General features: G+C 47.5%; 1 protein-coding gene across 1 annotated transcript; it reads right to left on the bottom strand.

The window, feature by feature from the left end:
* Positions 1-43089: 43089 nt before the first annotated feature.
* On the bottom strand, positions 43090-46213 carry LOC147964551 (uncharacterized). Its single transcript, XM_087530027.1, has 8 exons — positions 46091-46213; positions 45900-45959; positions 45428-45817; positions 44925-45311; positions 44592-44879; positions 44332-44416; positions 43934-44200; positions 43090-43844 (listed from the first exon to the last, which is right to left on the bottom strand). Exons 1-8 carry the CDS (start codon positions 46211-46213, stop codon positions 43090-43092), a joined length of 2355 nt encoding a protein of 784 aa, XP_087386153.1.
* Between the last annotated feature and the right edge of the window lie 97966 nt (positions 46214-144179).

Below are 144179 nucleotides of genomic sequence, written 5' to 3' on the forward strand. Positions count from 1 at the left end.
AGCAGGCTAGGTTCCGGAAGGGTCTCAATCCCAAGTTGCGTCATGATATCCACTTGCATCATTGCAATACATTACACGCTCTTGTGAACAAGGCCATTAATGCAGAGACAGCTCAACTCACCTACGAGGAATCTCGTAAGCACACCTGTGATTTGGATTCTTCCTCCGGTTCTAGTTCTCAGAAGCGCGGGATTTGGGTTCCGAACTCCGCTCTTCCACCCGGTTATACACCGAGGCCTTCTTGTGTGGCACCTCACCCAGTTCAACCATATGCTACACCCATGCCTATTGGTAGACCACTTGTCAATGCGGGTCCTTGTCCTACCTCCAAGATTTGTTACAAGTGCGGAGAGCCAGGCCACATTGCCCGTAATTGCACTCAGACCCGTGTTGCTCCACCCCAGCCCGAGAAGTCTGTTGGCCGTGGTAGTAAGCCTTCACACCAGATGATCAGTGCCAAGTCAGCTCCCACTGAACTTGGACGTGTGCATCACGTCTCAGCTAAAGACGCTCATGATGATCCAGATGTCGTTCTTGGTACACTCCTTGTCAACTGTCACCCAGCTTTGGTTCTATTTGATACCGGGGCATCTCACTCCTTCATTTCCAAAAGTTATGCCCGTTTGCACGACATGTCATTTTGTGATATGCCCTCCCCACTACTCATTCAAACTCCTGGGTCCAAGTGGCAAACTTCTAGGATAAGTTATGGCAATGAAATACATGTTGACAGACTTGTATTTCTAGCTTCCTTGATATCCCTCAAGTCTTCAGATATTAACATCATCTTGGGTATGGACTAGATGAAAGCTCATTATGCCAAGATTGACTGTTACACCAGGTCTGTTTATCTCACACACCCCTCTGGCAAGATAGTCACTGTCTCCACCAAAATTGCAAGGCGTCAACTATATTATCTAAATGCCAGCCCTCTTCCTGACCTTGAAGATATCCCGGTAGTCCGCGACTGTCCGGATGTCTTTCTAGAGGAACTGCCAGGTATTCCACCTGACAGAGATGTAGAGTTTGTTATAGATCTTATCCCCGGAACCGCCCCAATTTCTAGGAGACCTTACAAGATGGCACCCTTAGAGCTAGCCGAGCTTAAGAAACAACTCGATGAATCCTTGCAAAAGGGTTTCATCTGTCCTAGTTCTTCTCCTTGGGCTTGCCCCGTCCTCTTCGTCAAAAAGAAGGATGGTATAGACCGAATGGTTGTAGATTATCGTCCCGTTAATTTGGTCATGATAAAGAACAAGTATCCGCTCCCCAGGATCAACGATCTGTATGATCAGCTCGCTGGATCCTCAGTCTTCTCCAAGATGGATTTGAGGTTAGGCTACCACCAAATCAAGATTAGAAATGGGGATATTCCTAAGACAGCTTTTGTCACTCGTTATGGTCAGTACGAGTACACCGTCATGTCCTTTGGTCTAACCAACGCTCCAGCTACTTTCTCTTGCTTGATGAACTCGATCTTCATGGAGTACCTAGATAAGTTCCTCGTGGTTTACCTTGATGATATCCTTATTTATTCGAAGAACGAGGAAGAGCATGCTGAACATCTTAGACTTGTGTTAGAAAAACTCAGAGAATACCGCCTTTACGCCAAGTTCTCCAAGTGTGAATTTTGGTTGCCAAAAGTGACCTATCTCGGCCACGTAATCTCTGGTAAGGGCGTTGCTGTCAATCCCGAAAGAGTTCATGCCGTTCTTGATTGGACTCCACCTGAAACGGTTAAGCAAGTTAGGAGTTTCCTTGGCCTAGCCAGTTATTGTCGCCGCTTCGTTGAGAACTTCTCCAAAGTGGCCAAACCTCTCACGGAACTTCTCAAGAAAGATAAAAAGTTTGAGTGGTCCCCATAGTGTGAGCGCAGCTTTCAGGAACTAAAAAGACGCTTGACTTCTGCTCCCATACTTGTGCCACCGGACTTCACTAAGGACTTTGTTATCTATTGTGATGCCTCATGACAGGGACTAGGTTGCATTCTTATGCAAGATCGCCATGTGATTGCCTATGCATCTCGATAGTTGCATCCACATGAGGAGAATTATCCTACACATGATCTAGAGCTTGCAGCCGTTGTCTATGCACTTAAGACATGGCGACATTACCTTCTCGGTAAACGTTGCGAGATTTACACCGACCACCAGAGTGTCAAGTATATCTTCACCCAATCAGATTTGAACCTTAGGCAAAGACGTTGGTTGGAGTTGATCTCAGATTATGACTTAGGGATTACCTACACCCCAGGCAAGGGGAATGTCATGGCTGATGCGCTAAGTCGTAAGTCCTATTACAACAATCTCATGTTGCAACAGGGCCAGCCATTTCTCCATGAGGAATTATCTAAGCTTAACCTTCACATTGCTCCTCACGGATTCCTTTCTACCTTGGTGCCAAAACCTACCCTTGAGGATCAGATCATTACTGATCAGAAGTTTGATAGGGGTGTTATCCGCATCAAGAGAAACATTAAGAAGGGAGTTGGTGGTTGTTTCTCTATGGATGATCGAGGTGTTGTTTTCTTTGAGAATCGCTTGGTGATTCCCAAGAACCAACATCTGCGACAACTGATTCTTAAGGAGGCACATGAATCTCCTCTCACGATTCATCCCGGTAGTACTAAGATGTATCAAGACCTACGCCAGAGGTTCTAGTGGACTAGGATGAAGAGAGAAATCACTCAGTTCATTGCTAACTGTGACGTTTGTCGTCGCGTTAAGGCAGAGCATCAAAGGCCTGCTGGCACCCTTCAACCTTTAGCTATTCCTAAGTGGAAATGGGATAAAGTTGGCATGGACTTCATCACCGGCTTTCCCAGGACCAAGAGAGGGAATAATGCTATCTTCGTAGTCATTGATCGTCTTTCCAAAGTGGCTCACTTCCTACCTGTTCGAGAGAGTATCACTGCTAGTCAGCTCGCTGACTTATATATTTCTCAAATAGTGTCACTTCATGGTGTTCCACTAGAGATCAATTCAGACCGTGGTAGTCTTTTCACTTCTCATTTCTGGGAGAGTTTCCAAACTGCTATGGGCACCCATCTTTCCTTCAGTACCGCTTTCCACCCTCAATCAAGTGGTCAGGTGGAAAGGGTCAACCAAATTCTCGAAGACATGCTTAGAGCTTGTGTTATCTCATTCGGTATGGATTGGGAGAAGTGTCTTCCCTTCGCCGAGTTTGCTTATAACAACAGCTACCAATCCAGCCTCAAGAAAGCTCCTTTTGAGGTTCTGTATGGACGAAGATGTCGAACACCTTTGAACTAGTCAGAAACTGGTGAAAGACAATTCTTTGGACCGGATATGATCTAGGAGGCAGAAGAACAAGTTCGCATCATTCATGAGAATTTGAAAACAGCCCAATCTCGTCAAAAGAGCCAGTATGACCGTAGTCATAAGGAAGTGGCTTATGAAATTGGCGACAAGGCTTACCTTCGGGTTACCCCTTTGAAGGGTACCCATCGTTTCGGTATCAAGGGCAAGTTGGCTCCTCGTTACATTGGTCCCTTTCTCATTCTCGCTAAACGAGGAGAGGTTGCCTACCAGTTGGAACTACCACCACATCTTTCTCGAGTTCATGATGTCTTCCACGTCTCTCAACTCAGGCGTTGCTTCTCAGATCCCATCCGCGGAGTGGACCACGAAACACTTGATCTCCAAGATAACCTCACTTATCGAGAGTACCCAGTCTGCATACTTGATCAAGCAGAGCGTGTCACCCGACATCATAACATCAAGTTTCTCAAGGTTCAGTGGTCTCATCGTTCCGAGAGAGAAGCTACTTGGGAGTGTGAAGATCGTCTTCGACTTGAGTACCCCGCTTTCTTTCCACTAACTCCTGAATCTCGGGACGAGATTCTTCCGAGTGGGGGCGAGTTGTCACATCCCTAGTTTTGGTATGACCTAGGCTAGCTAGTCATGTGTGCATCATGTTTAAATTTCATTTAACTTTGAAATGGGGATTGTGAAACCCTCAAAAATCATTTCTGGAAATGACCCAGATAAAAATTGCTCCACAAGGGTCCAACAAAATGTTCATGTCTCTCTCTGAAAATATTGGGCAGAGGTAAAATTCAAACCAATATTTTTAGGAGCTCATAAATATTTATTTTGGCCATTTTGAATTAATCCAGTAATTATTTGCATTCGATAAATATTTTTATATATGTAAAATATTGTCCAATAATTCTGAATTTTGGTGAGGGGCTTTGGAATAATCCTTTAGGCCCCTGCAAAAATTTTCAGAAGAAAATAACTTGATTTAGTATTTCTATTAAATCAAAACAAAGGTCAGAAAATAGAAAAGAAAACAAAAATGGAGAAAAGCTCACCTGGCCTTACCTGCCTGGCAGCCCAGCTGGCGGCCCAGCTCCTCTAGCCGGCCCAGCCGACTGGCGATGCCAGTCGTCCTCCACCTCCCGCCAGGAGGACGCGCGCGCGTGGCCGCCGCGCGCGAGCACACGCCGGCCACCTCCTGCTTCCCTGCTCGCCGCTGGAGTCACCCGACGACGCCACGCACCCCCCCTAAACACCGCTCACTCCCCCAGTCCTCTCCTCTCCTCTCCCTCGCTTTCTCGCTCACGGCCGAGCGCTGCCGTCGCCACCGGCCACCGTTGCCGCAGCCACCGCCTCCCCCTCGCCCTCTCTCCGTGTCTGCGAGCTCCGCCACCTCGCCCTGAAGCTCTCCATTGAGCCACGCGCCTTGGGAGGCCCTGGAGCACCTCCATCGCCGCCATCTTCATCTCCGGCCGCTGTGGATCCCCATCGCCGCCCCGCCATCTTCAGTGCATCCCCGAGCTCGCCGTCAAGCCCACCGAGACCGCTGTAAGCTACTGCTCCTCCTCTCCCTCTCTGTTTGCTCGCTTGCATGCCGTAGCCGCTGCCTCGCCGATGACCGTGACCGTCGCCGCCTGAGCTCGTTGCCGACGCAGCTCCGGTGACCAAATGGTCGCCCCAGCAAGTCCAAACCTCTCCCCGCACCAGGCAGAGGCCGTAGGTGCTACGCCCGCATCGCCACGCCCACTGCAGCTTCGAACCCGAGCTCGACCGAACTCCGGCCGCCGCGGACTTGCTCGCCGTCGTTGGCTCCGGCCACCATAGGCCCGGCCTCCACCACCACTAGACGCGCGCCTGCAAGAGCTCTCCAACGAGCCCAAGAACAGCCTCGCTCGTGCCCTGTGGCCGTTTTCCGAGTCGCGCCGCCGTCTCGGGCCTCGCCGGCATCGAGTCGCCGGCGGGTTTGACCCGCTGACCGGGGTTGACCCTCTCCCTTGTGTCATTGACGCGTGGGCCACCCCCCTAACATCTTTAGTTAGTATTAGATTAACACTAATTAATCTAGGTTAGTTACCTAGTTAGTCACTGACCAGTGGGCCCGGCGCCCACTAATCCTAATTAGACTAAATAAACCCCCTGTTAACTAACCGAGTCACTGACGTGTGGACCCCACATGTCAGGTTTGACTTGGTCAGCTCCTTTGACCTGCTGACGCAATGCTGCCGTCATGCTGACGCAATATATCATTTTCTGGTATTAAAATAAATCAGGAAATTCCAGAAAATGTTCAAAACTTCTAAAAATCATAGAAAATAACCTATAACTCAGAATGAAATAATTTATATATGAAAAATTATCAGAAAAATTCAAGGAATATGTTTATGGCATTTCCATGCATGTTTGAACAATGTTTGTCCTCTGTTTTGGACAAAACAAATAAATGGCATTTAACTAATCATATATGGAGTTTGAATTTGAATCTTGTATTCAAACCAACTTCATTTAATTGTGTTGCTAGTTGCATTAGCTCATACAACATCACATACTCATGCTATGTTCATGCATCATAATGTTGCATATGCTTGTGTTTGATTTCCGACACCGTTCCTTCTCGATAGGTCCAGCTCCCGAAAGTGTTCGAGAGTACCTATAAGTGGAGCAGTGCCCCCCTGTTGATCTACCAGGCAAGCAAACCCCCTTGTTCATTCCGATACAATCCTACTCTCTCGCTCCTGCTCTCATTATTGCATTAGAACAACAAGAATTCAACTGCTACTTTATGCTGCAGTAGTTGAACCCATTCCTCTGCATGACCTGTCATTGCCACAGTAAATAGTTAAAACCCACTAGCATGTGTAGGAGTTGATTGAGCCATGTTGTGTTCTTGCCATGCCATGCCTGCTATTGCTTAGAGTTGTGTCAGGTCTGATTCATCGGGAATGAATTGGAGTGGTACGATATGTTCTGGTGCTGAGAGTTAAGCATGTGAACACGATTTGGTAAAGGTAGCGGTGAGAGGCCATGCAGGAGTACATGTTGGGTTGTCTCACTGGAACCGTCCTTAAGCACTGAGTTCCGTGTATGTTTTCCAATGACTAGCTACTACCACACATTGGAATGCTTAAGTGCCCCTCTCGACTTATTAGCCAACTTGATCTTTGACCAGGAGTCGCAAATAGTTTCAGGTGTTTGTAGGTAGTGTTAGTAGTCTACCAAGTGGCACCCGGCCAGGTGGGCTTGGGACAGACTAGGCACAAGTAGCATGGTGTACCAAGCGCAGATCCATCCGGCGAGGTGGGCTTGGGAACCCTGCACATATCGTTTGGGGCCGTGAGCGACCCCCGGCCGGATCTCCTTGCGGGTGGAACCCGAATAGGCGATAAACCTGGACTAGAGTCTTCTGTGGTTAGTCAGGTCGTGGCCGACACCCTCGCCAGGCTTCCGCTTGAAGGTTGCCGAGGTACATGACGTGTACATGGTGATAAGTGGTGAGAGCGTGTGTGAAGAAGTACACCCCTGCAGGGTTATCATGATCTATTCGAATAGCCGTGTCCTCGGTTACGGACTTCTTGGATGCTTATGTGGTACATAGACAACTTAAAGTGGATACTCTAAAATGCTCAAGACAAGTGTGAGTGCTACGGATGGCCTTCTCGTAGGAGAGATGGGGATGAATCCGTAGTAGTGTATTGATGTGGTGATTAGTGGACTCGTGTGCGCTGCCTCACCTCAAAGAAGTTTCTCATTGTCGTAGAACAGGATAGCCACTGAGTCAAAGCTGGCTTGCTGCAACTAAACTCCACATTACCTTCTTGATACAAGTGCATGTATGTTAGGATCTGATGAAAGTCTTGCTGAGTTCCTTTGTACTCATGTTGCTTTATTTATGTTTTTGCAGCGGAGACTTCGGTCTTACTAGTTTATATGGACTTCGACAAGTAGCTTGTACCTCAGCTACGATCTTGATCGGATGTTGTAGATAGTCTGGCTCTTCAGCCTTTTTCATTTGTAGTTGTCTGTACTCAGACATGTAATGCTTCCGCTTGTTGCTTGTATGCTCTGTATGATGGGTCATGAGACCCCTGTTTGTATTTAATGCTATGTGGCTCTTTTGGGCCTTTATCTATATGAGTTTGCGTTATGTTGTGATGCCATGTTGTACAGCACATACTTGCATGTTATGTGTACGTGTAACGTGTATTGCTATGTGTGGGATCCGACAATCTAGTTGTTTATCCTTGGCAGCCTATCATATGGGGAAGTGTAGTCTAGTGCTTTCTGAGCGATAGTAGTCCGCTACAGCCCGGTTCACCGGAGTCCTGCTAGCCCAGCACTACTGCCCGAAACACTTGACTGGCCGGCATGTGTCTCACTTCGTTCCTGTGTCTGTCCCTTCAGGGAAATGTCACGCGGTGACATCTAGAGTCCTGCCTAGCCTGCTACAGCCCGGGTTACCGGAGTCCTGTTAGCCCAGTGCTATAGCCCGGATTCACACGTTGATGACCGACATGCTCGATGTGATTCATGTATGCCTGTCCTCATGGGTGAGTGCTGCATTGGGTTCACGACTAGCCATGTCGGCCCGGGTTCTTTGTCTTATGGATGCTAGCGACACTATCATATACGTGAGCCAAAAGGCACAAACGGTCCCGGGCCAGGTAAGGTGGCACCCGTGGGAATACCGTGCGTGAGGCCGCAAAGTGATATGATGTGTTACATGCTAGATCGGTGTGACTTAGGATCAGGGTCCCAACAGAATCTGTCACCATCATCGTCATCAACCTTCCTCTATCACCAATTTCATGATGCTCACCACCGTGCGTGAGTAATTCCATCGTAGGCTTGCTGGACGGTGACGGGTTGGATGAGATTTATCATGTAATAGAGTTAGTTTTGTTAGGGTTTGATCCCTAGTATCCACTATGTTCTGAGGTTGATGTTGCTATGACTTTGCTATGCTTAATGCTTGTCACTAGGGCCCGAGTGCCATGATTTCAGATCTGAACCTATTATGTTTTCATCAATATATGAGAGTTCTTGATCCTATCTTGCAAGTATATAGTCACCTATTATGTGTTATGATCCGTTAACCCCGAAGTGACAATAATCGGGACCACTACCGGTGATGACTGTAGTTTGAGCAGTTCATGTATTCACTATGTGTTAATGCTTTGGTCCGGTACTCTATTAAAAGGAGGCCTTAATATCCCTTAGTTTCCAATAGGACCCCGCTGCCACGGGAGGGTAGGACAAAAGATGTCATGCAAATTCTTTTCCATAAGCACGTATGACTATATTCGGAATACATGCCTACATTACATTGATGAACTAGAGCTAGTTCTATGTCACCCTAGGTTATGACTGTTACATGATCAATCGCATCCGACATAATTCTCCATCACCAATCCAATGCCTACGAGCTTTCCATATATTGTTCTTCGCTTATTTACTTTTCCATTGCTACTATTACAATAACTATAAAACCCAAAAATATTACTTTTGCTACCGTTACTTCTGTTACCGTTACCACCACTATCATATTACTTTGCTACTAAATACCTTGCTGCAGATATTAAGTTATCCAGGTGTGGTTGAATTGATAACTCAGCTCCTAATACTTGAGAATATTCTTTGGCTCCCCTTGTGTCGAATCAATAAATTTGGGTTGAATACTCTACCCTCGAAAACTGTTGCGATCCCCTATACTTGTGGGTTATCAAGACTATTTTCTGGCGCCGTTGCCGGGGAGCATAGCTCTATTCTTTGAGTCATTATGAAGAACTTTAAAGATCCAAGAACTAAGATTTATCCCTCAACTACGAGGGGAGGTAGGGCACTACCATCTAGCTCTGAACTTGATTCACCTTCTGTTTTGAGTAAACTTGCGACACTTAAAGCTGCTTCTGCTATTAATTCTGATATGTCGCATGTTATTGATGATGCCACTTCTGCTATGCATAATACTTGTGATGAAACTACTTGTATGCTTGATCTACTGTGCCACTTGGTGAATTTCTTGATGAACAACTTGCTAGGGCTAGAGAGAATGAAATTATTGAAACGGATAATATTGATGAAAGTGGTGATGAAGATTATCCCCCTAGATATGAATTACCTGTTGTTCCTGAGGGTTATGTTATGGATGAAGAAACTGCTAGAGACTTTCTTGCCTGCAATGATAGAAGTGATCTTAAGAAATTATGACCTAAGCTTAAAGAAAAGTCTTTGAATGATAGAATGAAATATGATCCTGCTTATGCTACTTCACCTATCTTTGTTACTGATAAGGATTATGATTTCTCTGTCGATCCTGAGATAATTACTTTGGTTGAATCTTATCCTTTTTATGGCTATGAATCTGAAACTATTGTGGCACATCTTACTAAATTAAATGATATAGCCACCCTATTCACTAATGATGAGAAAACTCGCTATTATTATATCCTTAAGTTATTTCTGTTCTCATTAAAGGGTGATGCTAAGATATGGTTTAATTCTCTTGATCCTGGTTGTGTGCGTAGTCCCCGGGATATGATTTACTACTTCTTTGCTAAATATTTCCCAGCTCATAAGAAACAAGCTGCTTTAAGGGAAATATATAATTTTGTGCAAATTGAAGAAGAGAGTCTCCCACAAGCTTGGGGGAGGCTTCTCCAATTACTTAATGCTTTGCCTGATCATCCTCTCAAGAAAAATGAAATACTTGATATCTTTTATAATGGGCTAACCGATGCTTCCAGAGATTACCTGGATAGTTGTGCTGGTGGTGTTTTCAGGGAAAGAACTGTTGACCAAGCTGAAATTCTATTGAATAATATGCTGACTAATGAAAATAATTGGACACTTCCGGAACCAACTAGTAACTCAACTCTGAAGAAAAGGGGTATTCTATTTCTCAGTCCTGAAGATATGCAAGAGGCAAAGAAATCTATGAAAGAAAAAGGTATTAAAGGTGAAGATGTTAAGAATTTACCTCCTATTGAAGAAATACATGGTCTTAATTTGCCGCCTGTTGAAGAAACACACGATCTTATTAACCCGACACAGGTAGTAAAGGTAAATTCTCTCTATAGATATGATAAAGCTGAAATCCCTCCTACTAAGTTTGCTAGCCAATGCTTGGATGAATTTGATTACTTTATGGTTAAGCAAGAAGATTTTAATGCTTATGTTGGGAGACAATTAAAACATAATGCTTATATGATTGAACACTTGAGTGATTATATGGCTAATGTTAAGGGTGAACTTAAACTTATTAGTAAACATGCTTCTATGGTTATCACTCAAGTAGAACAAGTACTTAAAGCTCAGACTGATTTGCTCAATGAATTGAATAGTAAAAATAATGACTTTGCTGTTAGAGTTGCAACTAGAGGAGGTAAAGTGACTCAGGAACCTTTGTATCCTGAGGGTCATCCTAAGAGAATTGAGCAAGATTCTTAGAGAACTAATATAGATGCACCTAGTCCTTCTAAAAGGAAGAAAAAGAAAAATGATAGGACTTTGCATGCTTGTAGTGAACTTGTTGTTGACACACCTGAGAATCCCAATGATATTTCTATTTCTGATGCTGAAACACAACCTTGTAATGAACATGAACCTAGTGATAATGTTAATAATGATGTTCATGTTGATGCTCAACCTAGTAATGACAATGATGTGGAGATTGAACCTGCTGGTTATCTTGATAACCCACAATCAAAGAATCAATGTTATGATAAGAGAGACTTTGTTGCTAGGAAGCACGGTGAGGAAAGAGAACCATGGGTTCAGAAACCCATGACTTTTCCTCCTAAACCATCCAAGAAAAAGGATGATGAGGATTTTGAGCGCTTTGCTGAAATGATTAGACCTATCTTTTTGCGTATGTGTTTGACCGATATGCTTAAAATGAATCCTTATGCTAAGTATATGAAAGATATTGTTACAAATAAGAGAAAGATATCGGAGGCTGAAATTTCCACCATGCTTACTAATTATACTTTTAAGGGTGGAATACCAAAGAAACTTGGAGATCCATGAGTACCAACTATACCATGCTCCATTAAAAGAAACTATGTTAAAACTGCTTTATGTGATCTTGGAGCCGGTGTTAGTGTTATGCCTCTCTCTTTATATCGTAGACTTGATTTGAATAAGTTGACACCTACTGAAATATCTTTGCAAATGGCTGATAAATCAACTACTATACCTGTCGATATTTGTGAGGATGTGCCTGTTGTGGTTGCAAATGTTACTATATATCTTAACGGACTTGGTTATTCTTGATATTCCCGAGGACGATAGTATGTATATTATTCTTGGAAGACCCTTTTTGAATACTGCAGGGGCTGTTATTGATTGCACCAAAGGCAATGTCACTTTTAATGTTAATGCTAATGAGCATACGGTACACTTTCCGAGGAAACAACCTCAAGTCCACAGTATCAATTATATTGGAAAAATTCCATCGATTATTTTTGGAGGATTTGAGTATCCTCTACCTACTGTCAAGAAGAAATATGATATTCTTATTGTTGGGGACATGCATATCCCCGTTGAGGTAACCTAGTGTTATTCGCAATTTCTCTGGTTCCATGTTATTCGGAATGAGTTTGTTAAAAAGACTTGATCAATCTTGTTAGTGGATTCCTTTTGATGAGCATGAGATGGATGAAGTTAGAAACACAACTCTCTGTACCCTCTTTTTACTATCTATTATTTATATTAAATAAAGAAAAAATATTATATTATGTTTGTTTTCTGAATTATCCATGAAATAAAAAATACCCCGAAAATGAAAGTTCTCCAAATGCCCTGAAATTTAAATATGATTTTTTCTGGAATATTTGAGAATATCTGGCACTGAGAACACAATAGGGGGAGCAAGCACCTGGCCACGAGGGTCCAGGGCGCGCCCCTGCCTCGTGGGCCCATGGTGGCTCCCCTCCACTTATTCCAGCCACCACACACTCCTTCTTCCTCCCCAAAAAATCACCAACTAGCTCAAGCACGAGTTCTAGCTCATCTTGCTGCCATTTTCGATCTCCTAGCTCAAAGCTCCATTCACAAAACTGCTTCGGGGGATTGTTCTTTGGTATGTGACTCCTCCAATGGTCCAATTAGTTTTAGTTCTAGTGCTTTATTCATTGCAAATTTTTGCTGCTTGGGTGACCCTGTTCTTGAGCTTGCATGTCAAATTTATATGGTCAAAAGTAGTTTTAATGCATGATATATCCTCTAGGCACATGTGGGAGTAGTTTCTATCAATTTTGCTGAGCTTGGTTCACTTTTATTTTAAAGTTACTAAAAATTTCAAAAAAAAATCATAGGAAGAAATATGTTTAGGAAAATGTACCAAGGTGGTCATTCAAGGAAGCAAGGACCCAGGCTCGCAATACGCGATGCGAACGAGGAACCACCGAGGGAAGCTCAAGTGCGGGCTTGTGAATGGCCGTCAAAGGACTTTATGGTTCGAGCAGGAATCAAGGAGGAATTTCACGCATATGTGCGTAATGCTGATCTTGAGAGCTTCGAGGTAGATAAGTGTCGTCAGTACCACTATCTCACTGATTCCTTTCTGAGAAGGTTTAAATTTACATCATCACGCAATTCTCAAACTGTCTTGTTTGATCTTTGTGAAAATTGTTATACTATGGACTTAGAGGATTTTAATACTGCTTGCAAACTTCCACAATGGGGTAGCACTAGTGAACCTCGCAAATATGAGTTTAGAGATTTTCTTGCTAGTATAACTATGGGGGAATCTAGAGATATAACACAAGCTACCATAGGGAGCATTCATTTTCCTGTTATACATTATTTTTCTCTCTTCATAGGTAGGTGCATAAATGGTAAGGATGAAGCATGTCATATGTGTGTCCCTGACCTCAGTGTTCTCAGGAGTGCTATATTAGGAGATAAACATTATAATTTGGGAGCCATTGTTGCGCGTAGGTTGCATAATAATAGAATTAATGGGGATTTCTTCGGTGGAATTTATGCAACCCGTCTAGCTAATTTTCTTGATATACCCATACGTGGGTATGATATTGAGTTGCCTCCTGTTTATTTAGGTTATGAGGCTATGGTTCGTCATCAGTTTGTTGAGAGGAACGATCAGTTCCTCCAGTACCGACTAATCTTTGACAGACGACGCACCTATCACGTCATTGTCCGTGCTTCTACTTTACTTGACTTTCAGGCAAAAGGGAGATATGTTATAACCAGGGAGGAGGCAGACGAGTATAAGAGGAGGACGGAGACGGCTTGCCTCCAAGCGGCCGCTCATGAGGCAATAGCTGCTGCATCACAGTACGACCCCAGTTACAACTTTGGATATCCGCCAGGCCAGCCGTGGCCATAGACCAACTTAGGACAAAAGCCTAAGCTTTGGGGAGTACGTATCTCTCACCGACATTACATTCTTGTTCACACACTCATGCTAGTTGTCGGTGCTCATACTTTTTCATTGTATTATCCATGCTAGTTTATTTCCCTTTTTATGCTTTCTTCTTGTGTGTTTGATAAACCTTAAGAAAAAACCCAAAAAATTAGTTGTAGCTTTTAGGTAGTTTACTTTCCATGCCTGTAGTAGTAATTAAAAAGAAAACCCAAAAAGATTTATCGTTCTTCTTTTGCTTGTTGGGAGCTTTCTCGTGTAAATAGTTTTATTTCTTTTCTTATCCTTTGGGGGTTGAGAGGAGAAGACCATAATGAAAATGTTAAGTGGCTCTCAAATGCATTATTGTTGATCTAACAAAGAGGCCATATTAGCTTGTCTTCTCTCTTGAATTGAATGCTTGCAGATTCCAGCTTAGTCCAATGCACGTACACTATTATTATTATCCACACTATTCAATCGTGCAAGTGAAAGGAAATAATGATGATTATATGATGAACTTATTGAGATGAGAAAAGCTGGTATGAACTCGACCTCTCTTGTTTTTGTAAATATGATTAGTTCATCGTTCCTGATTCAGCCTATTATGAATAAACATGTTTGCAATGACAATTAGAGATTATAGTTGCTTATGCCATGTATAATTAGCTAGGAGCTTATAATGGTTTACCTTGCGTGCCAACATGCTATTAAAATGGTTGTGATGTGGTATGATAGGGTGGTATCCTCTTTTGAACGATTTGAGTGGCTTGACATGGCACATGTTCATGCATGAGGGGGTCCTGGATTAGGGGGTCTCCGGACAGCCGGACTATATCCTTTGGCCGGACAGTTGGACTATGAAGATACAAGATTGAATACTTCATCCCGTGTCCGAATGGGACTCTCCTTGGCATGGAAGGCAATCTTGGCGATACGGATGTATAGATCTCCTCCCTTGTAACCGACTCTGTGTAACCCTAGCCCCCTCTGGTGTCTATATAAACCGGAGGGTTTAGTCCGTAGGACAACATACAATCATACCATAGGCTAGCTTCTAGGGTTTAGCCTCTATGATGTCGTGGTAGATCAATTCTTGTAATACTCATATCATCAATATCAATCAAGCAGGATGTAGGGTATTACCTCCATCAAGAGGGCCCGAACCTGGGTAAACATCATGTCCCCTGCCTCATGTTACCATCTGCCTTAGACGCACAGTTCGGGACCCCCTTCCCAAGATCCGCCGGTTTTGACACCGACATTGGTGCTTTCATTGAGAGTTCCACTATGCTGTAACCATAAGGCTCGATGGCCCCTTCGATCATCAGTAACGATGCGGTCCAGGGTGAGGTTTTCCTCCCCGGACAGATCTTCGTATTCGGCGGCTTCGCACTGCGGGCCAATTCGCTTGGCCATCTGGAGCAGATCGAGAGCTACGCCCCTAGCCAATAGGTCAGGTTCAGAAACTTAAACTACACCGCCGACATCCGTGGAGACTTGATCTTCGACGGATTCGAGCCCATGTCAGGTGCGCCGCACAATCACGACAAGCTTGACGTAACTCTGTCGTCGGACAGTGTTCGGGAGATCGCATCTGCAACTACTCCGGCCTTCAAACCGGAGCAAATTGCGCAATCCGAGTACGGAGGGATAGACCCCGCCATCGAGGCCGCACTCTTAGTGGCGATGGAGTTGGATACTGACTTCACCCCTTACGAGAGCCGTGTTGCCGAACCACTGGATTTGTCCCCGGCCACGGACTCCGAGCCGCCTGCATCCGTGCCTATCGAATCCGATTGGGCGCCGATCATGGAGTTCACCTCCATGAATATCTTTCAACACTCGCCTTTCGACGATGTGCTAAATTCATTAAGGTCTCTCTCCTTGTGTAGGATCGAAAGTATGTCTAGAGGGGGGGTGTAGACTACTTGACCAAATAAAAACTTAACCTTTTCCCAATTTTAGTTCTTGGCAAATTTTAGCTATTTTAGGACAAGTCAAGTAATCATCACATAATTCAAGCAAGCATGCAAAGAGTATATATGCAGCAGAAAGTAAAGCATGCAACTTGCAAGAATGTAAAGGGAAGGGTTTGGAGAATTCAAACACTATTGGAGACACGGATGTTTTTCCCATGGTTCGGATAGGTGGTGCTATCCTACATCCATGTTGATGGAGACTTCAACCCACGAAGGGTAACGGTTGCGAGAGTCCACACAGGGCTCCACCCAAGGGCAACGGTTGCGCGAGTCCACGAAGGGCTCCACCCACGAAGGGTCCACGGAGAAGCAACCACCCACAAAGGGTCCACGAAGAAGCAACCTTGTCTATCCCACCATGGCCATCGCCCACGAAGGACTTGCCTCACTAGCGGTAGATCTTCACGAAGTAGGCGATCTCCTTGCCCTTACAAACTCCTTGGTTCACTCCACAATCTTGTCGGAGGCTCCCAAGTGACACCTAGCCAATCTAGGAGACACCACTCTCCAAGAAGTAACAAATGGTGTGTAGGTAATGAACTCCTTGCTCTTGTGCTTCAAATGATAGTCTCCCCAACACTCAACTCTCTCTCATAGGATTTGGATTTGGTGGAAAGAAGATTTGAGTGGAAAGCAACTTGGGAAGGCTAGAGATCAAGATTCATATGGTAGGAATGGAATGTCTTGATCTCAACACATGAGTAGGTGGTTCTCTCTCAGAACAAATGAGTTGGAATGATGTGTGTGTTCTGATGGCTCTCTCTCGGAATGAGAAAGAGGTGGAGGGGTATATATAGCCTCCACACAAAATCCAACCGTTACACAGTTTTCCAATCTCGATGGGACCGAATCATAAAACTCAGTCAGACCGAAAATGTAAACCTAGTGACCGTTAGGAATTTCGGTGGGACTGACATGCAACTCGGTAGGACCGATTCGGTTAGGGTTTGGGCATAACGTAATCTCGGTGAGACCGATTACACAAACTCGGTGAGACCGAATTTGGTAATTGGCTAACTAGAGAGTTGGTCAGGCAAACTCGGTGGGACCGATTTGCTCTTTCGGTGGGACCGAGTGGAACTCGGTGAGACCGAAAGTTACAAAGGGGAAACACTGAGTTTACATTGAAATCTCGGTGGGACCGGTTCGCTCTTTCGTTGGGACCGAAAAGTTACGAAAGGGAAACAGAGAGTTTGCAACCCCATCTCGGTGGGACCGAGAACCTTATCGGTAGAACCGAATTGCTAGGGTTTTGGCAGTGGCTAATGACAAGTGAAACTCGGTGGCGCCGGATAGGAAAAATCGGTAGGACCGAGTTTGGCTTAGAGTTTAGGTCATATGTGGATATGGGAAAGTAGTTGAGGGTTTTGGAGCATATCACTAAGCACATGAAGCAAGAGGCTCATTAAGCAACACCTCATCCCTCCTTAATAGTATTGGCTTTTCCTATGGACTCAATGTGATCTTGGATCACTAAAATATAAAATGAAGAGTCTTGAGCCTTTGAGCTTGAGCCAATCCTTTGTCCTTAGCATTTTGAGGGTTCCACTTTCACATCCATGCCATGCCAATCATTGAGCTTTCCTGAAATAATCATCTTGGAATAGCATTAGCTCAATGAGCTATATGTTGTTATGAATTACCAAAACCACCTAGGGATAGTTGCACTTTCAATCTCCCCCTTTTTGGTAATTGATGACAACATATAGATCAAAGCTTCGACAAAAGATAATAAGCATGAAATATATCGTCGCTTTGAGAAGCATGTGATAAGTAAGAGCTCCCCCTAAATTTGTGCATATTTAAAATTTGCTTTGGACTGCAAATGCACAAAGAGTTAGAGTTATGGGTTACTCTTCCATGTCACATACATCTTGGTGGAGCACGCAAAATGATAAGATTGAAATAGATGCACTCATCACCAAGAATAGTGAATGATCACAAACGATAGATATAATGATAATATTTAAACAAGCATCAAGCAAACATTAAGTGTAGCTTATGATCAAACACATGATCATCGATGTGTCACAAATAATGACATAGTATCTCACACACAAGCAAACAAAGTTTGAAGAAACCACCAAATAAACAAGAGAGAAAAGCAACACTCTCTCTCGAAGCCTATGATCTATACATCCTCTCCCCCTTTGGCAACAAGTTACCAAAAAGTTCCTAGAAAATGCATAGTGCTAAGTCGTCACTCAGGCTTGATCTTCAGGTGGTGGTGGAGTCCGGATCACTCCAAGGACGAAGGCTTCTGTAGATGCTGAAGTAGTCGTAGGAGTTGGAGCTGAGGCTGAAGCTGGTGCTGAAGTAGTGGCTCCGGTGTCAGCGACTGGCAGTGCAGACGACCTCGGGCCTCGTGGCACTCTAGAAAAAGCATGAGTGGTAGTCCTTCCTCTCCTCTCATTCATGTCCTCCTGGAGCTGCTCCACTACAGACCGAACTTCTGTTACCTTGACATCCAAGTCATAGAACTTTTGTTCCATGATCCTCTCTAGGCTCTGCTGATTCTTAGTGAGGTTGGCTAGACTTTGCTCAATTCTCAACGTGGATGCAATCAAGTAACTGAGCTGCTCTTGCTTGGACTTCAAGAAATAGTCAGATGCCTCCTCTTGAGTAGGCATCCTGGCAACTTTTTCCTTCTTCGCCTTCTCCTTCTTTGCATATGCTTGTGCAGATGATGGCTCATTCTCTGTCATCACAACTTCATTGTTCTCAAAATCTGGACGGATGGGCAGGTGTTCCTTATCCAACAAGTATATGCCCATGCCCATCTTGGAGTTGATGAGCTCCTGAATCTGAGGGGCATATCCACAGCTCCTCTTCTGATCTGCAGCTGTCCTCTTAATGGTTTCCACAATGAGACTCATGACCTTGAATTTCTGAGGCACATCAAACACATGTAGCAAGTTGATAGCATGGCCTTTGATCATCTTGTGATCTCCAGACTTAGGCAACAGAGTGTGCCTTAGTATCCAATTGATAGTGGGCAATCTTGATAGCAGATAGTGCACTGAGCCAAACTTGAATGTGTCAAGAGCTTCATTGGGAATTTCCTTGTACATGTTGGACATGGAGTTATGGTCCATCTTCTTCTTGGCATAGATGTCCAAGTCCTCATCTTGCTCTTCTGGGGCATTGATGATCTGTGCCCACTCAACCACTGTAGATTGGTACCTTGTACCCTCTGACATCCATGTGATCCTCTCGTCTGGATAAAAGTGAGCTGTGGAGTAGAACTGCATGATGAGTTCCTCGTTCCACTTTGTGAGCTTCTGCCCAACAAAGTCCTCTACTCCACGCGCTCTGAAGCTGTCCTGAACTCCTGGGAAGTACTCCTCATTCTCCTTGATGTAGGTCCAGTCGACCCATCTCATGTCACAAACAATTGGCTTCTTGTCAAGAAAAACAGTCTCGTAAAAATCTTGTTGCTCCTTTGTGTGAAATCTGTAGTCCAGGGCAGTCCTTCTCCTAGAGGCATATGGATCTGCTTCTCTCCATTTCCTGAGCCTTGAGTCTCTCCTGAGCTTCATTTCCTCAGCCACAGGATGAGCATCGTTGTGGTCTGGGATCTTGGGCTTGAGCTTTCTAAGCACATTCTCTTCCTCTTCTTCAATGGCTTCAGGCACTGGGGCCTTGTTCTTTTCTGCAGCAGGTATACTCCTTGTATTTCTCTTGGGTGCACTCTTAGGCTTTGGAGCTGGCTTGGCCTTGGAAGCAGCTCCCCCTGACCTTATGGCATCTCCCATAAGTTTGGGTGCCTTGGGCGCTGGTGCAGCTGCCTGTTCTTCCTCCTCCTCTTCTACCATGATGGAGGCTCTCCCAAGCACTTTGGCTACGGTCTTTTTTACTCTCTCTTTCGTCTTTTTGCCCTCAGCTGCAACAGGCTCAATGGGAGCAGGTGCAGGCTTCTCAGTTGAGGCTCTAGCCTTTGACATTGGCTGCCTGCCTGCTGGCCTCTTGACTTTCAGGCCTGGCTTTGAGCCTTGAGCTGGCTCAACCCTTTTGGAAGTGGCCTCTTCCTCTGCCACATAGTCTTCATCCTCAGAATCAGACGTTCTCTTCTTCCTTTGACGTGTGGCAGCCTTAGGCAGATTGCTGGGTGTGCTCCTGCTGCCTTCATCAGAAGAACTTGAGGGGCTAGTGCCCTCACTCATCACAACTTGCTGCTCAGACACATTCTGGCTGTCGCTTTGATCAGACATGTTGCTCACTGACTGCTGACCCTGTGAATAGATTATGGATAAGATAGAGTGGATGAGCATCACAAAAAGCAGAGATTTTTGCAAAAGATTAACTCAAAAACTTAGTTTTAGTTTTCCACAGAAAGCATCTCGGATCTACCGATTTTCAAACTCGGTGACACCAAAGCAGTTTTGGCACCAGAACTGGTGAACTCGGTCAGACCGAGTCACAGTTCGGTGGCACCGAGACTGCTAGGGGTTCACAGAATTCCAAAATCGGTCGCACCGATAAGTTATTCTCGGTCAGACCGAGTTTCACTTGTGCAATGGCAAAAGCCAGATCGGTGGGTCCGAGATGGTTACGGCGGAAACCTAAACCTAGAATTTTCGAATTAAACCTAATCTATGAGCATTTTGACTGGATAGAAGTTTATCAAACGTGGCAAGAAACATGATGATCACAATGTGCTAGGAATCAGATTGAGGAATAGCACAAAGATCAAGTCCATACCCTAGTTCAGCGTGGACTTGCTACGGCGGGAATGGCGGGGCAGAAATCCGTTGACGGCGGCGAAGACCAGCGACTGGAGGCTGCTGGCGGCGAGGAGACGATCCGGAGACCTCGGGGGCAGAGCAGGCTAGCGCGCGGGCGAGGAGGTTTCGGAGAAATTTCCAAAATTCTGCCTGTCACTATATATAGCCCTACCCTATCAGTGTGACCGAGTGGAACGACTCGGTGGCACCGAGATGCAAAACTGTGTGCAGTTTTTGCAACTCGGTGTGACCGAGAAGTTCAAATCGGTTGCACCGAGATCGAAAACCTAGATCAACTTAATGAACTCGGTAGGACCGAAAATGGAGTATCGGTCAGACCGAGATTCATAAAGAGGTTTTGGAAGTTTATGTCTATGACGAATCGGGGACTCCGAGCGCTCCTCACACAGAGTGGTTCGAATCTGACTTGATCAAATTTTGTGATGCAGCATGAATAGAGTTTGAGACGAGAAAAGCATAGATAGCTAGAGAGGTTCTTAGGCATTCTTGTCCATCCACTTGGCAAAAGAAGATAAAGCCAAACAATCAAAGCAACAAGTGGATGTCCTCGAATGAGTAAAATATGCAATCAGCATGCTCACACAATAAGATAGCAAATGAAATATGCGGCAAAGCATGCACAACCAATTCTAGCATCTATCAAGCAATTTGCGATGACTAGGTCATCTATATATGAGTACATTGACTTACGAGTCAAGTGAGAACACTTGATCGTAGGTCATACTCATCGTTTAAGCTCAAGTGGGGTTACCACTTTTACATAAGGCATTGTTTTGTTCACATCTTTAGAGTTGCTTTAGCTTAAGTCTTAGATTAAAGCTCCCCCTAGATGTGATATCCCCCCTAAGAGGGATGAACTAACCTTGGGTTTTTGTCGATGATGACTTCATGTAGATATTGAAGATGTGGATGCTCAATGTTGATGTAGATCTCTTGGAGCTATCCATTTGAGTGAATTGCACTTTCAATACCTACATGGGTTAGTCCCACAAGGAACAAACAAGGATATCCATAGACATAGAGTGATGCACACACAAGATGATGTCCATGAAAACTTTAGGTTACCTTGTCCCTTGTCTTACCAACAAGAGGGTTTGTGACTCCTTGAACTAGTGCAAGATGTGGAAGTTGATTGCACTTGTTCTTGCCAAAATGATAAGAGTGAAGTATGTTGGCGGAGTCACCCTCAAGAACTCTCTAGTTCTTCTTCTTTTGGATCCACATCATCTTGATGGGAATCCTTGGAGTTGTAGTCGTACTTGATGAAGTAGAGCTTGAAGTAGTCTTGGGAATCCACTTGACTAAGGTCTTGGGAGCTTCTTCAAATGCATCAATTTCCTCTTGAAGCTTGTCCTTGCCTTTTTGCTCGTAGTCTTGTGGTGGAAGATCATCTTGAGCTTGTGTCCCCTTGAAAGAAGTATACTTCTCTTGTTGAGGGACAAACTTTGTCTTGGGGTATTGATCTTCTTCCCACTCAACTCCATTGGCATTGAACTTTCGTTTAAAACCAACACCTTGATTCTTCCGGTGCATTCCTTGCTTGCGCACAATTTCCTCGAATTGCTTACTCCCAGCAAGGCTTTTGTACACTCCTTTCTCTATAATTCCCTTCAATAAGCTATTTTCTTGCTCAAGTGTAACTTGTCTAAGAGAGTCATTAGTGGAATCAAGAGAACTACTATAAGCAACAATATTGGATTTAGCATGATCATTGTTACTACTAGCGGAAGAATCTTTCTTGTTAGACTTGACTTGAGGCATGTAAGTGGATAAGAGTAAACGCTTGGCAATGTAAGAAGAACTTTTCTTGCGGAGATCATCATTGATTGCCTTTAAGAACTCATGCTCTTGCTCAAGATTGAGCTTTTCAAAGCGTAGCTTCTCATGAGCTCTTAAAAGTTCTCGATGATCTTCGAAGATAGTGTCATGAGCTAACTTAAGAGTTTTTAGTTCTTTAGTTAGGGCCTCAATCTTCTCCTTATCATTGTCACTCGTTTTATCTTGATTAGCATGATTAATTGGTCTTTCATAATAGTATTCATCACTAGAGTTGTCACCAATCAAATCATCTCCTAACAAGTCATCCTCATCACTATTGAAATCAACATACTCGGGGTGTGTTACCTTAGGACCTTTGGCCATGAAGCATCTTCCAATTCCTTCATTTGGTGAGTCAAATATGTAATAGGAATCGGTTGACACAAGTGCTAGACCGGCAACACCTTCGTCTTGAGTATCTTCGGAGTCGGAGTGATAACTTCTCTCGGAGTGGCTGTCGGAGTCGGAGCCGGATACCCATTCACCAACATGAGCTTGATGTCTTCGTCTTGTGTAGCTCTTTGATGATTTTTCCTTCCTTTCTGAATCCTTGCTTCTCCATGAGTATCTTTGTTCATAACGATCATCTCTACTCCTTCTCTCTCTTGGTGGTGATCCTTTGCTTCTTCTTTTTGGAGAATATTCTCTTCTCTTGTAGGGAGCCGTACACTCATTGGAATAGTGTCCGGGTCTTCCACAATTGTAGCAGTTTTGCTCTCGACTAGAAGATCTTTTGTCATTGTAGGACCTTGATTTGGAGCTTCTATCTTTGCTTCTATTCTTGTAGAACTTGTTGAAGTTCTTCACCATTAAGCTCAATTCTTCATTGAAGTCTTGTTTCTCACTTGATGATGTAGGGGCTTCACATGAGGCTTTGTAGGCACCACTTGATTTGTTGTGAAGTTCCTCTTTATCCTTAAGTGACATCTCATGAGCAACAATTCTTCCAATCACTTCCGTTGGCTTGAGATCTTTGTAATTGGGCATCATTTGGATCAATGTGCACACGGTATCATATTTTCCATCCAAGGCTCTTAGGATCTTCTTGATGATGAATTTATCGGTCATCTCTTCACTTCCTAAGCCGGCAATCTCATTTGTGATGAGAGCAAGCCTAGAGTACATTTCAGCGACACCTTCACCATCCTTCATCTTGAACTTGTCAAGTTGGCTTTGAAGCACATCCAACTTGGATTCCTTGACGGAGTCGGTACCTTCGTGCATATCAATCAAAGTGTCCCAAATTTCCTTTGCATTCTCAAGGCGGCTGATTTTGTTGAATTCTTCGGGGCATAATCCATTGAAGAGAATATCACAAGCTTGAGCATTGTATTGCAACATCTTCAACTCATCCGCGGTAGCTTCACGGTTTGGTTCTTTCCCGTCAAAGAAGTCACCTTGCAAACCAACACACACAATAGCCCAAACGGCGGGGTTATGTCCAAGAATATGCATTTTCATTTTATGCTTCCAACTAGCAAAATTAGTACCATCAAAGTAAGGACCTCTACGGTGATAATTTCCCTCGCTAGACGCCATACTCTCCTAGGTTGTGAAACCAAGGCTATGACCACCAAAAGCTATGGAGATCAAGCAAATGGAGACCAAAGCTCTGATACCACTTGTAGGATCGAAAGTATGTCTAGAGGGGGGGTGATTAGACTACTTGACCAAATAAAAACTTAACCTTTTCCCAATTTTAGTTCTTGGCAGATTTTAGCTATTTTAGGACAAGTCAAGTAATCGTCACATAATTCAAGAAAGCATGCAAAGAGTATATAGGCAGCGGAAAGTAAAGCATGCAACTTGCAAGAATGTAAAGGGAAGGGTTTGGAGAATTAAAACGCTATTGGAGACACGGATGTTTTTCCCGTGGATCGGATAGGTGGTGCTATCCTCCATCCACGTTGATGGAGACTTCAACCCACGAAGGGTAACGGTTGCGAGAGTCCACACAGGGCTCCACCCAAGGGGAACGGTTGCGCGAGTCCACGAAGGGCTCCACCCATGAAGGGTCCACGGAGAAGCAACCACCCACAAAGGGTCCACGAACAAGCAACCTTGTCTATCCCACCATGGCCATCGCCCACGAAGGACTTGCCTCACTAGCGGTAGATCTTCACGAAGTAGGCGATCTCCTTGCCCTTACAAACTCCTTGGTTCACTCCACAATCTTGTCGGAGGCTCCCAAGTGACACCTAGCCAATCTAGGAGACACCACTCTCCAAGAAGTAACAAATGGTGTGTAGGTAATGAACTCCTTGCTCTTGTGCTTCAAATGATAGTCTCCCCAACACTCAACTCTCTCTCATAGGATTTGGATTTGGTGGAAAGAAGATTTGAGTGGAAAGCAACTTGGGAAGGCTAGAGATCAAGATTCATATGGTAGGAATGGAATGTCTTGATCTCAACACATGAGTAGGTGGTTCTCTCTCAGAACAAATGAGTTGGAATGATGTGTGTGTTCTGATGGCTCTCTCTCGGAATGAGAAAGAGGTGGAGGGGTATATATAGCCTCCACACAAAATCCAACCGTTACACAGTTTTCCAATCTCGATGGGACCGAATCATAAAACTCAGTCAGACCGAAAATGTAAACCTAGTGACCGTTAGGAATTTCGGTGGGACTGACATGCAACTCGGTAGGACCGATTCGGTTAGGGTTTGGGCATAACGTAATCTCGGTGAGACCGATTACACAAACTCGGTGAGACCGAATTTGGTAATTGGCTAACTAGAGAGTTGGTCAGGCAAACTCGGTGGGACCGATTTGCTCTTTCGGTGGGACCGAGTGGAACTCGGTGAGACCGAAAGTTACAAAGGGGAAACACTGAGTTTACATTGAAATCTCGGTGGGACCGGTTCGCTCTTTCGTTGGGACCGAAAAGTTACGAAAGGGAAACAGAGAGTTTGCAACCCCATCTCGGTGGGACCGAGAACCTTATCGGTAGAACCGAATTGCTAGGGTTTTGGCAGTGGCTAATGACAAGTGAAACTCGGTGGCGCCGGATAGGAAAAATCGGTAGGACCGAGTTTGGCTTAGAGTTTAGGTCATATGTGGATATGGGAAAGTAGTTGAGGGTTTTGGAGCATATCACTAAGCACATGAAGCAAGAGGCTCATTAAGCAACACCTCATCCCTCCTTAATAGTATTGGCTTTTCCTATGGACTCAATGTGATCTTGGATCACTAAAATATAAAATGAAGAGTCTTGAGCCTTTGAGCTTGAGCCAATCCTTTGTCCTTAGCATTTTGAGGGTTCCACTTTCACATCCATGCCATGCCAATCATTGAGCTTTCCTGAAATAATCATCTTGGAATAGCATTAGCTCAATGAGCTATATGTTGTTATGAATTACCAAAACCACCTAGGGATAGTTGCACTTTCACCTTGTCAGGAGAACCTTGGCCGAACTATGTCCGGCTAGAATGGGATGCGGACGATGAAGAAATTCGCTGCCCACCCACCACCCACTTAGTAGCCTCGGTCGACGATTTAACCGACATGCTCGATTTTGACTCCGAAAACATCGACGGCATGGACGACGATACAGGAGAGGAACAGGAACCAGTACCCACAGGGCGCTGGAAAACCACTTCACCAGATGACATATACATGGTGGATACACCCAAAGAAAACAATGACGAAAAACGGCAGGATGCAGCGAAGAATAGCTCCCTTGAGAAGCAATAAAAGCATCAGCGTAGGCGCCGCTCAAAATCCTGCCTCGGCAAAAACAACGATAACAGCGCAAGAGAAATAACACTCCAATCGACTCCAGAGGAAACGACGACCACATCGAACCAGCGGCAGAGCACGACGAAACCGCAAAAGGCGAACACAGTATGGATCCGATGTCCGAACACGGCTACGCCGAGCATAAACCTCATCAAACCCCCTCTGGGGAGGAAAACAGTGCAGACGAAGATGCACACATCATCCCACAAACACAAGTGGAGCAAGAGAACCTTCGCAGAAGGCTTATTGCCACAGCGAGGAGTCTGAAGAAGCAGAAGCAAAGGCTTAAGGCCGCACAAAATATGCTCAACAGCAGGAGGAACAAAGTGCTCGACAACGAAGAAAAGTATGGTGGAAGTTACCACACAAAGAGCTATCCAAAGCGTAAGCTATTACCTAAATTCGACGATGAGGCCTTAGAGCCCACACAGCTGAAAAATGAAATGGCCAACCGGCCGAATCAACCACCTTGTGACCGTGATAGAGCGGCTAACAAGGCCGCACATAAGTCAACACATGATCTACGTGAGGACTTGCGCCAAAAATCTGGTATGACCAGATCCATCTATGGATCTAGGAAGCACGCTCTGGCACAAAATCAAAACCGAATACTACAACCGCCCGAACGCCATGATACATCCAAATACAGGGGTGCCACACACCCCCTATGATTCACCGATGAGGTGTTGGACCACAAATTCCCAGAAGGATTCAAATTAGTGAACATAGAGGCGTACGACGGGACCACAGACCCTGGGGTCTGGATTGAGGACATTACCCTCCATATCCATATGGCTCGCGGAGATGACCTCCACGCCATCAAGTACTTGCCCCTCAAGCTTAAAGGACCAGCTCGGCACTGGCTGAAAAGCCTCCCCGAAAACTCAATTGGAAGTTGGGAGGAGCTCGAGGATGCTTTCCGGGCTAATTTCCAAGGGACCTATGTCCGACCTCCAGATGCAGACGATTTAAGTCATATAATTCAACAATCCGGAGAGTCAGCCCGAAAGCTTTGGAACAGGTTTCTCACTAAGAAGAACCAAATCATCGACTGTCCGGACGCAAAAGCCTTAGCAACTTTCAAGCACAGCGTCTGAGATGAATGGCTCACCAGACACCTTTGCCAAGAAAAACTGAGAACAATGGCAGCCCTGACAAGCCTCATGACCCGCTTTTGCGCGGGCGAAGATGGCTGGTTAGTCCGTAGTAGCACCAGCAACCCAAACACATCCGAAGTCAGGGATGGAAATGGAAAACCACGACTCAGTAAAAGTAAGCGTCGAAATAAAGAAGACAGCCCGGATAATACGGCGGTACACGCCGGATTCAGGGGCTCTCGACCTGGTCAGCGGAAAAAGCCTTTCAAAGGCAGCAGAGATGGACCGTCTAGCCTAAACAAGATTCTAGACAAACTATGTCAGATTCATGGCACCCCCGATAAACCTGCAAATCACACCCACAGAGAATGCCGGGTCTTCAAGCAGGCCGGTAAGCTTAACGCCGAACACAAGGGGGGGAGACACCAAGCGAAGACGAGGACGAACCTCGCCAGCAAAGCAACGGAGGACAAAAAAATCCCACCAGAGGTTAAAGCAGTAAACATGATCGATGTGACGAAGAGGAGAAGCAAACATGCACTCCGAGACATACGCGCCGTAGAGCCCGTCACCCCCAAGTTCACCCCCTGGTTAGCCTACTCGATCACTTTCGATCGCAGAGACCACCCTACAAGCATCCGACATGAAGGATTGGCTGCCTTGCTGTTAGACCCAATAATAAATGGATACCATCTCACATGAGTCCTTATGGACGGCGGCAGTGGTCTAAATCTGATATATCAGGACACAGTCCGAAAAATGGGGATAGACTCGACAAAAATCCCGCAGTAATACTACCTTCAAGGGAGTAATACCAGGCCTAGAGGCCCATTGAACGGGCTCTCTATTACTAGAGGTTGTATTCGGTTCTTCCGACAACTTTCTAATCGAAAAGTTAACTTTCTACATCGCTCCATTCCGAAGTGGCTATCAAGCACTACTCGAAAGAGCGACTTTCGCTCGTTTTAATGCAGTACCACATTACGCTTCTCTCAAGCGTAAGATGCCCGGTCCACGTGGCACCATCATAGTTAGTGGAAATATTGAGCGTTCTCTATGCGTGGAAGAACGTGCGGCGGCTTTAACAGCCGAGCACTAGACGACCTCACCAACCAGAATAAATGATAGGTCGTCAAGACCGCGGACATGGTTAGACGAGTCTGGCGCATCACTACATATACATGAGATTGGTTTGATGGTTAAACCCTCATAGACGGTACCAGGGGCTTCACGCGTGTAATCAGGGCTAGTTCGGATCAACTTGACTTATCTTGAATTTTAATGGTTTATCTAGAATAACTAACCTTTTTTGGCACGACAACTTTCACCTAAGTTCTTCTCTTTTACACCCATCCAGGACATGGCACAACGGAGACACATGCGCAGACGTGCAGCAGGGACCCGCTCAAAGGTTTCTTTACAGATTAAGATCCTGCGTAAACCTTTTTTACTATATCTTGTTGATTCACATCCTCCGGATACTCAATACAACCGAAAAGGATGCTGACATTATTGGCATGTGGCCACGTCAGGATATTGCACGTACCTGGACACTCGGGGTTTATTATTAAGGGCATTGTTCAGCCCGGCATATGTTATAAAGACCGAATACCTTAGGGAGTGTTCGACATCGCGAGTTTGGCCTTATATGCATCAGCTCTGAATCATGTCTTTGGTCGAATGTTGGGTTTGCCCGGCTCCCGTGTTTTGCTACCTTACGTTCCGCTCTATCGGCTAAGCCAGCACCGGGAGAACTACTGCGATTGTGCCCTAGTTCATCCGGATGAGCACCTCAGTAGAGAAAGCCGAAAACTGACTGTCATGATAAAGCGCGAGACTAGTCAACCACTCGATGACTTAGCGGAATCTTCGGGATTCCTCCGCATTAACAAAGGGCCATTTCCCGGTCATGTACGTACGCACCCCGTATTCGGACGAGCGCGGAAATACCAGGGGCTATATAGTATCCCCACCGTCAAACTCCTATGGCTAAGTGAAAGTGTTAAAGCAGTATAGTCTGATTACCTCATTCGCTGTGCTACCACCTCCTTCATGGACCAAGACGTTGGATCAAGTGTGAATACGGCTCTTTTGCGAACACCCCCGCATTATATGCGTGGGGGCTGAAGCCGACAACTGCAATCTTTCAGGTTATATACATATATACATAAACGACCGCACAGGAGGAATCATAATACTTTCAGGCAAAAGTATAAACACAGTCTTACAATTCAATAAAACATTGTTTTTACAATGGGAATACATGTCACTGGAACATAATATTCTTCGATCACTGAGCCTCTATCGAACAAGCGCCTTCAAGGACTTCTTCAAAATAGTGCTCGGCAGCTACTCGGCCCACGGCCGAACCCTGTATTGCAATAGTGGTGGCCTCTATCTCTGCCCAATATGTCTTGACACGGGAAAGTGCCATCCGCGCACCCTCTATGCACGCCGACCTCTTCATAGCATCGATGTGTGGCATAGCACCAAGGAATTGTTGCACTAAACTAAAGTAACTATTCGGCCTTGGCCCTTCCGACCACAGATGATCCACAACAGACCTCATGGCAAGTCCGGACAACCTATGGAGCTCGGCCCACTCGGCCATTCGCTCATTCAACAGCAGCAAATGCACTGGAGCATGGAACTGTGAACAGAACAACTTTTCCACTTCACGATCTTTTTGATCTTTGAAGTACTCGGTCGCATCAGCAGCACTTGCCGCCAAATCCACGTATGCGTATGCATAACTCCATAGTTCATCAAGAGGGGCATACTTCGGATCTCCGAACTTAGTCCGCAACAAAAAGGGCTTCCCAATCATGATATCTCCAGCTTGACGCAGCTCCTCCTTCACCGCTCTGATTTTGGAGCGGGCTTCCTTGGCTGCTACCATGGCCTTCTCTAGGTCCGTCGCCTTCGCTTGGTTTTCTTTTTCAAGAAGCTGGTAACGGTCGGCGGCATCTTTCAGCTCAACAGGCATCTTGGCCATTCTTTCCTTGCTCTGGCAATGCGCGGCATGTTCGACCCTCAGCTCTTCGACCGCCTTTAGAGCGACCGCATCGCTATTTCTGGCTTGTTCCTTGGCTCGGGCAAGTTTCGCCCAAAGGGTCTCCACGGTGGCAGCTCCATCTGCAGTCACAACATATTAAAGATACTGGCATCATGCTCCTCTTACTATGTGTTGATCACCAGAGAAATCACATAACCTATGCCTTGTCGAGCCGCTTGTTGACAAGCACGATGTCGGCATCTGCAGCATCAAGTTGCTGCTTCAGCTCGGCAAACTCATCAGTCCGGCTAGCCACCAGACCTTCAGCCACCTGCACATGATGGCGGCCAGATTATTGACTGGGACTATGATCCTCCATTTGCCGCCGTTCTCGACAGCAACCAGAGTCTCAGGGGCTACTATCTGCATAGGGCACACCTAACGTGTGCGATACTGTCAAAAACATACACTATTTCACGTACCTCAAAGCCTTTCAGCAGACTCATAAGAGCTTCATGCAACCCGCTCTCGGCGGATGAAATCCTTTCAATCACCATACCCATTAGCGTACGATGTGCTTCTGAGATGGCCGCTTGCTCCAGAACATCCTTCAGTGCGTCTGACTGCACACTATACGGTTCCGGACTCTTTCTGTTGCGCTCTTTAGGAGCCGAATACTGAGGACTTCGGGTGGCCAAAGGATTACCCTCTGGCCATGGCAGATCAGGAGAAACCCTCCGCAACGACACTTCAGGGTCGCCCGCCTCATGAGGCGGGGTGGTAGGGGAGGTGTTTCGCTCTCCATCATCTCTGGAAGAAGATCCCCTAAAGACGAACTCTGTCGAGAAGGTCTACGATCCGAACTGCAAGATATATGCTTCGGTTATTATCTTCAGAAGTAATGTAGGATATTTTTACTATTAAGTACCTTTTGTTTACTTACAGCTCGGTAGAGGGCTGATCCCCTTGCGGACACTGTGCGGCAAGAGTACCCTCCAAGGCAGGACCCTCTGGCGAAGATTTCTTCCCCCGCTTGGAAACCTTTATTTCCGGGTCTTCAGAGGTGGTCCTCTTCCTCCCTTGGGGAGAGGGAATTTCAGATTCTTCTCCCTGGTTATCCTCCTTCGCGGAGGTGCTAACTCCCCCGGTTTGGATGAATAATGAACAAGGCCCGCTTTCAGCCTCTTTATTCTCCCCTTTATCTTCCCCTGAGGGCGCCTGATAAGGCACCAGCTCGAGCATTCTGGCTAGTAATGGATTTGCTGAGCCTTCGGGAAGGGGGGCCGAACACCTGATCATCTTCGCCTTTGTTATCCAGTCCTGGTCAAGGAGCGACTTTTCAGAATAATGTTATGATAAACAAAAAGACAGCATGTTCGGCCACGGGATTACTTACCTAGGTATCTGGGCGATTACAGCTCAGACCCGCATCCTTGGTTGTGTCCGGACACTTTATTTGTGGTCCGAAGAACAATTTATACATCTCTTCGAGCGTCATGCCGAGGAAGTGCTGAATAATTCGCGGTCCTTCCGTGTTCAACTCCCACATATGGAGGGGTTGACGTTTGCAAGGAGGGACCCGACGAACTAGCATGACTTGCATTACCGAAACCAGGCTGGCATCTCTCTCGAGGAGATCTCGAATGCGACTATGCAATATCGGCACATCATTTACTGGCCCCCAGTTCGGCCCCTTGTTGATCCATGACGTCAGTTGTGGTGGGGGGCCCGAGAGAAAGGTAGGGGCGGCTACCCACTTGGCACTTCGGGGAGCTGTGATGTAAAACCACTCCCGTTGCCATACACCGGACACCTCTGGGAAGGAACCCTCTGGCCATGGAACTTTAGCACTTTTGCTTATCACAGCACCTCTGCACTCTGCGTGTCGCCCCTTGATCATCTTCGGCTTCACATTGAAAGTCTTGAGCCACATGCCGAAGTGCGGGGTAATGCGGAGGAAGGCCTCACACACGACGATGATCGACGAGATGTGAAGGAGGGAATCCGGGGCCAGGTCATGGAAATCCAGCCCATAAAAGAACATGAGCCCCCTTACAAACGGATCCAGAGCGAGGCCTAGCCCTCGCAGGAAGTGAGAGATAAATACAACGCTCTCGCCAGGTTCGAGAGTGGGAATGACCTGCCCTCGAGCAGGCAGCCTGTGCGAGATTTCGAGGGTCAAATACCTGGCCTCTCTTAGCTTCTTGATGTCTTCCTCTGTGACAGAGGTAGGCATCCGCCGACCTTGGAGGTTGGATCCGGACATGGTTGAAGGTCTGAAGCGCCTGACCTGAGCCTTGGGTGTTGGAACACGAGGTGAGGGAAGGATTCGATTGAGCACGAGAGGGAAAAAGGGCAAGCCTTGTCCTCTTTATAAAGAGGGTGATTATCAAGCATCCTCCTCGTATCTGTTTAGGACTTGCCTAAAATCATGGATTCATACCAACGGGCGCAATTGGGTTACCCACGTCCGTATTAATGAGAATCCCGTAATAAGGGGGACACGATATCTGCTTTGACAAGACGTGTCAACAAAACAGCTTCGCGATATGTGCAATTCTAGTTGAGAAAAACGGTTCGAATAAAGACCGGGCCATGGCATAATGTCATGTTGCTAAACATGTCAGCAGATTAGATTTGTGGAAATATTATTCTCTCTACGGTGGTATGCGGAACTTGTTTTGTAGAGCCGGACACTATCCTTGTGTTCAAAATCTTTTATGGAATATTGAGAGGAGGAACCCGCCTTGCAATGCCGAAGACAAATCTATGCGCGGACTCATCGTCATTGAAGCCTGGTTCAGGGGCTACCGAGGGAGTCCTGGATTAGGGGGTGTCTGGACAGTCAGACTATATCCTTTAGCCGGACTGTTGGACTATGAAGATACAAGATTGAAGACTTCGTCCAGTGTCCGGATGGGTCTTTCCTTGGCGTGGAAGGAAAGCTTGGCGATACGGATGTATAGATCTCCTCCCTTGTAACCGACTCTGTGTAACCCTAGCCCCCTCCGGTGTCTATATAAACCGGAGGGTTTAGTCCGTAGGACAACATACAATCATACCATATGCTAGCTTCTAGGGTTTAGCCTCTACGATCTCATGGTAGATCACACTACAAAAAAATACACTTCCGTGATGATACATGTTTGTCAAAGTAGGTCGCGTTTTTTGTCATGCATGTACATCCATAATGATTTTATGACAGAATCAAGATAGTCATACCTGTGCTGTTGTAGAAGTGTTCCATGACATTACCAAAATTATCATCATGGAAGTGTGCACTTCCATGACGATAAATCGCGCGTTACAGAAGTGCTTTCGTCAAGGGTGACCGACATGTGGCATCCATCGTAACGGAACACCGTTAAGCTATCGGGTCGGGTTATGGATCCGATAACCCGTTAACAGCCCCGACCAATGGGGATTTTCCACGTGTAAAATCATCATTGGCTGGAGGAAACACGTGTTGGCTCATCGTTGGGACAGATGTCATGACAGAAGGCGCCTATGATACGTCGACACATGGCACGGCCCAACAGAGGCCCATTCCTTTGAAAAGGCCGGCCTGTTTGACTTGCTCAAAAGGTGGCGGGCCGGCCCATGGAAAGCCTATTACGGCCTGTTTGCATATAGCCCATTTACAACCCGCTAACCCAAGGCCCGTTACGCCCTATCCGAATTAGGCCTAGTAGCGTCATCTGGGCCATCCAATATGATTCCATCCCGTTTTCACTTCTGGCCCATGTATGGCCCATGACGTCTTTCGACCCATATGAGGCCCTATGTAACTCTTGGCCTATTAACGGCCCATGGTGAAACTGGCCCGTAATGAACAGTGTATCACTTTACACCCATTAACGGCCTGTGGTGAAACTGGCCTGTAATGAACAGTGTATCACTTTATACCCATTAACGGCTCGTTATTCCGTTGGGCCGTTTCCAGCCCATGTTATCTTTCGGCCTTCTCAGAACCCATTTATTCTTGGGCTCATTTCCAGCATTCGTTTACTTACGGCCCGTTACTATCATTTTCTGCTTGTGGGCCAAATTCAGCCCGTGGTTACAGTCGGCCCGTTTGTGGTCCGTTAATACGTTGGGCCGTTTTCATAGCGTCATCAAATATGGCCTAAAAATGATGGCCTGTTATGGTCGGCCCATGAATGCATGATTCCAACTCTAGCCCGTTTATGGCCATAATGCGGCCTGTTATTCGCCCATGTTTGGCCAATCGATCATATGGCCCGTATAAGGCCCATTGATGATATGCCCATAGAAGGCCCATTGTTTCTACGTCCCGTAGAAGGCCCATTGTTTCTACGGCCCGTAGAAGGCCCATTGTTTCTACAGCCCGTAGAAGGCCTACTGTTTCTACTGCCCGTAGAAGGCCCACTGTTTCTATGGCCCGTAGGAGGCCCAGTGTCACTACAGTAAATATTAGCCCATGGTTATTGTGGCCTAGTTTTAAAAAATAGGTTATTGCAGCCACTAGCAAACCGCGGAAAAAGAACTGCACTGACTACAAGCAAACAAATAAACAAGACAACAAGGAAATAAATAAGCAAGCAACTTATGCTAGGCTATCACGGCTATTACACATATTACATCCACTGTGCATCAAAGTTAGCCACCAGTGCAAATATAGGGAACAAAGCAGCATATAAACGCCGCAGCAAAACAAGTCCAGAACTGAAACCACTTCAGAAGAGTTCAACAAAATAATATCCGGGGTACCCATAATGCTGGTGTCGGAGTAAATGACCCCGGGTAGCCTAGCCGGCTTCCCCAGGCACTTCAGAAAAATTACAGGCCGATCAAGCCTCCAAGGGTCCAAGACACGGGGCCACCTTCCCCTCGCCGGCTACCTCTCAAGCCGGCTGCGCGAAGGCGGCCCAGCCCTGAAATCCTTGAGAAACAAGACCACGAGAAGGCCGACTTCCAGAGGCCGGCCATAAAAGGGCCGACTCCCAGGAGCCGGCCCCTCAACAGGCGGCTAAGATCTTGCCCTCAGAGTCTGCACCCACATAACGGCGACAAGACGGGGCGTGGCTACAGTAAAGCCTGTCACCCTTGAATCACGGCGCACGCCTGGCTACAGTGCACCGTACGGGGTGGCCATCCCCGTCCGACGCGGCACTGTTGCCACGATGATCGTGACGTCACCCACGGCGAGCGGTCAGTATGACCCGTGGGTGGCGGGCCCCCTCGGTTAGAGAGATCCCAAAGGCGGCCAGGCTTCCCACAGTCGGCCAAGGGTATGGCCGGCTTCCAACAGCCGGCCAGCTCTCTCCCTCCAAGGATGTGCTTCACTAAGGAGACAAGAGAAGGTAAGGCTACAGTGATGAGCCGCCTCACAGTGGCACCATAGCCATGCTTACCACGACAAAGCCATCGTCACCAGGGGCAAGGTAACAGTAACCAGCCCCCGACAAGACCCCCCGAGCGGTGGGGCCGGCCTGTCGACCAAAGGGTCAGCAGCCGGCGGGCACACCAGTCGGCGGAGAAGCCGGTGGGCGTAGACACAGACGGCTAGGGCCCATGCCCAGCCAGATTACCATTGTACCCCTGGGGGTAGGCTTATATAAACCCCCCAGGGTTCCCATGCAGGGGAGATCGTTCTTTGGATAGATTTTAAACACCACAAGAAGAAGAGGAGTGGGCTGGCCAGGCCCTCCTTCATCCTTTCACCGAACAGCTCAAGGAGCATTCTGTAGCTACGCATCGAGTTAGTGATCATGCGGAGACCCCGCAGAACAGCACTAGGGGTGTTATCTCCACGGAGAGCGCTGAAGCTGGGTAAGATTCGTAGGCGTGCATGTCTTCGCCTTATCCTGTTTCCAGGCACCAACGATGTTTTATTGGCTCCCACAATGATAAGATATCCAGTGGCATATGTCGCACCAACCACCCGACATTTGGCGCCCACCGTGGGGCCAGGTGCACCGTCGTTCGGAGACCTGCTCTGGACGGGAACCCTCTTCCTTCCCAATGTGCGTAGCCAGCCTGGCTCGTCCGATGGCGCTTGCCCCGACGCACTGCAAGACGTCGCCGACGCCTGCACGGCGAGCTGCCTCGCCGATCTTCTTGGCGAGGCTCGCATCTCTGACGAGCCCGCATCCGACGCAGGAACAGACTGCCTTGAGATCCACCTCGTCAGCCTCCTCGATCAGCTCCACCTCTCCAGCGAGCTTGCCGCGGACTTGGAGTCGGTTGGCTCCACCGACCCGATGCTTGTCGACTCCGACACGGCATCTCTTCACGCCTTCCCCACCAACGTGGTGGTCATCAACGACCCTCTTCCTCGAGCCGACAGTAGCGGCAGCGCCATCACCGAGGTACTGGTTATCAGCCACGGCGCCCCCTCAGGCAAAAATGCCCACGACGCTCTACAGGCGGCGCTGCACGACTTGTTCGTCCCCGTCCCGGCCGACGCGGATGCCAAGACATTGGAGGCGCGCCACCTCGCCCTCGTTACGGAGGGCCAGAGGCTCCCCACCATGAGACGCCTCACCGAGGATCACCAGCGCGAGGTCGACCATGCCGCCTTCGGCACGCTGCCTCCCGATGGGCCGAGCCACGTCGGTATCGTCAAGAAACACGGCGCGGCTATCGCCGACATGCTGGGATCAGACCGCCCAGTCTATGCCACGCCTCCCCAGAACTTGCGCGCCGTCCAGGCGGCCGCAGACGAGTTGAATGGGCTGGGGCCTGATGAGCTCCCTTACATGACCAGACGCATCCAGCAACTTATCGACGCAGCCACAAAGCGGCATGAAGTCGGTGTCCGCTCCGAGAGTCCTCCACCGTGCCGAGAGCACGGCGCGACATCCCGAACACCGACCACGGGCAACACCCGCGCGAGAAAAGAAAAGGAGCCGGCTGCCAGCCACAGCCGGACTCGAATCTCCATCGAGCGTGACGCCGAGGGCCGCCCTCAAGCCGTGGAGTGGTGGGGCAACCCTCCTCCTCCTCCGCCTCGCGGGGAGAGATACCCTACCCCGCCGCCTGTCACGCATCCGACTCTCAGCGGTCGGCTGGGTCGCTGTGAAGGAGTCGACGAGAATGATGCCCGCCACCGGATCGACTGCCTTGCACAATCCCTGGCCCTAGAAGAAGAAGATGATGTCGTCCCATCTTGCTTCGGCCCCCGCATCCGCGACGAGCCCTTCGCCAAAGGGTTCTCGCTTCCAAGAGACACGCCCAAGTACAACGGCTCTGTGAAGCCGGAAGATTGGTTGATCGACTACTCCACCACGGTTAGCATCGCAAACGGCAACAGGCGTGTTGCTGTAAAATATGTGCCCCTCATGCTCCAAGGCACAGCGCGCACCTGGCTTAACAACCTCAAGCCATACAATGTCAACAGCTGGCTAGACTTCACTGAAGCCTTCATACGCAACTTCACCAGCACCTACAAGCGGGCTCCTAAGCCCCGACAACTCTCCTTTTGCGTCCAAGGGCCCAGCGAATCGACTCGCAACTACCTCGCGCGTTGGGCCGAGCTCCGCAATTCCTGCGAGGGAGTGCACGAGGTCCAAGCTGTAGAGTACTTCACCGCCGGGTGCCGAGAAGGCACCCTCCTCAAGCACCGACTCCTCTGTGATGAGCCGACTACGCTTGACAAGCTACTGGTCATAGCTGATAAATACGCCACGGCCGATTCCTCGATGAAGACCGAGCTCCGAGTAGACGCCTCCGGGAAGGTGCTCGCTCCGGGTCCCAAGACGTCGGCTAGAGAATCCAGCCGACGCCCGCACCAGAACAACCACAAGCGCAAGGCTCGCCTGCAACCTTCCACCAGTCGGTAGGTGGCCACAGTCAAAGATGAACAACCCGAAGGGCGGCCCGCACTCAAGAAGCAGAAGGGTGGCAGGCCGACTTGGCAGCCGGCTTTCTCCTACGAGCAAGCACTTGATGCCCCCTCCAAGTTTCACAGCGGCGCAAAGCCTTCAAACCACACGACTAGAAAGTGCCATTGGCTCACACGAATCTCCAAGGGTGAGGGGATGGTGCCGCCTCCGCCTGCTGGCCAGCCGCCTCCGGCTCCTCCGCAGCCGGCCGCTCGACCAGCGGTCGGGGCAGTTCAAGACGAGTACCCCGACGAGCATGCCGCCTATGTCGTCTTCACCAGCCAGCCAGAAGATCGGCGAAGCCGGCGCCGACAACACCAAGAAGTCAACGCAGTTGCCTCCAACGACCCAGAATTCATGCACTGGTCCGAAAGGCCTATTAGCTGGAGCCGGACAGATCACCCAGAGGTGATGCCGTCTCCCGGCCCCTACGCATTGGTTCTGGACGCCACCCTTGCTATGGAAAGGCGAGCCGCCCGTTTCTCCCGTGTGCTGATAGATGGTGGGAGCAGCATCAATATCCTATACCGCGACACCATGGAGAAGCTGAGCATCAAGACAAAGCAGCTCATGCCCAGTCGGATTATGTTCCATGGCATCGTACCGGCTTGTCCTGCTCCCCAATCGGCAAAATCAAGATAGATGTCCTCTTCGGGGACAAGGATCATTTCCGCCGAGAGGCGGTGTGGTTTGCAGTGGTGGATCTAGATAGCCCTTACCATGCGTTGCTTGGTCGACCTGCCTTGGCCAAGTTCATGGATGTACCCCATTATGCCTACCTCAAGATGAAGATACCAAGTTCCAAGGGCATCATCACCGTAGCCGGAGACTACAAGAAATCCTCCGAGTGCGTGGCTGCCAGCAGCCGACTGGCCGAGTCCCTTGTAATTGCTGAAGAGAAGAAGATACTAGACCGAGTCGTGGCCATGACCGGCAAGCAGCTGCCCTGTCCCCCGACCCCAAGGAATGTGGTGCCCAAGGATCTTTTTAGTCGGCCAAAGAAACAAAGAAGGTACCTCTAGACCCAGATCACCTAGAAAAGGTTTGCCACCATCGGGGCAAACCTGGACAGCAAATAGGAAGGCGAGCTCGCCGATTTCCTCTGTGAGAATCGGGACATCTTCGCATGGTCCCCCAAGGATATGCCGGGTGTGCCGAAGGAATTCGCCGAGCACAAGCTACATGTCCGAGAAGGTGTGAAACCAGTCAAATAGCCTCCCCACTGGCTATCGGAGGAGAAGAGAAGGATTGTAGGAGAAGAGATAGCCCGGCTTCTGGCAGCCGGCTTCATTATGGAAGTTTTCTTCCCAGAGTGGCTCGCCAACCCGGTCCTCGTGCTGAAGAAAAATAACAAGTGGCGCATGTGTATAGACTACACTAGCCTCAACAAGGCTTGCCCCAAAGATCCCGTCGCCTTGCCAAGGATTGATCAAGTAATAGACTCCACAGCCGAATGTGAGCTGTTGAGCTTCTTGGATGCTTACTCAGGCTACCACCAGATAAAGCTGGATCTGGCTGACCGCCTGAAAACCGCCTTCATCACACCATTCGGAGCCTTCTGCTACCTGACTATGACATTCGTCTTAAGAAATGCCGGTGCCACTTTTCAGCGTTGCATGCAGAAATGCCTCCTCAAGCAGCTCGGCAGAAATGCTCACGTCTATGTAGATGATATTGTGGTGAATACGGAGAAGTGCGGCACCTTGGTTGAAGACCTCAGAGAAACATTTGAAAACTTGCGCCGATTCCAAATCAAGCTCAACCCCGAGAAATGCGTGTTCGGAGTACCAGCCGGCCAGCTCCTAGGCTTCCTGGTCTCCGAACATGGCATCGAGTGCAACCCAATGAAGATCAAGGCCATAGAGAGAATGGAGATTCCCACCAAGCTGCAGGATGTCCAGAAGTTCACCGGATGCTTGGCTTCCCTGAACTGCTTCATCAGCCGGCTCGGAGAGAAGGCCCTCCCCCTCTACCGACTCATGAAGAAGTCCACTCATTTCGAGTGGAACGACCAGGCGGACCAAGCCTTCCACGAGCTAAAGAAGATGCTGACCACGCCGCCTGTCTTGGCGGCACCGGTTGAAAAGGAGCCCATGCTCCTTTACATTGCCGCTACTAGCCGGGTGGTCAGCACTGTCATCGTAGTCCAGCGCCCAGAAGAAGGCCGGGCTCAGCCGGTTCAGAGGCCGGTGTATTATTTAAGCGAAGTCTTACCCACCTCGAAGCAGAACTACCCACACTACCAGAAGATGTGCTACGGTGTGGACTTCGCCGCCAAGAAGCTCAAGCCCTATTTTCAAGAGCAGCCCATCATGGTCGTATGTACTGCCCCGCTTGCCGAGATCATAGGCAGTCAGGATGCATCCAGCCGAGTGGCCAAATGGGCCATTGAGCTGCCCCCCTACGCGATCTTCTACCAGCTCCGCACCGCTATTAAGTCCCAGGCACTGGCCGACTTCCTCGTCGATTGGGCCGAAACCCAATACCTGCCACCGGCTCCCGACTCCACTCACTAGTGGATGCACTTTGATGGGTCCAAGATGCACACCGGCTTGGGAGCCGGCATCGTCCTCACCTCTCCCAAGGGCGACAAGCTCAAGTATACATTGCAAATTCATTTTGCCGCCTCCAACAATGTGGCCGAGTACGAGGCGCTCATACACGGGCTCCGGCTAGCCAAAGAGCTCGGCATCCGCCGGATCTTGTGCTATGGCGACTCGGATTTGGTGGTCCAGCAGTCATCCGGTGACTGGGACGCCAAAGACGCAAATATGGCAAGCTATCGTTTCCTCGTCCAGCAAATAAGTGGATATTTTGAAGGATGTGAGTTCCTTCATGTACCACATGCCGACAACATGCAAGCAGATGCTCTGGCACGAGTAGGATCCACCCGGCAAGGCATACCAGCCGGCGTTTCTCTCCACTGCCTCCTCAGGCCGTCTATCAAGCCATCTCCAGAATCTGATTCCATCTTCGTGCCGCCTGACCCCAACGCAGTCGGATCCGACTTGGGAAACCAAGCAGGCGGCGTGGGGACTCCAACAGGTAGCCCGGGGACTGCCATAGTCACACCCGGCCCGGGGAATTCGGAACTTGGCCCGGGGACTACTGCAGCCGCCCCGGGGACTACATCAACACAACAGGCGATGGACGACTTCGACTCCAACTCTTCACCACCCAGCCCACCCGCCCCTATCACAGTGGCAGTCCTGGCAATAGAAGAAGTCACAGCTCTATCATGGGCCCAGCCCATCCTCAACTTCTTAGTAAATAGAGAGCTGCCAACCGACGAGATCTCAGCAAGACAAGTTCAACGCCGAGCCGGAGCCAACACAATCGTCAGCACAGAGCTTCTTAGGCGCACCGTCACTGGAGTCTTCCAGCACCGCGTCGAACCAGAGAAGGGCATAGCAATCCTCAGGGACATCCACCAAGGCGAATGCGGGCACCACGCAGCCTCAAGATCACTCGTTGCCAAGGCTTTTCGCCATGGATTTTTCTGGCCGACTGCCTTGGAAGACGCCAAGGAACTAGTCAAACGCTACAAAGGGTGCCAAGTTTTCATCTCGAAGCAACACCTGCCGGCCTCTTCACTCAAGACCATCCCCCTCATCTGGCCCTTTGCCGTCTGGGGGCTGGACATGGTGGGCCCGTTCAAGATGGCACGCGGCGGCATGACGCATCTGCTCGTCGTTGTGGACAAATTTACCAAGTGGATTGAGGCAAAGCCAATCAAAAAGCTGAATGGGCCGACTGCCGTCACATTCATCGCAGATATTATAACCCGGTATGGCGTACCGCATAGCATCATCACCGACAACGGCACAAATTTTGCAAAGGGAGCACTGGCACGTTTCTGCACAACACGCGGCATCCGGCTGGACCTAGCGTCCGTTGCCCACCCGCAGTCAAACGGCCAGGTCGAGCGAGCAAACGACCTCATCCTCTCCGGCATCAAGCCCCGACTGGTCGTGCCACTGGAGCGTTCGGCCGGCTGCTGGCTCGACGAGCTGCCGTCCGTCCTCTGGAGTTTGCGCACTACCCCAAACAAATCGACCGGCTTCACCCCTTTTTTCCTTGTATATGGTGCTGAGGCCGTCATCCCAACTAACGTCGAGTTCGACTCGCCTCGGGTCACCATGTACACGTAGGCGGAAGCCAAGGAAGCACGAGAAGATGGTGTTGACCTGCTGGAGGAGGGCCGGCTGTTAGCTCTCAGTCGGTTCGCCATCTATCAGCAGGGTTTGTGCCGCTACCACTGCCGGAAGGTCAAGCCAAGATCTTTCGAAGAGGGCGATCTTGTGCTCCGGCTGATCCAGCAAACAGCCGGCCAGCACAAGCTCTCGGCCCCTTGGGAGGGCCCCTTCATCATCAGCAAAGCTTTAGGCAACGACTCCTACTACCTAATCGATGCGCAGAAGCCGAAGGCACGCAAGAGAGACGATTCCGGCAAGGAGTCGGACCGACCGTGGAACGCCAATCTCCTCCGAAGATTTTATAGTTAAAAAGTAGTATGTAGCACGCTACCTTTTGTACTAAGTACGAGACAAGGGGTGCCCCGAGGAGTACTCGGGGAGTACCCTCTTTTATCTATGAAAGATGAGTATCACGCATACGATTATGTTGCTACACTTGCTTTGTTCATCCGGCACCGGGTTCGACCAGTCGCCCCGGGGACTCCCTGACTCAAGTTATATCTGAAGTTCCACCAGCAGCCTGACAAGTAGTGTGCCGACACCCAACCCCCCTCTTGCCAAAGGTCGCAGCTCGAAGAAACGACTGTCCGACTAGCAAGAGCCAAGGTCAGGAAAGGATGCCCACGCAAAAAACGGCTAAGGACTAACGAACTTATATAACACGAGCCGGCCTCCCACCCCGCCAGCCGACTACCAAAGCAGTCGGTTGGCCGGCTTCCCGCTCACCTTGCTACAATCTGAGAAAGCTCAAGTACTTGCCTTCCCAAAACGACCAAGTCCTTCTCCGGCCATAGACTGCAGAGCAGCTGTCCGGCTAGGAAGGCGGCGGCCAAGGGAAGGCGGCAAAGGAAAAATCCAAAGGATAAAAAGCAAACATAAACGGAAGCCAAACACATGCATAATATTTACACAAAAGACCTTCGAAAGGCCAGCATTCAACATAGTCTGAATACACCCCCAGTGGGTGGAACTGCGCAAATTTAAAGATTGTTCAAAGAAGTAACAAGCAGGAAAGCTAGGACAGAGGATCAAGCCAGGGGAACAACAGGCGAGTTGGGCACGTTGGCGGAGTCAGCGGTGCCGGCTGGAGGAGTGACCGGTTGCTGAGTCTCGGCATCATTGCTAGAAGCACGATCGGGCTGAGGCGGGCTGGTCGCTTCACCATCCGGCGCAGTGTCTTCGTCATCCTCTCCCTCTTCCTCTTCGCCCTCATCACTAGAGGCAATCTCCTCCGCCGAGTCCTCACCTTCAGCCGGGTTCAGCCCGAACCACTCCTCCGGCTGAGCGACGCCGGCGTCATCCTCCTCAGGAGCAAAGGCGCTAGTATCGGTATACTCGGCAATCACCGAGGCGCGCTGGATGATAGCCGGCCACACTGCCTCCAGCTCCTCATCAGCCTCCTGCCGCCAGGTGCTCAGCGGATCCATGTTCAGCCCAGGATACCAAGCCCGGACGAACTCCAGAGCCCGCCCAGCGCCGGAGCGGGCCGCTGACGCCTTCCAAGCCTCGAAGCGGCCGACTGCGACCTCCAGCCAGTCGGCGGTCCGACTTGGGGTGCACGGAATCATCTCGCCAGGCCAGAGGGCAGCCAGCACTTGCGCTCCGACGCGCTGAAGACGGCGGAGCATGTGATGGGCCGGCTGCAGGCGGGCTTGAAGCCCCAAAAGCTGCTCCTCAAGTGACCGGCTGGCATTCGGCGCGATCTCAGCCCCCGCCTGCCGTCGCGCGTCGCGGTAGGCCTCAATGGCTTGGGTGGTGGCGGCTGAGTAGCCGGGGAAGTAATCTTCACAAATAGGAAAGCAGTGACACAAAATCAAAAAATGAATCAGATAGTTGAAGGCAGGCAAGGAAGCAAAGAAGAAGGCGGCCTACCGTCAATCAAGTCTTCCACCCGGTTGTAGCATTGGCTCAGCGCCTGCCTCATCTCGGCCCAGTTTGCCGCCTCGGTCTCATACTCGGCTTTGAGGGCGGCCTCGCTGTCCTGCGCCGCCTTCAGGGCTGCCTTGTGGCTCTCCTCCTGGTTGGCCAGCCTCTTGGCCAGGCGGTCACGCTCTTGAGCCAGGGTGGTGCACTCGGCCTCCTTAGCACGAAGGGCGGTCTGGGCTCCGCTCAGCTGGCTCCTCAAGTCGGCATTGGCCCCTGCAATATGAAGAAAGAAGTCATCAGGAAAAGATCCGACCCGACTACTCGGTAGTCGGCCCGAATCTCGGGGACTACACCCAGTGGGTGCGCTGACGCGCCCCCACTTAAAACAAAAACGAAGCGCTTACTCCGGCTCTCAGTCAGATCAGTGGCTTTCTGGTTCAACTCCTGGGCCTGGGAGTTGAAGGCGGCCGCACGGAGGTTGTGGTACTCCTGCAGAGAAGACAAGGGACGTGAGTAAGAACAGGATGGTTGTCAAGCTTTCCAATAAGTTCCAAGCTGCCTGCCCAGCAGCCGGCTCGGAACTCGGGGACTACACCCAGTGGGTGCGCCGACACGCCCCCACTGAAGAAATTAAAAGAAATCAACAAGGAGCAGGAGGACTCACCCGAATAACCGACCGCGTCGTGAGAAACTCCTGGGTGTACTGCTTCAGCGCGGTGGCTTGGGCCTGAAGCCGGTTCCGGACGTCCTGCACCGCTACATTTAGCACGGCTGTCCCGCCGCCCAGTGTCCACCCAGACGAGCTGTCGCTGGCCGCTTCTAGGTCCTGGGACGACGAGACGGCGTCCACGGTCTTCTGCGCGTCCGGCGCTGAAGTCGCCTTCCCCGCGCGCCGGTGAAGCGGCGACGAGATCACAAGATCCCCTCCCACGGTCGGCTCGCCCCCAACCGGCTGCACTGGCGGCACTTCAGGCCGGCCTCCTCAGCCCGCTCCAGCCGGCGGCGATGGCGCCGCCTCCCTCTCCATCTCCAGCAGGCCGCTGCCGGCCTCCTCCAACGGGGGCACAGGGGTGTCGTGAGCCGTGGCGCAGAGGGGAATGACGAACTGCGGAGGCTCGTTCTGCAGGGCCTCCGCCTCCCTCTCCGCGTCTGCGGCCTCTGCCTGGGCCTTGGCGGCCGCGATGGCTCGCGCCTCCGCCGACTTCTGCTCCGCCTCCCGAGCCGCCGTCCGCTCCTCCGCCTCCCGCTCCTCCCGCGCTTCCCGCGCGTTCTGCTCCGTCGCCTCTAGGAGGTCGGCGCGGGGATCTACCCGGCGCGAGCTTGAAGACCGTCCTATGGCTCCGACTATGGAGGCGGCCAGGACTCGCCCAAGGTAAATAGGGGCCTTGTTTGATAAATTGAGAAAAAGGGTTTGGAAAAACATCAACCGGAGAAGAAGAAAAAAGAAAGGCATGAGAACGGCGAGACTTACGCTGAGACCGCCTGCGGCTGCTTCACCACCTTGCGGAAGCGGGCTGCCTTCGCGACCGCCTCGTCCCGCTTGGTCGCCGCCGCGGTACTCTTGGGCTTCTTTGGCCGACTACCGAAGTGGGTCGACGCGGCCCGGCGCTTCTGCGCGCCGCCCTGGGCAGTTGGCCCGGCGGATGGGCCCGCACCATGGTGATTGGGCGCCGGTCGGCAGCGCGCGATGACTTCGGCCTCGTCGTCATCTGGCCAGTCCTCGAAGCTGGCCCCGAGCCCGGACCCGCCTGTGTCGCCGCCTTCCCCCGCGACGTCGTCTTCCATGGCGGCCGCCCCCAGGTCTGGGTCGTCTACATCATCCATCATACGGTCGGGGAGGAACTGGCGTTCCACCCCTGCGGCCCCGGCTACTGGCGGAAGCATGGGGTTCTGCCAAAGAAAGGCCGGCTGGTCAGGAGTCGGCCACCATGAACTCGGCAACGAGCAAAGAGAAAGAGGAAGAGAAACTTACCACCGACGGAGGATTGGCGCGAGAGTACGGCACCTTGCCATACTGCCACTCCTCGGTGAGCTTGCAATTGGAAATGTAGTTCACCATGTAAGACACCTCGGCATGAGGCATCTCCTTGGTGCTTAGCCGGCACGGGTCGAAGCGGCCGCTCATCTGGCAGATCATATGAGGTCGGCCCTGGGCGGGAGAACCCGGCGCTCCACGAAGGCGGCCACCAGGTCGGCCCCGGATAGACCCTCCGACTGGATCATCACCCGGAGCCGGGCAACGGAGGCGGACCCGCCGGAGACAGCGACCTGGACAGGAAGGACCATGAAGGCTGCCTCCCAGCCGGCGGGCCAGCTATGTAAGCCGGCAGGTTGACGAAGTCGCCTTGCGGAGCAATATTCTTCACGTAGAAATGGGACTTCTGCCAAAGCTTCACCGACTGGATCAGTGGGATGGGCGGAAACGGGTTGTTGTTGCTCGCCCTCCGCACGGCGATGAAGGCACCGCATGGGGCGGGCACGCCCACGATGACGGTGCCGAGCTTGCACTAAAAGAACTCTCCCCACAGTTCAAGAGTGGGGAGGACGCCAAGAAAACCCTCGCACAAGGTGACGAAGGCCGACAGCAGCATCACCGCGTTGGGAGTGAGGTGATGTGGCTGGAGATGATGAAATTCAAGGAACGAGCGGAGGAACCCGCTCGCCGGCAGGCCGAAGCCGTGCAGGCAGTGCGAGCGGAAGATTACCCGCTCGTCCTCTTCCGGCGCCGGCGAGATTTCCCTCTCCGGCGCGAGGCAGACCCGCACGAGATCCGTGCCTGGCAGCCGCCGAGTCCGACGGAGGAAGCCGATGTGGTCGTCGTGGACGTTGGAGCCGTCCCAGGAGCTCGACAACGCCATGGGGACGGCACGGCGGCAAGAAAGGTGCGGCGAAAGGAGGGCGCACAACCCAACTGCGACGAAGCGACGGCGAGCCAAGAAGATTGGCAGGGAGGCCGAGCAGCGGCAGGTAGCTGTCGTCACAAGAGGAGGAAGAAGAAGGAGGGGGCAGAGTGAGGGATAGCGCGCGAGTGTTTGGCGCTCGCCACCTCTCCCCCTACTTATAGCCTCGTGCGGCGAAGCCGAGGAGGCAGGATGTGGGGGGGGGGGATGTGGGATTAACTGCACCCACTCCCCCATGCCCCGCGGTTATTGCGCCATTACGGCATGGCGAAACCACCACAGAAGATCCGCGCGTGGGCCAAGGCCCTGTAGTGGCGGGCCCCAGACTGCGGCGGCTTCACATCGCGCGCGTGGGCTGGCAGGCCCCTCCAGCCGGAGGATGCCACGTGGCGCGCAGACAACGAGTGGTCAGCTCATAGCCGGACTCGCGCGCTGACTGACACCCGCCTTCAAGCTTCGAGATCTCTGGGAGAGACAGCGCCTAGTCAAAGCCAGCCTCTAGTTCCCGGCTCCTCAAGATAGGAAGCTGACTAAGCTCCTCGACTTTTTTCTGCCTCGGAGCCCACCTAGCTTCAGGGACTACTGTCGGAGTAAATGAACACGAGTAGCCTAGCCGGCTTCCCCGGGCACTTCAGAAAAGTTACAGGCCGATCAAGTCTCCAAGCGTCCAAGACACGGGGCCGCCTTCCCCTAGCCGGTTACCTCTCAAGCCGGCTGCGCGAAGGCGGCCCAGCCCTGAAATCCTTGAGAAACAAGACCACGAGAAGGCCGACTTCCAGAAGCTGGCCATAAAAGGGCCGACTCCCAGGAGCCGGCCCCTCAGCAGGCGGCTAAGATCTTGCCCTCAGAGTCTGCACCCACATAACGGCGACAAGACTGCGCGTGGCTACAGTAAAGCCTGTCACCCCCGAATCCCGGCGCACGCCTGGCCATAGTGCACCGTACGGGGCGGCCATCCCCGTCCGGCGCGGCACTGTTGCTACGATGATCGTGACGTCACCCATGGCGAGCGGTCAGTACGACCCATGGGTGGCGGGCCCCCTCGGTCAGAGAGATCTCAAAGGCGGCCAGGCTTCCCACAGTCGGCCAAGGGTATGGCTGGCTTCCAACAGCCGGCCAGCTCTCTCCCTCCAAGGAGGTGCTTCACTAAGGAGACAAGAGAAGGTAAGGCTACAGTGATGAGCCGCCTCGCAGCGGCACTGTAGCCATGCTTACCACGACAAAGCCATCGTCACCAGGGGCAAGGTAACAGTAACCAGTCCCCGACAAGACCCCTGAGCGGTGGGGCCGGCCTGTCGACCAAAGGGTCAGCAGCCGGCGAGCCCACCAGTCGACGGAGAAGCCGGCGGGCATAGACACAGACGGCTAGGGCCCACGCCCAGCCGGATTACCATTGTACCCCTGGGGGTAGGCCTATATAAACCCCCCAGGTTTTCCATGCAGGGGAGATCGTTCTTTGGATAGATTTTAGACACCACAAGGAGAAGAGGAGCGGGCTGGCCATGCCCTCCTTCATCCTTTCACCGAACAGCTCAAGGAGCATTCTATAGCTACCCATCGAGTTAGTGATCATGCGGAGACCCCACAGAGCAGCACTAGGGGTGTTATCTCCACGGAGAGCCCTGAAGCTGGGTAAGATTCGCCAGCGTGCATGTCTTCGCCTTATCCCATTTCCAGGCACCGGTGATGTTTTATTGGCTCCCACAATGATAAGCCTTCCATTGGCATATGTTGCACCAACCACCCGACAGCTGGCAAGATGCTTAGCAAGCTTATTTACTTTCTCTTGTTTGGCGCTTAAATCCTCCAGCGCTTGCTGTTGCACAAGAAAGTACGCATCTGAATTGTGCAGGGACTTCCTCAGTCCTTCGGCTTCTTGCCGCAGCACAGCTGACTGATGCCTTTCAGCTTGTAGATGAGACTGAAGAAGCTGAAGTGATTTAGGCAGCGAGTTCGAAGAGCTTGTGCTAGCAGTACTGGCCAGTAACTCAAACACTAGATCAACGCAGGACTGTGGGGCTCTCTCACTGTCTACAAGATTGTTTTTATCACCTTTCTTGGAGACCAACAGGGTTGTCTCACTATCTTGAACCTTATCTGCATTACTTTCTCTACCATTGCATAGTGGGGTGCTCTTCTCCAATATTTTGTTTGCATACTACAAGAGAAACAAGCAGCCACATCACAGGCTTAGCTTGTAGTATACGAAACTCATTTTGGTAAACCGGTTCAGTAGTAAGGTGGACAGGATAACAACATGAAACTAACATATATCTATGTAATATGGTCACTATATTGTCCACATCATTCTAATTTATGTTCCCTAATCAAGATAGAGACACAGTTCAACTCATATATTTTTAAGACACAACAGCATAGACAGAATATAAGTGTGAGAAACTACACAGCATTGGGAGCACTTGTAATGTGCATCACATGAGAACATAACTGTTTATACAACTTAAACTGAAATCAACATAGAGCAAGAATTTAGAACAGCAATCCAGTTAAAGAAATAGGTTTAAAACATACTTGTTGCGCCATTGGAGTTTCAATTGGATCCTTCAAATTCGAAAGTAGTTGGTATGAGTAAATACAGTGATGCAACAGCAAAGGAGTATGGACCATAGCTACGGAATCTGACCTAAGAACAGTTGCTCTTCTGCTTTAAACGTGGGGTTTGGGTCAGCTGTGGTGGTCTTCGTGCTTTAGGCACTGCAGTAGCTTTACAAACTGCTCGTGTGGGGGTACTCTGTGGTGGACATGGTGCTTTGTCACTTATAAGTGGGTTACTATCCGCTGGGGTTGCGGTTAGATGGGTTGTAGCTGGTTCTCTACCCAACGGTGTAAGTGTGCAATCTGGAAGAGTCTCGATTATGTGTGGTGGGGCTAGTTTGTGGGCCAGTACAACACAGGTTCTATCTGCATTGACGGGTAGCATTGTATTTTGTGAAGAACAGGTTTTTGCTCCCTTAGATACTGCCATCACCCCCTCCAATTCAAATGGCTGATAAACAAGAAAAGAAATTGAACGTACAGACATTGTATGATAGACATATGTGGTAATTCACATATATGTTGTCTAACCAAACAGGACAGCATGACACAATTTCACATATATGATGCCTAACTAAACAGGATAGCATGACACAGTTTCAGATATATGATGGATAACTTAACAGGATATAATGGCATAATTCAACATATGATGAGTACCTAAACAGGATGACATGACAAAACTATATGATGTCTTTATAAAATAGGTTGGGACAAAATAATTCACATACATGTTGTCTAAGTATACAGGATGGCATGATATAATTGACATAATTGATTCATATACTAAGCAGCTGGCACTCGCATGTATGATCTCTAAACTAAGCAGATAGAATTCAATATTGTGCATATGATGTCTAAACTAAGCAATGCAAGACACCATATGCATCATATGAGAAATATAAACATTGCAACTTAGAGCATACACCTCAGGTGGGATATAGGACTGGTCATCTGTCTCTGAATCCTCCTCTGAGGAGCTCCCTGTAACCATCAAGATATATGCTTCAACAGGTACCATTGCCTGCTCTAAAGACCTTGTTTTCACTCTAGATTTTACCATAACCGGCTCAAATGGCTGATACACATGAAGGGTAGTTCAATATACACAGATTGTCGACAAATGGAATATGTAATGAAAAAAAAGGTGGCATGAGATAATTCATATATATGATGCCTGGCTCCATGGCGGTGCATAATTCACATATATGATAACTGGTTGAAAAACATGGCATTGCATAATTCACATATCTGATATAGAAAGCAAACAGGAGGCATTCACACAAAGCATGTCTAATCTAAGCAGATGGCATGGCAATGCAAGACACCATATGCATGATATGAGCAATATAACCCAGCCAAGTTAGAGCATGCACCTCGGGGGGGGGGGGGGAATACGACTGGTCATCTCTCCCTGAATCCTCCTCTGAGGAGCTATCTATAACCAGCAAGAAATCTGCATCGACAGGTAGCACTGACTACTCAGAAGACCTTGTTTTCACTCCAGATTTTCCCATGGCCGACTCAAATGGCTGATGCACAGGAAGAGTAGATGAATGTATAAACATTGTTGACAAATGGAATGCATTATGAAAAAAATGGCATGATACAATTCACATATACGATGACTAGCTAAACAGGATGGCATTGCATGATTCACGTATATGATGCCTGGCTAAAGAAGATGGCATTGCATAATTGCCATATACTCCCTCCGTTCCTAAATATTTGTCTTTTTACAGATTTCAAATGGACTACCACATACGGATATATATAGACATATTTCAGAGTGTAGATTCAGTCATTTTGTTTCATATGTAGTCACTTGTTGAAATCTCTAAAAAGATAAATATTTAGGAATTGTGAGAGTATGATATAGAAACCAAACAGGTGGCAGTCACACAAAGCAAATCTAAACTAAGCTGATGACATATAAGATGTATAATGTAAGCAATTCAAGGTGCCATATGCATGATATGACCAACATCAGCATGCCAGGTTAGAGCAAACACCTCAGGTGGTAAACAGGCATGGTCGGCTCCTTCTGAATCTCCATCTGAACAGTTATCTTCCTCTGGAATACAATCTAGAAATGCAGGAGGAGGGGGCACTTCGCCCACCATGGAGTGGCGTCTGCATGACATTATATTCGCACGCAACGGTCTTCTCTTTTTCTCTACATGTTCAGTACGATTGTGTACAATATCTAACATGCATAATAAAAAAATAGTTAGATTTTGTAAGGCCTAAGGGGTGCATGCAAAAATCAAGACTGGTGGTAGCAAAGAAGTGGATGGATCCAAAACCAATGATAGCAGGTAGATTATAGCTTCAGTTTGAAAAGATAGACAATGGATCATCTATTGTTTGTTGCCCACCCAACATGAACCACATAGAAGACCCCGGATGAACCAGATAGTAGACAGATACTATTCGTTTCTAGCTCGATATGAGACCCATGGGCAACTCGAAACTCAAGATTGAACGGTAAAGTAGCAGGTAATAATAACTGATGTATAACGTAAGCAAACACGAAAGACTGCAACCTCTCTTCCGGAACTATGTAGTCCTCAGGTTCATCTGCTCAGTCGATGATGGTAATGCAGTTGGCGTGGCTGCCGGCAACGGGGAAGATGATCTGAGGCGGCGAAAGGAAGTCTGCAGGGGGGATCTCTGCTGCAGTGAATGCTTCTGTCGATGGTGCACCTCAGGTGGGGTGGATGACGGCATGGCAGGAGCAGGACATAACACACAGAGTTTTCTTTGACGCCTATCTAAAAATGAAGTAAATCTGTAAGGGCTCCTTAGAATTGGAGGATTCTATAAACACAGGGACAGGAAAAACACAGGAATAGGATAGGAATGCACGTGCGAAACAGAGCATTTGGAAACATAGGATTTCAATCAACCTGGGTGTTTGGCTGACATGAATTGGAAGAACAGAGGAATGGAGAAACAAAGTGATGCGACGAGTGTACAACCTCTTTGGCATAGCCTTGTGGACCTCAGCATCATTGGGTTGGACGTGGAGGATGGTCATGATGCTGGTGATTGTCGGAGGCGGGGAAGAAGATCTGAGGCCTCTGGAAACGGCGCCAAGGGTACTGCTCCGCTGTGATGGACGGTTCCGTCGTTGGAGCAGCTCCGCTAAGGTGTACGGCGACGAGGCTAAAGCATGACAAGACAGACAACGTTAATCTGAAGTGGGACCCTAACATCATCTGTAATAGATGATGTAAAATACATCACCAAAAAGTGCTAGATGTAAAACGCATCAGCCGCGCCACGGCTGCTCCGACAGCTGCTGTAAGTACTATTCACTCTGAACTTAACTGAGGAAAATGAACTTCACAGTCGAAACTGAATTCTACTATCGAAACTGATTGAACTAGTAACAGAGCATTGCAATAGATGTTTAGGGCGTTCGAGCACTAGTAGCAGAGAAGCAGTGATATAAATCAGCAGACGCTCGAGTAGGGAACGCACTAGCAGAGAGCAAGTTGTGCAGTAGCACTGCGAGCTAGTGCTAAAGCAGCAACTCCTGTAGCTTCCGGAGGTCGTGCAGCAGCAGCGCAAGCGAGAGCAAGAGAAGCAGCACGAACAAAAGCAGGAGCAGTGTAGCAGCGCGACTGATAGCAAGAACAGACCTGCAACGCGAGCGAGAGCCGGAGCAGCTGCAGCTAGTGCCATTGTGGAAGTCACCGCCGAGGAAGCAACGACATGGGGGGGAGACACCGTGGATGTTGTGGCCGGCGACGGCGCCGTCGATGGAGACACGCCATGTCTGCTCGGTATCGAGCACCAGCAGCCCCGTGAGATCGAATAAAAGATAAAATGCAGTGGTGAGTGCAGAACCTCCTTGGTGGCACCGAGTTGGCCTCGACTTCATTGGATGAATTGGTGAGGGTGCTGCGGTCTCGGTGGGGCAGGTCAAGACGGCGCTGTGGGGATTGAGGTTGCACGATAGACGAGGTGAACGTCGGGGCAGCTCCTTTGAGGTGGAGGACGGGGCCACTGATCTGGCGGGACGACGAGATCCAAACCGATCCTCATCCGGTGCGGTGGATGAGGGACAGCGAGCTGTTGCGGTGGACGACGTAGTCAGGGAAGATTGTCTGGTTGGGCGGCGGTCGGGAGGCCAACGGAGGAGCATGGGGTTTCGCGGGTTTTGGCGGCCTCGGTGTACGAATGGGGGGCAAAGGGTGAGGGGGAGCCAAGCTTAGGGACGCGCTTGTCCGAAATGTCGGGTAAGTTACCAGCGTACCCCCACCGGTTTTGACACCGCGACATGGGGCTTCATTTCCGGCTGAGGGGTAGAAGGGGGATTTCGCGTGTCTGGGCTACGGGAGCGATTTTGGATGAAGAGGGAGTTCTCGCGCGCGTCCAAATTTCGGGATAACAAGGCGTGGCGGGGGTCGGAGAAGCGGGAGTTTCAAAGCAGGTGAGACAAAAGATACTCGAGCTTGAAAATTTCACGATAACAAGGTGCGGATTCCTTGTTCGGCAGAACAAACTTAACATGTAAAAAAACAATTCATACAAGACACAAGAGAGTCATGTTCCCTTTTACTATATTGCTATAGATGCCATTGAAAAAACTACAAGAAAAATGTAAAAAAAGCGAGAGAACAAGATTACCCTGCATAGTACCAAATCGATTCGCACTTCCCTCAACAACAACAAAAAACACATCAATTCCCACCAAAGAAAGAGTAATGTCCCTTTTTATATGATTACAGATGCCATGATCTCAAATTTCAATTTTTGAATCCACGTTATGTTGAATTCGAATATATCGTTAGGTGACCTTGCGGTTTATAATTGATGTAGTCGTACATTTTGATCTTCCATCATATATGAACATTTTACTCCACCATGTGAACATATATATTGTCGTCTACCATATGGACTAAATTTGAATCAATTTTCCTTATTTCAATACGATTTTTGTCAAGTTATACAATAATTGAAATATTATCTTGATAACAAAAAACATACATATAGCAGTAATCATATTTCACTATGAACTACATGTACCGTACGCTCTCCAATTCAAATATTTGTATCCATTTTATGTTGAATTCAAATCATAGTACATTATTGGTCTAGGTAGTGAGATGTTTGGGATAATCTAAACCCTGTTTTCATACGTATAATTTTTGGCTGAATTGGGACAAGTTTTGGTATAAGCCTCTTGCAAAACCGGAGATTCTCTCAATAAGCCTCGTGGTTCCGAGAGGGAACGTGTCACCTTTGTGTGTGATACGATATATGCTGCCTCCCCCTGATTCTATTTATAGAGGCAACATATAACTATATGAGTGCCCTGTTAAATTTTGGAATTATTTCGGGTTCATTTGGCCTTTTATACATTAATTGAGTTTCTGGACTTTTGATGTGCATAATCTAAATATGAATTGCATGCACATGCTCAGGTGCACCAAAGTGGGTTGAAAAATCACATGTGTGTCCTTGGTTGAATTTCTAGGTCCCATGGAAGAAATGAGAATGAAATTCAAACATTTGGACATCATGACTCGGCCGAGAACATCGAGAAACTTTGCTTTTAAATTCATGTAAATCCAAAACTTGCTTGGAAATCATGAAACTTGGCATGGTGTCATGTCATGGCACTAACATGTTGTGGTAAAAAAATTTGGCCGATTTGGAAGCTCGTGGTTCTAAGAGGGAACGTGCCACCTTTGAGTGTGAAACGATATACGCTGCCCCCCTGAGTTTCTTAACAAAGGCACCATAGAACTACATTAGTGCCCTGTTAAATTTTGGAATTATTCCGGGTTCGTTTGTCGTTTTATACATTAATTGAGTTTCTGGTCATTTAATGTGCATAAGTCAAATTTGAACTACAAGCACATGCTCTCGTGCACCAAAGTTGGTTGAAAAATCACATTTGTGTCCTCGGGTGAATTTCTAGGTCCCATGCAAGAAATGAGAATAAAATTAAAACATCTGGGCATCGTTGCTCGGCCGAGAACATTGAGAAACTTGGTTTTAAAATTCTTGTAAATCCAAAACACGTCTGAAAATCATGAAACTTGGAATGGATGTCATGTCATGGTACTACCATGTTGTGGTAAAAAAAATTGGCCGAATAGGAACAGATTTTGGTATAAGCTTTTGCAAACCAAAGCTTCTCTCAAGAAGGCTCGTGGTTCTGAGAGGGAACGTGCCACCTTTGAGTGCGAAACGATATACGTTGTCCCCCTTGAGTATATTTGCAAAGGCAATATAGAACTTCATGAGTGCCCTGTTAAATTTTGGAATTATTCCGGCTTCGTTTGGCCTTATTTACACATTAATTAAGTTTTTGGTCATTTAATGTGCATAATTCAAATTTGAACTACAAGCACATGCTCCCGTGCACCAAAGTTGGTTGAAAAATCACATTTGTGTCCTCGGGTAAATTTCTACACCCTCCTTCCATCTATATAGGTCCTACTGCATTTTTCGAGGCTAACTTTGACCAAACGTTAGAGCAATAATATATGACATGCAACTTACACAAAGCATACCTTCAATTTTGTATGTCAAAGGAGCTTCCAATAATATAATTTTCATAGTATACATCTCATGTGCTATTAATCTTGTCAATAGTCAAAGGCTGTCTTGAAAAACACACTAGGCCCTATATAGATGGAAGGAGGGAGTAGGTCCCATGCAAAAAATGAGAATAAAATTCAAACATCTGGGCATCATGGCTCGGTCGAGAACATTGAGAAACTTGGTTTTAAAATCATGAAACTTGGCATGGTGTCATGTCATGGTAGTACCATGCCATGGTAAAAAAAATGGCCGAATAGGAACAAAATTTGGTATAAGCTTCTTGCAAATCGGAGCTTCTCTCAAGAAGGCTCGTGGTTCTGGGAGGGAACGTGTCACCTTTGTGTGCATAATTCAAATTTGAAATACAAGCACATGTTCCAGTGCACCAAAGTTGGTTGAAAAATCACATGTGTGTCCTCGGGTAAATTTCTAGGTTCCATGCAAGAAATGGGAATGGAATTCAAAATTCTGAGCGTCGTGGCTGGGTTGGAAACATTGACAAACTTAGTTTTTTAATTCATGTAAATCCAAAACAAGCATGAAAATAATGAAACTTGGCTTGGTTCCATGACATGGCACCAACATGCCGTGGTAAATTTGAAGTCCGATTTGCGAAGGCGCACACATTAACAATCAATAAAGTCATTTTGGAACAAGTGATGTCACGTTACAATCGGAAACACAAGTATTATTGAAACCGTGGGCATTCTACTTACTAGTACCATTTACGTGCCGCACGCGTCCCTGTTTTTTATTAGCTAGGAGGCACCATGCAGAGTAGCTATTTGAGTACGAGAGGCGTGCGATCAGACCCCTGCGCATGCTTATCAGGAGGAGAGCCCTTTGTGCTCCATCTGCCATCCACCTCTCTCCCAAGGTCTCCATTAATGGCGCCCGAGCCTCTGTTTAATGGCGTGGCTATGTCACACTCGACTGAGATTTAAGAGAGAAAAAAGAAAATCTGAAAGCATGGATCTTGATGTAAGATCCGACGGACCTATATAGCATCTACTATGACTTATAGCAAGACTGATGAATATATAAGGATGATTAATTTTTTTGATCAAAGAAGGGCTTGCCCCTTCCGATTTTCATTACTGAAAACCACCACAGTTCACAAGAAGTTCAGCACAACTCCAGCCTAACACGAAGGACTAAAAACTACCAGATTGAAATAGCAACATCCCAAGAGGCCAACAAAGGCCAAACATCCGCTCTAGAACACAACATTTCACAACCGACGACACAATCCACATCCTAAACCGATTATTACATCAAAAGAAACCAGGAAACTAGTCTCCTTGGTGAGCGCCGATGAGCTCTTTCGTGTCCTCAAGATGCTACTTGAGAACATCCACGGATTCCTCCACCAACCTTTGGCGCTCATTGCAGAGCATGTCATTCTCGTCCATAAGTTTCTTGATGATGACGTCGGTCCTCTTGAACAAGGCACTGGTCTCCTCCTGCTGGTCTGCACTTCGGACGATCTTCTCCCTCAGCAGGTCGCGCTCGGCCTGGAGCCTCTCATTGGCCTCCCTTAGTTGCCGGATGACGTCGGTAGCCTGTTCAAACGAGGCTATCATGTCGTCCTGCAATCTCGCCAAGCCGGAGATCTGATCCATATGGCTATGGACGATCGCATGCATGCGCCTGTAACAGTCATCGCCTGCCCACGAGAAATTTTCCCAGGCCGCCGCGGCGCGGCGGGACATCTCTGCTGCATTCGTGGCGCGGCCGGACCAGTCTGCTGCATCGATGGCGCGGCGGGACCTCTGTGCTGCTACTTCCGTGCGGTGGGACATGTCGGCTGCTCTCGCAGCGAGGCGGGACATCTGTCGTGCTTCCGCTTCCATGCTCGCCTCTCCCTAGTGGCAATCTCTCGACCTAGAACTCATGCTGGCCATGGCAGATGCAAGGGAAGGATGCTGAATGACTTGTTTGTTTTTAGTGGATGAGGAGTTGAGGAGGAATGTGCAGTCATCTTGGCATACTAGTATTTATAACCGAGTACTAATACGCTCCTAAGTGGGAAACCGTTTAGGTTGTGATCTGTCGGGGGTTTGGTGCGACATATGCCAACGGATGGCTTATCATGGTGGGGGCGAGTAGAACGTCGCCGGTGCCTGGAAACGGGATGAGGCGAAGACATGCACGCCGGCGGATCTTACCCAGCTTCGGGGCTCTCCGGGGAGATAACATCCCTACTGCTGCTCTGCGGGGTCTCCTCGTGATCACTATGGTCAAGTGCTTACACGGTTGCTCCTTGAGCTGTTTCGGGTGGTAGAAGAGGGCGAGGCTAGCTCTCTCCTTCTATATGGTATTGTCTAGTGCTACTGGGTTCCAACCCCTTGCATGGGTGCCCTGGGGGGTTTATATAGGCCTACCCTCCAGGGGTACAATGGTAATTCGCCTGGGCGCGGGCCCAGCCATCAGTGCCTCCGACCTCCGACTTCTCCACCGACTGCTGGGGCCCGCCGACTAGTGCGCCCCGCCGACTGGTCTGGTACGGAGCCGACAGGCCGCATCCGCCGCGGGCGGGTCTTGCCGGCTGCTGATTACTGTGGCCGTGCTCCTGATGACACAAGCTTGGTCATGGGGTCGTGGCAACAGCCCCGCCGCCCGGCGGGCGATCACTGTAGCCACTCCCCTTCTCTTCCTGATTAATGGCGCATGGGCCCCGGGGGAGGTCTCGCTGACTGGTGGGCCCCGCTGCCTCCAGGCCGTACAGACAAGCCGTCATGGGCGCAGGACCCGGTACAGTGGTGCTGATGTCAGGGCCGGCCGGGCAACAGTGCCACGCCGCAGGGAGATCTTCCCAAGTACGGCGTGCTGTAGCCATGCATGCCCTTTGTAAGGGGCGGGGAGTGGGCTTTACTGTAGCCACGCCCCTGCCCCGTCCCCTTTGATGAGGTCACGGTTTGTTGGAGTCGCCGGCCGACTCCCCAAAGCCAGCTTCTCTGGAAGTCGTCCCTGGGACTCGGCCATGAGCGGGCAGTCGGCCGCCTTGTCGTAGACTCTCGAGGAAGCGGCTCTTCGCCGTGTGGTCTTGAGGGGCGCAGCCTGCCCCAATGTCTTGAAAGGTTATGGGGCATGGGTTGGCCTACCCGTGGCCCATTACTCCGACAGTAGTCCCCGAAGCTGGTGAGGTGCCGCGGACGATCGGCCGAGAAGCCTCAGTAGTTTCTCCTTCCGGGTGCTCAGCACATGGTCTTGATTGACTTCTGCCGGGCTGACTAGATGGAGTCGGACTCGCCCAACTCGGACTCGCTCAATTCCGACTTGCTCAGTAGTTCGAACATCGCGGCCGGATTTCATGTGGCGTGCTAGCTAAGCTTCCAGGCTGCCGCCCGTTCTTGGCCTGTTGCGTGAGGGCACGTGGCCAGGCCGTTCTGCCAGCCCACGCGCACGACGGGACAGGCCCGTTGGCGGGGCCCGCCAATACCACGCCTCGGCGCCCGAGCGGATCCGCTGCGGCCCTCTGTGGACGGTTGGGATTCTCGTGAAGTTACTGCGCGCAGTAACTTTACGTGGATCGTGGGGGTCATGGGGTTGCGGGCGCAGTAAATCCCCACGTCCACCCCCTCGGCTTCGCAGCCCACGGGGCTATAAGTAGGGGAAGAGGGGGGCACGCGCGCCCCTCCTCCCCACTACCCCTTACTTTCTTCCTCCTCTCAACTCCTTGCTCTCCTGCTTCCTCTCCTCTTCTTCGCTCCGTTGCACGCCCAGGCTCCGGTGAACGCTGCGGCGACAGCTTACGATGAGCTCTTCCTCCGCCGCCATGCCTCCCCCGGTGCGCTCCGGCACCTGGGACGGCTCTGATGTCCACGAAGATCATATCGAGTTCCTCCGCCGGACCCGTCGGCTTCCCGGTGAAGATCGCGTGCAGGTGCGTCTTGCGCCAGAGGGGGAGATTTCCCCGGCCCCGCGGGAGGGCGAGCGCTCATCTTCCGCTCGCACTGCCTGCACGGGCTGGGGCTGCCAGCGAGCAGCTTCTTCCGGTCGTTCATGGAGTTCTACGGACTCCAGCCGCACCACCTCACCCCCAACACAGTGGTGCTGCTGCCCGCCTTCGTGGCTCTGTGCGAAGGCTTCCTCGGAGTCCTCCCCACCCTCGAGCTCTGGGGGGTGTTCTTCTTCTCCAAGATCGGCACCCAAGCCGCGGGCGTGCCAGCTCAATGCGGCGCCTTCATCGCCGTGCGATGGACAGGAGCCGACAACCACTTCCCCTCCATCTCGCTGCTGAAGTCGGTGAAGATGTGCCAGAGATCCTACTTCTACGTCAGGAACGTCGCCACGAGGGCCGACTGGGTCAATCTGCCGGCTTTTGAAGCCGGCCCGCCGGCTAGCAGACTTCCCAACTGGTCGTACCGGTCCAGGTCGCTGTCGCCTGCGGGAGCCGGCGCCCTCACGCGACTCTGAGTGCTGACGCAGTCGGAGGGTCTGACTGGTCCGGACCTGCTGGCTGCCTTCGTCTCGCGCCGAGTTCTTCCACCCCAAGGCCGCCCTCACATGATATGCCAGATGAGCGGGGGTCACGACCCGAGTCGGATGTGCACCAAGGACATGCCTCACGAAGAGGTGGCCCACATGGTGAACTACCTCTCGGACAGCAGGCTCCTGGAGGACTGGCGATTCGGCAAGGAGCCGTATTCCCGCGCCAACCTCCCGCCCGAGGTGAGTCGCCTTTCTTTCCTTTCTTTAGATTGTCTTCTTTTTGCCGAGTTTTGTTCTGATCAGTCGGCTTTGGTTAGAATCCCCTTCTTCACCCACCAGCTGGCACCTCGGGGCCGGCCCGTGAGTTCGCCGCCGACCGGGCGGAGAGCGACGTCAACGACCCCGATCTGGGGGCGGCGGCTCTGGAAGACGACGCCGAGGGAGGAGGAGGGATGAAGGGCGACTTCAGGCCCTCGGCTACCTTTGCCGACTGGCCTGAAGACGACGCCGAGCGAGAAGTCGCCCCACGCCATCGGCCAAGAGCCGGCCAGCCTGGCGCGGGCTCTTCTGCTGCGCCGGGTGTCCCAGGCGGCGGGAAGAAGCGCCGGGCTGCACCGACCTTGTTCGGCAGCCGGCCGAAGAAGCCCAAGGGCTCGGCTGCGGCGACCCGGCGGGACGAGGCAGCCGCGAAGGCTGCCCGCTTCCGTAAGGAAGTGAAGAAGCCACCGTTGGTTTCTGCGTAAGTATTCTGTCTTCAAAGTTTATTCTTTCTTCATGATTTGTCTGAGTCTCTGCTCGCCCTTCTTTCTTCAGGGCTCGCCTCTCTCTTGAGTGGGTCGCCGCCGCCTCCGTCATGGGGTCAGTGGAGACGCCCGCCACCACTCGGCGGATAGACCCCGCTGCCGACCTCCCGGAGGCGACGGAGCGGAATGCGCAGGAGAAGCGCAACGAGGAAGAAGCCCTCCGCCTGGAGAAGGCGGAGGCCGACAGGGCGGAGGCCTCCGCTAAGAAAAAACTAGCGGAGGCCGAAGCCGCCGCCGCGGCGAAGCAGGAGGCTGAGGAAGCCGCACGCAGCCAGGCGGCCTTGCTTGTTACCCCGCTGAACTCTGCGCTGCCGCCCCCGGAGTTCACGGGGCAGACTGGAGAAGCTGGCGGGGAGAACCTCGTCGAGGAGAGGGAAGGCGGCGAGCCCTCTAATCCGGGCGCGAACGTTCTGCCGCCGCCTCCGCCGCCATCTGAAGGCGTGCAAGGCGAGCAGCCAGCGGACCCTCCGGTGCCGCCGACCGAGGACGAGGCTGTGGCGAGGCTGCTCCTCCAGGTCGGCTCGCCAGCGCGCCATTGTCTGGAGAACGCGACTTCAACACCCCGCCCCTTGGAAGCCGGCACGGCCAGCTTGGCGGCTCCAAACGCCGAAGCGACGAGCGCCGCACCTGTTGGGTGGGTGCGAGGAGGCGGCACAGGGCCGTTGAACCGGGCGCTCCTGGACATCCAGGCGAAGCTCCGCACTGAGGGCGACGCCCTCCAGAGTTGCACCAAGGCATTCCTAGCGTCACGGGAAGCCGTCCGGGTATGTTTTTTTCTTTGGGCCTTTGTTTTCCTTGTTCCTCTCTGTGGGGGCGCGCCAGCGCACCCACTGGGTGTAGTCCCCGAGTATCGGGTCGGCTGCTAAGCAGGCGACCCGGAACTCCAATTAATGAACTTCTGGGTACTAACTTTATCTGAAATGCTTGTCGCAGGATTACCACAACCTCCGCGTCACTGCCTTCAACCGCAATGTTGAAGAGTTTGGCAAGCGGACTGCCGACTTGGCGGAGAGCCGGAGTAAATCCTTCCCTCTTTTTTCTTCTCTGCGGGGGTGCGCTAGCGCACCCGCAGGCTGTAGCCCCCGAGATTTGGGCCGACTGCTGAGCAGTCGGGCCGGATCTCCCCGGCGACCTACTTTATTGACAACTGTTGTCTTTCTTCCTTTTCTTCAGGAGCCAACGCTGCTCTTCAACAGCAGCTGAGCGAGGCCAACTCCGCCCTGCTCGCCAAAGGAGAGGAGTGCAGCAAGCTCGCTGCGGAGCGCGATCTTCTGGCCGCTCAGTTGGAAGAGCAGAAGGAGCTGCTTGCGAAGTTGCAGAGGAAGGCGGAGGAGAAGGAAACCGTCCTCCTGGCCGAGTTTGCGAGCAAGCGCTCCTCCTGGTCTGATAAGGAGGCGCTGCTGTCCTCCGGCTTCCACGAGATTGAAGACATCGTTGATGGTGAGTCTCTTTGTTTTCTTTCTTCGAGCTGTCGACTTAGATCGTGCCGATTCCTGGTTTTTGACTTGCTTTTTCGTTTCTTCGTGTCTTTTGCAGACTTCTTCCCTGGGCAGTCGCAGGCCGCTATCCAAGCCATCGAGGCCGATCGTGAAAGTCGGAGGGCGGAGGGCGCGGAGATCGCTGCCGATGCCCCCCGAACTCTTGATGAGCACATCTTGAGCATCGAGGCTCGCCTCCGGCCGGCTCACCGGATGCTGCGCCGGCTTCAGCGCGTCGGCGCCCAGGTGATTTCCGCCCTTTGGCCGGATATGCAGGCTCCGCGCACTCCCAGCCTGACGGCCAACTGGTTGGAGGTCGCGGCTGGTCGCCTCAAGGCCTGGAAGGGCTCTTCGGCCCGGGCTAGAGCGCGTCGGGCCTTGGAGTTCGTCAAGGCATGGTACCCGAGGCTGGATCTGGACCGGCTGGCCACGCTTCGGTCGGAGGCCCAGTCGGAGCTAGCAACTGTCGTGGACGCCCTCGTCAAGCGTGCTGCGGCGATCGCCGAGTACACTGACACAAGGATCTTCGTCCCCGAGCGGTCTGAAGACGGCGAGGAGGTACCGCCGGAGTGGTTTGGGATGAACCCAGACTACGGCGAAGACTCGGCGGAGGTGATTGGCTCCAGCGTCGAGGAGGAGGACGAGGCGGAGGATGAGGGCGAGGTGGAGGCACCGGAAGATGGAGCAGACAACCAGCCTCAGCCCGATCGCGCCTCCAGTAACGAGCCGCGTGCGTCCGATCCGACTGCTGCCGAAGGCGATCAAGCCGAGACTAGCCGGTCGACCGCCCCGACGCCTGACGCTGGCACCTCCTCCGACCCTCCGAATCTGTCTGCCGCCTCCTAGGCTGCCGCTGTGTCTTTCGTTTTATCTGTTTCAGTAGTCTTTTGAAGAACTTGTTAATTCGCACAATTCCACCCATGGGGTGTATTTTGGAGCTCTACTCGACAATTCGGCCAAGGGCTTATGTTATATATATATATATCTATCTTTTCTTGCTCATTGTTCTTTTGGCTGTTTTCCTTTGCCGCTTTCTCTTAGTTGCCTGTCTTGCCAATCGGACAGCCACTCTGCGGACTGTTGCTGGATCAAGTGCTAGGCTACTTTTGGAAAGCAAGTACTTAGTCGAGTTCAAGATTGTTTGAGAAAGTTGGGTAGAAAACGATAATCCGACTGTCCGAGAGTCGGTTTGCGAGAAAGGCTGGAAGCCGTCTTAAGCTATGTTTTACGCTTTGAGTCCTTAGCCATTTTTCGTGCGAGCACCCATTCTACCTTACCTATGCCCACCGTACAGTCGCTCTGTGAGCTGCGGCTTCTGACAGAAGGCGGCTTAGGTGTTACACACTACTTGTCCGGCTGCAGGAAGCATTTCATAGTTCAAGGCGGCAAGTCCCCGGGCCGACTCGTCGAGCCCGATGCCAAGCGACATGACAAAGAGTAACATACTTGTAGGCATAATTTTTATCATACAGAAAAAAGAGGGCAGTCCCCGAGACGTGGTACTTTAATACAAAAGGTAGCGTGGTACATACTGCATCAACTGTAAAAACTTCGGAGAAGATTTGCATTCCATGGCCGCTTTGTCTCCTTGCCGGAGTCATCCCTCTTGCGCACTCGGGGATTCTGAGCGTCGATCAGGTAGTAGGAGTCGTTGCCTAGTACTCTGCTGATGATGAAAGGGCCTTCCCAAGGCGGCGACAGCTTGTCCTGGCCGGCTGTTCGCTTGATCAGCCGGAGCACAAGGTCGCCTTCTTGGAAAGATCTAGGCCTAACCTTCCTGTTGTGGTATCGGCGCAGGCTCTACTGGTAGATTCTGGACCGGCTGAGTGCCAACAGCCGGCCCTCTTCCAGCAGATCGACGCCGTCTTGTCGTGCTTCTTCTGCTTCCTCCTCGGTGTACATGGTGACTCGTGGGGAGTCAAACTCTATGTCCGTTGGAATGACGGCTTCGGCACCATAGACGAGGAAGAAGGGCGTGAAGCTGGTTGACTTGTTTGGAGTCATGCGCAGACTCCAGAAGACGGCTGGCAGCTCGTCGAGCCAGCAGCCGGCCGAGCGCTCCAGAGGCTCGATCAACCGAGGCTTGATGCCGGACAGGATGAGGACGTTTGCTCGCTCCACTTGGCCATTTGACTGCGGATGGGCGACGGACGCTAGGTCCAGTCGGATGCCCTGCGTTGCGCAGAAACAGGCCAAGGCGCCTTTGGCAAAATTTGTGCCGTTGTCGGTGATGATGCTGTGTGGTATGCCGTACCGAATTGTGATGTCGGTGATGAAGGTCACGGCAGTCGGACCGTTCAGTTTCTTAATTGGCTTCACTTATCCACCCACTTGGTGAACTTGTCCACTGCGACAAGTAGGTGAGTTAAACCACCTCGTGCTGTCTTGAATGGTCCCACCATGTCTAGACCCCAAACTGTGAAAGGCCAAGCAATGGGGATGGTCTTGAGCGCGGAAGCCGGCTGGTGCGGCTTGGAGCTGAACTTCTGGCACCCTTTGCATTTTTGGACTAACTCCTTGGCCTCTTCCAAGGTAGTCGGCCAAAAGAAACCGTGCCGAAAAGCTTTGGCGACGAGTGCTCTTGAAGCCGCATGGTGGCCACATTCGCCTTGATGGATGTCTTTGAGGATCGCCTGGCCTTGCTCTGGCTCTACGCAGCGCTGGTAGACACCAGTGACGCTGTGCCTGACCAGCTCTTTGTTGATTATTGTATAGGCTGCCGCCCGGCATTGTACTTGCCGAGCTGAGGTCTCATCAATTGGTAGCTCTTTGTTCACCAGGAATTTGAGGGGCTGGGCCCATGAGGGTGCTGCTATTTCTTCGACTACCAGAACTGTGACTTGGATGAGGGCGACTGGGCTGGGAGGCGGTGGGCTGGAGTCAACAGCCGCTTGCTGGGCTGATGAAGTCCCCAGGCCGACTAGCGCGGTCCTTGGGACAAGTTCTGGAATCTTCGAGTCCGTCACCACAGTCCCCGGGCCGGGCTCGACTGTGGCAGCTTTGGAGTCGGATCTGCCGTCGTCGGGAGGAGCCGGCACAAAAATGGAGTCTGATTCTGGTGAAGGCTTGACAGACGGCTTGAGGAGGCGTTGAAGGGCGACGCCAGATGGTATTGCTTGGCGGGTAGAGCCGATTCGTGCCAAGGCGTCTGCTTGGTCGTTGTCGTTTCTTGGCACATGGAGGAACTCGCACCCTTCGAAATACCCGCTGAGTTGCTGCACGAGGAAACGGTAGCTCGCCATGGTTGCGTCTTTCGCGTCCCAGTCGCCAGATGACTGCTGGACCACTAAGTCCGAGTCGCCATAACACAAGATCCGGCGGATGCCAAGTTCTTTGGCAAGCCGGAGCCCGTGAATGAGCGCCTCGTACTCGGCCACGTTGTTGGAGGCGGCAAAATGGATTTGCAATGCATATTTGAGCTTGTCGCCTTTGGGAGAGGTGGGGACGACGCCGGCTCCCAAGCCGGTGCGCATCTTGGAGCCGTCGAAGTGCATCTGCCAATGGGTGGAGTCAGGCGCTGGAGGCAGGTACTGGGTCTCGGCCCAGTCGACGAGGAAGTCAGTCAGTGCCTGTGATTTGATAGCGGTGCGGGGCTGGTAGTAGATGGTGTAAGGAGCCAGCTCTATGGCCCACTTGGCCACTCGACCAGAGGCATCTCGGCTTCCGATGATCTCGGCATGTGGAGCCGTGCAGACCACTGTGATTGGGTGCTCTTGAAAGTATGGCTTCAATTTCTTGGCAGCGAAGTGCACGCCATAGCACATCTTCTGGTAGTGGGGGTAGTTCTGCTTGGAGGTCGACAGTACCTCGCTCAGGTAATATACTGGTCTCTGGACAGGTAGCGCCTTGCCTTCCTCCTTGCGCTCTACCACAATGACTGTGCTAACTACTTGGCTGGTGACGGCGATGTACAGGAGCATAGGTTCCTTGGGAGTCGGAGCCGCCAGGAAGGGTGGAGTAGTCAGCATCTTCTTCAACTGGTGAAATACTTCGTCCACCTTCTGGTTCCACTCAAAAAAAGTGGTCTTCTTCATGAGTTGGTATAAGGGGAGAGCTTTCTCGCCCAGCCGACTGACGAATCGGCTGATGGACGCCAAGCAGCCGGTGAACTTCTGCACATCCAGCAGTCGGCTGGGTACCTCCATTCTCTCGATGGCCTTGATTTTTACTGGGTTGCATTCTATGCCGCGTTCAGAGACCAGGAAACCTAGCAGCTAGCCGGTTGGTACTCCAAAGACACACTTCTCGGGGTTGAGCTTGATTTGGAATCGGCGCAGGTTCTCAAAGGTCTCCTTGAGGTCTTCCAGCAGTGTTCCGCGCTTTTCCGTCTTCACCACTACGTCGTCTATGTAAACGTGGGCGTTCCTACCGAGCTGCTTGAGGAGACACTTCTGCATGCAACGCTGAAAGGTGGCGCCGGCACTTCTCAAGCCGAACGTCATGGTGAGGTAGCAGAATGCTCCAAACGGCGTGATGAAGGCGGTCTTCAATCTGTCAACCGGGTTTAGCTTGATCTGGTGATATCCTGAGTATGCATCCAAGAAACTCAACAACTCGCATCCGGCTATGGAGTCTATCACCTGATCAATTCTTGGTAGAGCAAATGGGTCCTTGGGGCAGGCCTTGTTGAGGCTTGTGTAGTCAATACACATTCGCCATTGCTTGTTCTTCTTTAGCACCAGGACCGGATTTTCCAGCCACTCCAGGAAGAAAACTTCCATGATGAAGCCGGCTGCTAGGAGTCGGGCTATCTCTTCTCCAACAACTCTTCTCTTCTCTTCTAACAGGCGGCGCAGGGGCTGCCTGACCGGCTTTGCATCAGATCGGACGTGTAACTTGTGCTCGGCGAAATCCGTCGGTACACCTGGCATGTCCTTGGGAGACCATGCGAAGATGTCCCGATTCTCACGGAGGAAATCGACGATCTCGCCTTCCTATTTGCTGTCGAGGTTTGCACCTATGACGGTGTACCTCTCTGGGTGCTCTGGATCCAAGGGTATCTTCTTTGTCTCTTTGGCCGGCTTGAACGATCCTTCAGCTTCCGACTCCTTCGGGTCGGGCGATATCTCCGGCTGCTTGCCAGCCATCGCCACAGCCCGCTCAAGGAGTCGCTTCTCGGCTGCAATCACCAGTGACTCGGCCAGCCGACTGCTTTTGGCCGCGCAAGCGGACGACTTCCGGTAGTCGCCGGCCACAGTCAAAATTCCCCTGGAACTGGGCATCTTCATCTTGAGGTAGGCGTAGTGGGGGACCGCCATGAACTTGGCCAAGGAGGGTCGGCCAAGTAGTGCATGATATGGGCTCTCGAGGTCCACCACCTCAAACCAAACAGACTCTCTTCGGAAGTGATCTTTGTCCCCAAAGAGGACGTCAATCAGGATCTTGCCGATTGGTGAGCAGGAAAGCCCAGGAACAAAGAGGGCCTTGCGCTTGTTGTCGCCCTGCTGTTGTCACCGGCCGGCGTCTGCTGCCTGGGTTCTTGGAGCCTAAGGAGCTACTTTGCCAGTCGTGCTGATTTGAATTTCCGTCTTCATGGGGGAGTCGGCCGTAGCGTACTTGTCCGCTATGATCATCAGCTCGTCGAGGGTTTCTGGCTCGTCGCAGAGGAGCTTGTGCTTGAGGAGGGTGCCTTCTCGGCACCCGGCTGTGAAGTACTCGATGGCCTGCACCTCGTGCACGCCCTCGCAGGAGTTCCGGAGCTCAGCCCAACACGTGAGGTAGTCGCGGGTCGACTCGTCAGGACCTTGCACACACAAGGAGAGCTGATGAGGCTTGGGGGACGCTTGTACGTGATGGTGAAGTTGCGGACGAACGCTTCGGTGAAGTCGACCCAGCTGTTGATGCTGCGGGGCTTCAAGCTGTTCAGCCATGTCCGGGCCGTGCCTTGGAGCATGAGCGGAACCTACTTTACGGCGACACGCTTGTTGCCGTTTGCTATGCTAACAGCCGTGGAGTAGTCGACTAGCCAGTCTTCCGGCTTCACAGAGCCGGTATACTTGGGCGTGTCTCTTGGGAGCGTGAACCCTCTGGGAAAGGGCTCATCCCAAATGCAGGGCCCAAAACAGGGCGGACCCTGCTCGTCTTCTTCTTCCAGCGGACCCAAAGTCGGTCGATCTGGTGGCGGGCGTCATTCTCTCCAACTCCCTCTCGGCAGCCAAGGCAGTCACCGAGAGTCGCATGGTCAACAGGCGGCGGGGAGACTCGCCTCTCCTTGGGGGGAGGGGGAGGCGGACAGTCGTCCCGTCGTTCCACTGCTCTCGGGCAGCCATCTCGGTCGCGCTCTATGGTAATCCGAGTCCGACTGTGGTTGACAGCCGGCTCCTTGTCCTTTCTTCCTCGGGCACTGCCAGTCGGCGTCCGAGACGTCGCGCCTTGATCTCGGTGCGGGTCGTCGTTTGGCCGCTGCGGCGCCTCCGTGCGGCAGCCGGCCTCGTTCTGCGCGGCGGCCGCGTCGAGGAGCCGCTGGACTCGCTCCATCATGAGGCGGCGCTCTTCGCCCTCGAAATTGTCCAGCTCATCCGCCGCGGCCTGGGCGGCTCGGATGTTCTCCGCTGGCGTGGCATACACGGGGCGGCTGGCCCCGAACAGGCTGGCGATGGCTACGCCGCCCTGCTGAACCGCGCCAAGGCGGCTGGGCCCTGCCGGGGCCGGCGAGCCGCCAACAGCGTGATCCATCTCCCGCTGGTAAGCTTTTGACAAGCGTCTCATGCTGGCCAGCTTCTTCGCGCCTTCAAGAAGCTGAAGGTGGCGCGCTTCTAACGTCTCTGCATCAGCATCTTCTGGAATAGGCGCAGCTACGTCTTGCAGCGCCGCACCGAGTGAGTCGGGCGCCCCTCCTCCAGGAAACTTGTCATGACTGATGACCAGCACCTCAGTGATGGTGCTTCCGTCACTCTCGGCATGGGGGAGAGGCTCATCGTAGACCACCACGTTGGTGGGGAACGCGTCAACCGACACGGTGTCAGAGTCGACCAGCATCGGGTCGGTGGAGCCTACGGACTCCAAGTCTACGGCAGGCTTGCCGGAAACGTGGAGTTGATCGAGGAGGCCCGCGAGGAGGTTTTCGGGGCCGCCTACGCCTACGTCGGACGCAGGCTCGTCGGAGAGGCAGACCTCGTCGACAAGTTCGGCTAGGGAGCTGGCCGCGCAGGCGATCTCAACGCCGCGCAGCGCGTCGACGCAAACTTCGTCTGGCGTGCCCGGCTAGCTGCGCTCGCCGGGGAGGAAAAGGGTTCCCGTCCAGAACAGATCTCCGGACAGCGATGCACCATGCCCCACGGTGGGCGCCAAATGTCGGGGGTTTGGTGCGACATATGCCAACGGATGGCTTATCATGGTGGGGGCGAGTAGAACGTCGCCGGTGCCTGGAAACAGGATGAGGCGAAGACATGCACGCCGGCAGATCTTACCCAGCTTCGGGCCTCTCCGGGGAGATAACACCCCTACTGCTGCTCTGCGGGGTCTCCGCATGATCACTATGGTCAAGTGCTTACACGGTTGCTCCTTGAGCTGTTTCGGGTGGTAGAAGAGGGCGAGGCTACGTCTCTCCTTCTATATGGTATTGTCTAGTGCTACTGGGTTCCATCCCCTTGCATGGGTGCCCTGGGGGTTTATATAGGCCTACCCCCAGGGGTACAATGGTAATTCGCCTGGGCGCGGGCCCAGCCGTCAGTGCCTTCGACCTCCGACTTCTCCGCTAACTACTGGGGCCCGCCGACTAGTGGGCCCCGCCGACTGGTCTGGTATGGAGCCGACAGGCCGCATCCGCCGCGGGCGGGTCTTGCCGGCTGCTGATTACTGTGGTCGTGCTCCTGATGACACAAGCTTGGTCATGGGGTCGTGGCAACAGCCCCGCCGCCCGGCGGGCGATCACTGTAGCCACTCCCCATCTCTTCTTGATTAATGGCGCATGGGCCCCGGGGGAGGGCTCGGCCGACTCCCCCAGGCCAACTTCCGACGGGTCCGACTGGCGGTTCTCCCGCCGTCTCCCGAGGTCTCGCTGACTGGTGGGCCTCGCTACCTCTAGGCCGTACAGACAAGCCGTCGTTGGTGCAGGACCCGGTACAGTGGTGCTGATGTCAGGGCCGGCCGGGCAACAGTGCCACGCCGCAGGGAGATCTTCCCAAGTAAGGCGTGTTGTAGCCATGCCTGCCCTTGGTAAGGGGTGGGGAGTGGGCTTTACTGTAGCCACGCCCCTGCCCCGTCCCCTTCGATGAGGTCACGGTTTGTTGGAGTCGCCGGCCGACTCCCCAAAGCCGGCTTCTCTGGAAGTCGTCGCAGGGACTCGGCCGTGAGCGGGCAGTCGGCCGCCTTGCCGTAGACTCTCCAGGAAGCGGCTCTTCGCCCTGTGGTCTTGAGGGGCGCAGCCTGCCCCGATGTATTGAAAGGTTATGGGGCATGGGTTGGCCTACCCGTGGCTCATTACTCCGACATGATCGGTGTGAACAGGTTTGCAATTCAATATAGCCTGGAGTGATTTGGAATGTGATTAGACGCAAGCTCAAAATTTATTGACGCTTCTAGTTCCGAACTGCGGCACTATTCCCGGATGGAGTACTTCTTTTTCTACTCCCTCCTTTCCGGTTTTATAGGGCTTATCTCAAAATTTTAGTTTTTCCATTTATAAGGCTCAATTTGGTTGTTCCCCAACACATGTTCAGATTCCAAGGTGCATTAAATCATTGCATGCAAGTATTAAGAGAAAATTGACCAATGCATCTACTTTATGCATGCATGCATTGCAATTAATGGATTGATAAACATAATTCTTTGAGAAAAACAATAGCCGCGTGGCGAGCTCTAGGCTAGTCTTTTTTTCAGACGCATTAAACCTATCTCTCGGGACTTCTCGCACGCACCATCGTGCCACCCACAAAAACTTGTATTCTAAGTTTAGTAGTACATTATACAGGAAGAGAAGAGGTGCACGCACGCACTCGTCCTCTCACACACGTGTTTGTTTTTTCTCGAAAAGGAGGATGATGACCCCCGACCTCTGCATCTGGGAGTCACACATGCAAATTATTGAAATATATCGAGTGCAGTGCTTTGATGTGTCACGTCAACTCGTACATCAACAAGAAGTTTGATTATCCTATCCCTCGCGTACTTAACTGCACATGCCTTTGGCTGTATGACAGGTTGGCCACACACCTGTCGGGCCCACCTGTCATACACGCAAAGGCAGGAGCATGAGCGTGGTGGCTGGCAAGACTAGGAGAAGCTTTTGCTACACGCTCTCCCCCCCCCCCGCACGCAGTGGACATGCAGCAATTCAATCGATGTCAGATGGCCAGAAGCATACTGTAGTACTCCTCCAGTGCAGTAGTATTCCATCATTGTTCGACTTCCCGAAGAGGCGAAGAGCCAAGCGCAGCCCGGACGCTCGTGTGGCAGTTTCATGTGTAGAGTAGTCTAGGATAGCATGTACCGTGCCTGTAAGCTTAAAATCGTTGGGGTCGGCTCCATGCTATGTGGCCATATCGAAGTTTTTAAAAAAAATAAAATAGTCTTTTGGCCCTACCCGAAAACTTCCGCGCGTACTTCCGGGCAAAAGCCCTGCCCTCAACTTTTAACTACGCGAAAATAGTTCGAGCTTGTTCGTTCTATATAAATACAGTACTTACTGTATGTTTATTCACCCGTGGGGTTGTTCAATGAATGGAGGGGCGGGGAGCACAAGTGAACAATGTTGTAGTACTACTAGTAGTAAGTAGGAGTCGTACAGTAGTCGCCTTAAATAGAGAGTTTATTTTCTTTAATGCCACATACACAAATTGAAATGCTTGTTCTGGAGAGAAAAAAAGATAATCACTCCACTATATATGGACGCAGGGGCCTGAGCGCTTGCTTTACTAGGGTTGCTCTCTTCATTCTCTCATCGTCTCAAGATATAAACAAGACAGCGGTAGCGACATTTTCTCTCTGCTCACCGCTGGTCACAGATCCGGCTGGATCCCTTCGGCCCGTGTGTGTAGAGGACTAAAAGGTGCATCATTCATGCGGTCATCGCCGCCGAGGGAGGAAACCCACAGCTGCCGGAGGGGCCCGATCCTCTGCCCGTGCCGTTCTCTCCGACACATGGCCGGCTCGGGAGGTCCTCCGACCCTTCTTCCTCCCTGCCATATAGTCCGTAGATCCGTCCTGCCGCCGCCGACATCCCGGCGACCCTCAGGTATAAGTTCTTCGAAAGCGGCCTTTCTCTACTGCCCCAGCTCCCCACGTGTCTGCATGTGCATCTTTTTCTACTCCGATCAGCTCTTCCAAAGCCACCTAAATTTTTAGTATTATTAGAGGTAAAGCTACTTCATGCATTCGAAAGGCTCTAATGGGTTGGTTCTAAATTCTTGCAAGCAGGGAATCAGTGAGATGTGTAGGCATCTTTGTTGTAGTTATTATTTGAATCTTATTTGTTGGTTCTGAATCTTGCAAGCTGGGAATCAATGAGATGTGTAGGCATCTTTGTTGTACTTATTATTTGGATCTTATTTGTTGCTCCTGAATCTTGCAAGCTGGGAATCAATGAGATGTGTAGGCATCTTTGTTGTACTTATTATTTGGATCTTATTTGTTGGTTCTGAATCTTGCAAGTTGGGAAACATGGCATGATGATCCAGAGGACAACAACCATAACAAATAGTTCGAACTTGGTAGTATTATCTTTGTGAAAGTGCGACAAATGTGCTGATCATGTGCGTCCTGAGAATAATAATTCTAATTGTTGTGCATGATGATCCTGTGGCACTGATAGAACGAGCGAATGCATTGCTTGTTTTAAGTATAAATTTCTATTAAAGCTAATTAAATTTAAGTAAAGTGACCACTAACTCTTGTTATTATAGTACCAATATAGACCCACTCGTGAACCGACGTGTGGCCAAGGGTGCATCTTCTGTCGGGCTTGCAGTGGACGAGGGAGGGGTAGTAACTGTTGTCGCCTGTACACACTCAGCTTACTGTTGTCGCCTGCTGGATATGGACTTCAGCAAGGAGTTCCCCTTTGAGTTTGCCGTTCAGTCCTATGGCTGCACCAAGTTGAATGTGATGTACACCAACAATACGGACTCGGTGAAGCTCTGCCTCGCCTCAGTCCTATGGTTGTACCAGGTTCTGGAGCATTCGCCCGTTTCATTGGCAGTGCCGACTGCACCTTCGCTGCGGTGGATAGAAGGAAGAACGCGATGATTCGGCCATCTGGTGCAACAAGCTTGTCGACATCCAGAAGCAATACAAGATCATCAGTAACGGCAGGAGAAGGACTTTCTGGTTGACCTCGCTGAGACCATCATCGACCCCTGATACGCCAACATGAAAGAAGACGACCTGAACACGTGGGAGGTACCTCTGAATCTAGCCTACATAACCTACGCGGCCAAGGACGCATACGCATGCTACGACATGTACAGGCAGATCTTGGACATGAGGGCGTGTCTGCTTCCCGTAACCGCGAGTACACGGACAGCCGCAACGTCATGATCAAGCGTGCCAGGAAGGTCTAGATGTTGTACTTTATCTGTTTATAAGCACCTTTATCATCTGAGTGTTTCATGCATTAGCCTATGTGTCGTAATTATCTGTTTTGTCCGAAATATTTCTTTTAAGAACCCATTAACCTGATTGATTTTTTAGTGGCTATTTGCTTATGTATGTAAACTAGTTCACTTATCCGTAAAAAAAACTAGTTCACTCGGCTGCCGTGCTTTGAATCTCCTTCCTCCCAACATATTCCCCTCCTCAGGTGGACCCAGCAGGCCTCTGAATTTTCTCCCACTTTCTTTTTCGATGTAAACTGAGTTTTCTCCCAGTACTTTCCCCTAGAACCAACTCAACTGTCCCACGTCTAGCCTAAAAAATAATAATACCCCACGTACTATTAACTCATCAAATTAAAATGATAATTTATTTTGTATGTTGAAAGTTCTTACAAAATAATAATAATAATTGTTTATATATAACTTGGCAAGTTAACTCCTAGTGATTGCGTACATAAGCTTGCAAAGATTTTACTGACGTGCAATAATGTGTTTATGTTTTTATAACATTTCTCGGTCTAGCACAACATGATATTTTCACCCAGCCCAGCAAGTTCGTGGATTTCGAGAAAAATGCAAATGGGATTTAAACGGGCTGCATAGATGCTACATCATTGTTTCACCTAGCCCACCAAATGGACTAAAAAAACAAATGGACTGACAGCTGGGTCCATGGCCACAGCCTAGTTTTTTTTGTGATTTGCCAAGTAAGTCGCTTTGCCAGGCCTGTTGGGCTGCCAGTCTTTCAAGACGAGGAGAGCTTCATTTGGCTGGCCGAGAAAATGGCCTATCAGTAATGAGAAATGGGCTGTACATTTTTAAAACACATCAAACCGGCAATTAGTTTCAAATATCTTTTTTCATTTCGAGATTTTAAATTACATTAATTTTTATGCATGGAGAATTTGTTGGATTTTATATTGATATACATTTAGTTTTAAAATCAGTTTGAATGTGAGTCGAAATTTTGGGATTAAAAACAGTTCGGACCGCACCGAAATATGCAAAATTTCGTATAATTTTTTAACCGTGGCCACAATATGGGCTGTAATGCTAACAAAAAGAATATGGGCTCCAAAAAAACCTTAAGAATTAGCAAATGGGCTGTAAATTATTAGAAATAATGGCAGATGGGATGTATGCTGTTTTCCACAGATTTGAGGCTTTCCTAAATAAAAAGGTTGACGCACAAGCAGTGACTGTTGGATGGCCATCCAACGGCCGTCGTGCTTCTTCAATCTCTGCTCTTCCTGCTCCAGACGCTCAAACAAGCGCCGGCGAGACTGCCTGCTCCCTCCTCCCCGCGGCCGGTTCTGCTGACGCGCAGGCCTTATCGCCCCACCGTACTCCCATCGATGGCCTAGCTGTCCCTCTACTCACCCACACATGCTGTTATTCTCCAGCGACGGCAGACGAACCAGTAAACCCTCGTAAAGTCATACTCCCCTCCGCGTGGGAAACAACTGCCGAGTCTTCCCTGCCTCCGTGTCGTTCCCTTCCTAGGCCTCGCCGTCGTCCACCGCCCTGGTGCTCTCGCCGCGGCCTGGTCAACGTGGTCAACGACCGACATGCATCTCAAGTGGACTGTACGTGGAGAGGCCGACAGCTGGGTCCACGGCCACACGCAAGGAAATGCCTCCCTATTACACGAAAAGTAATGATTCCTCCACCTGACATCAGGGACCCACCGAAAGGGCCTCTGTATTTTGCGAAAAAAACGTTACCGCCGCTGACAGTTTGGACCCACCAGCTATATCTTCGCACGCAAGGAAGTGCCTCCTTATTACGCACAAAAAAATGAATACTCCCGCTGTTAGCTGGGACCCAGTATAGTGGCAGGTTGACTTGTGGGCCTACTAAGTTGACGGGGACAGAGGGCTCTATCAACTTAGTCAATATGCATGATTCTAGCTCCGGTGACCGTACAATGTCCATCCAACGGCCGTAGTGCTTCTTCAACCTCTGGTCTTCTTGCTCCAGACGCCCAAACCAGCGCCGGTCGTGCCTTGTGCTCCTGCCTCCTGAGGCCGGCTGCGATGCGGCGGAGGCCTCACCGCCCCCTACTACTCCCACCGCTGGCCAGGCCATCCCTCTACTCACCCACACCCCTTGTTATTCTGCGGTGACGGCAGCCTCACACCGCAGCGAACCAGTGAACCCTCGTACTCCTCTACGCGTGGGCATCCACTGTCGCGTCTTCCCCGGCTCCATGCCGTCCCCTTCCTAGGCCTCACCGTCGTCCACCGCCCTGGTGCTCTCGGTGCGGCGTGGTCAACGTGGTCAAGGAACGGCTTCCATCGGACGTGGACTGTACGTGGAGAGGCTGACAGCTGGGTCCACGGCCGCAGCAAGGAAGTGCCTCCTTATTACGTGCAAAATAATTATTCCTCTACCTGAAAGCGGGGACCCATCGGACGGGCCACCGTATTTCACGAAAAAAACGTTTGCCCCTGACTGCTGGGACCCACCAGCAACATCTTCGCACGCAAAGAAGTGCGTCCGGGCAAAAAAATGATTCGCCCCCTGACTGCTGGGACCCACCAGCTACATCTTCATAGGCAAGGAAGTGCCTGACAGTCAGGACCCACCTGGTCGAATCGTACGTAGCGTTGTCATTCTGGTCGCGAATGTGTACGTACATATATACCGGTGGATGTAGAGGCGCGCACGTGTCGTAGTAGAGGCGCGTACGTGTCGTAGTAGAGGCGTGCACGTAGCATGTACATGTATGTACAGCGGCCAGGGTGCAAGAAAGAAAATATGGCCACGTATGTGTACATACGGGCGGGGTCTCGGACACCTACTCACGCATACGTACGGCTAGGGCTCGTGTACATGGTTGGGTCGGAACGAAGAAACAGTGTCGTCATTGTGTTCATGGGGAGGCAACGGAATGCGTCGTGTTCATGGGGAGGCAACGGACTGTGTCGTGTTCATGGGGAGGCAACGGAATGCGTCGTGTTCATCGGGAGGCAACGGAACATGTGGGAGCCAACCGGCTGGGTCGGAACGGAATGCGTGGTCGTGTTCATCGGGAGGGCTTGGATGGAACAGGCGATGGAAACGAGGCCTGGCATACTGCACAACGGAGGAAACGGAACTGCTACGTTCGGAATGGGGTCCTGTTGATCGGGAGGGGCCTGGCGTACCGCAAAATGGAGGAAACAGACCTCCTACGGTCGAAACGGGGGTCCTGTTGATCGGGATGGGTGTGTCGTACCGCAAAATGGAGGAAATGCACCTCCTACGGTCGAAACGGGGGTCCTCTTGATCGGGAGGGGTGTGGTGTACCGCAAAACGGACAAAATGGACCTCTTACGGTCGAAACGGGGGTCCTGTTCATCGGGAGGGGTGTGCCGTACCGCAAAATGGGACTCCACGGGATACTGTTCATCTCCACCGTCAACCTCCTCCAGCCTCCATGGGCTCCTATTCATCCAGCCTCCACCGTGCGTTACTCCATCGGCTACTGTTCAACCACCCCTCCACCATCTACTGTTCATCCAGCCCTCCACTCCACGGGGTCCTGTTCAAGCACCCCTCCACGGGCACCCCTCCACCGTCTACTGTTCATCCAGCCCTCCACCACACCACGGGGTCCTGTTCATCCAGAGGCAACGCCACCGCTCACTGTTCATCCAAACCTCCCCGCAACGCTCACTCTTCATCCTAGAGGCAGCATCGATTGGCTTCAGTTAGCAGCAGTAGCGAAGGAATCGCTCGATCGGGTTCAGTTAACAGCCATCGACCGATCGCTCGGGTTCAGTAACGCGTAGCCTGCAGTGCAATCGATCGGGTTCAGTTAGAGCCCAACGCCTCGCTCGGGTTCAGTTAGAGCCAACGCCTCGCACACACGCGCGTACGTGTGTGATAGAAACGCGCATCGCTCGGCCCCCGACCTCCCACCGTAACCGGGAACTCCCCGAAATTTTCCTCCCCCTCGCTTCTACCATGGTTTTTTTCGTCATGGATGGCCCAAAGAATGTCATGCAGCTGCGTCTCCGGCCCGCCCAGGACGAAAAGCCCATTTTCTATCATGATTTTTTTCATAGAAGTAGGAGCCCACCACATCTATGATGATACCGGGTTTTTTCACAATTATCGTCCTAGAAGTGTCATATGTATGACAGAAAAAAGTTCATTCGGCCCAAAATGTCACGGATGTGTCTTTTTTTTGTAGTGTCAACTCTTGTAATACTCACATCATCAATATCAATCAAGCAGGACGTAGGGTATTACCTCCATCAAGAGGGCCCGAACCTGGGTAAACATCGTGTCCCCTTCCTCCTATTACCATCTGCCTTAGACACACATTTTGGGACCCCCTACCCGAGATCCGCCGGTTTTCACAGCGACAACGTATGTAGTTGAAACAAAATCAACATAGCCTTCTATAATATTTATGTTCATAGTGCATTATATCCTACTCATGCTTGCATTCGGTGTTGATTAATTTTAATGCATGTTCATGACTGTTGTCGCTCTCTAGCTGGCCGCTTCCGAGTCTCTGCCTAGCCTTCACGTGTACTAAGCGGGAATACTGCTTGTGCATCCAATTCCATAAAACCCAAAGTTATTCCATATGAGTCCACCATACCTGCCTATACACGGTATCTACCTGCTGTTCCAAGTAAATTTGTATGTGCCAAACTCTTAACCTTCAAATAATCATTCTGTTTTGTATGCTCGAATAGCTCATGTATCAACTAGGGCTATATGTATCTTCCATGCCAAGCGGGTTATTCTCAAGAGGAGTGGACTCCGCTCCTCACTCACGAGAACATGGCTGGTCACCGGGATGCCCAGTCCCATGCTTTAAGCAAATCAAATCAAAATAATTGCAAACAAAACTCCCTCGGGACTCTTGCTAGTTGGAGGCACTCATTGTTTCGAGCAAGCGATGGATTGATGCTTGTTGGTGGAGGGGGAGTATAAACTTTACCATTCTGTTTGGGAACCGCCTATAATGTGTGTAGCATGGAAGATCTCGAGATCTCTCGGTTGTTATGTTGACAATGAAAGTATACCGCTCAAAATATTATTCATATCTATTTCAAAACCGAGTTGTGGCACCTCTACAAATCCCTGCTTCCCTCTGCGAAGGGCCTATCTATTTCTTTTTATGTTGAGTCATCATCCTCTTATTAAAAAGCACAAGTTAGAGAGCACCTCTGTCATTTGCATCCATTACTATTAGTTTACATTGAGTATGACTTGACTGTATCTCTTTTACAATGAATTACAATGTCTAGTCAGTCCTTGATCTTTAAAGGTGCTCTGCATTTATGTTTTGCGGTCTCAGAAAGGGCTAGTGAGATACCATCCTGTTATATCATATCATGATTGTTTTGAGGAAGTGTTGTCATCTAAGATTTATTATTATTGCTCGCTAGTTGATTATGCCATTGATATGAGTAAACATGAGAACTAGGTGTTATTGTGAATATGATTAGTTCATAATCTTTGCTGAAAACTTTAATGTTGGCTTTACATATTTGCAACAACAAGAGCAAACAGAGTTTGTAAAAGTTTTTCTTTATCACTTTCAGTTTATCAACTGAATTGCTTGAGGATAAGCAAAGGTTTAAGCTTGGGGGAGTTGATACGTCCCCGTCGTATCCACTTTTCCAAACACTTTTGCCCTTGTTTTGGACTCTAACTTGCATGATTTGAATGGAACTAACCCGGACTGACGCTGTTTTCAGCAGAATTGCCATGGTGTTATTTTTGTGCAGAAATAAAAGTTCTCGGAATGACCTGAAAATCAACAGAGAATTATTTTGGAATATATAAAAAATACTGGAAGAAGAATCCACGTCAGGGGGGCCTCCACCTGTCCACGAGGGTGGGGGGCGCGCCTACCCCCCTAGGCGCGCCCCCTGCCTCGTGGGCCCCCTGACGCTCCACTGACCTATACTCCAACTCCATATATTCACTTTCGAGGAGAAAAAACCAGGGAGAAGGTGTAACACCCTCGATGCGACTATATCTCCCACGTGTCGAGGCACGACTTAGAGGCATAAACGCATTGAAGGCATATGTCGCAAGTTAGGCAATCTTCACAACATCCCATGTAATATAGATAATAAAAGGGGAGATAACATAGTTGGCTTACACTATCCGCATCAATCAAGTACATAAATAACATTACATCAACCAAACACTCATGGCCCGACTACGGTGCCAAAATAAAAGATAACCCAACATGTGACACGGTCCCGATCACCCCCAACTGGGCACCACTATTGATCATCAGGAAAGGAAACATAGAAAAGTTGAGAGTCCTCGTCGAACTCCCACTTCAGCTCAAACACGTCTCCTGGAGCGGAAACATCAGGCCCTACATCTGGTGTAATAGTAATCTGTGAGCCATAGGGACTCAGCAATCTCACACCCTCGCGATCAAGACTATTTAAGCTTATAGGTATGGCAAGGTAAATATGTGGAGCTGCAGCAAGCGACTAGCAAATATGGTGGCTATCCTGTTCGCAAAAGAGAGTGAGAAGAGGAGGCAAAGCACGAGCGAGAAAACTAGAGAACAACCTGCACAAACATTACTCCAACACCATGTCCACTTCCCGGACTCCGCCGACAAGAGGCCATCATGGTAACACACTCAGTTGATTCATTTTAATTAAGTTAAGGTTCAAGTTATCTACAACTGGACATTAACAAATTCCCATCTGCCCATAACCGCGGGCACGGCTTTCGAAAGTTCAAAACCCTGCAGGGGAGTCCCAACTTAGCCCATGACAAGCTCTCACGGTCAACAAAGGAATAGACCTCCTCCCAAGACGTTCCGATCAGACTCGGTATCTCGGTTCTTCAAGACAACTCGACAGGTTAAAACAAGACCAGCAACACCGCCCGAATGTGCCGACAAATCCCGATAGGAGCTGCACATATCTCTTTCTCAGGGCACACTCAAATGAACACTACGTACAACTAAAACCAACCCTCGAGTTGCCCCGAGGTGGCGCTGCAAGTGGCTCTATTTTGGACCAACACTCAGAGGAGCACTGGCCCGGGGGGGTTTAAAATAAGATGACCCTCGGGCTCCGAAAACCCAAGGGAAAAGGGGCTAGGCGGCAAATGGTAAAACCAAGGTTGGGCATTGCTGGAAAAGCTTTAATCAAGGCGAACTATCAAGGGGTTCCCATTATAACCCAACCGCGTAAGGAACGCAAAATCCAGGAACATAACACCGATATGACGGAAACTAGGGCGGCAAGAGTGGAACAAAACACTAGGCGAGAGGCCGAGCCTTCCACCCTTTACCAAGTATATAGATGCATTAAGATAACAAGATAATATACTGATATCCCAACAAGTAAATAAATGTTCCAACAAGGAACGGCCTCCAATCTTCACCTGCAACTAGCAACGCTATAAGAGGGGCTGAGCAAAGCAGTAACATGGCCAATCAACGGTTTGCTAGGACATGGTGGGTTAGAGATTTTACATGGCAATTTGGGAGGCTTGAAAGCAAGTGGTAGGCTTCGTAGCATTGGCATAGCAAAAGAGCGAGCAAACTAGCATAACAAAGATAGTAGTGATTTCGAGGGTATGATCATCTTGCCTACATAGTTGTCAGAGTTGACTGGATCCTCGAAAGCAAACTCAACGGGCTCCTCGTTAGTGAACTCATCTCCCGGCTCTACCCAAACAAGACAAACAAGCAACAAGGACACAATCAACCTCGTGCAAGGATCAAACAAGATGATGCAAAGATGATATGCTATGCGGGATGCGATGCGGGATGCATATGCAAGATATGACAGGAAATGCAAGAACCTGGCCTCAACATGGAAATCCAAGTGTGCCACTGTAAAGATGAGATGAAATCTCTTGAAAACGATATAAAGAACGCCGGAATCGGAGTTACGGTTTGGAAATGGCAAGCGATTCAAATATGACACCGGTCTGCGATTTACAGCAAGTAGCCATCTAAAAGCAATGAGATGAACAAGCTACAGCACCCAAACATGACAACAACATACATGGCAGGGATGCATTCATGATGCTTAACAAAAGTCTAGCACTGAGCTACGGCCAATTCATCAATTAACAGGTTCAAACAAGCATGGCAAAAATGCATATGGTAAACAGATCTCAGACTTAGTGAAATTAACACTTGTCTGAAATTTCAGATCAGGTAGCACTCTTCGGAGCAACAAAACTACACGCTACAGGACCTGAACATGGCAAGGTAAAGCATGGCATGGAGCTACTCAAAGGGCTTAACAAAAGTCCCTCAGTGACCTTGAGCCAAAAGGGATCAGAAAATACAATTGCAAGCATGTGAACATAGCAAAAACATAATCACATCACAGACTTAGAGAAAACTAGAGCATGCTGGAACATAACTCAAGTAGGCATGTTTACGAGCTCGATGCACTCACTATAGTGCAAGTCATGACAAGATAAGCATACACCCATCAAGAACACACAAAATGCAAGCTATACATGGCAAGAATAGTAGCATAGCATGCACGGATCAACTACAACAACATCGGCAAAATTGCAAACAAGTTGACAATCTGCCCAGATTCACAAAGTAGCAAAACTAGAGCTCGATTGACTCAAGCTAGGGTGCTCCATAATTGCAAACAAAGACATGGATGGATAGAGCACTACAAGATTAACAAAACATCCTTACTGATCATTCTCAAAAGAGGCACGAATCACTAGGAAACAACATGAACATATGGCATCATGAGATAAACAGCTCAAGGACTTAGTGGAAATACTAAGTCCCTGAAATCAGAATTACCAAGTGCACCACTTTGCAAGCTTGTACTAGTCACCACACACATCACAAAAATACATGGGTTGCACCTCTGGAAAGATGACCAAACCCTTAACAAAACATATGTAGAACTCATGGGCATATCATGCACACAATAATCATGGCAAAAATGACAAAAACCTAAATGGTGTAGCAGATCTGACAATTATCTCAAGTAGCCCTCTTCTAACAGCATTTCGGGCATCAAGACGAGCTCAAATGAAAATGATGCAATGGAATGAAATGATGTACTCTCTGGGATGAACATTTTGATATGCTATATGCATGAGTTGGAACTACGAATGCAAAGTTACGAGGCCATGAACATCAACACATGGACTAGAAAATTCCGGGGACTTAGAGAAAAAAAAGGACCACCAGATCTAGGGTTTCTTCGGCCGTTACTGTAGCCGACGGGCTCGAGGTCGCCGGCGACGGATCCGGCCGGAGGGAGCTCACCGGCGGCTCGGGGACGCGGGGGCCGTCGTGGGCGCGGCCGGCGACGCGGCTGGCGACGGCGGAGGGTGGCCGGAGAGGGGATCCCGGGGCTCGGGCGCAGCGAGGTGGTGGCGGACGGCGGGGCGCGGTGCCGGCGAAGCGGGGCGAGGCGGTGGCCGAGCGACGCGGCGGCGAAGGCGAAGCAGGGCGGCGCGGGCACGCCGGGCGGCGGGGAGACGACCGGGCGGCACGAGGCGGCGGAGATGGGCCGGGCGGGCCCGCTGCGGGCCGCGGCGTGTGCGGGCGGCGATGTGGGCATGCGGCGCCACGTGTCAGCGCGGGACTGGGCGGCGGTGGCGGCGCGGATGCGTCCGGTCCGGACGGACAATGTTCGGCGCGGCGCGAGGGGTGGATCTAGGGTTTCTCGGGAGGAAGGAGAAGGAGAATTTCGGGGGTTCTTTAAATAGGCATAGAGGGAGCTAGGAGAGTCCAAATGAGGTGCGGTTTTCGGCCACGTGATCGTGATTGAATTATCTAGATGATGGAGGAGGCTTAGGTGGGTTTTGGGCCAAATTGGAGGGGTGTTGGGCTGCAACACACACGAGGCCTTTTCGGTCCCTCGGTTAACCGTTGGAGTATCAAACGGAGTCCAAATGATACGAAACTTGACAGGCGGTCTACCAGTAGTAAACCAAGGCCACTTGGCAAGTCTCGGTCCAATCTGGAAATGTTTAATCCCCACACACGAAACAAAGCTAGAAATGACCACCGGAGGAGAACGAAGCGCCGGAATGCAAAACGGACAACGGGGAAAATGCTCGAATGCATGATATGAACACGTATGCAAATGCAATGCACATGATGACATGATATGAGATGCATGACAACGATAACAACACACGGAGACAAAAAACCTGAACCCGAGAAAATAAAATAACTTAACGCCGGAAACGGCAAGAGTTGGAGTACAAATTGGGAAAGTTACATCCGGGGTGTTACAGAAGGATTCATCACGTTTTACGATACAGAGCTGCCGCCAAGCCCTAAACTCTCTCGGGAGGGCTGAACTGGAGTCCGTTCGGAGCTCCGGAGAGGGGAATTCATCGCCATCGTCATCATCAACCTTCCTCCATCACCAATTTCATGACGCTCACCGCCGTGCGTGAGTAATTCCATCGTAGGCCTGCTGGACGGTGATGGGTTGGATGAGATTTATCATGTAATCGAGTTAGTTTTGTTTGGGTTTCATCCCTAGTATCCACTATGTTCTGAGATTGATGTTGCTATGACTTTGCTATGCTTAATGCTTGTCACAAGGGCCCGAGTGCCATGATTTGAGATCTGAACCTATTATGTTTTCATCAATATATGAGAGTTCTTGATCCTATCTTGCAAGTCTATAGTCACCTATTATGTGTTATGATCCGTTAACCCCGAAGTGACAATAATCGGGATACTTACCGGTGATGACCATAGTTTGAGGAGTTCATGTATTCACTATGTGTTAATGCTTTGGTCCGGTACTCTATTAAAAGGAGGCCTTAATATCCCTTAGTTTCCAATAGGACCCCGCTGCCACGGGAGGGCAGGACAAAAGATGTCATGCAAGTTCTTTTCCATAAGCACGTATGACTATATTCGGAATACATGCCTACATTACATTAATGAACTGGAGCTAGTTCTTTGTCACCCTAGGTTATGAATGTTACATGATCGATCACATCCGACATAATTCTCCATCACCCGTCCAATGCCTATGAGCTTTCCATATATTGTTCTTCGCTTATTTACTTTTCCATTGCTACTTTTACAATCACTATAAAACCCAAAAATATTACTTTTGCTACCGTTACTTGTATTACCGTTACCACTACTATCATATTACTTTGCTACTAAATACCTTGCTGCAGATATTAAGTTATCCAGGTGTGGTTGAATTGACAACTCAGCTGCTAATACTTGAGAATATTCTTTGGCTCCCCTTGTGTCGAATCAATAAATTGGGGTTGAATACTCTACCCTCGAAAACTGTTGCGATCCCCTATACTTGTGGGTTATCACCTTCTGTCAAAAGAAATTCCAATTCTTACAAGGTTAGGCAACTTTATTTGGAGATAATCGATTCTAACTGTGAAAACAAGCACCAAGCACTCCAGGGCAGGGTAACTAGAGTGGATGATGCCGTGCAAAGAGGCCTCCAATATACGAACCCACACAAGCGAAAGTTACTTGAGAAATGGGAGTCGAAGGTTTAGTACCAGATTGTCTGGTAGGTCGCACAGTGCAAAGGTGGCGGTGTGGAGAGAGGAGGAAAACCGCGAGATGGACATCGGTGCTGAGGGCATAGGTAGATGGTGTTCGGTATCTGGTAGGTGATTTCCAGGGGAATAGTAGAACTCAAGCAGCTGTAGTTCTGTGAATTCAGGGGATTTCAGCCAGGCGTCCACCGTGTAGGGCATGGTATGCTTGCTCAGGTAGCATGATGGTATGCAGAGGCTTTGAACGGAGCCCTGGTGGGAGGAGATGATGGCTCTGGGGATTTCAAAATCATTGAGGAGATATAGCTGATAACAGTCGAGATTAAGGGGCACGGCACGCCATATAGGGCGCCAGCAAATTGAGAGGACTTGGGTGCGGCAAAAATCCTTGGTGGGGAGAAGCGAGATGATCAACCCAAGGACAACGTCCGGGAGATCGCTGATGCGGTCCACCCTAGATTCAATGGGTTCCTGGGATCCGGTCGGGGCGGGGTCGCCGCTTCTCCCCGTGCTACCGTGTGCGAGATCTACAACAGGCGTCCCCGCTGTCGGGAGCCACATCTTCTTTGCACTGGGGTCAACCGACTCCATTTTCCTCAAGGGCGTCGTGTCGCGCTCACAGATTTGAGCAGAGTAACGAATGACGGGCCTAGTTGTAGTGCGAGTGAATAAGAAGGGGAGCTGGTGTTTTTCTGTAGCAGTGAGGAAGAAGGGGAGCTAGTGTTTTCTGTAGGAGTGAGGTGAGGAATTTGGGGGTACGAGTGGAGCAAGCTGACGTGAGGTGGGTGGGAGTGAGGAGGAAGAAGAGCACCCAGGTTTTTTTTGGGGGGGGGGTGTGCTGGGTGTGGGTAGCGCCTCTCATTAAGTAAATATATGGGCTTTTGAATTGATTTTATTATTTCTAGGGTGGATGGGCTATTTTGTCTTGGGCCGAGAGAAACAATTACCAGTAGTACACTTGAGACACTCTACAGCTCCCAGAAAAACAATTACTACTAGTACAGTGGATACACTACCACTTCTGGCTCCTCCTAGGTCATCAAAACGTCTCCCTCTACTGAATGCCATTTTACTTTTGTTCATCGACATGCGGGCCATGCCGCGCGCGGTCCCAAATTGAAGGAAATATGCCCTAGAGGCAATAATAAAGTTATTATTTATTTCCTTATATCATGATAAATGTTTATTATTCATGCTAGAATTGTATTAACCGGAAACATAATACATGTGTGAATACATAGACAACACAGAGTGTCACTAGTATGCCTCTACTTGACTAGCTCGTTAATCAAAGATGGTTATGTTTCCTAACCATGGACAAAGAGTTGTCATTTGATCAATGGGATCACATCATTAGTTGAATGATCTGATTGACATGACCCATTCCATTAGCTTAGCACCCGATCGTTTAGTATGTTGCTATTGCTTTATTCATGACTTATACATGTTCCTATGACTATGAGATTATGCAACTCCCGTTTGCCGGAGGAACACTTTGTGTGCTACCAAACGTCACAACGTAACTGGGTGATTATAAAGGAGCTCTACAGGTGCCTCCAAAGGTACATGTTGGGTTGGTGTATTTTGAGATTAGGATTTGTCACTCCGATTGTCGGAGAGGTATCTCTGGGCCCTCTCGGTAATGCACATCACTTAAGCCTTGCAACATTGCAACTAATGAGTTAGTTGCGGGATGATGTATTATGGAACGAGTAAAGAGACTTGCCGGAAACAAGATTGAACTAGGTATTGGATACCGACGATCGAATCTCGGGCAAGTAACATACCGATGACAAAGGGAACAACGTATGTTGTTATGCGGTCTGACCGATAAAAGATCTTCGTAGAATATGTAGCAGCCAATATGAGCATCCAGGTTCCGCTATTGGTTATTGACCGGAGATGTGTCTCGGTCATGTCTACATTGTTCTCGAACCCATAGGGTCCGCACGCTTAAGGTTACGATGACAGTTATATTATGAGTTTATGCATTTTGATGTACCGAAGTTTGTTCGGAGTCGCGGATGTGATCACGGACATGACGAGGAGTCTCGAAATGGTCGAGACATAAAGATTGATATATTGGAAGCCTATATTTGGATATCGGAAGCGTTCCGGGTGAAATCGGGATTTTACCGGATTACCGGGAGGATACCGGAACCCCCCAGGAGGTATATGGGCCTTAGTGGGCCTTAGTGGGAGATAGGAGAGGTGGCCAGGGATGGGCCGCGTGCCTCTCCCTCCCTTAGTCCGAATAGGACAAGGAGAGAGGGGGCCGGCGCTCCCTTCCTTCTCTCTCTCTTTCCCCCCTTCACGAATCCTATTCCAACTAGGAAAGGGGGGCGCCGGACCCCCTCCTTTGAGCCTTTATATACGGAGACAAGGGGCACCCCTAGAGACACAAGTTGATCCACGTGATCATATTCTTAGCCGTGTGCGGTGCCCCCTTCCACCATAGTCCTCGATAATATTGTAGCGGTGCTTAGGCGAAGCCCTGCGACGGTAGTACATCAAGATCGTCACCACGCCATTGTGCTGACGGAACTCTTCCCCGACACTTTGCTGGATCGGAGTCCGGGGATCGTCATCGAGCTGAACGTGTTCTAGAACTCGGAGGTGCCGTAGTTTCGGTGCTTGATCGGTCAGGCCGTGAAGACGTACGACTACGTCAACCAAGTTAACGCTTCCGTTGTCGATATACAAGGGTACGTAGATCACACTCTCCCCTCTCTTTGCTATACATCACCATGATCTTGCGTGTGCGTAGGAAATTTTTTGAAATTACTACGTAACCGAACAGTGGCATCAGAGCCTAGGTTTTATGTGTTGATGTTATATGCACGAGTAGAACACAAGTGAGTTGTGGGCGATATAAGTCATACTGCTTACCAGCATGTCATACTTTGGTTCGGTGGTATTGTTGGACGAAGCGGCCCGGACCGAAATTACACGTACGCTTACGCGAGACCGGTTCTCCCGACGTGCTTTGCACAAAGGTGGCTAGCGGGTGACAGTTTCTCCAACTTTAGTTGAACCGAGTGTGGCTACGCCCGGTCCTTGCGAAGGTTAAAACAGCACCAACTTGACAAACTATCGTTGTGGTTTTGATGCGTAGGTAAGATTGGTTCTTGCTTAAGCCCGTAGCAGCCATGTAAAACTTGCAACAACAAAGTAGAGGACGTCTAACTTGTTTTTGCAGGGCATGTTGTGATGTGATATGGTCAAGACATGATGCTAAATTTTATTGTATGAGATGATCATGTTTTGTAACCGAGTTATCGGCAACTGGCAGGAGCCATATGGTTGTGACTTTATTGTATGCAATGCAATCGCGCTGTAATGCTTTACTTTTATCACTAAACGGTAGCGATAGTCGTGGAAGCATAAGATTGGCGAGACGACAACGATGCTACGATGGAGATCAAGGTGTCGCACCGATGACTATGGTGATCACGATGGTGCTTCAGAGATGGAGATCACAAGCACAAGATGATGATGGCCATATCATATCACTTATATTGATTGCATGTGATGTTTATCTTTTATGCATCTTATCTTGCTTTGATTGATGGTAGCATTATATGATGATCTCTCACTAATTATCAAGAAGTGTTCTCCCTGAGTATGCACCATTGTGAAAGTTCTTCGTGCTGAGACACCACGTGATGATCGGGTGTGATAGGATCTACATTCAAATACAACGGGTGCAAAACAGTTGCACATGCGGAATACTCAGGTTATACTTGACGAGCCAAGCATATACACATATGGCCTTGGAACACGGAGACCGAAAGGTCGAGCGTGAATCATATAGTAGATATGATCAACATAGTGATGTTCACCAATGAAACTACTCCATCTCACGTGATGATCGGACATGGTTTAGTTGACTTGGATCACGTAATCACTTAGAGGATTAGAGGGATGTCTATCTAAGTGGGAGTTCTTTAAGTAATATGATTAATTGAACCTAAATTTATCATGAACTTAGTACCTGATAGTATCTTGCTTATGTATATTTGATTGTAGATAGATGGCCCATGCTGTTGTTCCGTTGAATTTTAATGCGTCCTTGAGAAAGCAAAGTTGAAAGATGATGGTAGCAATTACACGGACTGGGTCTGTAACTTGAGGATTATCCTCATTGCTGCACAGAAGAATTACGTCCTGGAAGCACCGCTGGGTGCCAGGCCTGCTGCTGGAGCAACACCAGATGTTATGAACGTCTGGCAGAGCAAAGCTGATGACTACTCGATAGTTCAATGTGCTATGCTTTACGCCTTAGAACCGGGACTTCAACGACGTTTTGAACGTCATGGGGCATATGAGATGTTCCATGAGTTGAAGTTAATATTTCAAGCAAATGCCCGGATTGAGAGATATGAAGTCTCCAATAAGTTCTATAGCTGCAAGATGGAGGAGAACAGTTCTGTCAGTGAGCATATACTCAAGATGTCTGGGTATTGTAATCACTTGATTCAACTGGGAGTTAATCTTCCGGATGATAGCGTCATTGAAAGAATTCTCCAATCACTTCCACCAAGCTACAAGAGCTTTGTGATGAACTATAATATGCAAGGGATGAATAAGACTATTCCCGAGCTCTTCGCAATGCTGAAAGCTGCGGAGGTAGAAATCAAGAAGGAGCATCAAGTGTTGATGGTCAATAAGACCACTAGTTTCAAGAAAAAGGGCAAAGGGAAGAAGAAGGGGAACTTCAAGAAGAACAGCAAGCAAGTTGCTGCTCGAGAGAAGAAACCCAAGTCTGGACCTAAGCCTGAAACTGAGTGCTTCTACTGCAAGCAGACTGGTCACTGGAAGCAGAACTGCCCCAAGTATTTGGCGGATAAGAAGGATGCCAAGGTGAACAAAGGTATATGTGATATACATGTTATTGATGTGTACCTTACTAATGCTCGCAGTAGCACCTGGGTATTTGATACTGGTTCTGTTGCTAATATTTGCAACTCGAAACAGGGACTACGGATTAAGCAAAGATTGGCTAAGGACGAGGTGACGATGCGCGTGGGAAACGGTTCCAAAGTCGATGTGATCGCGGTCGGCGCGCTACCTCTACATCTAACTTCGGGATTAATATTAGACCTAAATAATTGTTATTTGGTGCCAGCGTTAAGCATGAACATTATATCTGGATCTTGTTTGATGCGAGACGGTTATTCATTTAAATCAGAGAATAATGGTTGTTCTATTTATATGAGTAATATCTTTTATGGTCATGCACCCTTGAAGAATGGTCTATTCTTATTGAATCTCGATAGTAGTGACACACATATTCATAATGTTGAAGCCAAAAGATGCAGAGTTGATAATGATAGTGCAACTTATTTGTGGCACTGCCGTTTAGGTCATATCGGTGTAAAGCGCATGAAGAGACTCCATACTGATGGACTTTTGGAACCACTTGATTATGAATCACTTGGTACTTGCGAACCGTGCCTCATGGGCAAGATGACTAAAACACCATTCTCCGGTACTATGGAGAGAGCAACAGATTTGTTGGAAATCATACATACAGATGTATGTGGTCCGATGAATGTTGAGGCTCGTGGCGGATATCGTTATTTTCTCACCTTCACAGATGACTTAAGCAGATATGGGTATATCTACTTAATGAAACATAAGTCTGAAACATTTGAAAAGTTCAAAGAATTTCAGAGTGAAGTTGAAAATCATCGTAACAAGAAAATAAAGTTTCTACGATCTGATCGTGGAGGAGAATATTTGAGTTACGTGTTTGGTGTACATTTGAAACAATGCGGAATAGTTTCGCAACTCACGCCACCCGAAACACCACAGCGTAATGGTGTGTCCGAACGTCGTAATCGTACTTTACTAGATATGGTGCGATCTATGATGTCTCTTACTGATTTACCGCTATCGTTTTGGGGTTATCCTTTAGAGACAGCCGCATTCACGTTAAATAGGGCACCATCAAAATCCGTTGAGACGATGCCTTATGAACTATGGTTTGGCAAGAAACCAAAGTTGTCGTTTCTGAAAGTTTGGGGCTGCGATGCTTATGTGAAAAAGCTTCAACCTGAAAAGCTCGAACCCAAATCGGAGAAATGTGTCTTCATAGGATATCCAAAGGAGACTATTGGATACACCTTCTATCACGGATCCGAAGGCAAGACTTTTGTTGCTAAGTTCGGAAACTTTCTGGAGAAGGAGTTTCTCTCGAAAGAAGTGAGTGGGAGAAAAGTAGAACTTGACGAGGTAACTGTACCTGCTCCCTTATTGGAAAGTAGTGCATCACAGAAACCTGTTTCTGTGACATCTACACCAATTAGTGAGGAAGCTAATGATAATGATCATGAAACTTTAGAACAAGATACTACTGAACCTCGTAGATCAACCGGAGTGAGATCCGCGCCAGAGTGGTACGGTAATCCTGTTCTGGAAGTCATGCTACTAGATCATGATGAACCTACGAACTATGAAGAAGCGATGGTGAGCCCAGATTCCGCAAAATGGCTTGAAGCCATGAAATCTAAGATGGGATTCATGTATGAGAACAAAGTGTGGACTTTGGTTGACTTGCCCAATGATCGGCAAGCGATTGAGAATAAATGGATCTTCAAGAAGAAGACTGACGCTGACAGTAATATTACTATCTACAAAGCTCGACTTGTCGCAAAAGGTTTTCGGCAAGTTCAAGGGATTGACTATGATGAGACCTTCTCACCCGTAGCGATGCTTAAGTCTGTCCGAATCATGTTAGCAATTGCCGCATTTTATGATTATGAAATTTGGCAGATGGATGTCAAAACTGCATTCCTGAATGGATTTCTGGAAGAAGAGTTGTATATGATGCAACCAGAAGGTTCTGTCAATCCAAAGGGAGATAACAAAGTATGCAAGCTCCAGCGATCCATTTATGGACTGGTGCAAGCCTCTCGGAGTTGGAATAAACGCTTTGATAGTGTGATCAAAGCATTTGGTTTTATACAGACTTTCGGAGAAGCCTGTATTTACAAGAAAGTGAGTGGGAGCTCTGTAGCATTTCTGATATTATATGTGGATGACATATTACTGATTGGAAATGATATAGAATTTCTGGATAGCATAAAGGGATACTTGAATAAGAGTTTTTCAATGAAAGACCTCGGTGAAGCTGCTTACATATTAGGCATTAAGATCTATAGAGATAGATCAAGACGCTTAATTGGACTTTCACAAAGCACATACCTTGACAAAGTTTTGAAGAAGTTCAAAATGGATCAAGCAAAGAAAGGGTTCTTGCCTGTGTTACAAGGTGTGAAGTTGAGTCAGACTCAGTGCCCGACCACTGCAGAAGATAGAGAGAAAATGAAAGATGTTCCCTATGCTTCAGCCATAGGCTCTATCATGTATGCAATGCTGTGTACCAGACCTGATGTGTGCCTTGCTATAAGTCTAGCAGGGAGGTACCAAAGTAATCCAGGAGTGGATCACTGGACAACGGTCAAGAACATCCTGAAGTACCTGAAAAGGACTAAGGATATGTTTCTCGTATATGGAGGTGACAAAGAGCTCATCGTAAACGGTTACGTTGATGCAAGCTTTGACACTGATCCGGACGATTCTAAATCGCAAACGAGATACGTGTTTACATTAAACGGTGGAGCTGTCAGGTGGTGCAGTTCTAAACAAAGCGTCGTGGCGGGATCTACATGTGAAGCGGAGTACATAGCTGCTTCGGAAGTAGCAAACGAAGGAGTCTGGATGAAGGAGGTCTGGATGAAGGAGTTCATATCCAATCTAGGTGTCATACCTAGTGCTTCGGGTCCAATGAAAATCTTTTGTGACAATACTGGTGCAATTGCCTTGGCAAAGGAATCCAGATTTCACAAGAGAACCAAGCACATCAAGAGACGCTTCAATTCCATCCAGGATCTAGTCTAGGTGGGAGACATAGAGATTTGCAAGATACATACGGATCTGAATGTAGCAGACCCGTTGACTAAGCCTCTTCCACGAGCAAAACATGATCAGCACCAAGGCTCCATGGGTGTTAGAATCATTACTGTGTAATCTAGATTATTGACTCTAGTGCAAGTGGGAGACTGAAGGAAATATGCCCTAGAGGCAATAATAAAGTTATTATTTATTTCCTTATATCATGATAAATGTTTATTATTCATGCTAGAATTGTATTAACCGGAAACATAATACATGTGTGAATATATAGACAAACAGAGTGTCACTAGTATGCCTCTACTTGACTAGCTCGTTAAACAAAGATGGTTATGTTTCCTAACCATGGACAAAGAGTTGTCATTTGATCAACGGGATCACATCATTAGTTGAATGATTTGATTGACATGACCCATTCCATTAGCTTAGCACCCGATCGTTTAGTATGTTGCTATTGCTTTCTTCATGACTTATACATGTTCCTATGACTATGAGATTATGCAACTCCCGTTTGCCGGAGGAACACTTTGTGTGCTACCAAATGTCACAACGTAACTGGGTGATTATAAAGGATCTCTACAGGTGTCTCCAAAGGTACATGTTGGGTTGGCGTATTTCGAGATTAGGATTTGTCACTCCGATTGTCGGAGAGGTATCTCTGGGCCCTCTCAGTAATGCACATCACTTAAGCCTTGCAAGCATTGAAACTAATGAGTTAGTTGCGGGATGATGTATTACGGAACGAGTAAATAGACTTGCCAATAACAAGATTGAACTAGGTATTGGATACCGACGATCGAATCTCGGGCAAGTAACATACCGATGACAAAGGGAACAACGTATGTTGTTATGCGGTCTGACCGATAAAAGATCTTCGTAGAATATGTGGGAGCAAATATGAGCATCCAGGTTCCGCTATTGGTTATTGACCGGAGACGTGTCTCGGTCATGTCTACATTGTTCTCGAACCCGTAGGGTCCGCACGCTTAAGGTTATGATGACAGTTATATTATGAGTTTATCCATTTTGATGTACCGAAGTTTGTTCAGAGTCCCGGATGTGATCACGGACATGACGAGGAGTCTCGAAATGGTCGAGACATAAAGATTGATATATTGGAAGCCTATATTTGGATATCGGAAGCGTTTCGGGTGAAATCGGGATTTTATCGGATTACCGGGAGGTTACCGGAACCCCCTGAGAGGTATATGGGCCTTAGTGGGCCTTAGTGGGAGATAGGAGAGGTGGCCAGGGATGGGCCGCGCACCCCTCCCCCCTTAGTCCGAATAGGACAAGGAGAGAGGGGGCCGGCGCCCCCCTTCCTTCTCTCTCTCTTTCCCCCCTTCACGAATCCTATTCCAACTAGGAAAGGGGGGGGTCCTACTCCCGGAGGGAGTAGGACTCCTCCTGGCGCGCCCTATGATGGCCGGCCGACCCCACTCCTTTGAGCCTTTATATACGGAGACAAGGGGCACCCCTAGAGACACAAGTTGATCCACGTGATCATATTCTTAGCCGTGTGCGGTGCCCCCTTCCACCATAGTCCTCGATAATATTGTAGCGGTGCTTAGGCGAAGCCCTGCGACGGTAGTACATCAAGATCGTCACCACGCCGTTGTGCTGACGGAACTCTTCCCCGACACTTTGCTGGATCGGAGTCTGGGGATCGTCATCGAGCTGAACGTGTGCTAGAACTCGGAGGTACCGTAGTTTCGGTGCTTGATCGGTCGGGCCGTGAAGATGTACGACTACATCAACCAAGTTAACGCTTCCGTTGTCGATCTACAAGGGTACGTAGATCACACTCTCCCCTCTCGTTGCTATACATCACCATGATCTTGCGTGTGCGTAGGAAATTTTTTGAAATTACTACGTAACCCAACACAAATTCCATCCACCAAATTAGAAGGCAGTATGAAGGCGGAGAGTCACCCCGGTCATAGCGCGGCAGTAACGAGCCGTCATATCACAAAACCCCACCTCCCCGCAATCTAAGTTTGACGGACGAAGCAACCATCATTTCACACTTTGCTGAATCCCCTTCTCCCTCACCGTCTTCAAGAAAGCCAACACTCGCATCAGCCACTGTTCTTCTCTCCCAACGAAGGGAAAGTAAGCGGATCCGTGATATTGGTATATTTTCGTTCAGAGAAAAAAATTAACTTTTGCAAAGCAGTAACCGATCCTCACGCTCTTTTTTGCTTCATTTTCATTGCGATTGTGTTTTCCTTTCAGTGGTCTCCTAGTATTCGTTAGTTTCGTGATGGACCAAGGAGAACCAAGCAATGATCTGCCGATATTGGAGCAGACGCGGGAGGCAGATCCCCACGAGACAGAGAGCTCCAAGAAGATGGAGGCAGTCACCGAGTCGACCCCAGATACGCTCACGACCACTACTGAGATGGTGAATGCCCCATTTGAGGTTACAGCCCCCGTGGCACTGCAGAAGCAGTTGTCCCCCCCCCCCCCCCCCCCCGCCCGACTGAGCTGCCCAAGGTGATTTCTTCTTTGCCAATCTCGATTGTGGTTTTTCATCTAAGTATGTAGTGTTGAATAATGCAAAATTTTATTAGCTTCGATGCCATGCTATACATAGTGGTTTAAATAACTTGTGTTTCTTATACTGGAAAATAATTCAGAATATGTTTTTGTTTCAATTAGAGCCCTGATGTAGACAAGGATTGTGTGGTTGTACATGTCACTCGCTATGAGGCGGATGACCTGAATATATGCACTAGGAAAACATAGTTCTTAGGCTGTTGGATCCTGGAAGCCATTTGTGCTTATACCGATGTCGAGTTGTATTCCAACCTCACTGTTGTCAGGCGTGTTTTCCAGGGTGTACTGAAGCACAAGAAGTTCAAAGCTACTCCTTCGTTTGTGAGGCATGCTGTTCTTGTCAAGCTTACACATGAAGATTACGTGGCATGCCTCCAAAACAAGTTTACGAGTGGTAAGGCCACAAGGTTATGTTCATGAAGGTTCACAGGATTGAGCTGCTGCCGGACGTCCTCGATGATGTTCATGGCAAGGTCTGTCTTGTGTCCAGCCCAAGTTAGATCGAGGCATGAAATAGTTGCCCCAGCTAGTGTTCAATACTAGTTTGGATTGTGTCTAGTTATCAGAACCTTGCGTATTATCGAGCCCTCTTGGGCTAGTACTCTGTTTGAATCCTTCTATGGGAACTGCTACTACTTTTGTGTGCCCGTGAATCATGTGAGAACCATCGTAATTGTTGCCGAAACAGATGCGTCCTCACTATTTTTTTTCATGAATATGGCATGGTAAGACGTAAGTTGTCACGGTTTATCATACGAGCAGTGTGTGTTTGATGAAATAGAGTATTCATTCGAGAAATGTGTGCCGACGTATACATAAGTACTTGTAAACACTGTTGGTGCTACCCCACTTGTAAGCAGTTGTGCAAAACACAGCACATTGGCTCAGCTCGCTTCAACACTAGGCTATCGACCAGCTAACAATCGATAATCTGTTGTCTGACATATAAGCAACTACGTATCTTGTTACTATGGTTCATGCAGTTAACTGAGGCCATAATGTAAATTCCAAACGTTCACACGCTAGTCCAGCATTCATGTGGAACACTCACATTAAACTCGGCTTCATAAAAAACTTGAAAAGCATAAGTTAAGAAATTTTATACATCTCAATGATTCATAGAACATAACAAACATATAACTAGTTCACACCAAAAACAAAGTTGTGACAAGGTTTACAAATCAGGAAAAATCAAGAAAGGCTTCTCTGAGCAAAGGGCCTCCCTAGGCAGGCTTAAATTTCCTGGAGTTCACCCTAGTTTTTCCTGGAGTTCACCCTGGTTTTTCCTAGACTTCACTCTGGAATGCTGAACTGAACCATGTAGTGTACTGACCAGCTGAAATTCTTGTGCATTCCACTAAATTTAAGCACCGCTATTTGCAGAAATAAGCAGACCACAATGCCTCTTGTCCGTGCACCTGTCCGAAAAACCTCCGTGCAGCCGTGCCAGCTAGTCCTCGGTCCATGGATGAACGGGAAGAAAGTGCATTCCGGACTAGGATGCAGTTGTTTTTGCTCGTCTCTGGACTGCAGTCAGGAAGTAAAACGTACGAATCATCTTCTTTTAGATTGTGTTGGTCATTCTACCTAGTTAGAACCAATGTAGGAATACCTGGAACACTGGTGGTTAGAGGACGGCAGCTAGGAATAGCCATCTCATTTTGTGAAGTTGTACTAACACTACTAGGGAAAACCTTATACACAACATCTTAGCAGTAGCGCTGGACAAAACAGGGCGCTACTGCTACTTAGGAGTAGCGTTTTTAAATAGACCACGCTACTGCTACTACTTTAGCAGTAGCGCGTTCTGCTAAACCGCACTACTTCTATATTTGTACTGGGCGCAGATGGCTAGCCCGACTTAGCAGTAGCGCGTACCACTGACCAGCGCTACGGCTATGGCCCGTAGTAGTAGCGTGTTTCTCTGAAACGCGCTTCTACTTACTTACCTTATTCTGGAGCGGTTCACCCTCTCACACTCACTCCCTCTCACTCCCTTTCGCCGCGCTGAACCCGTACGTCGTCCACCGCCGCCGCGCTGCTCCTCGCAGAGGTACTCCCTCCTCCCTCCTCCCCCTTCCTCCTCCGGCCGCCCTCCTCCCACCGCCCCTCTCCCTCCTCCTCCTTCGACCGCCCCCTCCCTCCTCCTCCTCCTCCGGCCGCCCCCTGCCCCTCCTCCCCCACCCCTTCCTCCTCCTCCTCCAGCCAACCCCTCCCCCCGCCCCTCCCTCCTCTGATCCCACCGGCTTCCTCCCCCTCCTCCTCTCTCCTTCCTCCTCCCTTCCCCTCCTCCCTCCATCTTTTTTTTCTGTTTTTCACTGTAGTTTTTTACTATTGTATAATGTAGTTTTTTTTACTGTTTTTAGTAAGTGTTTAAAATAATTAGTATGTAAATGAATAAACTAGTTGAACTAGTTTACTTTTAGTAAGAACTAGTTGAATTAATAGAACTAATGTATTTTTAGTAAGAAAATTAATATAACTAGTTGAACTAGTTTATTTTTAGAAAGAACTTGTTTATATCTATTTATACTAAGTTTATATTTAGTAAGAACTAGTTGAATTAATAGAACTAGTTGAAGATGTCACATTTGCTGTTATTTTTTTAGTTTAAGCAACTATTCCCGCATCGATGTCGACGATGCATATCCCGCATCCTCGTCGTCGATACCCGTCCTTTGCTATGGTTTTAGTTCTATTAGTTATGTTATATGTATGATACTATTCAGGATGTATTAGTGATAACTTATAGGGTTTTTGTTTTTGCAGAAATCAAGGAGCCCCTCCATCATCCCCGCCGTCGTCCCCGTCACCGACCCCCTCCGACCTTGAGGTGAGACCAGCCAAATCTCCATGTCAATATGAGTCCTATAAGATATGATGTAGATAAAATATCTTGTGTTGCTCAAATAGGATATGTGGTTGCCCAAGTGGCCGGTCATGTTCAGGTTACACTTCTGAGTTGCGTATGTTTTGCCGGAGTGTTGATTAATTTCCATTCCGGCAAATTTCAGGCGCTCCATATGTCCTGTTTTAGCAAAGGTCATGCCGGAATTTTCTGTGAATTTTGGCATGACTTGTGCTAGAATATGTAGGAAATATCGAGTGGCCTAGATTTTCTAGAAGATAATTTAACGATATTTCGGGTTGACTTTAAGTCTATCGAGGCCGAAGAATCCCCACTGTTGTCGTGGGTGTCGTTTCTCCTTCTTCTCCGGGTGCTAGACCTTTGTTATGCACTAGGGGAATGAAAGAAGGAGCTACCATCACCGACGGTCGAATATATACACCACGTGAGCTGAGAGTTTTCAAGAAAAGACTCGACAGACCAATAGTCAACCCATGATGAATAATGAACAAGCTGAGAGTTTTAATTGTACAAGTTTAATGTTTGAATTGTGAACATAGGAAATGTCGTCGGACGAAGAAGGTCCCAGGGAGTGCTCCTGGTGCGGCGACAACCGGGGTTTCTACGACGGGCCTCACCTAGATGAAGGTCGGCACTTCAGCATTAAGCTCGAGGAGGCCTTCGATTGTGATACAGTAAGCTACGATGCAAAGTGTTTTTTCATAATTAAGCTCAACTTCTACTACTTCAACGTGTAATTTTCGTCTTTTACAATTTTACTAGCTTATCCCATGCCATGCAAGACACTATGTCTTGGAGACGATGGGTTTTGAAGATCATGAGACGAATGAAACAAAGAAAATTAACCTAAGGACCCATCATGGTATGGATTTTGAGGTAAATCTGTACAATTCTGAGAGCGTATCCCATTTTGGTTGCCCGGGTTGGGAAGCACTTTGCAAGTTGTATGATTTTCAAGAGGGTATGTTTGTCACCGTGGATCTTGGTGATCCTAACATCGACCAAGACAATTTGGACATTTGGGTCCTTGTTGATACGCTTCCAATTCTACCGCTATATGAGTTCCTCAAACATAGTTATTAAGTAATTTATATTGTTTATTTCAAAATAGTTGACAGCTTATTTCCATTGATAGCTTACTTTCATTCTTCAAAGAATGTGTGGAAGATGGTAGACAGAACCAACTACACCGATGGCTCTGAGTTAACTTATCAGGAGAAAAGTCATCTTGTCGCATATTGTACTGATCTTGAGAATTACAATACCTTTTATCGAACTCCTCCAAATTATGGTAATACGTGCCACTAGTGCACGTGTTGAACCACGATAAATTCCATGGAGATATCCTGGTAAGACTTTTTACTATTATGACATCCGTGCATCTTTTGCATACTTCTAAAACTGAACTACATTGCTAACTACAAAGTTATGACTATGTTTTTCAACAGAAAATCCTGATGGATTGTGTGCCTCATTTGATGTATCAGAATGGCCGCCTTGATGTTTTGAACATACAACCAGGTCATCCTACGAATCTCACCTGTCCATATCGGATTTCAAAACCGGTGAACACATGATAATCAAAGAATGGAAAAATGTATGGACAGTCGTAAGGAGGTTCTTGGAAGCAACATTATGCGAAAGGCAAGAATTGGAGACAAGATAATCTCCATTCTCCATAATGGAGAGTCAGGGGCTATCTAGTTTTATGCTATTTTACTTAAGATAATATAGTAGGTCCTAAGAGAATGTAGCAGGTCCAATGAGGTACAATATGTTTATGAGAGTTGATGATGATGAGTAGTTGTGATTATGTCTAGTGACCAACTTGTATGTGATGTATCATTGACGAAAACGTTGATCATGAGGAGGAGTTATATGACAATGATGTATTATGATGATAAGTTGTTAATGATATGATGATGATGATATATTATATCATTGTGTGAAAGAACCGTAGATTAGTTTCAAGTGGATGTCCATCCACTTGAAACTAGTCCACGGTTCTTTCTCTCAGTGATGTAATAACTCATTATGATGTAAAATCATTCTCTAAATTGCTGCAGTATAAAAACTTGTATAAAGGTGTATGAATACAACATGAAATAAAAAGAAACACAGAATAATAGTAACAGCGCGTGCTAGGAGAAGCGCTACTACTAATTACCAGTAGCGCTCATAGTACAAAGCGCTGCTACTAAGTCGATATAGCAGTAGCGTGGGCCAACCCACGCTACTGCTAACCTTTAGCTGTAGCGCCTTACTAGTAGCGCTGCACCCCGCGCTACTGATAGGCTTTAAACACGCGCTACTGCTAGGGTTTTCCCTAGTAGTGTAAAACTGAGGTGTGTACTTTTGATTGCGCAGATAGAAATGATATGGAGACAGACATCCCTGTTTGCGCAAATATGAAATAAGGTTATTTAAACAGTGACAGATATTTGCAGTGGTGTATGATTAACAGCAGCATCTATTGTGTTATAATTGGCACTAGACTGACAGTATGAAAGTGCCCTTAAGTAAGTAGCATCACATCATATCAACACTGCCACTAAATTAACATGCAGAATAATAGCAGTAGTATTACTGTCATGAAAGTAGCACATGATTGGTAAATGTGCAATCAAATTTGTGCAGTTCCACTGGGATGAAGCAATGTTAGTGGTGTGAGATTTAAGTGTAATTGTAACAATACAATTAATGGAAAATAAAGCAAGACAGAAGCACTTCATAAAATGGTGGTGGCATTGCTTCAATTTATCGACAACACTAGCCATTACTTATAGTGACATTAGGTGGCATTGCTTAATGCTTCATTTGATTTTACATTAATGGTAGCGATATGGGCGTAGGGACAGCAGGGGCATAAAGTGGTGAGGCAGATGTGGTTGCCCAGAGTGGCAAACACTCAGGCATCATGTCTGCATCTGTCACATTTTTTATCTCCTCGGCGACATTTTCCTATGTGAGCACAGGAAATCTAGACCTGCTCATTCTCATTTGTGTTGTCCCCCAACAACCCACACTTTCTTTCCTTTTCCAACCAAGAGACAGGTCCACTTCCCCCCACCCTTCGCCATCCACCATGCTTTCTTCGCCTTTTCAACTAATAGACGGGTTGGGTAGATAGTATCTACTACTTTCCCCCGTTTCCTCTTAGAACCAAGTCCTAGATTCATGCTACAACTTTCCCACTTTCTTCCCTATTTGAACCAACTCTTAGATTTGACTGTATGAACTACCTTTACCTCTCATAATAATAAAAGTCTAGGTGGCTTTGGAACTGCCGACGGAAGTAGAAAAAGATCCACACGCAGCCACGTGGGGAGCTGGGGCAGTAGAGCAAGGCAGGTTTCGAAGGAATATATATCCGAGGGTCGTCGGCATGTGGCAAAGACGGCGTCGGGAGGCCGCATCTTGGCGACAATACCGCGGGGAGGAAGAATGGGTCGGAGGCCCTCCCGAGCCGGCGCTCTCTCGGAGAGAATGGCACGGCCGCCGATCGGGACGCGCGGGTAGTCGTTGGTCTCCTCCCTCGCCGCCGACGACAGCGTGAACGATGCGCCTACACCCCTGCCCTGGTCGAGGTGGCCCGGCCGGATTTGCGACCAGCGGAGAGCAAAGAGAGAGTGTGGCCACCTATGTCTTGCTTAGATCTGGTGAGCATGAGACGGTGAAAGAGAGGAACCCTAGTAAAGCAAGCGCTAAGGCTCCTGCTTATATATATAGTGGAGTGATTTTGTTGTACCAGCTTCAAAAAAATGCGCTCCTACGTTGCAGCGACCCGACCTCAGACGGTCAAGTCTCTGTGCTTAAGTGTCATCCCTGGATCGGTATGCTGACACACACAATACTCGAGGGATTTATAACAGAGGTAAATCACATGTATAAAGTAACGTAAATACTATTACCTCAATCCAAATAGTGGAAGTAACAACAAGGTTATGGATTCCCATCAACACCAACAGCAAAGTTGAGTGTAGAAATTGTAACCCTAACGTATCACTTACTCGTCGTAAGATAATCCTGCAACATGAGATGTTGCAGCCACAAAGGGTCAGCACATTGAATGTACTGGCAAATTCACACCATAGGATAATGATGAATTATAGCTATCACTACATGCATATATGGCTGGTGGAAAAGCTCTATGGTTATAATGTTTTTGCGAAAAGCCAATTTTTTCCTACTGCAAAGGAATATATTTTATTTAACTACAAAGTTGATTGATAAAATATTGAGAAGGTTCCTCCAACTCAATCCCAAAATAATAATCATTAACCCAATCAAATTAATTACATAAAGTGTTGAGATCAATATGATAATCCAAGAACCAGATACTCAAGATGTCCATAACCGGGGACACGGCTAATCAAGATCAGTTTGTACACTCTGCAGAGGTTTGCGCACTTTTCCCCACAAGACTCGATCTCCTCCGTTGAATTTCTCGCACTACATGATGTTTGAGAAACGGATGACCGAGACACATACTTTCAGAAGCATTAACTCTCTACTCCGGATAGACTATACCACCTACAACCCACTACCTGCTAGTCTATCTCTTCAAGAGCTTCACGCAACTTACTCAACTATGCTAGAGCCCATAATAGCTTGTGGTTGCACACGGAAGTTTCTAGCATGAATAATTTTATGATCCCTTTGAGCCTGGGTGGCATTCCATAGGGTGATCACACGGTTCCTCCGGGATCCCCTTGGGCAAGCACTGGGTTCTCCAGGTGCCCGGGCAAACCACTGGGTACTCCAGTGTGCCCCAACCAATCCACCCAGATATGTATTAAAGTAGCCACCTTCAGTTAACCATTAATGATAACTCTCACATATGTCATGAACACACTCAACCAATCCACGTCTACGAGCATAGCATAGCAGTATAAGCATAACGTAGAAGTAACTCCCAAGGATTGAATGCAGGAAAATAGGTTCCTACCTCATCAACTACTTCCCAATACACATGTTATCAATTCCTAACCATGCAATGTTTGAGGGTCAAACTAATGCATAAAAACTGGGTAATGAAAAGTATGATCAAAGTGTGGACTTGCCTTGTACTGTTGATGAAGATGATTCGCACTCATAACTCTTGATAGTTCTACTCGTCACACTCCGTTCAATCTACCGTGAGCAAGCAATAGTAACCACACATAAGCAATCAACTCAAACAATTTCTAACATTACCAAAATTATGTGAATTTGGCCTTATCAAAAAGTTTAGGTCAAGAGCTTCGAGTTGCGAAAAGAATCGACTCAGACGGCATTATAAAACTCAAGTTATGATCAAAAAAAGTTTGAATACAAAACTGTTTGAATTCAAATTTTAAAATTTTCAAACACATGTTTAAGTTGTTTTAATGGATATAGGAGATCGTAACGAAGAAGTGGGTGTTGGTTTCATCTAATTTGGATGAACGAGTAAAATGTTATGGCTGTTTTATGGAAGAAAAATAGCTACGGCTAAAAGAATTTTAGGTCTAATGTATAAATACAGAGACTAATTGGTAATCTAATTATTTTATCGTACTAGTCTAGAAAATTATAAACTATGGAAGTATAAAAAAGAAAAAAAAACGAAGAAAGATACCTTTATAAGGTAGAGAAAAGACGACTTTGGAGAGAAGGGACAATTTCTAGAAGTCGCGCCGGAGGGGAGAAATATATTTTTCTTAAATGAATCTAGTCAAACCAAAATATTGATTTAACCCGAATCGAATGGTTTTTGGAGGCTCTATGGATTTATATTTATAGGTGGAAAAGAGGTTTAGAGGTCAAAGGCTAGGCAATGTGGGACTAAACGTAGACAAAAATATACGAAACAGAGATGAAAAAGGCTAACGCCTCGCACGGGCCTAAAGGCCTCGGTCGACCGCGCGCCATACACGGGCTGCAGTTTTTCTTTTAAACAAAATTCAGCCTAAGTCAAAAAAAAGGCTGGCTGGGCCTAGCCCATTTAGGAGAGAGAAAAAAATGAGACGCCCGCTGCCACTATGCTACGCATGTGGGCGGTAAGTAACTATGGGCCGCATGTACAGTTATATTTTTTAAAAATAGAAACAGAAGGGAAACCGAATAACGAAAATAAAATAAAACTATATATACGCATATTATATATCAAAATTTTCAGAAAAATATTTTCTACAACATGAACATTTTTATAGTGTCAAATAAAATACACAAAAATTCAAATAATTCAAACAATGCTACTTCTACAATAAAACCCAATAAAAATCATTTTAGAAATACGAAATTGATTTCAAAATTATTTCTCTCCAATTTTCTGATGTAGGGAATCATTTTACCCTATTTTCCATTTATTTTATTTTGGAGAAAAATAATTTGAATAAAACTCAAATAACTCCAAATTGAAAATAATTTCAAACGGACTTTAAATTTGATCCTTTTAAACTTCCAACTCGTATTTCATATATTTTGAAGAAGTCATTTTATCTTGTCTCATGAAAATCATTGAGTAGCTTAAAGTTTCTGAATTTGAAATATTTCCAAATAAAATTCAAATCTTTTCAAAAAACCCTTTTCATTTAATTAAATGGAAGAAGTCATATCATCTTCTCTCAAGGGCTTTGTATTTGAAAATAATTTGAATTCATGGATATCAAAATGCAAAAAGGTGAAAGTTTGGGAAATTCCTTTTATTCCCTCTCATTTAACTTTCAAAAAGTTTCGAATTTCACTCAATCAATCACTCAACAATCAAACAAACCATCTATCTATCTATTTATTGTAACATTCCAAAATTTAGAATTTTGGGATGTTACAAACCTAGCACCCTTAAAATGAATCTCGTCCTCGAGATTCGGAGAGGCTAGAAAGAAATAGGTTAGGCTTCGGGTCTTCTAAAAATCCATCATTCATCTCCGGGGTCTCGGGTGCTACCACCCTTAGAAGCATGGTTACGGTTCCATCACAACTCAGGTCGTACATCCTTATTATTGGTGATGTCAGTCTTCTCAGATCTTCAGTATATTTCCTTCTCTGGCTCTTCCGATAGCAGCATAACCTTTTCCTGAATTCTTCTGTCCTTTCATCTTGGTGAGTTTATCCCGAGACTGGGTCTTCTTAGCTGACGGGTCTGGCACCAAAACTAAACAACTATCGACATCTCTTGGTGGTGAACCATTTATGGTTTCTCCTGCAGGAAATGGGTCTGGGTTGAACCTCACCGTATATCCTACGGTTAGCAACAACTGCCTTGTAGAAGGGAAAAAATTGCTATACCATTCTAAGGTTTAAACAAGGTTTAATATCGTCGTCTCTCTTCTATAGGTAAGTCACTCAGATTTACCATCCCATATAGCAAGGTGAATAATAAGAGTAAGTCGGTATGGCGATCAATCCATCCCGCACCCAAATCATTACTTTGTATACGGTTTAGCGAATCTCACATCCTAACACTCGATCGTCCTCACAAGCATTGCAGAATTTCTCTTGTCGACGAACTAAGTTCGGATAATTCCATGGATTCTGCAAGCCAAACAAACATCTATCGTTCCTTCACAACTCTCAGGTTTTGTGTTACTCCTATAAAATCGTCGGTGGTTAAGGTCGTACTCTCTTCTAGGGTTTTTTTTCCTTCAGCAAGAGTGTGCTTGCTTCATGGCAGGTCTTGGGGCCTGTGGGTTATGGCCCATCTCATTACTTGTAGTCCTTGAGCTCATCCTAGGGGTAACTGATTATTTTCCAAACATCCAGCTTCCTGGCATTCTTAAATCCTTCCAATTGTACTGTCTCTCTTCCTTCTGTTGGTACCAAACTAAGACGTGATTACTCAAACTCATCACGGGGTTATAATTGCTCCATATTACCAACATCATATCTCCTTTATATCCAATGGTAATTCATCCCTTCATACTCCTGGGGTATACCACATATCGAGATAAAACTCGTACTTATTTTTTCCGAAATCCACTCAGTGGAATATCCTTATCCTTTCCAGGGGTCAAGGGTTCTCACAGGGTACTACCACCCTTAAAATGCTCTAATTCTTCCATAGACCATATTTCTCATATCCTCGAAAATGGTCAAAATCTTTCTTCATAGAGTAACAACTCATAAAATCCAAATAGTACCCACAATACTAACTTTATTGATTCTCAAGGTATTACAATCTCCTGCACTTCCATTACATGCCTCAATTCAACACCTCAATATAAAGGAAAATGTTCTCACTACTACTATTATACTTCTCATAGACACCACTAATTATCACAAGTCTCCTTGTCCTTGGGGAATTCTCTGGCAAAATGCCCTGCTCCATTACAACGAAAACATATTACTTCTGAAAAGTCTCGAGGTTTCCTTTTTGGGCAACTGCTGAGGTAGTGCCCTGACTCCTTGCACTTGTAACAGGTGATATGACTCAGGTCCTTCCTGGAATCCAATCTACTTCTCTTCCTGGACCTTTCCATTCCAATCAGGACTTCTATTTCCTGTGGGTCATACTCTACTTCCTCCATCGGGAATTCTACTAGATACCCATCCAGACAATTCTGGGAGATGTGTCCTTCTTCTCCACATGAATAGCATGACTTGGTGCAGGGTTTAATTGGTTCTTCTTTGGGTGTGTCCCCGACATCTTCCTTCATCACGGTTTCTTCTAAAATTTCCATACGGGCTCCTTTCTTTACTTCTTTCTTCTGATGTACGGTCCTTCGTACCATGGGGGTAAATGTGACACTGAGCAGGATAGTGGGTAGTCCCTTCACACAAGAAACAAGTAATCTGCCTAGTTGGGCATTCTTCAACTGGGTGACTTACTTCACAATTAGGGCATTCATCCTTGTGTTCTTTATGGGTGTGTCCTATTTCTCCACAAATCTTGCATGCACAAGGCTTCTTCATATCCTTTCCATAAGGCTTCAACTTCTGGGGCACAAGATGCGATCTTTGCAGAGTCAACTTAAATTCTTTCCAAGTGGTTACTCCTTGCCATCCATTAATGGTTTGGTACATCCTCCACCAAGTAGCAACACCTCTTTCAAAGCACTGAAATGCATGCTTGGTCATATCATTTCCGGATATAGGGTTATTTTCCATGTGATCCTCCATGTTCTGAATCCATCGGTCTGTCTTGACTCATCAGTCTAGAAAATACAAGCTCATATCCATTCATCCTCTATTGGGTCCAAGGGTTTTGGGGTGAGATGAGAGAGAGAGGGAGAGGGATGCACACAATACAAACAATGGTTTTGAAAAGACAGATTTTTATCTGCGGCTGTCGGAAAAAACATCAAACAAATGACAGCTCACAAACGTGGCATCTAACGTAGGCATATAACAGGGGTTTGGTCTTCTACAGGTTAATGAATCTTCAAAGTCATCAAACTCTTCACATCTTGTTCATGTCTCTGATGGCTTCTTCCGATCATGCTTGTCTTTCTCAAGTCCTTTTGCCAGATCATTTCTGTTGTCGCAAAGTCTATCGTGACGTCCTTTAATATTTCTGGAGTTGCGTTCCAAACTTTTGGGTTTCATAAACCTCAACATGAGCCATGATCCTACTGTCCTTCAGTTCCTAACGAATCTTTGATGTCTCAAGGTTTCGTTCCTCTAGCTTGGCTACTTTCAGCTTCTGGGTCCCGAGTTCTTCACGAAACGCTTCCTTATCTAATACTGCTTCCTGCAGGTCCATCTTAACTTCTTGATGGAACACTCCAGAACTTGGCGATACACCAGCTAAGTTTAAAACTTCATCTTTTGCTGATAGGTGCTCCATCAGCCTTCTATGTAACGCCCTCGATGCGGCTATATCTCCCACGTGTCGAAGCACGACTTAGAGGCATAACCGCATTGAAAGCAATGACGCAAGTGAGGTAATCTTCACACAACCCATGTAATATATAAAGGATAGAGATACATAGTTGGCTTACAATCGCCACTTCACACAATACATGAATAAAGCATTACAACATCCGAATACAATCAAGGTCCGACTACGGAACCAAAATAAAAGAAGAACCCCAAATGCGACAAAGGTCCCCGATCGACCCCAACTGGGCTCCACTACTGATCAACTAGAACGAAACAACACAAAGGACAAGATCTTCATCGAGCTCCTCCTTGAGATTGGTTGCGTCATCTGCACGGACTCATCGGCACCTGCAAGCTGGTTTTGGAAGTATCTGTGAGCCACAGGGACTCAGCAATCTCGCACCCTCGCGATCAAGACTATTTAAGCTCATAGGAAGGGTAAAAGGTATGAGGTGGAGCTGCAGCAAGCGACTAGCATATATGGTGGCTAACATACGCAAATGAGAGCGAGAAGAGAAAGCAAAGCACAGTCGATAAAAGTATGATCTAGAAGTGATCCTAAAACAACCTACGTTAAGCATAACTCGAACAACCGTGTTCACCTCCCGGACCCCGCCGAGAAGAGACCATCATGGTTACACACACGGTTGATTCATTTTAATTAAGGTCAAGTTTAGGTTTTTTACAACCGGACATTAACAAATTCCTATCTGCCCATAACCGCGGGCACGGCTTTCGAAAGTTCAAATCCCTGCAGGGGTGCCCCAACTTAGCCCATGACAAGCTCTCACGGTCAACGAAGGAATAGACCTCCTCCCGAGACATTCCGATCAGACTCGGTGTCCTGGTACTCCAAGACATCCTCGACAATGGTAAAACAAGTCCAGCAAAGCCGCCCGATGCGCCGACATCCTGATGGGAGCTGCACATATCTCGTTCTCAGGGCAACACCGGATAGGTCAAGCTACGAGTAAAACCAGCCCTAAAGTTTCCCCGAGGTGGCCCCGCAGGCTGCCCATTTCGGACCAACACTTGGAGAAGAACTGGCCCGGGGGGTTAAAATAAGATGACCCTCAGGATGCGTGACTCCCAAGGGAAAAAAGGCTAGGTGGCGAATGGTAAAACCAAGGTTGGGCCGTGCTGGAGGAGTTTTATTCAAAGCAAATTGTCAAGGGGTTCCCATTATAACCCAACCACGTGAGGAACGCAAAATCCGGAAACATAACACCGATATGATGGAAACTAGGGCGGCAAGAGTGGAACAAAACACCAGGCATACGGCCGAGCCTTCCACCCTTTACCAAGTATATAGATGCATTAATTAAATAAGATATAGTGTGATATCCCAACAAGTAAACATGTTCCAACAAGGAACAACATCTCTAGGTTCCAACGAGGAACAAACTTCAATCTTCACCTGCAACTAACAACGCTATAAGAGGGGCTGAGCAAAGCGGTAACATAGCCAATCAACGGTTTGCTAGGACAAGGTGGGTTAGAGGCTTGGTTCAACAATATGGGAGGCATGATAAGCAAGTGGTAGGTATCGCAGCATAGGCATAGCAAAAGAGCGAGCAACTAGCAAGCAAAGATAGAAGTGATTTCGAGGGTATGGTCATCTTGCCTGAGATCCCGCAAGGAAGAAGAATGAGTCCATGAAGAAGATAAACGGACGAAGTCGAACCAATCCTCAAAACACGATGTTATCGGAACCAACTCGAAGAAGCAACACCGGAAAGAAGCAAACAACATAGTAAACAACCAACACATAGACATGGCATGATGAACAAACAATTATGATGCATGTCCGGTTTAATTAGGCATGGTATGGAAAAGTGCACAAGCAACCCTACAAATTAAGTGGAGCTCAATATGCAACGAGTTGCATATTGACGAAACACCACATGACTTATTTAGTTCACTCTCGGTTAGGTACCCAACAATATTCAATTTTGTTACACATGGCAAGAAGTGAGGCATAACAAAACTACACCATCTAAACAATTTAAATGAGGCCGGATATAACCAACAACAAATCCGGTAAATCCCCATATGCATTAGCAATTTTAATGCAACAACAAATTTTAACCATCTTAAAGTTGTTAACATGATGCGGATGACATGTTCAAGTTTATGCAATTTTTATTAAAAGTTGACAAGAGCATTAGGAAGCATTTGTCACCGTAGTAGAAAGAAAGGGGTGCCACAGCAACGATAACGAAACGGTGCCACAGCAATGTTCGGGTTCTCGGTAACTGGATTGAGATACCGATGCAAAGGAGAAGTGTGCGGATGCAGGTCATGCGATAAACGGTGGGGTGCTCCCGGTTACCGAATTCCCATGGGTTAGCGGCAAACGAGGAGGACCGAGCAAGTGACAACTCGGACACGGTGCAGACAATGGGTGCATCTCAAACAACACATGCATTCGGCCCACAGTGGTCGTCTCAGGGTTATACCTTCGAAGTGTGCATTTCGAGGCGGTTCAAAAACGTCGAGGGAAGCAGTCGTTCACGGGTTGTAATGGAAGTAGTGGTACACGATTTGTAGATGTTCAGGGTCACGACCAGGAACTTGACGTCCAAGGGATCTTCGAGGGTCGACGGTAGTGGTACACGTTTGGTGTTCCGTAGTCGTTCGAGTCATCGGTAGAGAAACTTGGTGGTCCATGTAGTCGAACTTGGTGCATCCGAGGGGTACTTGGTGCAATCACATAGTCATACACGGGTCGTAGAGGTACTTGGCGTCCCTGAGTCGAGGGTAGTGGTTCCCTTGATGTTGTAGTCGTGCAAGGTGATGAACGTTGGGGTACTTGATGGTCTCGAACTCCAAAGTGGTACAAGGAGAGATGCACGGTCGTGGTCATCTTCGGACCTGGGACTCCATGGCGGCGCCATGGTGGTCTTGCAGCAACAACAGCAGCAAGGCGTCCGGGAGGAGATGTTCGCGGTAGAGGACGAAGCAGAGGAACAGCAGCAAGGTAGGGAAGATCCTGTGAGGAGGAAGCAAAAGTGCGGCTCCTGAGCAGAGGAGTCACGACCATGGGGGGAGTGGTGAGCTGACGTGGCTCCGGTGGAGCTACTCGCTGGCGGTGGCCAGAAACAGAGGCGAGGGCGCAACAAGGGAGGCGAGACGTGCAGAGCAGAGGCTAGTGGTAGGGTACGACCATGGTTCACGGCGAGGACGAGCAGGACATCGAGGCGAGCAGCAAAGGCAACATGCGGAGTAGGACGTGGCATCCGGTCGTGATCATCGGCGGAGAAACAAGGCACGATGGCGAAGCGATGTGCCAGCACGGTGATCTCCCTGGCTGGCGACCGCGCGGGTCTCGCAAGATGAAGGAGCGCCGCGCGAGGCATCGGCAAGCTTGAGGGCCAGCGACACGCATGGAGGTGGAGGGGATCGGCATGAGAGAGAGGCCAGGGAGGCTGAGGCGGCGCTGGAGGGAGAGAGCGATCGAGGGAAACGGTAGAAAGGAGATGGGGATCGGGCTCTTGGCGGCGCTGGAGGTTCGAGCAGGGGAGCGAGAGAGGGTTTTCGATCGGGCTAGGGTTGCGGTCGGGCTAGGTTTAGCAAAGTGGCGGCTGGGCCTTGGCCTTGGGCTGAATGGGCCGACCTAGCTACAGGTTGCGGCTGGCACAACAGGGGAGGCCCTGCTTGCTCTCTTCTCTCTCCTCTTTCTTCTAAAAAAACAGAGAAGTAGAAGAAAGGAAAAAGGAGAGAAGAGAAGGTTGGAAGAGGAATTTGGACATACGGTTAATTTTCTTGGACTCACAAAAAAAATAAGTTTGACCCAAGAAAATTAGAAACGGCTAGATTGAAAGATATAAATTCAAACTCATTTGAATTTGATTCAAATGGGTTTGAACTAGGACTCGGTAAGAGGAAGGTCCATAAATGTTGAGAATTTAGGTGGAGCTCCGAAAAATGAAGAAAGGACATATGGCAAAGTTAGAGGCCAAGAGTTGCGATAACAAATGCATTGGGATTTGCAAGTGTGTTCATGGGTGATTCCGAAAATGGAATATTTAATATAGCTCCCTAATATTGGGAGGATATGTTATAAAGAGAAACACCATGTGAATTCCCTCGATTTAAATGGAGCGAAGATCCATACGGTTTATTAATATGAGTTGCAAAGATTAATGACATGATGGCATGATGACAAGATGCAATGCACATGATGCAAAGATGAATGCAATGCATGACACACAAGCAAAGACAACGCAACAACAGCGAATAACTGGACGACACCTGGCACATCGGTCTCGGGGCGTTACAACACTCCACCACTACGAGAGGATCTCGTCCCGAGATCTAGAATGGCACCGGAGGGACAAACGGAAGAGAAAGAGAAGAGGTAAAACTAAGTTGCTTGTTTGACAAACGAGTGAAACCAAAGAACCTTGCGAGGTTGAGCAAAAGACAGAAAGAAAGCAACGGAGATGAACGAAGTTGAAAACACTCCGTTAGGAAAGAGGAACGAGGAAGAACAAAGTCGGACAACACTCCGGTTAAAAAGTGATACAAGACTTGATAAGATGAAAAGAACTGAGCAGAGGGCACAACTCTCCGGTTAAATGGATAGGCATGAAAAGAACAAGGTCCTGACAAGAACAAGAAGAAATGTTGAAGATAGCACCATCACAATGCCTCCGGAACAAAAGAAAGAGTGGAATGGAATGAACGAAGTGAAACAAGATCTCGAGGGAGCATGCTTAGAACAACAGCTAGAACGGAGTTGTTGGAAAACCAACAACGAAAAGAATAAGCTTGAAGTGGGCTTATGGAAAACATCTCGAAATTATGGGGTGAAAACCTGCCACTCACGGGAAAAGAATTGGATTGGAATGAACAAGGAGACGAGAAAATATTTCACCAGGAGGATAAAGAAGATCTTAGGTCCTTTATAAGCACCATAGATAGCAAGAATCCTTAGGGAAGGCTTTAGGAGAAATATAACCCAAGATAACTCCAACGAAGAGGTTGATGGATTTAAAATATCTCATTCTTAACAACCTGTGAATCATGAGGCCTGAACTCAAATTATCAAGAATGACATAATACCACCTCGAATGATACGGTTGAGAGAATTGCACTCCAGAATGTTTGAGCTCCTCTGAAAAGAATCTTGATGAACACTTCGAGAAGGATTTAAATCCTTGATGAACCATCATGTAGAACATCCATGAAAAACTCCGGTAACAAAAGGATAACGAGAAGAAAGAGAAGTCGAAAACACAAGGTGAATCCTTGCAATGATTAGATGGATCTTCGTGATGAAATAAATTGAGAGAGCTTGGAACTCTGGAAAAGAAAAGATAAAGCATCTCAAACTGAGAATATGATATGATGAACCGCTCCGGAAAAAGAATTAAATCACTTGGATGAAACAATAATAAGAATTACATTATGCTTATCCTTCACCAATTAAATTGATGACAAGAAATGGATTTGGCATACTACTTATCCTCGAAGAAAGATTAAGATAGATATTGCGCAAACTTGAGAAAGTCTTCAACGATCCACCAGTAGAATTTGAAAAGCCCGAATGCATAGATATGATACACAAAGGAAGAAAACTCTTGCATGAACCACCGTAAGAAATGAAAATGAACGAAGTAGGGGTGAATCACCGGTAAGAATTAACAAATGAACGAAGGTGCTTGAGACAAACTAGATGCATGAGAACGAAGAGATCAAGAACTGATTAGAGGATATTTGATTGATGCACCGGCAAGATAGGAGAACGATAACTGACAGTTGAGAATGAATAAACCTGAATAAATGGACTCCGGATAACAAACTGAGAAGACTCTTGAATTACTCCGGATAGGTGAAAAGAATTCTCACGATCAAAACAATTACGAGAGGATGGCAACAAGCTAGAATCACGAATCTTGAAGAGAATGGAGCAAGATTGAGAGAAAAATCTTCTTCGGTCTTCAAAAGTTGGAAAGACGATGAGTAACACCACCTTGAATTGTTTAGACACTCCGGAAGAATCAAAACGAAGAGGTTGAGTCAACGATGAAAAGATTTGGACAGATCTTGGAGAAGACATTTGACTGATGATAAATCATTCTTACGTCAAACTTTGAAATGGATTTGAGAATAACTCCGGTAGAAATTAGAACAGTCAGGTAAGATCCTGGGAAGAGACCTGTGGGTTAGGGCCCACTCAAAGAAACACCGTTGAATGATTCAAAAGAGAGAAAGCACCGGTTGAATTAAAAGACTTGCAAGAGAGAACGTCCTTGAAGATATTGAATAACTGCAGAGTGGAAACACGAATCTTCGAGATATCTTGAGCACTCCGGAACAATTGAATAGCGAGAAGAGGGATGAATATGAGGTGCACCGGCATGAGAAAACATTTGAAATACGGAAAAGAATATGAACAACAACGAAACCTTGAATTGGATCCACCGGAGAAGAAAAGGCAAATATTAGTATCTTTATGAGAATCACCGGATAAGAACATTGAAGGAAAAGAATGGAGAGACTTCACATCAATAAGATGGATACTTGATTAAGAAATCTTAGTCCTTGAAGAAAAACAAAGGGAGGGAGGGTGGGAAAAACAAAGACAACTTGGAGACGGATGAAACAAACACCGTTGAGAAGAACTGATAATTGATCTTGCAGATGTTGAAAAGATCGGATCCACTTGAAGAGAGAACACGCCGGTTGAAAAGGATTGACATGACAATCTCGATTATCATGAGGATTGGTATTCACATCGGAGTATGAGAACACCATTTGGGGAAGGTATGGAATCAACTCTTGACTTTGAAGCAACTCGAATACCACCACTCAAAACAAAAACAAAGGATTGGCTTGCGGAATAAGCCAGAACAAACATATGATAGAGATTTCGTCCGAAGTTTTCGTGGTGGGGCCTATACGGGCTCGATCGTATAGCACCATCATGTACAAGGCAGTGCACATGACATACGAAGCGTCCCCGAGTCGGCATAGCCAAGGACTCTTTAAGACACAATGAGACCACTGTAAAACCAACCGTGAATAGGTGGACCACTAGACGTCGAACCCCAATTTCATATCATACATCTGTCGGAAAGATATCCTAAGAGCTACTTGAATTCCCACCTATGAAACTCCCAAATTTTCCGGTTATGCAATCAGGTGTTGGGGATACAGGGGAAGCATAATATCTCACCCAAATCTAGCAAATCCTACATCCAGCTGTATCCATCCTTCAACACATAACCAAGAAACCTTCGGAAATCATCTACCTCAACCTTCGAAAAGCATCCGTTATACAAGTTATGGCGATACTCCCGAACTCCCGCCCCAGTACTGGGTAGCGTCGAGGTTATCTCACCAACGAACTGCAACGATGTCGGCGTACTAAACTCAGGTATTCCAGAACTGCAACGATAAAATTATGACGACAACACCTTAGAGCTCAACTCCCCGGGACACTTCCACAAAACCCCTGATAGGAGGCACCAAGACAATGTTCTCATCATAAAACCATCGGAACGATTCCAAGATACCCGCGTGATCCTAAATTTTTTTAATGAAATTTGAGAAAAGAAGAGTCAAAACTCTACGTCAGGATGCCTTACCAGAGCGATGAGGAGACTGGGAAGTAAAAAGAATTCCTAAACTTTCCGATATATAATTCCTAAATTACTCAAAACATTTTTCTAGACACAACTCGGCTGCTAAAACGATCAAGCAATGGGGCTCCTAAGGTTGGGGAAGGCTCTGATACCAACTTGTAACGCCCTCGATGCGGCTATATCTCCCACGTGTCGAAGCACGACTTAGAGGCATAACCGCATTGAAAGCAATGATGCAAGTGAGGTAATCTTCACACAACCCATGTAATATATAAAGGACAGAGATACATAGTTGGCTTACGATCACCACTTCACAGAATACATGAATAAAGCATTACAACATCCAAATAAAATCAAGGTCTGACTACGGAACCAAAATAAAAGAAGAACCCCAAATGCGACAAAGGTCCCCGATCGACCCCAACTGGGCTCCACTACTGATCAACTAGAACGAAACAACACAAAGGACAAGATCTTCATCGAGCTCCTCCTTGAGATTGGTTGCGTCATCTGCACGGACTCATCGGCACCTGCAAGCTGGTTTTGGAAGTATCTGTGAGCCACAGGGACTCAGCAATCTCGCACCCTCGCGATCAAGACTATTTAAGCTTATAGGAAGGGTAAAAGGTATGAGGTGGAGCTGCAGCAAGCGACTAGCATATATGGTGGCTAACATACGCAAATGAGAGCGAGAAGAGAAAGCAAAGCACGGTCGATAAAAGTATGATCAAGAAGTTATCCTAAAACAACCTACGTCAAGCATAACTCCAACAACCGTGTTCACTTCCCGGACCCCGCCGAGAAGAGACCATCACAGTTACACACGCGGTTGATTCATTTTAATTAAGGTCAAGTTTAGGTTTTCTACAATCGGACATTAACAAATTCCCATCTGCCCATAACCACGGGCACGGCTTTCGAAAGTTCAAATCCCTGCAGGGGTGTCCCAACTTAGCCCATGACAAACTCTCACGGTCAACGAAGGAATAGACCTCCTCCCGATACATTCCGATCAGACTTGGTATCCCGGTACTCAAAGACATCCTCGACAATGGTAAAACAAGTCCAGCAAAGCCGCTCGATGCGCCGACATCCTGATGGGAGCTGCACATATCTCGTTCTTAGGGCAACACTGGATAGGTCAAGCTACGAGTAAAACCAGCCCTCAAGTTTCCCCAAGGTGGCCCCGCAGGCTGCCCATTTCGGACCAACACTTAGACAAGCACTGGCCCGGGGGGGTTAAAATAAGATGACCCTCGGGATGCGTGACTCCCAAGGGAAAAAGGCTAGGTGGCGAATGGTAAAACCAAGGTTGGGCCGTGCTGGAGGAGTTTTATTCAAAGCGAACTGTCAAGGGGTTCCCATTATAACCCAACCGCGTGAGGAACGCAAAATCCGGGAACATAACACCGATATGACGGAAACTAGGGCGGCAAGAGTGGAACAAAACACCAGGCATACGACCGAGCCTTCCACCCTTTACCAAGTATATAGATGCATTAATTAAATAAGATATAGTGTGATATCCCAACAAGTAAACATGTTCCATCAAGGAACAACATCTCCAGGTTCCAACGAGGAACAAACTTCAATCTTCACCTGCAACTAACAATGCTATAAGAGGGGCTGAGCAAAGCGGTAACATAGCCAATCAACGGTTTGTTAGGACAAGGTGGGTTAGAGGCTTGGTTCAACAATATGGGAGGCATGATAAGCAAGTGGTAGGTATCGCAGCATAGGCATAGCAAAAGAGCGAGCAACTAGCAAGCAAAGATAGAAGTGATTTCGAGGGTATGGTCATCTTGCCTGAGATCCCGCAAGGAAGAAGAACGAGTCCATGAAGAAGATAAATGGACGAAGTCGAACCAATACTCACAACACGACGTTATCGGGACCAACCTGAAGAAGCAACAACGGAAAGAAGCAAACAACATAGTAAACAACCAACACATAGACATGGCATGATGCACAAACAATTATGATGCATGTCCGGTTTAATTAGGCATGGCATGGCAAAGTGCACAAGCAACCCTACAAATTAAGTGGAGCTCAATATGCAACGAGTTGCATATAGATGAAACACCACATGACTTATTTAGTTCACTCTCGGTTAGGTACCCAACAATATTCAATGTTGTTAAACATGGCAAGAAGTGAGGCATAACAAAACTACACCATCTAAACAATTTAAATGAGGCCGGATATAACCAACAACAAATCCGGTAAATCCCCATATGCATTAGCAATTTTAATGCAACAACAAATTTTAACCATCTTAAAGTTGTTAACATGATGCGGATGACATGTTCAAGTTTATGCAATTTTTATTAAAAGTTGACAAGAGCATTAGGAAGCATTTGTCACCGTAGTAGAAAGAAAGGGGTGCCACAGCAACGATAATGAAACGGTGCCACGGCAACGTTCCGGTTCCCAGTAACTCGATTGAGATACCGATGCAAAGGAGAAGTGTGCGGATGCGGGTCATGCAATAAACGGTGGGGTGCTCCCGGTTAACGGATTCCCATGGGTTAGCGGCAAACGAGGAGGATCGAGCAAGTGACAACTCGGACACGGTGCAGACAACGGGTGCATCTCCAACAACACATGCATTCGGCCCAAAGTGGTCGTCTCAGGGTTATACCTTCGAAGCGTGCATTTCGAGGCAGTTCAAAAACGTCGAGGGAAGTAGTCGTTCACGGGTTATAATGGAAGTAGTGGTACACGATTTGTAGATGTTCAGGGTCACGACGAGGAACTTGACGTCCAAGGGATCTTCGAGGGTCGACGGTAGTGGTACACGTTTGGCGTTTCGTAGTCATTCGAGTCATCGGTAGAGAAACTTGGTGGTCCATGTAGTCGAACTTGGCGCATCCGAGGGGTACTTGGTGCAATCACGTAGTCATACACGGGTCGTAGAGGTACTTGGCATCCCTGAGTCGAGGGTAGTGGTTCCCTTGATGTTGTAGTCGTGCAAGGTGATGAACGTAGGGGTACTTGATGGTCTCGAACTCCAAAGTGGTACAAGGAGAGATGCACGGTCGTGGTCATCTTCGGACCTGGGACTCCATGGCGGCGCCGTGGTGGTCTTGCAGCAACAGCAGCAGCAAGGCGTCCGGGAGGAGATGTTCGCGGCAGAGGACAAAGTAGAGGAGCAGCAGAGGTAGGGAAGATCATGTGAGGAGGCAGCAAAAGTGCGGCTCCCGAGCAGAGGAGTCACGGCCATGGGGGGAGCGGTGAGCTGACGTGGCTCCTATTGGGGAACGTAGCATAAATTCAAAATTTTCCTACGTGCCACCAAGATCTATCTATGGAGAGACCAGCAAAGAGGGGAAGGAGAGTGCATCTACATACCCTTGTAGATCGCTAAGCGGAAGCGTTCAAGTGAACGGGGTTGATGGAGTCGTACTCGTCGTGATTCAAATCACCGATGACCAAGTGTCGAACGCACGGCACCTCCGCGTTCAACACACGTACAGCCCGGTGACGTCTCCCATGCCTTGATCCAGCAAGGAGAGAGGGAGAGGTTGAGGAAGACTCCATCCAGAAGCAGCACAACGGCGTGGTGGTGATGGAGGAGCGTGGCAATCCTGCAGGGCTTCGCCAAGCACCAAAGAAGAGGAGAGAGAGAGAGATGCAGGGCTGCACCAACGAGAGATTAAATCACGTGTGTTTTGGGGCAGCCCTAGGCCTCTATTTATATGGGGAAGGGGAGGGGCTGCGCCCCCTCTAGGGTTCCCACCCCCTAGGGGGGCGGCATCCCTAGATGGGGATCAAGGGTGGCGGCCAAGAGGGGAGAGGAGAGGGAGGCGCACCAATATGGGCCTTAAGGCCCATATCCCTTAGGGTTTGCCCCCTTTCCACCTCTTAGGCGCCATGGGCCCTTGTGGGAGGCGCACCAGCCCACTAAGGGGCTGGTCCCTCACCACTCTTAGCCCACGCAAGCCTCCGGGGTTGGTGGCCCCACTTGGTGGACCCCCGGGACCCTCCCGGTGGTCCCGGTACGTTACCGATAAACCCCAAAACTCTTCCGGTGACCAAAACAGGACTTCCCATATATAAATCTTTACCTCCGGACCATTCCGGAACTCCTCGTGACGTCTGGGATCTCATCCGGGACTCCGAACAACATTTGGTTACCACATACAAACTTCCTTTATAACCTTAGCGTCATCGAACCTTAAGTGTGTAGACCCTACGGGTTCGGGAGACATGCAGACATGACCGTGACGTTCTCCGATCAATAACCAACAGCGGGATCTGGATACCCATGTTGGCTCCCACATGTTCCACGATGATCTCATCGGATGAACCACGATGTCAAGGACTTAATCAATCCCGTATTCAATTCCCTTTGTCTATCGGTACGATACTTGCCCGAGATTCGATCGTCGGTATGATGATGTCCTACCGAGTGGGCCCAGAGATACCTCTCCGTTTACACGGAGTGACAAATCCCAGTCTCGATTCGTGCCAACCCAACAGACACTTTTGGAGATACCTGTAATGTACCTTTATAGCCACCCAGTTACGTTGTGACGTTTGGCACACCCAAAGCACTCCTACGGTATCCGGGAGTTGCACAATCTCAAGGTCTAAGGAAATGATACTTGACATTAGAAAAGCTTTAGAATACGAACTACATGATCTTGTGCTAGGCTTAGGATTGGGTCTTGTCCATCACATCATTCTCCTAATGATGTGATCCCGTTATCAACGACATCCAATGTCCATGGTCAGGAAACAGTAACCATCTATTGATCAACGAGCTAGTCAACTAGAGGCTCACTAGGGACATGGTGTTGTCTATGTATCCACACATGTATCTGAGTTTCCTATCAATACAATTCTAGCATGGATAATAAACGATTATCATGAACAAGGAAATATAATAATAACTTATTTATTATTGCCTCTAGGGCATATTTCCAACAGTCTCCCACTTGCACTAGAGTCAATAATCTAGTTCACATCGCCATGTGATTAACACTCACAGGTCACATCGCCATGTGACTAACACCCAAAGAGTTCTGGGTTTGATCATGTTGCTTGTGAGAGAGGTTTTAGTCAACGGGTCTGAACCTTTCAGATCCGTGTGTGCTTTACAAATCTCTATGTCATCTCCTAGATGAAGCTACTATGTTCTATTTGGAGCTGATCCAAATAACTGTTCTACTTGGAGCTATTCTAAATTGTTGCTCCATTATATGTATCCGGTATCTCCACTCAGAGCTATCCGGATAGGTGTTAAGCTTGCATCGTCGTAACTCTTTACGTCGAACTCTTCATCACCTCCATAACCGAGAAAAATTCCTTAGTCCACTAGTTACTAAGGATAACTTTGACCGCCGTCCTGTGATCCATTCTTGGATCACTCTTGTACCCCTTGACTGATTCATGGCAAGGCACACTTCAGGTGCGGCACACAGCATAGCATACTGTAGAGTCTATGTCTTATGCATAGGGGACGACCTTCGTCCTTTCTCTCTATTCTGCCGTGGTCGAGCTTTTAAGTCTTAACTTCATACCTTACAACTCAGGCAAGAACTCCTTCTTTGACTGATCCATCTTGTACACCTTCAAGATCATGTCAAGGTATGTGCTCATTTGAAAGTACCATTATGCGTTTTGATCTATCCTTATAGATCTTGATTCTCAATGTTCAAGTAGCTTAATCCAGGTTTTCCATTGAAAACACTTTCCAAATAACCCTATATGCTTTCCAGAAATTCTACGTCATTTCCGATCAACAATATGTTAAAACATATACTCATCAGAAATTCTATAGTGCTCCCACTCACTTCTTTGGAAATACCAGTTTCTCATAAACTTTGTATACACCCAAAATCTTTGATCATCTCATCAAAGCATACATTCCAACTCCGAGATGCTTACTCCAGTCCCTAGAAGGATTGCTGGAGCTTTGCATACTTATTAGCATCTTTCAGGATTGACAAAACCTTCTGGTTGTATCACATACAACCTTTCCTCAAGAAAAATCTTCGAGGAAACAATGTTTTGACATCCTATCTGCAAGATTTCATAAATAATGCAGTAATCGCTAATATAATTCCAACAGACTCTTAGCATCGCTACGAGTGAGAAAGTCTCACCGTAGTCAACTCCTTGAACTTGTCGGAAAACATCTTAACGACAAGTCGAGCTTTCTTAACGGTTCTACTTACCATCATTGTCCGTCTTCCTTTTAAAATCCATATGTACCTAACAGCCTTACGACCATCAAGTAGTTCTTCCAAAGTCTACACTTTGTTTTCATATATGGATCCTCTCTCGGATTATATGGCCTCGAGCCATTTATCGGAATCCAGGCCCACCATCGCTTCTCCATAGCTCGTAGGTTCATTGTTGTCTAGCAACATGACTTCCAAGACAGGATTACGTACCACTCTGAAGTAGTACGCACCCTTGTCATCCTACGAGGTTTGGTAGTGACTTGATCTGAAGTTTCATGATCACTATCATAAGCTTCCACTTCAATTGGTGTAGGTGCCACAGGAACAACTTCTTTGTGCCCTGCTATACACTAGTTGAAGTGACGGTTCAATAACCTCATCAAGTCTCCACCATCCTCCCACTCAATTCTTTCGAGAGAAACTTTTCCTCGAGAAAGGACCTAATTCTAGAAACAATCCCTTATTGCTTTCGAATCTGAGACAGGAGGTATACCCAACTGTTTCGGGTGTCCTATGAAGATGCATTTATCCGCTTTAGGTTCGAGCTTATCAGCCTGAAACTTTTTCACATAAGCGTCGCAGTCCCAAACTTTTAAGAAATGACAGCTTAGGTTTCTCTAAACCATAGTTCATACGGTGTCATCTCATCGGAATTACGTGGTGCCCTATTTAAAGTGAATGTGGTTGTCTCTAATGCCTAACCCATAAACTATTGTGGTAATTTGATAAGAGACATCATGGTATGCATCATATCCAATAGGGTGCAGTTATGATGTTCGGACACACCATCACACTATGGTGTTCCTGGCTGTATCAGTTGTGAAACAATTTCCACAATGTCTTAATTCTGTGCCAAACTCGTAATTCAGATATTCATCTCTATGATCATATCATAGATATTTTATCCTCTTGTCACGACGATCTTTCAACTTCACCCTGAAATTACTTGAACCTTTCAATAATTCAGACTCGTGATTCATCAAGTAAATATACTCAACATCTACTCAAATCATCTGTGAAGTAAGAACATAACGATATCCACTACATGCCTCAGCACTCATTGGACTGCACACATCAAAAATGTATTTCTTCCAACAAGTTGCTTTCTTGTTCCATTTTACTGAAAACGAGGCTTTCAGCCATCTTGCCCATGTGGTATGATTTGCATGTCTCAAGTGATTCAAAATCAAGCGAGTACAAAACGGTCCATTTGCATGGAGTTTCTTCATGCATATATACCAATAGACATGGTTCGCATGTCCCAAACTTTTCAAAAATGAGTGAGCCCAAAGATCCATCAACATGGAGCTTCTTCATGCGTTTTATACCGATATGACTTACGTGGCAGTGCCACAAGTAGGTGGTACTATCATTACTATCTTTTGGCATGAACATGTGTATCACTACGATCGAGATTCAATAAACCATTCATTTTAGGTGTAAGACCATTGAAGGTATTATTCAAATAAACAGAGTAACCATTATTCTCCTTAAATGAATAACCGTATTGCGATAGACATAATCCAATCACGTCTATGCTCAACGCAAACACCAATCTCGATGGTAGAGGGAGCGTGCGATGCTTGATCATATCAACATTGGAAACACTTCCAACACATATCGTCAGCTCACCTTTAGCTAGTCTCCGTTTATTCCGTAGCTTTTATTTCGAGTTACTAACACTTAGCAACCGAACCGGTATCTAATACCCTGGTGCTACCAGGAGTACTAGTAAAGTACACATCAACACAATGTATATCCAATATACTTCTATCGACCTTGCCAGCCTTCTCATCTACCAAGTATCTAGGGTAATTCTGCTCCAGTGGTTGTTCCCCTTATTACAGAAGCACTCAGTCTCGGGTTTGGGTTCAACCTTGGGTTTCTTCACTAGAGCAGCAGCTGAATTGCCGTTTCATGAAGTATCCCTTTGTTCCCTTGCCCTTCTTGAAACTAGTGGTTTCACTAACCATCAACAATTGATGCTCCTTCTTGATTTCTACTTTCGTGGTGTCAAACATCGCGAATATCTCAAGGATCATCATATATGTCCCTGATATATTATAGTTCATCACGAAGCTCTAGCAGCTTGGTGATAATGACTTCGGAGAAACATCACTATCTTATCTGGAAGATCAACTCCCACTTGATTCAAATGATTGTTGTACTCAGACAATCTGAGCACAAGCTCAACAATTGAGTTTTTCTCCCTTAGTTTGCAGGCTAGAAGAACCGTCGGAGGTCTTATACCTCTTGACGTGGGCACGAGCCTGAAATCCCAATTTCAGCCCTCGAAACATCTCATATGTTTCGTGACGTTTCAAAAATGTCTTTGGTGCCTCAACTCTAAACCGTTTGACTGAACTATCATGTAGTTATCAAAACGTGTATGTCAGATGTTCGCAACATCCACACACAACGTTCGAGGTTCAGCACACTGAGCGGTGCATTAAGGACATAAGCCTTCTAAGAAGCAATGAGGACAATCCTCAGTTTACGGACCTAGTCCGCATAATTGCTACTATCAACTTTCAACTAATTTTTCTCTAGGAACATATCTAGACAGTAGAACTATAGCGTGAGCTACGACATAATTTGCAAAATCCTTTTGACTATGTTCAGGATAATTAAGTTCATCTTATGAACTCCCACTCAGATAGACATCCCTCTACTCATCTAAGTGATTACATGATCCGAGTCAACTAGGCCGTGTCCGATCATCACGTGAGATGGACTAGTCAACATCGGTGAACATCTTCATGTTGATCGTATCTGCCATACGACTCATGCTCGACCTTTCGGTCTTCTGTGTTCTGAGGCCATGTCTGTACATGTTAGGCTCGTCAAGTCAACCTAAGTGTTTGCATGTGTTCCGAGGCCATGTCTGTACATGCTAGGCTCGTCAACACCCGTTGTATTTGAACGTTAGAATCTAACACCCGATCATCACGTGGTGCTTCGAAACACGAACTGTCGCAACGGTGCACAGTTAGGGGAGAACACTTCTTGAAATTGTTGTAAGGGATCATCTTATTTACTACCGTCGTTCTAAGCAAATAAGATGTATAAACATGATAAACATCACATGCAATCAAATAGTGACATGATATGGCCAATATCATATTGCTCCTTTTGATCTCCATCTTCGGGGCTCCATGATCATCATCGTCACCGGCATGACACCATGATCTCCATCATCGTGTCTTCATGAAGTTGTCACGTCATCTATTACTTCTACTACTACAGCTAACGGTTAGCAATAAAGTAAAGTAATTACATGACGTTTATGTTGACACGCAGGTCATAAATAAATAAAGACAACTCCTATGGCTCCTGCCGGTTGTCATACTCATCGGCATGCAAGTCGTGATTCCTATTACAAGAACATGATCAATCTCATACATCACATATATCATTCATCACATCCTTTGGCCATATCACATCACATAGCATACCCTGCAAAAACAAGTTAGACGTCCTCTAATTGTTGTTTGCATGTTTTACGTGGCTGCTATGGGTTTCTAGCAAGAACGTTTCTTACCTACGCAAATACCACAACGTGATATGCTAATTGCTATTTACCCTTCATAAGGACCCTTTTCATCGAATCTGATCCGACTAAAGTGGGAGAGACAGACACCCGCTAGCCACCTTATGCAACTAGTGCATGTCAGTCGGTGGAACCTGTCTCACGTAAGAGTACGTGTAAGGTCGGTCCGGGCCGCTTCATCCCACGATGCCGCCGAATCAAGATAAGACTAGTAACGGCAAGCATATTGAACAAAATCAACGCCCACAACTACTTTGTGTTCTATTCGTGCATAGAATCTACGCAATAGACCTAGCTCATGATGCCACTGTTGGGGAACGTAGCATAAATTCAAAATTTTCCTACGTGCCACCAAGATCTATCTATGGAGAGACCAGCAACGAGGGGAAGGAGAGTGCATCTACATACCCTTGTAGATCGCTAAGCGGAAGCGTTCAAGTGAACGGGGTTGATGGAGTCGTACTCGTCGTGATTCAAATCACCGATGACCAAGTGCCGAACGCACGGCACCTCCGCGTTCAACACACGTACAGCCCGGTGACGTCTCCCATGCCTTGATCCAGCAAGGAGAGAGGGAGAGGTTGAGGAAGACTCCATCCAGCAGCAGCACAACGGCGTGGTGGTGATGGAGGAGCGTGGAAATCCTGCAGGGCTTCGCCAAGCACCACAGAAGAGGAGGGAGAGAGAGATGCAGGGCTGCACCAACGAGAGATTAAATTACGTGTGTTTTGGGGCAGCCCTAGGCCTCTATTTATATGGGGAAGGGGAGAGGCTGCGCCCCCTCTAGGGTTCCCACCCCCTAGGGGGGCGGCAGCCCTAGATGGGGATCAAGGGTGGCGGCCAAGAGGGGAGAGGAGAGGGAGGTGCACCAATATGGGCCTTAAGGCCCATATCCCTTAGGGTTTGCCCCCTTTCCACCTCTTAGGCGCCATGGGCCCTTGTGGGAGGCGCACCAGCCCACTAAGGGGCTGGTCCCTCACCACTCTTAGCCCACGCAAGCCTCCGGGGTTGGTGGCCCACTTGGTGGACCCCCGGGACCCTCCCGGTGGTCCCGGTACGTTACCGATAAACCCCGAAACTCTTCCGGTGACCAAAACAGGACTTCCCATATATAAATATTTACCTCCGGACCATTCCGGAACTCCTCGTGACGTCCGGGATCTCATCCGGGACTCCTAACAACATTTGGTTACCACATACAAACTTCCTTTATAACCCTAGCGTCATCGAACCTTAAGTGTGTAGACCCTACGGGTTTGGGAGACATGCAGACATGACCGAGACGTTCTCCGGTCAATAACCAACAGCGGGATCTGGATACCCATGTTGGCTCCCACATGTTCCACGATGATCTCATTGGATGAACCACGATGTCAAGGACTTAATCAATCCCGTATTCAATTCCCTTTGTCTATCGGTACGATACTTGCCCGAGATTCGATCGTCGGTATCTCGATACCTTGTTCAATCTCGTTACCGGCAAGTCTCTTTACTCGTTCCGTAACACATCATCCCGTGATTAACTCCTTGATCACATTGTGCACATTATGTTGATGTCCTACCGAGTGGGCCCAGAGATACCTCTCCGTTTACACGGAGTGACAAATCCCAGTCTCGATTCGTGCCAACCCAACAGACACTTTTGGAGATACCTGTAATGTACCTTTATAGCCACCCAGTTACGTTGTGACGTTTGGCACACCCAAAGCACTCGTACGGTATCCGGAAGTTGCACAATCTCATGGTCTAAGGAAATGATACTTGACATTAGAAAAGCTTTAGCATACGAACTACATGATCTTGTGCTAGGCTTAGGATTGGGTCTTGTCCATCACATCATTCTCCTAATGATGTGATCCCGTTATCAACGACATCCAATGTCCATGGTCAGGAAACAGTAACCATCTATTGATCAACGAGCTAGTCAACTAGAGGCTCACTAGGGACATGGTGTTGTCTATGTATCCACACATGTATCTGAGTTTCCTATCAATACAATTCTAGCATGGATAATAAACAATTATCATGAACAAGGAAATATAATAATAACTTATTTATTATTGCCTCTAGGGCATATTTCCAACAGTCTCCCACTTGCACTAGAGTCAATAATCTAGTTCACATCGCCATGTGATTAACACTCACAGGTCACATCGCCATGTGACTAACACCCAAAGAGTTCTGGGTTTGATCATGTTGCTTGTGAGAGAGGTTTTAGTCAACGGGTCTGAACCTTTCAGATCCGTGTGTGCTTTACAAATCTCTATGTCATCTCCTAGATGAAGCTACTACGTTCTATTTGGAGCTGATCCAAATAACTGTTCTACTTGGAGCTATTCTAAATTGTTGCTCCATTATATGTATCCGGTATCTCCACTCAGAGCTATCCGGATAGGTGTTAAGCTTGCATCGTCGTAACTCTTTACGTCGAACTCTTCATCACCTCCATAACCGAGAAAAATTCCTTAGTCCACTAGTTACTAAGGATAACTTTGACCGCCGTCCTGTGATCCATTCTTGGATCACTCTTGTACCCCTTGACTGACTCATGGCAAGGCACACTTCAGGTGCGGCACACAGCATAGCATACTGTAGAGCCTATGTCTTATGCATAGGGGACGACCTTCGTCCTTTCTCTCTATTCTGCCATGGTCGAGCTTTTAAGTCTTAACTTCATACCTTACAACTCAGGCAAGAACTCCTTCTTTGACTGATCCATCTTGAACACCTTCAAGATCATGTCAAGGTATGTGCTCATTTGAAAGTACCATTATGCGTTTTGATCTATCCTTATAGATCTTGATGCTCAATGTTCAAGTAGCTTAATCCAGGTTTTCCATTGAAAACACTTTCCAAATAACCCTATATGCTTTCCAGAAATTCTACGTCATTTCCGATCAACAATATGTTAAAACATATACTCATCAGAAATTCTATAGTGCTCCCACTCACTTCTTTGGAAATACCAGTTTCTCATAAACTTTGTATACACCCAAAATCTTTGATCATCTCATCAAAGCATACATTCCAACTCCGAGATGCTTACTCCAGTCCCTAGAAGGATTGCTGGAGCTTTGCATACTTATTAGCATCTTTCAGGATTGACAAAACCTTCCGGTTGTATCACATACAACCTTTCCTCAAGAAAAATCTTCGAGGAAACAATGTTTTGACATCCTATCTGCAAGATTTCATAAATAATGCAGTAATCGCTAATATAATTCCAACAGACTCTTAGCATCGCTACGAGTGAGAAAGTCTCACCGTAGTCAACTCCTTGAACTTGTCGGAAAACATCTTAACGACAAGTCGAGCTTTCTTAACGGTTCTACTTACCATCATTGTCCGTCTTCCTTTTAAAATCCATATGTACCTAACAGCCTTACGACCATCAAGTAGTTCTTCCAAAGTCTACACTTTGTTTTCATATATGGATCCTCTCTCGGATTATATGGCCTCGAGCCATTTATCGGAATCCAGGCCCACCATCGCTTCTCCATAGCTCGTAGGTTCATTGTTGTCTAGCAACATGACTTCCAAGACAGGATTACGTACCACTCTGAAGTAGTACGCACCCTTGTCATCCTACGAGGTTTGGTAGTGACTTGATCTGAAGTTTCATGATCACTATCATAAGCTTCCACTTCAATTGGTGTAGGTGCCACAGGAACAACTTCTTTGTGCCCTGCTATACACTAGTTGAAGTGACGGTTCAATAACCTCATCAAGTCTCCACCATCCTCCCACTCAATTCTTTCGAGAGAAACTTTTCCTCGAGAAAGGACCTGATTCTAGAAACAATCCCTTATTGCTTTCGAATCTGAGACAGGAGGTATACCCAACTGTTTTGGGTGTCCTATGAAGATGCATTTATCCGCTTTAGGTTCGAGCTTATCAGCCTGAAACTTTTTCACATAAGCGTCGCAGTCCCAAACTTTTAAGAAATGACAGCTTAGGTTTCTCTAAACCATAGTTCATACGGTCTCATCTCATCGGAATTACGTGGTGCCCTATTTAAAGTGAATGTGGTTGTCTCTAATGCCTAACCCATAAACTATTGTGGTAATTTGATAAGAGACATCATGGTATGCATCATATCCAATAGGGTGCAGTTATGATGTTTGGACACACCATCACACTATGGTGTTCCTGGCTGTATCAGTTGTGAAACAATTTCCACAATGTCTTAATTCTGTGCCAAACTCGTAATTCAGATATTCATCTCTATGATCATATCATAGATATTTTATCCTCTTGTCACGACGATCTTTCAACTTCACCCTGAAATTACTTGAACCTTTCAATAATTCAGACTCGTGATTCATCAAGTAAATATACTCAACATCTACTCAAATCATCTGTGAAGTAAGAACATAACGATATCCACTACATGCCTCAGCACTCATTGGACTGCACACATCAAAAATGTATTTCTTCCGACAAGTTGCTTTCTTGTTCCATTTTACTGAAAACGAGGCTTTCAGCCATCTTGCCCATGTGGTATGATTTGCATGTCTCAAGTGATTCAAAATCAAGCGAGTACAAAACGGTCCATTTGCATGGAGTTTCTTCATGCATATATACCAATAGACATGGTTCGCATGTCCCAAACTTTTCAAAAATGAGTGAGCCCAAAGATCCATCAACATGGAGCTTCTTCATGCGTTTTATACCGATATGACTTACGTGGCAGTGCCACAAGTAGGTGGTACTATCATTACTATCTTTTGGCATGAACATGTGTATCACTACGATCGAGATTCAATAAACCATTCATTTTAGGTGTAAGACCATTGAAGGTATTATTCAAATAAACAGAGTAACCATTATTCTCCTTAAATGAATAACCGTATTGCGATAGACATAATCCAATCACGTCTATGCTCAACGCAAACACCAATCTCGATGGTAGAGGGAGCGTGCGATGCTTGATCATATCAACATTGGAAACACTTCCAACACATATCGTCAGCTCACCTTTAGCTAGTCTCCGTTTATTCCGTAGCTTTTATTTCGAGTTACTAACACTTAGCAACCGAACCGGTATCTAATACCCTGGTGCTACCAGGAGTACTAGTAAAGTACACATCAACACAATGTATATCCAATATACTTCTATCGACCTTGCCAGCCTTCTCATCTACCAAGTATCTAGGGTAATTCTGCTCCAGTGGTTGTTCCCCTTATTACAGAAGCACTCAGTCTCGGGTTTGGGTTCAACCTTGGGTTTCTTCACTAGAGCAGCAGCTGAATTGCCGTTTCATGAAGTATCCCTTTGTTCCCTTGCCCTTCTTGAAACTAGTGGTTTCACTAACCATCAACAATTGATGCTCCTTCTTGATTTCTACTTTCGTGGTGTCAAACATCGCGAATATCTCAAGGATCATCATATATGTCCCTGATATATTATAGTTCATCACGAAGCTCTAGCAGCTTGGTGATAATGACTTCGGAGAAACATCACTATCTTATCTGGAAGATCAACTCCCACTTGATTCAAATGATTGTTGTACTCAGACAATCTGAGCACAAGCTCAACAATTGAGTTTTTCTCCCTTAGTTTGCAGGCTAGAAGAACCGTCGGAGGTCTTATACCTCTTGACGTGGGCACGAGCCTGAAATCCCAATTTCAGCCCTCGAAACATCTCATATGTTTCGTGACGTTTCAAAAATGTCTTTGGTGCCTCAACTCTAAACCGTTTGACTGAACTATCATGTAGTTATCAAAATGTGTATGTCAGATGTTCGCAACATCCACACACAACGTTCGAGGTTCAGCACACTGAGCGGTGCATTAAGGACATAAGCCTTCTAAGAAGCAATGAGGACAATCCTCAGTTTACGGACCTAGTCCGCATAATTGCTACTATCAACTTTCAACTAATTTTTCTCTAGGAACATATCTAGACAGTAGAACTATAGCGTGAGCTACGACATAATTTGCAAAATCCTTTTGACTATGTTCAGGATAATTAAGTTCATCTTATGAACTCCCACTCAGATAGACATCCCTCTACTCATCTAAGTGATTACATGATCCGAGTCAACTAGGCCGTGTCCGATCATCACGTGAGACGGACTAGTCAACATCGGTGAACATCTTCATGTTGATCGTATCTGCCATACGACTCATGCTCGACCTTTCGGTCTTCTGTGTTCCGAGGCCATGTCTGTACATGTTAGGCTCGTCAAGTCAACCTAAGTGTTTGCATGTGTTCCGAGGCCATGTCTGTACATGCTAGGCTCGTCAACACCCGTTGTATTTGAACGTTAGAATCTAACACCCGATCATCACGTGGTGCTTCGAAACACGAACTGTCGCAACGGTGCACAGTTAGGGGAGAACACTTCTTGAAATTGTTGTAAGGGATCATCTTATTTACTACCGTCGTTCTAAGCAAATAAGATGTATAAACATGATAAACATCACATGCAATCAAATAGTGACATGATATGTCCAATATCATATTGCTCCTTTTGATCTCCATCTTCGGGGCTCCATGATCATCATCGTCACCGGCATGACACCATGATCTCCATCATCATGATCTCCATCATCGTGTCTTCATGAAGTTGTCACGTCATCTATTACTTCTACTACTACAGCTAACGGTTAGCAATAAAGTAAAGTAATTACATGACGTTTATGTTGACACGTAGGTCATAAATAAATAAAGACAACTCCTATGGCTCCTGCCGGTTGTCATACTCATCGGCATGCAAGTCGTGATTCCTATTACAAGAACATGATCAATCTCATACATCACATATATCATTCATCACATCCTTTGGCCATATCACATCACATAGCATACCCTGCAAAAACAAGTTAGACGTCCTCTAATTGTTGTTTGCATGTTTTACGTGGCTGCTATGGGTTTCTAGCAAGAACGTTTCTTACCTACGCAAATACCACAACGTGATATGCCAATTGCTATTTACCCTTCATAAGGACCCTTTTCATCGAATCTGATCCGACTAAAGTGGGAGAGACAGACACCCGCTAGCCACCTTATGCAACTAGTGCATGTCAGTCGGTGGAACCTGTCTCACGTAAGAGTACGTGTAAGGTCGGTCCGGGCCGCTTCATCCCACGATGCCGCCGAATCAAGATAAGACTAGTAACGGCAAGCATATTGAACAAAATCAACGCCCACAACTACTTTGTGTTCTATTCGTGCATAGAATCTACGCAATAGACCTAGCTCATGATGCCACTGTTGGGGAACGTAGCATAAATTCAAAATTTTCCTACGTGCCACCAAGATCTATCTATGGAGAGACCAGCAACGAGGGGAAGGAGAGTGCATCTACATACCCTTGTAGATCGCTAAGAGGAAGCGTTCAAGTGAACGGGGTTGATGGAGTCGTACTCGTCGTGATTCAAATCACCGATGACCAAGTGCCGAACGCACGGCACCTCCGCGTTCAACACACGTACAGCCCGGTGACGTCTCCCATGCCTTGATCCAGCAAGGAGAGAGGGAGAGGTTGAGGAAGACTCCATCCAGCAGCAGCACAACGGCGTGGTGGTGATGGAGGAGCGTGGAAATCCTGCAGGGCTTCGCCAAGCACCACAGAAGAGGAGGGAGAGAGAGATGCAGGGCTGCACCAACGAGAGATTAAATTACGTGTGTTTTGGGGCAGCCCTAGGCCTCTATTTATATGGGGAAGGGGAGAGGCTGCGCCCCCTCTAGGGTTCCCACCCCCTAGGGGGGCGGCAGCCCTAGATGGGGATCAAGGGTGGCGGCCAAGAGGGGAGAGGAGAGGGAGGTGCACCAATATGGGCCTTAAGGCCCATATCCCTTAGGGTTTGCCCCCTTTCCACCTCTTAGGCGCCATGGGCCCTTGTGGGAGGCGCACCAGCCCACTAAGGGGCTGGTCCCTCACCACTCTTAGCCCACGCAAGCCTCCGGGGTTGGTGGCCCCACTTGGTGGACCCCCGGGACCCTCCCGGTGGTCCCGGTACGTTACCGATAAACCCCGAAACTCTTCCGGTGACCAAAACAGGACTTCCCATATATAAATCTTTACCTCCGGACCATTCCGGAACTCCTCGTGACGTCCGGGATCTCATCCGGGACTCCGAACAACATTTGGTTACCACATAAAAACTTCCTTTATAACCCTAGCGTCATCGTACCTTAAGTGTGTAGACCCTACGGGTTCGGGAGACATGCAGACATGACCGAGACGTTCTCCGGTCAATAACCAACAGCGGGATCTGGATACCCATGTTGGCTCCCACATGTTCCACGATGATCTCATCGGATGAACCACGATGTCAAGGACTTAATCAATCCCTTATTCAATTCCCTTTGTCTATCGGTACGATACTTGCCCGAGATTCGATCGTCGGTATCTCGATACCTTGTTCAATCTCGTTACCGGCAAGTCTCTTTACTCGTTCCGTAACACATCATCCCGTGATTAACTCCTTGATCACATTGTGCACATTATGATGATGTCCTACCGAGTGGGCCCAGAGATACCTCTCCGTTTACACGGAGTGACAAATCCCAGTCTCGATTCGTGCCAACCCAACAGACACTTTTGGAGATACCTGTAATGTACCTTTATAGCCACCCAGTTACATTGTGATGTTTGGCACACCCAAAGCACTCCTACGGTATCCGGAAGTTGCACAATCTCATGGTCTAAGGAAATGATACTTGACATTAGAAAAGCTTTAGCATACGAACTACATGATCTTGTGCTAGGCTTAGGATTGGGTCTTGTCCATCACATCATTCTCCTAATGATGTGATCCCGTTATCAACGACATCCAATGTCCATGGTCAGGAAACAGTAACCATCTATTGATCAACGAGCTAGTCAACTAGAGGCTCACTAGGGACATGGTGTTGTCTATGTATCCACACATGTATCTGAGTTTCCTATCAATACAATTCTAGCATGGATAATAAACGATTATCATGAACAAGGAAATATAATAATAACTTATTTATTATTGCCTCTAGGGCATATTTCCAACAGCTCCGGTGGAGCTGCTCGCTGGCTGTGGCCGGAAACAGAGGCGAGGGCGCAACAAGGGAGGCGAGACACGCATAGCAGAGGCTAGCGGCAGGGTACGACCATGGTTCACGGCGAGGACGAGCAGGACGTCGAGGCGAGCAGCAGAGGCAACATGCCGGAGTAGGATGCGGCATCTGGTCGTGATCGCCGGCGGAGAAACAAGGCGCGATGGCGAAGCTATGGGCCAGCACGGTGGTTTCCCTGGCTGGCGACCGCGTGGGTCTCGCAAGATGAAGGAGCGCCGCGCGAGGCATCGGCAAGCTTGAGGGCCAGCGATGCGCATGGAGGTGGAGCGGATCGGCGTGAGAGAGAGGCCAGGGAGGCTGAGGCGGCGCTGGAGGGAGAGAGCGATCGAGGGAAACGGTAGAAAGGAGATGGGGATCGGGCTCCTGGCGGCGCTGGAGGTTCGAGCGGGGGAGCGAGAGAGGGTTTTCTATCGGGCTAGGGTTGCGGTCGGGCTAGGTTTAGCAAAGTGGCAGCTGGGCCTTGGCCTTGGGCTGAATGGGTCGGCCTAGCTACAGGTTGCGGCTGGTACAACAGGGGAGGCCCAGCTAGCTCTCTTCTCTCTCCTCTTTCTTCTAAAAAAACAGAGAAGTAGAAGAAAGGAAAAAAGGAGAGAAGAGAAGGTTGGAAGAGGAATTTGTACATACGGTTAATTTTCTTGGACTCACAAAAAAAACTAGTTTGACCCAAGAAAATTAGAAACGGCAAGATTGAAAGATATAAATTCGAACTCATTTGAATTTGATTCAAATGGGTTTGAACTGGGACTCGGTAAGAGGAAGGTCCATAAATGTTGAGAATTTAGGTGGAGCTCCGAAAAATGAAGAAAGGACATATGGCAAAGTTAGAGGCCAAGAGTTGCGATAACAAAGGCATCGGGATTTGCAAGTGTGTTCATGGGTGATTCCGAAAATGGAATATTTAATATAGCTCCCTAATACCTGGAGGATATGTTATAAAGAGAAACACCATGTGAATTCCCTCGATTTAAATGGAGCAAAGATCCATACGGTTTATTAATATGAGTTGGAAAGATTAATGACATGATGGCATGATGACAAGATGCAATGCACATGATGCAAAGATGAATGCAATGCATGACACGCAAGCAAAGACAACGCAACAACAGCGAATAACTGGACGACACCTGGCACATCGGTCTCAGAGCGTTACATTCTACCATCCAATCCTTCCATGCATAAGCATGCTTAACTCAGCATGGTGATAATAGCATAAGTGGGCGATAACATCATGGATAGCCGTGTTTCTGCCCTTGTCATTGCCATGAGCTATCTTCCATAATTGATATCTTTGCCTTACGGTTTTCTTGACAAAAACTTCAAGTTTTTAACTATCCATGTTCTGGTCTTTCTCCAATACGCCTTCATCTCAGGTATTTGGCAACTTCAATAGTCTGACAAATTCCGTAAGGCTGGACCATAGGAAAAGTCTTCGTAGTGTTGTCTTTGGTTCAGGCTGAAGCTCTTCATCTAAAATACGTAAGCCAGGGGTTCTTCCGTAAAGAAATTCAGAAGGGCACGAGAACAACTTAAGTGTATCCTATTCAGAGCCTTCCAAGTCACTACACTCTGGGAATTCTTTAGAGCCTTCAAATTCTCCTAGTCTTCCGAGTCTTCAACTGTTGTAGTTTCCATTACTATAATGCATGGTAAAATCCTCTTCATTCCAAAGTGGTCTTAGTTGTCTGATATCTTGTCCTTCTTGGAGTGGTCTATCAATCAATCCTCATGTGGTCAAATGGGGAAAGGTTATAGTCTAACTAAAAGGGAATATTTGAATAAGTTCAGAAGAGAAGAGAGGTAAAAGATCTTTTTGAAAAAGAAAGTTTTAGAGAAAATCCTTCCTATGGGCTTGTCAATTTCTAGGGGTCACATCCTACAGTCAACATGTGCTCTGATACCATCTTGTAGCGACCCGACCTCAGACGGTCAAGTCTCTATGCTTAAGTGTCATCCCTGGATCGGTACTCGAGGGATTTATAACAGAGGTAAATCACATGTATAAAGTAACGTAAATACTATTACCTCAATCCAAATAGCGGAAGTAACAACAAGGTTGTGGATTCCCATCAACACCAACGGCAAAGTTGAGTGTAGAAATTGTAACCCTAACGTATCACTTACTCGTCGTAAGATAATCCTGCAACATGAGATGTTGCAGCCACAAAGGGTCAGTACATTAAATGTACTGGCAAATTCACACCATAGGATAATGATGAATTATAGCTATCACTACATGCATATATGGCTGGTGGAAAAGCTCTATGGTTATAATGTTTTTGTGAAATGCCAATTATTGCCTACTGCAAAGGAATATATTTTATTTAACTACAAAGTTGGTTGATAAAATATTGAGAAGGTTCCTCCAACTCAATCCCAAAATAATAATCATTAACCCAATCAAATTAATTACATAAAGTGTTGAGATCAACATGATAATCCAAGAACCAAATACTCAAGATGTCCATAACCGGGGACACAGCTAATCATGATTAGTTTGTACACTCTGCAGAGGTTTGCGCACTTTTCCCTAGAAGACTCGATCTCATCCGTTGGATTTCTCGCACTACATGATGTTTGAGAAACGGATGACCGAGACACAGTCTTTCAGAAGCATTAACTCTCTACTCCGGATAGACTCTACCACCTACAACCCACTACCTGCTAGTCTATCTCTTCAAGAGCTTCACACAACTTACTCAACTATGCTAGAGCCCATAATAGCTTGTGGCTGCACACGGAAGTTTCTAGCATGAATAATCTTATGATCCCTTTGAGCCTGGGTGGCATTCCATAGGGTGATCACACGGGTCCTCCGGGATCCCCTTGGGCAAGCACTGGGTTCTCCAGGTGCCCGGGCAAACCACTGTATACTCCAGTGTGCCCCAACCAATCCACCCAGATGTGTATTAAAGTAGCTACCTTAAGTTAACCATTAATGATAACTCTCACATCTGTCATGAACACACTCAACCAATCCACGTCTACGAGCATAGCATAGCAGTATAAGCATAACATAGAAGTAACTCCCAAGGATTGAATGCAGGAAAATAGGTTCCTACTTCATCAACTACTTCCCAATACCCACATGTTATCAATTCCTAACCATGCAATGTTTGAGGGTGAAACTAATACATAAAAACTAGGTAATGAAAAGTATGATCAAAGTGTGAACTTGCCTTGTACTGCTGATGAAGATGATTCGCACTCATAACTCTTGATAGTTCTACTCGTCACACTCCGTTCAATATATCGTGAGCAAGCAATAGTAACCACACATAAGCAATCACTCAAAAGATCAGGAAGAACGAAGAAGACAGTTCGGAAAATATCAAAACCAAGAAAATAACTCTTGCAACATAAAACAATTTATAAAAGTACCAAAATTATGTGAATTTGGCCTTATCAGAAAGTTTAGGTCAAGAGCTTCGATTTGCAAAAAGAATCAACTCAAACAGAGTTATAAAACTCAAGTTATGATCAAAAGAAGTTTGAATACAAGTCTGTTTGAATTCAAATTTTAAAACTTTCCAAAACATGTTTAAGTTGTTTTACTGGAGAGAGGAGATCGTAACGAAGAAGTGGGCATTGGTTTCATCTAATTTGGATGAACGAGTAAAAAGTTATGGCTATTTGAAAAATCAGGGCCAAGCTGTTTTATGGAAGAAAAATAGTTACGGCTAAAAGAATTTTAGGTCTAATGTATAAATACAGAGACTAATTGGTAATCTAATTATTGTATCGTACTACTCTAGAAATAATAAACTATGGAAGTATAAAAAAGAAAAAAACGAAGAAAGATACCTTTATAAGGTAGAGAAAAGACGACTTTGGAGAGAAGAGACAATTTCCAGAAGTCGCGCCGGAGAGGAGAAATATATTTTTCTTAAATGTATCTAGTCAAACCAAAATATTGATTTAATCCGAATCGGATGATTTTTGGAGGCTCTATGGATCTATATTTATAGGTGGAAAAGAGGTTTAGAAGTGAAAAGCTAGGTATGTGGGACTAAACATAGACAAAAATATACGAAACAGAGAAAAAAAAGGCTAACGCCTCGCACGGGCATAAAGGCCTCGGCCGGCCACGCGCCATACACGGGCTGCAGTTTTTTTTTAAACAAAATTCGTCCTAAGTCAAAAAAAAAGGATGGCTGCGCCTGGCCCATTTAGGAGAGAGAAAAAATGAGACGCCCGCTGCCACTATGCTACGCATGTGGGCGGTAAATAACTATGGGCCGCATGTACTGTTATATTTTTTAAAATAGAAACAGAAGGAAAATCAAATAACGAAAATAAGATAAAATTATATATAGGTATATTATATATCAAAATTTTCAGAAAAATATTTTCTACAACATGAACATTTTTATAGTGTCAAATAAAATTCGCAAATATTCAAATAATTCAAACAGTGGTACTTCTACAATAAAACCCAATAAAAACATTTTAGAAATACCAAAATGTTTTCAAAATTATTTCTCTCCAATTTTCTGATGTAGGGAATCATTTTACTCTATTTTCCATTTATTTTATTTTTGGAGAAAAATAATTTGAATAAAACCCAAATAACTCCAAATTGAAAATAATTTCAAACGGACTTTAAATTTGATACTTTTAAACTTCCAACTCGTATTTCATATATTTTGAAGAAGTCATTTTATCTTCTCTCATGAAAATCATTGAGTTGCTTAAAGTTTCTGAATTTGAAATATTTCCAAATAAAATTCAAATCTTTTCAAAAAACACTTTTCATTTAATTAAATGGAAGAAGTCATATCATCTTCTCTCGAGGGTTTTGTATTTGAAAAGAATTTGAATTCACGGAGATCAAAATGCAAAAAGGTGAAAGTTTCGGAAAGTTTCGGAAAGTTTCAAAAAGTTTCGAATTTCACTCCATCAATCACACAACAATCAAACAAACAATCAATCTATCTATTTATTATAACATTCCAAAATTTAGAATTTTGGGATGTTACATACATGTACGCGCGAGTGGGTGTGAGTGAACTAGTGCGTGTGTGCACCACTTCTTTTCGTGGGAGTATAATATAGTATGCCCAAAGAACGTTTGCCATAAGAGTAATAGTATAAGAGCGTGATGTGTGAGCTAAAATAAAAGGTGTGCGGCGTCTTTTGTTTTATAGAAGTTCTGAGGGCAGGGTGTGAAGAGCACATATGTGTGTGACGTCTACCTGCAGATAGATGGTGGGTGCGAGAGGACTCGGGAGAGTCGTGAATCGTGAAGGTGCATGTGTGCGTGAGAGAGAGGGGGCATGTATCAATGCAATGCATGTGTCCGTAAATCATTATCCGACAAACTTTCGCCACAAGCCGTTTACTGACGAACGCCATAAGAACCGTTAGATCGGCATCCGACAGTGTCAGTTTTGCCATGTCATTTAACAGAGTAGCCACTCCTCCTACACACAAATCCTCCACGTGAGTGTTAGCAACTGTTGTATGCTCCTCCCCCCTGTTCCAAAATGCAGTGCATATAGCATTATTGAAAATTCGAACATCACAAACTTTTATTGAGTTTTCGTGTACCAAAATGCACATATAGAATACCCAGTATATATCATCTCATTCATCTTTGAGAGGTAACTATAAAGATGGGGGAGGATTCTACAAAGAAAGACCGTCGTATCACCTACAGCAATTTCAACCATCCTTTGGTGTGGAGGAATATCATAGGAACTCTATATGATATGATTTTTATAGGATTTTTTCCTTTAGAGCCAATTGGTTCATAGGAATAGATTCATATACTCCACATTTCAAAGGAAATAAACATGATTCATTTTTATAGCTTTAGAGCCACTTGGTTCATATGAATGGATTCCTATACTCCCATAATTTCAAAGGAAAATAAACATTAGCGTATATTCAATAGAAAAGTTCCTATGATGTGAACCAAATGACATATCTTTTCCAATCCCTACTCATGGGAATTGAGATACATGCCATCTCTTTTCCTACAACTTCCATGTATACATCTTCTATTCCTAAATAGCTAGTACAACCCACTAGTAGCTTTTTTCCTATACATGCAACTATGGCACAAGAACACGTCATGCATGCAAGTCATAAATCACATTGTTTTTTCTACTCTATGCATGCAAGCACCACATCATCAATTCGTGCATGTTACTCATAAGTTATTTCTTGCATTAAATTTTGCAATGACAATGCATGTGCTGGTCACGTGCACACATATGTAGTTCACATTCACATTTTTGTTATAAATATCCTTCTTTTAACTGCAATTCATTTTTTATCTTTGTACTCCATCCGTCTAGGTGTGTAAGACTAGCCACAATGGATAGTAACATAGACAAGTAACATGCATATATTACTAGTTTATGTTACTACCTCTATAGTGGGGAGTAACATATCTGTGGTAACATGCAACACTTCATTTATTAGGATATAGACTCATCTTGCCTTGATATGTGTGATGTTACTCATACTACTAGTAACTAGCTATGTTACCACTTTCCTCTCTTTCTTCATTTATTGTTTGCAACATCATCTATTTTATCTAAATATGTGTGATGTTACTACCTATGTTACTCCCAGTATGGGTAGTCTAAGTCATCTTCCGAAAACCAAATAATTCCAAAACGCTTTGGCACGGTACATTAACTCCCTCCTCGTTTCTTGTTCCGTGACATATCAACCAATAAGAGATTTGGGTCGTGCATGCTTTCCCAAAACACAAGCACTTCTCCTTTGTTCTAGAATCTTCCATATCATAATTGCCCAAACTTTTTTTTCTAAATGAATTGCCATTATTTGTTTTTTCACTTTACGCTTTACAATGCACAATCCCATGAATCTTAACCTTTATATAAAACTAATTGATTTTGAATGAGATTAACTATAAAAACTAAACGAACATGTACATCATGCATATATGACTCAAAGCTTTACATGCTATAGTGTGTATTTATTCATAATTTGGTTTCCAAATCTCATACATTCAATGCATGTGTACCTTACTAGTTTCAGGTAGAGTAGCAAATTTCACGCGGCCATGGGTATATCAAAATACAGGGCCCATGCATCATTGCCTTTCGGTCGAACCTACGTCCACAATTTTTTGTATGTATATCTCCATTGGTCCGCGAACCCAAAATGTTGCCTCGTTCCCGTAAAACCAAGTGGCCCACACATATTAAGGCATTGACTCGAACTCAATTCCTCTACCGTTTACTACGACGTGGCCCCACACGCCGTAGTACTCCTACAAACCCTACCGCCGCACGCATCATCGGTTTTCTTCAAGAGGACGAGGGAGAAGCGGATTTGTAGTGGAGGCGCTTTCCAAAAAAAGGATTTGTAATGGAGGCCCCTACCCTAGAGTGCCCTAGGTAGCTGCCACACGCATCATTGGTTTGCTCTTTTCTTTATGCTTTGCGCCCTAGAGTGAAATGATGGTTGCTTCGTCCGTCCAGCTTAATGCGGGAAAGGTGGGGCTTTCTGATTTGACCCCTCATCGCTCATTTACTACTACTGCGACGCTATGACTGGGGTGCCTCCAAGTCCAACTGCTTCTCCAAACTATAATTTGGTGCATCGCATGTGGAACAAGACGGTGGATGAGCCACATGTTGGCCAAAGTGGTCCTGTTAAGTGTGTCACCATTTCGTGCGCTGACTGACCCTGCTTGAGGCCTCATTCGGTTTGGAGGATTTTCGTAGGAATAACATAGGAACAAGGATTCGGAGGAAAATTTCCTATATATGCATTCGGTTATAGGAAATGCGTATAGGAATTTCGTAGGAATACGACTCATGTCCTGTGTTTTTGGAGGAAACTACACATCCACTCAAAGCTCACTTTGCACGTAGGAACGAGGCAAGTCAATTCCTTAGGATGGCAAGTGCCATCCTATCAAATTCCTATACTACTCCTAATTCCTACGTTCTGATTTCCTCCTAACCGAATGAGCCCTGAGTTGCTACGCCAACATGACAGGAGCAGCCTACCACTTGGTTTTGTTTCTTGGTGAATCCCGACTATATTGATCTAACTAGCAATGTGCCCGTGCGTTGCAACGGATCCAAAATAGATTAATGCATGTTCACAAACTTGAAATAAAAACACTATAGTTTGGTGTATATATCACTAAAAATATACTCATATTAGGTTTCACTCAAAATATATTCCTTGTGGCTGTTTTGATGAGGTGGGGGAGGGATGTGGTTGGTTCCAAGATACTAAGGGGTTTATGCAAATTGGAGCAGAGGAGTGCGGTCTTGTTGCAAAAATGCCACGATTTACATCATAGTCGTTAGATGCAGATCTGATGGTCAGAAATGACGGATGGCAGACACACCATCATCACCAACTGAGTCTTTTATAGGAGTAGAGAAAAGATACGTACTATACTACCCTCTCCGTCTCGGTTTATAGGGCGCACACGTAGTTCTCGGTCATCCATTTGACTAACTAAATATGAGTTACTATGTCACAAAAAGTATATCATTCGATTCTTAAGCGGATGTAGTTTCTAAACATATACTGTTCATCACATATATAGCCAGTTAAATTCTCAACCTAAAATGACGTGCATGCCCTATAAACTGATACGGAGGAAGTAGTAAAAATGAGGTTATTTTACTGAGCGATGGGCGGTGGAGCATGGCCTGTCATGCGGTCCCACATGTCATGATGTACCAAGGCGATGCGCGTGTCCCTCTTTAGGCAGAAGCAATACTATGTGGTTTTCTTGAAGGAGATGATGGCAAAGCGAAGTGTGAAATAATGGTTGCTTCGTCCGTCTGGGAAGGTGCGGCATTGTGATTTGACGTCTCCTTGCTCATTACTACTACTGGGGCGGTACGACAGGGGTGCGTCCCCCTACTATTCTGCACCGTTATTTGGTGCATGACACGTCGAACCGGTTGCTATATGTCCCACATGTCGGCCAGAGAAGTACAGAATTCATGAAAGCGAGCATCGACGGAGGAGTAC

Source organism: Triticum urartu, chromosome 6A (genome assembly GCF_056163025.1).
Source record: "Triticum urartu cultivar PI428250 chromosome 6A, HENAU_Tu73, whole genome shotgun sequence".
In the NCBI taxonomy this organism is placed as follows: Eukaryota; Viridiplantae; Streptophyta; class Magnoliopsida; order Poales; family Poaceae; genus Triticum; species Triticum urartu.

Excerpts from the sequence above, each read along its gene's own strand:
- LOC147964551 (XM_087530027.1), bottom strand. The coding sequence starts at position 46,213 with ATGGTCCTTCCTGTCCAGGTCGCTGTCTCCGGCGGGTCCGCCTCCGTT. Across the intron at positions 45,960-46,090 it reads CCGCCTTCGTGGAGCGCCGG|CTCACCGAGGAGTGGCAGTA; the intron begins GTTCTCCCGCCC and ends TCCAATTGCAAG. Across the intron at positions 44,880-44,924 it reads AGGCGGCGCCATCGCCGCCG|CCGGTTGGGGGCGAGCCGAC; the intron begins GCTGGAGCGGGC and ends CCGCCAGTGCAG.